The 143248-nt window shown below is 41.6% G+C and overlaps 5 protein-coding genes across 14 annotated transcripts in view; all 5 read right to left on the bottom strand.

Annotated features, from left to right (window-relative positions):
- Positions 1-22041: 22041 nt before the first annotated feature.
- On the bottom strand, positions 22042-49892 carry impg2a (interphotoreceptor matrix proteoglycan 2a). 4 transcript variants are annotated; one of them, XR_004334153.1, is made up of 23 exons: positions 49583-49892; positions 49251-49481; positions 46387-46553; positions 46275-46300; positions 46137-46169; positions 45550-45596; positions 45129-45193; positions 44879-45034; positions 44011-44069; positions 43875-43895; positions 40977-41185; positions 39743-39795; positions 36959-37154; positions 35802-36682; positions 35205-35492; positions 34893-35112; positions 33285-33495; positions 31900-32088; positions 30368-30569; positions 29128-29207; positions 28563-28626; positions 25070-25446; positions 22042-22062 (listed from the first exon to the last, which is right to left on the bottom strand). XR_004334153.1 is itself a non-coding variant. In XM_032529999.1 (22 exons), exons 1-21 carry the CDS (start codon positions 49659-49661, stop codon positions 28584-28586), a joined length of 3456 nt encoding a protein of 1151 aa, XP_032385890.1. In that variant the 5' UTR covers positions 49662-49892; the 3' UTR covers positions 23412-25446; positions 28563-28583. The 4 variants fall into 4 exon arrangements, 1 of the variants encoding a protein (XP_032385890.1); XR_004334155.1 differs by having other exon boundaries at positions 39743-39786; XR_004334154.1 differs by having other exon boundaries at positions 45129-45190.
- A 2031-nt stretch (positions 49893-51923) lies between these two features.
- Positions 51924-71394, bottom strand: senp7 (SUMO specific peptidase 7). 5 transcript variants are annotated; one of them, XM_032530347.1, is made up of 23 exons: positions 71201-71394; positions 70358-70446; positions 69510-69575; positions 69322-69428; positions 66740-66979; positions 64720-64844; positions 64211-64329; positions 63756-64086; positions 61654-61814; positions 59720-59842; positions 59590-59623; positions 58452-58679; positions 57609-58057; positions 57126-57253; positions 56639-56755; positions 56413-56529; positions 55596-55691; positions 55044-55264; positions 54834-54880; positions 54683-54726; positions 54142-54210; positions 53906-54056; positions 51924-53759 (listed from the first exon to the last, which is right to left on the bottom strand). In XM_032530347.1, the coding sequence occupies exons 2-23, from the start codon at positions 70412-70414 to the stop codon at positions 53622-53624; spliced, it is 3168 nt and encodes a 1055-aa protein (XP_032386238.1). In that variant the 5' UTR covers positions 70415-70446; positions 71201-71394; the 3' UTR covers positions 51924-53621. The 5 variants fall into 5 exon arrangements, with proteins under 5 accessions (XP_032386238.1, XP_032386240.1, XP_032386241.1 ...); XM_032530349.1 differs by having other exon boundaries at positions 70985-71390; XM_032530350.1 differs by lacking the exon at positions 71201-71394 and adding an exon at positions 69880-69963.
- A 2084-nt stretch (positions 71395-73478) lies between these two features.
- atp6ap2 (ATPase H+ transporting accessory protein 2) lies at positions 73479-80720 on the bottom strand. Its single transcript, XM_032530353.1, has 9 exons — positions 80578-80720; positions 78410-78540; positions 77728-77856; positions 77514-77609; positions 77258-77395; positions 76878-76931; positions 76635-76784; positions 76408-76527; positions 73479-74333 (listed from the first exon to the last, which is right to left on the bottom strand). The coding sequence occupies exons 1-9, from the start codon at positions 80651-80653 to the stop codon at positions 74139-74141; spliced, it is 1089 nt and encodes a 362-aa protein (XP_032386244.1). The 5' UTR covers positions 80654-80720; the 3' UTR covers positions 73479-74138.
- A 3393-nt stretch (positions 80721-84113) lies between these two features.
- bcor (BCL6 corepressor) lies at positions 84114-122131 on the bottom strand. The gene is given in 15 exon segments (XM_032530346.1): positions 84114-85072; positions 85168-85321; positions 85460-85537; positions 88485-88630; positions 89443-89609; positions 95134-95418; positions 96695-97002; positions 98310-98591; positions 99618-99959; positions 100906-101071; positions 101550-101606; positions 103035-104306; positions 104308-106194; positions 106444-106525; positions 122001-122131. Coding segments are annotated over 15 exon segments (5673 nt in total). The 5' UTR covers positions 122117-122131; the 3' UTR covers positions 84114-84741.
- A 3272-nt stretch (positions 122132-125403) lies between these two features.
- si:dkey-100n23.5 (cyclic AMP receptor-like protein A) overlaps positions 125404-143248 on the bottom strand; it is a 48208-nt gene continuing 30363 nt past the window's right edge. For all 3 annotated transcript variants that reach the window (XM_032529881.1, XM_032529883.1, XM_032529884.1), the window contains 2 exons: positions 134235-134382; positions 125404-127076 (listed from right to left, as the gene is read on the bottom strand). In XM_032529881.1, the coding sequence (XP_032385772.1) occupies positions 126909-127076; positions 134235-134382 (316 nt within the window). In that variant the 3' untranslated portion in view covers positions 125404-126908. The remainder of the gene's footprint in view (positions 127077-134234; positions 134383-143248) is intronic.

Genomic DNA, 143248 nt, shown 5'->3' with positions numbered 1-143248 from the left:
TTTTGACACTTTTCAGTGTTGTCCCAGTTTTGATATTGTATGACATTTACTGTAAATGGAACTTTGTGAATTATTAATATCCATGTATAAACAATTCTGATAGTATCTAGGTTTCTAATCACCTGTGCACCACACAACAATGTCAATATTTTTTTAATTCTTTCTTGTGGATACTACGGTAAGGTTAGGCAACTAAAACACATATGTAAGGTTTGGGAAAGATCATGTTACAAAGAATAAAGAAGTGACCATTGATAAAATAAACTCTAATGTTTGCATGAAACTCAGATGTGCTACACAACCCTCCACCACCCCGACCTCCACAATCACATTTTCTTCGGCACTACACAAAGGACACAATTACTCCAGTATGTGGACGCTGGATGTCGGCTACATCATGAAGTGTAGATTTGTTCAAATATATGTGTATTTGCTAGGATACTGGGTGGCGGCGTGCCAGTAATGACAAACAAGATCACTTTCAAGTTACCAGAGTTACACCTTCACTCGCGCTATTTATCATCATGTTCTCTGTTTTGCTAACAATCTACTATTGTACCTACCTCAAGAATGCATCCTGACAGACAGACATCAAAAACCTGAATAAGGTGTTTATATACATATTATCAAGGTATATCCCTGATTACACAAGCTAGCATGCCTTAAACGGCTTTACAATTTGTACAAAAGAAGACACCCTCTATCCTTAGACCCTCGCTGTTGGCGACGGATAGTAGTGCACCTGTAAACACACCCAGTGTATTAATGTGTGCATGTAAAGGGTTTATAATTTGTTATAAGTGTGCTTACTTAACTTTCTTTTGCCAAACAAACACACATCCCTGTCATTTACTGCACCCCCGACCAAACCTCAATTTAAGCCCGATTCTGAACTTAACCCTTAAACCAAGTCACAAACCTAAAATAAGCTTTTAAAGTTGGGACCCAAAGTAGAGAAGTCCCTGCAGCCTTTGTGCAAGGTGCACACATGTCGTCTTGCATGTGCATGAGTGTGTGTGAATACTCCAAAGCACCTCCCCATTCAAACCCCCGCACCCCCCGCTTCCATCCTATGCAGTTGATTATATCCCACATGTCTTAACACGAGGCAGGAAATCATATCAGGCGCCAGAGGAGGTGTGTCTCCCGAGGAAGTCCCTGAAAAGATTGTTGCAGCGGAACCCCGGGTTTCATCATGCCAGAACCCATTAAACACAGATGAATCATAAAGTGCACTCTGTGAAAATGATGTTTTTTTTAAAAGTTTGAGGTGTAACCAGTTTGACCGAACGTCCTTTGCTGATGAAATTTGATGGTTTATAAAGTGTATGAAGTCATAGTAACTATGTGATGAGAGGAAAGATGGCAGATAAAGACGACCACATAAATTACTCAATTTCTTTTCTTTTTTTTTATCAGGGACACTTTTCTTTCATTTCATCTTTATCTTCTCGTCCCAGTGGTGGAAAGTAACTAAGACCATTCAGTCAAGTACTGTACTTAAGCACATTTTCAAGGTTTCTGTACTTAGAGTATTTCCATTTTATGCTATTTTAATACTTCTACTCACTACATTTCAGAATGAAATCTTGCAGTTTTTACTTTTTCAGATATAGATTTTACATACAGTATAACAGGCTGAAATAAAATACAATGCATTGTTAAACATTAAACCGGTGAGTCGGCGAAGGCGTGAGTCGGTCCTGACGACCTGCAGAGCTCTCTAAAGCGATTCCAACGAGCAACAGTGGTGAGGTAAATGGCAGGAGATGTCGAGGTGTGAGCTGCGAGGTCTGTTGTACATTGCCATTGCAAATTTCCCATTTACATTGATTGAGTTATTGGCCAAAACGCACCTACGTTGATTATAGCGCCTCCTTATGGCCGATCTTCACCAAATTTGGTAAAGAGCCTCAGAGTGGCATGTTGCTAAAAAATACTTTTGATAAACGGCACCACCCCACCATGAACAGTTTAGGTTGTAGAAACCTTTTTAAAGGCAGAAAAATCCTAATCCTTAGGTAAACAATAGGGTTCCACAGCTCTGCTGGATCTGTGAACCTTGCAAATGTGGTTCCCAACCCCCTCGGGCTTGGACCCCTAAATACTTCAACTTCCACAGTTACTGTAAACAAGTTCTGTTCTTCATGAAAAAAATAAGGTCTGTCTCTCTCACTTGTCTTTAATTAGTGTGTCATTTTCTTGCTCTGGTATCTTTTATTCCCATCTTGCAACCACAATCTCTTTTCCAGGTCTTCTTTCTTCCCTCTTGGTTTGTGAAGGATGCTTAGGATAGAGGAGAAAGGGTCAGGCAAACTGTCCTTACTCTGCTTTTGTCATTACAGATTTGTCATTCCTTTTCTTCATTTTATTGCTTTTCAACACATCATCAGCACCACCAGCCAACATGGGCCATGTAGCCGAAAAACAGTGTCAGGGATAGGTATAAAAAAAGGACACACTTACACATCCAATTCAATTTCCGATCAGTTGATGATACTGAAGGAAACAATTGTTTTTCCTTTTAATCTACAAGATTAATTGCCACTACGCTCCCTGCAGAAGGATCACCTTCACTCAGGCGGAAAAACAATCACCAAAATCTGAAACTGACATGTTAAAATTTAAAGATCATTAACTTTTTTCTGTATCCTCATGGATTTCTTTCTTCCTGTAGGTGCAGGCGATTGGAAAATGTTTGCTGCCACGGCCAAGAGCAGAAGGTCTTTCACAGCTCAGTCAAGTGTGTGCAATTCTCCCCACCAGGACTGGTTGTGATTTTGAGTATGGAAAAAGACAATAATTTAGATTTTTTTTCCACTCACTTTTTCCAATCTGCTGATGCCATCAATGGAGTGGCTTATTAAATTACAGACTTCCATACCAGGTCAGAGCAGTTTGAGGATGAAAATGTTGCAGACACATATTCATACTTCTCATACTCTACTTCTTGCCACACCATAGAAATCCTGTTCCTCGGTATTCAGTACATCACCACCTTTCCTATATACTGATATTCTATAACCGCCATAGTGATACATTTATCGAAAGAATGCCTCTGACTTCTGACACTGTTCCATTTTTGGAAATGTATTATGTGCCTGTCAGACTGTGTGGTAGTGCAGTAAGTCTGGTTTTCCTGCCAGACAAACAAGCTCTGCTCTGCATTCTATCACAAACTGGAAAATATGATGTATGGAAATATTCTTCCTAATATTCACAGTTTCTCAAAGGTTACAGGCTCATTCAGTTTCACCTATGCATCCACTGTCTGCACACACACTTTTTCATGTGTAGAAAATAGAAGATCACTCTGACATGTTGCTGATAGTATGATGAAGTCATACATTTCAAATCTAAGCCAGGTATGGACTCAAATGCACAACTCAAAGCAGAGGACCAGTTCACAAGAGGGTTTATTATAAACCAGGTAACAGTGTCCAAAAACCAGTCCAAGAGCAAGGTCAAAAAACAGAAGTCAGATAAAGCAAAGGCACAAAATCACTACGGCTAGAGAAGTCAAACAAGCGAGGGTGTAGAATGGTGAAACGTTGACACAAATGTACAAGACAATCTGGCAACTAAAGCTAGATAGAGGGGTATATTTACTAAGGAAGGTGGGGAGACACATTTAAAATACATTAGTGCGGGCCAGGTAATTGCACAAGTAGGGAAGCAGACAAAGATTGGAAGATGAAGTGATCTGAAATGAGACACAGAGTACATTTTAAAATAAAACCAGAAGAGGCAAAAATAATAGAAAGGGGTGTGAAATGCGACAGTACCCCCCTGAGCAACCCATGTAGTATAAAAACATAAAACAGGTAAGTCTCTGCCGTCTCCTTGGCAGACACGGGGCAAACTGTGACAAAGTCCAGGGAGATGTTTGACCAAGGGGCGTTGAAGGACTGGGAGAGGCCGCAGCAGCCCCGCAGGAGAATGACTTCATTGCTGATTACTGTAACAGTTGTGTTGTTGCTCAACAACTGCACAGTGTTCAAACTTTTGCGTACTCTAACACAGAGCAGGTGAGCAACATATGTGCATTTTTCTGCATTTGCTGAAGACTTTTGAAAAGTCAAAAACCTACACTAAAGACCACAGGCCAGGACCAGTAATTACTCAGTGAAAATGAGACCCACAACCACAATATGATGACGTTTGATAGACAGGCCAGTGTTGTTGCCAACTGCCATGTGGTAATCAGCAAATCTTTCTTTTTTGGAAAGCCCAGGGGGACAGCAGTGTTGTGGATGATGAAGCAGAAGGATTTAAGGCGACTAGAGGACAGAGAAAAGAGACAAATATAATTCATCTACTTAAAATTTGTCTCAGAGATCAGAAGAGGGCGACCAGCAGCTCAATGTGGTTCTCATTTTGTGTGCCTTTCTTTGTGTACAGTATGTGTGTGCGCCCGCTCACTGTGGCTGTGCAACCGTGCATACTTCGTGCATACTACTATGTATGCGAGTGTGCTTGACGGGATGGATCCACCATTTGAAAGATAAATAAGCACATTACATGGGAGGATCAGGCATGCAGCTGAGAGCTGACAACAGATAGGATACTAGACAAATCCACAGCCATTAAGTACAAATCTGGCTCTGATTTGCCAAATCAAAAACACACAGATGTCTGCATCATCACTTTTTTCACACTTTCTGCACCATTATTTCACTCCCAATAGTTTTAACAATCCTACAATACAAATGTGAAGCTCTATGGAGATTTACAGTGAGTTTTAGGTAATTGTTTTTGTTTTCCAGCCTGCATTTCACACTCACTGTTCTCCATAGCATCATTTCAGCTACAGCAGAAAGATTTACTCAGTAAGCTCTTAAAACTCACGGAAAATAGCACCTGCAAAGCCCCAAACAGGCAGACAATGTTAGCAACTATATACAGTGGAGCATTTAGCAACTATTTTACCAAGAAATCAAGCACAGAGCTAAAAAAAAACCTGAATATTGGAGTGACATTCCTCAGGTGACAAGAAACACAACTCCAAGTCAATGCTAATGTTGGTACTTGTCTTCTAATGGGAAAATAGGCGACTTGCTAGGCGGCGCTAGCAAGTTCAGGAGCGTGTCTTTGTTCCCTCATTTCTAAGATTTTTTTTCACCGAAAATTAAACACATTTCCTTTTCATAAATTTTTATCAGATTTTATCCCTATTTCTCCCAATTTGGGGTTAAGCCTCACCCTAATTTTAAGAAAAATAATTCAAAATCAATTATTTTAACAGTGCCCAGGTTACTCAGGGTGAAGTAGAAACATATTTATGATCTGTGAATAAGAGGAAAAGTATGCATAATGAAAAAACAAACTTATCTTAAGGCTCACTGAGGTATGGTATTAATCGCCCAACCATCATACATTACACTATGTAGTTCAATCTCCATGATTCCACTAGTCTATTAAGCATCCAAATGCAAAACACAGATCAGTCAAACAGGGAAGAAAGTGCATCCTTGACAATAGTTAAAACAGCTATACTTTACATAACACACCTATGACTAAAATTACATAGCAGATGCACATCATGCTAGAGTCATTTTCCGGACCTGACACACTGAAAACCGCTCACCTCTGCTTCATTTTAAGTAAAACTCCAGCATTATATTCAGTTTTAAGTTCAAGACACATTTCTGAAATAACGTTTTATGGTGAAACATTGGCAGGCAATGAGAGTCTTGTACTGTATACGAGTGCTGAAGAATGGGTCAGCGTGCACAGTGGAGCTACAACAGGAGGCATTCAGAAGCAAACCAATAAATTGTTTAGATGTGTTTGTACACAGCGCTTCATTCCTTACCTGCACTTCATCGTTTGTGTTATTGTGAAAGTTAACACTGCACGTTTGTCTCTAGAAATAAAACAAACACTGTGAGATGACGTCTGTGCAGCAGCAGTTGGCTATCTGGGAAGAATTGCAGAAATAAAAGTGAAAGTTTGTGGTGGTAAAGTGTAAGTTTAATGTATTTTGTAATGTTTTCTTTCCATCACAGTGACATATTGCCCCATGCCAAGGCCTGTCACTCAATGACGGGAAAATATTTTTTTTAAGAAGTTTAGCGACAGACAGAAAGAAAAGAAGGACCTCTGATTGAAGTGAGTTTGTTTTCCTGGCTTGGTAAAATGATTGTTCTAAAGCCTTCTTTGGTCTCAGCTTCGTCTTTGTTCCTCTGGCGGATTAAGACAAATAAACCACAGGATCAAACTAAGATATGCTCTGGCCGACAGAAGACAGGAGAGATTTGGACATATTTAGCACAGCCCAGTTCAGCAGGTGAAAGCAAACAGGATTCCAGTGCACTGGACTGTGGAAAATAATCGCCCACTCCTCATCACATCATTTCACACTTACTGAACATAAAACAAAAGACACAGTTCCTACAGTAAATGATGTAGCAGCCTAAAAATTGGCACCTTCTAGAGAAACCTGTTGCTCCTTCTTTCCATTTTTCTATCATTTATCTGTTAAACCATCTGGACTGTGTGGTAAAAAAAAGCGTTCCTCCAATGAAAAAATGATTTGAACCGCAGTATATCAATGTGTGACAGATGATGAAGTAAGAGGCACTATATGGATACAAAGCAGTCCTTGTTCAACCTCATAGGAGATACATATAACGCTCAACAGGTGTCTTTGTGGGGTTGCATCTATTAGTCTTCATGTCAAACAGTAAAAGCTTGGAGAGCTGGATACTGCATTCTGTGCTGGCACAATGTTCATGAACTGATAGACTGCGGGAATGACACAAAGAACAGGATTATTTAAGCCACACAAAACTATAGTTAGAAATTCTGTGCCCAATATGAAACAGAAAAAGTAAAGACAGAAGCAAAATAATGTTTTGTTATAATTATGTGGTATGCCGTAAACCAGGGGTATTCAATTAAAATTCCAAGAGGTCCAGATGAAGAAGATTTCAAAAAGCAAAGGTCCACCACATCACAATGACTAATTTGCGTTATGATTCAGTACCACAGCCTAATAGTTGTATGAAAATATGTAAGTATCCTAGTCAACAAACTACTCAAAATAAAAGTACAATTCAATAATATTTTAACAATATTTATCTTCAGTTTATATATTGAACTGTAGGGATCATAAATAATAAGTACTCTAATAATACATTTAAAAAAAATCTTAATAAAAAAAGGCTGCATTTAAAATAAATTATAAATACATCTCAAAATAAAGTGCTGAATTTTATAAAAATGAAATAAAAAGTATAGCTTGAGTTTCCCTTTTACATCTTAAGTTTGAACAAATTTATAATCTCAACAGCTTTAACACGTCTTTTTCTCTTTCTTTCCCTTTTATATCCCACTTCCCAAATTTATTTTAATAATTTAATTTATTAAAACCTTATCCCAAAATCCAGGCAACTTTAAGGGAACATTCATTTGCACGTTGTTGAGCAGTGAATGAATGTGTTAGGATTCTGCTGGATCGATCTAATTGGGCTTTTAGATCGTTTATTTTCTGTGCCCTCAGTCCGGATGTCAGTGGGTATATTTGGTCAAAAGATTTGTGCTTTGTCTCATATAGTGGCGCTTCACATTGCTGCTTTTAATAATTGCAACAGTCTCTGAACATATGAGACATACCGGTTTTGAACTGCCCGTGGGAAGAATGAACATGTAAGAATCTGTCCATTCTTGATTGAAAGCTCTGTTTTCGCTGTCCACTTTTCTTTTTTTAGAGCACGCCATGTAATACATTGTCTCTTTTTCGTTTCGTCTCTCCCTGTGTGTTTATCTCACTCTCGCTCGAGTTGCAGCGGTTATCGATATGCACAGATTTGATTGGCTTAATAGCGTCACATGACATGCTTTACAACGCATACTAGTGCTGAACCAGTACCATAATTACCAGAAAGGCTACGCAGGTTAAAATAGAAGCGCTCCGTCAAAAGTCAATAATTCTCAATAATGTATGGATTTTGATCCGGGTCCGGACAGTTCGGCGGCTGGGTCCGGATCCGGACCGCGGTCCGCCTTTTAGTGACCTCTGCCGTAAACATTCAGCTACCAAGGCACTCCATGTTTTACTTTTTATTATATTGTGTATCTGAATCTGAATTATGTAAAGTAACTAAAGTTATCTAATAAATGTAGTGGAGTAAAAGTATTTGCCTCTGAAATGTAGTGGCGTAGAAGTATAAGTAGCAGAAAATGAAAATAGGTAAATAAGTAAAGTACAAGTACCTCAACATAGTACTGAGAATTCCGGCCAATTTTTGTGTTAATCTTGATCGCTACACCCACTACACCCCCCGGCGCATGGGGAATTATTGTCGGCTGCGGGAGGAGAGGAAGGCGGGGATGAAGGCTGCCTTCCCGGCTAAGGAATCTACCACACAGATCGGCAATGCCAAGCCTCCTACTCACCAACAACAGATAGATCCACAACACACAAAATGGATAAGCTACAAATACACACAGAACGGCTGCGTTATGATTTTCACAAAACCCTGGCTGAACACACTTCTCAATAGCAGCTAACAGCTAGGAGCTAACAGCTAGCTAGCTCTAGCTGCTAACCAAGCTACCCACCGGCAAGAATAAGACAGGGTGGGTGAATTAAAACAATCTCTGACTTGAAAATGTATCTTGATGTTACGTGAGGGCCCTGTTCATGTTGTACAGACATAATAATTGCATTGTGTGTCTGTTAAGAGGCACAAAGGCACTCTAAAACTTGCCCCATTAATTGCCGTTTTAGCTCAGTGGAAGCTTGCACACGTAGCTGCAGCTACTCAGTGTTGCCTGCACCAATTCAGGTCGGGGTTATTTCAGTCGGTCAAAAGGTCTGGATATGAGCCCCAATCAGCACGGCACTGCTACATATTGTTTTAAAGGAAAGCTGATGATAAGCCAGTATGGCAAAAACGTGGCTTGAGGCAGCATTCTTGTTGCAGAGGGATATCCTAAAACTGACAGAGAGAGTCTTGAGTCAGTGGTCTGCGGTTGTTTACTATGTTTTTAATTTCCACTGATGACAAAAACACTCCATTCTCATCCACAACAGCTCACATGGCGAGTGGATTTTCTGCTCTGCAGGGGAGGATTACAAATGATACAAGCTGGGGAAGATTTGGCTTTCACAAAAAGGCACAGAGACTGGATGCATTTGGAAAATATTCAACATGTAATGATAACTTATCTGCACCACCCTGCAGCTTCAAAAGCAGTAACAAATCATTTCACAGAATGAAAATACATGTGAGGGATACAGTGAGGGCAGACATTCTGGGTTTTGAGATGCCCAGACTCTCAAGTGAAGTCTTTCACAATCCCGCAGAGACCTTTAAACAAGAAAGACTAAACATCAGAGCAATCCTACCGCAGTGTAACCCTGGAGCTGAAGACAGTGATACTTAACATATTATTAATTATATGGTCCATAGAAACAAATGACATTTCAGTGGTTCTGCATGTTTTGGTTTAAGCCCATTAACTGCTGTTTTACTTTCCATTTTCCAAAGCACACCAAAAGGTTTTTTAATTGATTTTCCTAACTTCTAGGCAGTCATTTGGTTCAGTTTACTATTATAATTCAACATGCAGAGACAGTTAATTTGCTTCAGATGTAATCCATCACAAAGAACATTTTTCTACCTTTACAATAATTCATCATCCATGTTGTGTTACGATTGGGTGTTAATTTGTTTGCAGTGAAAATGTTTCCTGTTGATGCGCTCCAGGACACTTCAAGTTTTGAGAGTCATCCGCTGAATACTAATCTTTATACAACTAAATTATTCAATTCACAACATCCACATTAGAAGAAGCACTACTTTGATCTGACATGTAACCCAAAGATGCACCGTTAGGTAATCCCTGTCATCAAAAAAATGAATGAAATACCGAAAAAGTCCAGGCACATTGCTGTTAATACAAAAGTTTCAAAGGTTTGTTATTGTAGCTATGTATTTAAAAACAAGACCGACTTACAGGTTTTGTTTTTCAAAAATGTCAACGTCAACAGCACCGACATCAACCTCATCCAGCGTCAAGAAGAACTGTTAAGACAAAGGGACAGCAAGTAAAACCCATCAGAGAGTTCCAGGAACAAACCCCAATTTCACCTAAACGTGCACAACCTTTTCCATCAAAAAGCAGAGTTGTGAACACATACACACCTGAAAGGCTCTCACAGTAAATGGAAATAGAAAAGGCTTCAGTGAACTGCAGATAACCTGACTTCATGTGCAGCATGTGGGAGATATTCTCCATGGCAGCAGTCAGGGCCAGCTCTGTAATGACCATGCTAATGCTTGATTGCGTTTAATTTGATACAAATGAGCACATTATCCAGCAATTTACCATGAGCGATTATTACATAATGCCTCACTTCATTAACAAACAGGGTATTATGACTGGCATGTCACATAAAACACAAGTGTCCTCTCTGTCTTTGTTTCTCTCAGGGGGTTGAATACACTCTCTGCTGTGGAGTGGAGACGTGCTGCTGGTGTACGATTCCCCGAAAAAAACTGCTGAAAGATTCTTGACAGAAACAGGCCAACATCTAATTGGGCCTAGAGAAGAGCAAAGTTCTAGCTCTCAACTCATTTTATATATTATCCATCCCTGTGTTTCCCATTAAAATAGTTTCCAGCCACTGAAAAGAGGATTTGAAACAGCCAGCCTTAGGTAGTACCTGCTGGAGCGTTTGCCAGACAGAAGAGCTGAACTCTAGACTCTGGTTCTGGTATTGGACTTTTTCCAATAACCCTTCAGCCTTCCAGCTATAAGTCTGAGTAGCATGTATTTATTCCTTGTTTTAATCCAACACACACAAGTCACTGCATGCAATATAGCTCTGTGTTTCAGAAAACTTATTTTAATTGTTGTCAAAATAAGAAACACAACATTGTGAATTATGTGCATCTATTGAATATGTTTGCTCCATGCAAGGCTGAAACAAAAAAACTTGACAAACAAAGCAACTCAAACCAGAAGAAAATAGTCTGCAATAATTTGTTATCTGCTCTTGATCACAGATAGATTAAGGCCAATTCTTAGGTTATTCTTGAATTAAACTGATTTTGAATTCAACCAGTCTAATTGTAACTGAGGTAAGGTACATACAGTATATCCATATAGACAATGTGCTATGTGTGAAATAGGACAAAAAGCAAGTAAATCCCTCAGTTACTATCTGACGTTAACATGCTTCATTCACGGCATGTTAGCAAAATCAGGAACCTATTATTTCTGAGAAAGTTCACGCATTACTCCAAGATGGTTACCTCCGCTGTGAGCTTTTTAGTAACACCAGATACATGAAAACTGAGTTTAAATGACACTATTTCATTGTATCACACATGAAGGTTCAGTAAGTTAAATGAAACATAAAAAACATACATGTATAAGTATATCAAATGTATTAGTGTTAATATTGGATTTTTTTTAGATGTTACCATTTTCCCACTAATTTGTTGACATTTTTTGCCAAGTGGGAAATATATATTAGTAGAACATGAAAGACATATTTTTTTTATAAAAATGAATAAATAAATAATAATGTACTCTTTCATTGTAAGTTGTTTTTCTTGTTTGAGAAAAACAACTTACAAAAAAAGTTGTTGGTGGTTTTCATATGCAGGATCATTTTTCCTGCTTACAGTTTTGGGTTTACGTTCATGGGTTGCATAGCACAGTTACACACAGAGCACAGAGTTTAATGTTTATATTTATGTGTTACATTCCTCTGAGCTCAATTTTTATGCCATTGAGTTGTCAAAATTCCCAATTTGGAATTACAACTATGAAACCGACTTGAAGGTTGTCTCCCACTTTTGTTGCTATTAACTATTTTCTAAACTGTATGGCTTTAACTTGACATTTAGCAGTCCTAACTCAAACTTTAACTTTGGTGACTATGGTGAATAAATCCATCCTAATATTTATGCACAGATTGTATCAGACTAGTATAATTTAAGAATCTAAGACTAGCCTGAGAATTAGACTAATCTTAAACTAGATTTACAGCAAGTAACACATCTCTGGTCAAAGCTACACAACTCATTCAAAGCTTCATGGACCTTCATGAAGACTTTGGGAGAAGGATGAAGGATCTCAAAATGGATATGTGGGTTTTATGTATTTTCCATAATCTATGAAGTGCTGCTTGTTTAATAGCAATATAAAGCTAAATTCATTGACATGAAAGTGTATTTCCGAGCTGTACTTTATTGCTTTGATTCAAGTCCTTGACACATGTCTGGACCATTATTGCAGAGGCTGTAGAAGGAGAGGTGAGCAAAGACAGGTCTAATTGTGAGCAGGTGACCTGCAGGCGAGTGGTGGATAATTTGGAAAAATTGCCCCCACTTCCAAATACCACAGTCACCCCGACTGGCCTGTCTTCCTCAAAGGACTTTTTAATTTTCCATAACATTCCTTAATCCACCTGGCCAAATTTGCACACACCATACCAAGACACATGCAAACATGCAAACATGCAAACACACACAAACGCACACACACACACAAGCACATTCTTTCACATTTTGCAGATGGATGTGTCTGGGTAGCTTTCACTGGTGCACAATGCACGCAAACCAAAGCGTGTGTAAACAAACATTAGAGAAAGATCCAAAACAATTATAGAGTCAAGGACTCAGGGGTCTAAGTTACAAACACACATACCACACACACACACACACACACACACACACACACACACACACACACACACACACACACACACACACACACAACACACACACACACACACACACACACACACACACACATACTGTAGATGCATCCTGTTACACTATGTATGATACAACATGCCAGACTGGGTTGTTTATCTTCGGTTGACAGGTTGGTGTGTAAGCCACAACCTCTTGATTACACACACTGGTTAAAGCCTTGGAAGACTTGTTTGGGTGAAAGGCCATCTGGTTTCCATATGCCTGTCAGAAACAACTCTTACTATTGGCTGGAAAACAAGAAATATCAGCATCACTAAGTTCAGCAGTTGGCCGTCGCTGTCTGAAGAGAACAGAAAACCCTCTGATCTATCAAAACCTCAATCCCAGAAACGGATGCTTCATGAAAGTGCTGTTGCTCACAATAATTAATTTTAAATGAGTGTAGCTGAGCTTCAAAAAAAATCATGTTTTGCACCACACAGCTCACTCCATGTGCATATGATTTTACTGTACACCACCCCATATAATTATCATTTACATGTATTTCTTCAATGATTGAGTCTTTTGACCCAAATTGGTTGAAAAGATTGAACTCCCATATCTGTACGTTAGATATTAAGCTACAGCCAGCAATAGCTTAGCATAAGGACTGGAAACAGAGGGAAACTGCTAGCCTGGGTCTTTTCTTGCATTGCCAGACCTAGCTACAGCGCTGTGTCAGCAATAGAGTATAGTCTTAAGCCCTGATAGCAGAGGTAGTGAGCCTGATGTCAGGCATGAGCCCAGCGATGTACAGTCATTGGGTCAGACTACTTAAAAAGTAACAAAATCTGCCTACCAAAACCTCTAATGCTGTGGCTTAGTGGTAGAGTGGTCGCCTGCCAATTAGAAAATTGGTGGTTCGATCCTTGGCCCTGTAGTCCCATGTCAATGTGTCCTTGGGCAAAACACTGAACCCCCGAGCTGCTCCCAATGCTGTGCATCGGAGTGTGAATGTGTGTGAGTGTTTGTCTGATGAGCAGGTGGCACCTGGTACGTCAGCCTCGGCCATGAATGTATGTGAATGGTTCCTATACTATGTAAAAAGCACTTTGAGTAGTCACTGAGACTAGAAAAGCGTTTTATAAGAACAGTCCGTTTATATTTACATTGAAACTAATATACACTTTCTATCTTGCTTGTTTAATCTATACAAAAAAGTGTAAAAACGACACATTGTACATTTTACAAGGGGGTATGTGCAGTTATTGCTTTATGTGTTGGAGTCTCTGGTGGTTTCCTGGCAAACCAGGAAGTCACTGCACCCCGCCAAGAAAGTCTGACACATATTTCCCAGTAGAAGCACAAATGTCATTTCTACACTTCCGTAGGTGGATTTTGTTACCTTATTTCCAAAAACAATGTCCAAAATCGGCCAAAAAGGACTATTCCTTAAAATAAGTAAAACATGATGTGCATTTATGGGCAGATCATCTGAACTGATCAAGACAAATGTCACTTTTTTAAGATTCACAGATTAGAAGTGTTTACATTATTTCTCATTTCCATAAATCTCTTAACACACAAAGATTAATTGAAATTGAATAATTGTCAGAGGTTTAGAATAGTTCAGAAACATGATCTGTCCTCAAAGTTATCAGGTTGGGTCAGAGATGTTTTTCATCCATCCAATTGGAGCTAAACACAGTTGGGAATGTGCCAGGTTACAATATCCTTTAAGATTTCTAAAGCTAGTAAAGAAAATAAAGTAGAAGGAGAGGTTGAGACAAAAGTACGAGGAAGAGTATGAGGGAAATCAGTTTAGACAGAGTGAAAACAAAACATGGAGATCTGAGAAGAGGAAAAAGCCACATGGATCAAGAGATTCTATAAAAGAAGTACTGTGATCGCGCATGATTTAAACCATCCTCTCCTCTTAAGGCCCAGAACATAATTTCTGCTTTTGATCGGTCTGTAAGCCCCGATTTCCTCCTCACAGCACCTTGTGTCTAAAACCTTATCGCTGTGGATGACAGATATGATGAGAACAATCTCAGCAGAAGGGCCAAGCAAAACAAACCAAGTGACTAAAACAGAAACAGTCGTGCAAAATCAGATCTCGGGATTCTTTCTTCACCTGCCATCTGCACCCCAAGAGACATCAAATACCTATTGATCAGATGGAAGTCTAAATGTCACCCTTTTTTTGACACTTTGCAGAATACGCATTTTCAATTTCTTGTGGAGAGTTTGTTAAGAAGGTCGAGTCCACTCTCATGTCTCTACTGTAAATATAAAGATTTAAAACAGAAGAAAACAGTTAGCCTCTGTCCAAAGACAACAAAATCCACCTAACAGCACTTCTGAAGCTCATGCGTTAACATTTTACATCGCGTTCGTTTAATACCTACAAAACCCAAAGTGTATATGTGGAATGAAGAAATAAGAGTGGTAAATGTTCTTATCTAAAACTTGGAAAAACAGGCAAAAAGGCCTAGTTCTTTCATTTATGTCAGAAGATGTGTAAAAAAAATAAAAACAAAAAGTCACAAGACGGTTGAGGTCAGTTAGAAACAGTGTCATCATTGCCTAGTTTGTGCACCAGTGAGCATTGACAAGTTCATTTTTGCTTTGTCAAATTTCCCACACAGTCATCATAGAAAGAATATCTAAGGGATCCGTGTAGAGAGTTTGTGTAAGTTATGTTTGGGATATCCTTTGTGGTGTCTATATGTTTTGTAAAGCTTTATGTTTAAAAATTGATATAGTAATTGAAATGATACTTCACAAAGAATAAATTGGGAAATCAGATTCCATTCCTCACACCTTTGACATAGCTCACTGTTATATATCATTAACAGATTGAGTTAACTTGGATGTGTGTCAGTTTCAAACACTTTAAAATGATCTGTCCGTGAGCATGGATAAAGTAAGACATGCCACAACCATTTACTCCGGGAAATTTTGGGTGGTGTTTGCCAAGAAAGATTAAAAATGAAAAATATCAAGTAAAAACTGTGACCAAGCATGGTTGCAGTAACCTGTGCTTGTCGTTTTCATGTGATCTTTGAAAGTGTTTTATGGATGGTCCCAGAAGAGCAGCTTGTCCCAAAAGAACAAGAGAGGAGCATGAGCGTGATGGACAGAACTGAACTGCCTGCTCCTCATCTATTTTGTAACGTAGGCTTTTAATCTGCTGCAAAATGGGAATTCCCATCTTTTTGTCCTATAAGTCAATTATTAAATCTGTGGCATATATATAGAACAATATCTTATATGAAAAACAAAACACCAAACTCAAGTTATCCTTTTCCTGTTATGGTTTGCCTTTACTACTCACTGTTTAGCATGAGTTTACAAAACTGCTGTAGTAGTGTGGTTTACCAAATTGGACTTCATTTTCACTATGATGGATTATGTTGCCCACGCTTGTGGTCTCGACAAGTTAATTATCATAGTGTGGTGAACTTACCAGAAAAATGTGGCTGATTGTAAGGTAGGAAATTCACATCAATCTTCTAGTATTCATTTTTTTAATCAAAAAAACAGTAAAATTATATCAAACATGTATCATCCACCAGAGACTGCCTCTAGTAGTACAGTACAGTAATGACTGATATATTATACTGCAGGAAAGGGAAATGATCTTTCATGTGTGGACTGGTTTGTATTTATTCTTTTATTCAGTGCTGCTTTCAAATACATAGTTTACCTACTGCCATTCACCAAATTACCACCAAATGCTGTGAATATTTTCAGAAAGTTGAGTTAAAGCTAATTATGGAGGCTCTGAGCACAAAAGTATCAAAGGGTTTGTGTTTGGCTCAACTTCTTGATGATGATGGTTCTGCTACTGTCTACTGTTCACAGACTTAAATTAGACTCTCCAGCTGCTCCTGCTCTCTCTACATGAGCAGAGGGCCTCAGAGGGGCTTTTGGTCTTCTCTGGTTTCTACACCTGCACACTGTCTCAGACTGTTTTCCTTTTCCACACAGTGTCTGTCTCGTCCAATTACTGCCTTGTTGCTCCTGCCAGCAAGTCAAGAGTCACGCTTGGTTAAAAATGTACAATGATAAACTGTGGCCAATCACAAACACCAATTTTGACATTATTTGGGGGCAGGGGTGGGGACTAATTAAAATATAGGGTGATGAAGTGATATAGAGACTAGTTCTGTTCCAGAAGTAACATTCAAAAATCCCACTAACATTTGAAAGGGAGAAAGGAAAAAAAATCATCTTTGGAGCAGTATGCCATGCTTTTAAGGATGATTAAAAAGAATCCAATATGTTTTTGGGTTTTTTTGCAGTATTTCTGTTAACAAATTTGCGCCACTGGACCACTGTAGGTTAAATGTCACAGCGCAACAAAAGGGGCAAGTTTATGGGCAAGGTTTTAGACAGAGGGGATTACAGCCAAGATGTTGGTGACTTTAAGAGCAGTGGTGACTTTTACAGATATGGATGAAACCATGATTATGTAAGTAAGTGCACTGCCTAGTTTGTACGTTTTCATGGGAAGTGCAGTTTTTTGTATGCTCACAAAATAATCGTTTAATTTTGATAGAATCACAAAGTCTTCCATGTCTTGCATGGAATATGGAAAGTGAACCCCAGGAACACACTTAATTTTTTCAGACAGTCCAATGAAAAGATCAATGAGAGATTGCAATAAATTACAGGAACAGAGGCTATCCCGGACATGAAATTATGACTTGCACAAGCAGCCAAAGTCACCAGCCCAACATTTGGGTCAATGTGGTGAACAGCAGCCTTGACTTGAATCATTTCTAATCTTAGTCACTGTATTGTCGAAATGATTGAGAATTGTTATTCTCCACAGAAAACCGACCAAAGAAAATAAGTTGGGACGTTCATGACTTTGATCTAAATTTGTCCAGGATATTGTCTTGTCTTTCCTCATTAACAGTCAGCATGGAGCAGGCAGTTTTGCAACCAAAACAACAAAGATCTCCAGATGATCTCATAAAACAAACAATGTATCTTCATAATCTCATGAACAGAGAGCATGTAGTTGTCACAAGGGAGTAAGAAGTGTTTTATTTTACGTAACATTGTGGTTGAAACAAGCTAATGTGAGTTACATCAGTTTGTGAGCTCAGTGGATATGTGAGCAACTTTTTCCTAATCCAGAAAAGATATTCCTGTCCCTCACTATAAGCTGAAGTGTTGACGGGTCAGGAGAGGTTTCCCTGCAACATTCATTCTCTGTGATGAACTGTTTGTTCCCACCCTGCTGAGGTCTCGGCTGACAGAAGGTCTGGAACAAGACAGCTGAGATCATGTTATTCACACTCTTGATTTAGCAGTTCCAGTGCAGTTATAAATAATGGCAAGCAGTGAATGCTCCATTATGCCCATAAACTAGCAACGGAGCATAATTGGAAAAGAAAAGAAAACTAATATTCATTTTGCATTTCAATGGGGGGCAATGGGGACAAATGCCTCATCGCATTAACTGTCTTGGTATATTATACTGTAGGTCAAGTGTTTGTACAACACAACAACAAACACCAAACCAGAAATATAACTGGTGCCAAACTTCCAACTGATACTTGCTGATAAATAGCCAACTGGTTAGTGTTGCTGCCAACCTGGAACCTGGTCTGAATCTGTCCCTGATTGAAGAGGGATGACAGTAGGACCTGTTTTTGACTTTTAGCTTCCCTCTTCACGCATGGAAATGTATTATATCAATCAATTTGATAAAGGAGAAAATAATTCCTGCAGGGTAATAAATATTAGAAACATTGCTGCTTGATGAGTCTTCAGTCAGATCTAGCAGTGATTCCCGATCAGGGGTACGTCTGCAGTTGCAGGTATGTGGAGTTTGTGGTCCAGCTCAATTAATTTGAAAAATATAAATTACAGTTAGATTTAAGTGAAAACTATATCCAAAAATTCAGACAGCAATGCATGTGCACTATTGCAATCAAGAGTGTGCAAAACCTACTTAGCGAGCTAGCAGAGAAGTTGAAACATGCATACAGTAAATGGCTTTACATGGTTAGCTAATGGACAAATTGTGAAATATCTAAAGGGTAATTGTAAAAAGTTGAAATATTGAAATAGAAAGCAAATAATGGATAACTGTTAGAAATGTTTCCTTCTGCTGCTTGAAGTGGTATTACAAATGCAAACTTTATTGAACCAACCTAAACACTGACTGTTCAATTCTAGGAAAAAAATATTGCAATAATTTAATAATTCATGTAATTAATAGTCGTTAATCACCATCCAGTTTAAAATCAATTCAAATTAATTCTTGGTGGGTGTAAATGAGGGGGTACTTTATTATTTGTAAGAGGCTATGGGGGCACGTTGGACAGAAAAGGTTGGGAACCACTGGGAAAAGTACATTTCATTACAGTGCCATATAGGACCTTAAAGGAGGCCAATTTTTACCTGAATCTTGATCGCTATATATCTCCGAGTACTGTTGATAAGAAAGAAACAAACAACTAAAAGCAGTGCTAGCAAACTGGAGTTGCTGGAGCTAATGGCTAGAGGTCCCAGTTAGCTAAAATGCCAGCTGTGGCGGCATATTCTAAAGAGTGCCTTTGTGCCTCTTATTAAACACAATGCAATTAAAATGTCTGTGCTTCAATTTGGCCTTATTAAAGTCTCCTGCAATTATATGAATAATGTCGGGGTGGGTCCGCTGCTGTTTGTTTATGGTGTTCAGCAAGAGAAAGAGCGCCGTGTTTACATTGTCGTCGGGTGGAATTTACACAGCCGTGACGATCACTACTGTTAGCTCTCTCGGTAGAAAAAAAGGCCAACATCCTACATACATGTACACAAGGTCAGGGGAACAGTGTTTTATCTATAAGTGCCCTGTTATTACACCAGTTCTCATGCACGTACATACAGAGGTCCCCACCTGTCCCAGCAGAGCAGAGTGCTACCTGATTGCTGGAAGCAAGCATCGGGTATCCCCGGGTGAAGCCAGGTTCCAGTGATACTCAAAACACAGCAGTCACGAAATATCTATAATTTTCCCGTTACTACACCAGTTTTTGTGCACATACATACAGAGCCCCCCTCCTCTGCTCTTACCGGAGTCCTCTGTCCTGTCCCCGCGGAGCAGAGTGCAACCTACTAGCTGCATGCTAGCACCGGCTATCCCCGGATGAAGCCAGGTTTCAGCCATTAGCTACAGCAAATAGTTTGCTAGCACCAATTTTGGACGTTTCTTTTCCCTATCGACAGTACTCAGAGATCGGAGTGATCAAGATTAAGGTAAAAATTGGCCCGAGTTCTCCTTTAAGTGTTTCCCCTGCAGTCTACCGTGGACAGCTCTGTATCGCATGCTAATGGCATCACACTCATCTCACACACAGACACACAGACATAAAATACTTCCCAACAGGATAACTGCTCATCCCAGAACATCTGTGTGGTATAAATCACCCTTAGAGAGGCTACATCACAAACCACCAGGCCTTAGAGTGACAGATAGAGAAGCCCTTGGCAGTGACCGCCAAGCAAGAGAAAGGAATTTAACGATCACAAACTGCAATACATCACTTTTTAATTGCCAAAACATTAAAATTATGCTTCTAGTGGGGATTTCGGGATGAAAAGTAGAAGCAGGCGGAAAAATAGGGTGATGCAAGGGCATGCTGAAATCAACACCATTATGCTAAATGTATCTCCAGAGGTCTGCACTGGAGGCTGCTATGTGCCTACTCTTATGCATTATATAATGCACAACTGGAAGTGGAAGTGCAAACTCTACTTTGAAATTGGCTTCAGCTCATCTAAACCCTATGATTTGTTAGGCCAGTATTAATTAAACTTACAAGAATTACACTCTAAAAGGTTAAAAATAAAACCAAAAAAGACCAACATTATGTTTGACTGCAAAAAGGATGACTAAATGTGATTTCTGCTGGAGCTGTTTTTACCTGATTAATGACAAGGATTTACCCTATACCTGCCACATTTTTCATTCTTTTTAAAGAAACAATCTTTGCATTTCACTCACTGCAAAAACAGGAAATTTATTTTTACCAAAGTTATGTATGCATAATATAGTACTGTAAAAGATAAAGTAAACAAGGTAACAGACACTTGCTTATTTACACATCCAGCAGATAAGAGAAATTAGCAGAAGAGCAACATTAGCATTCCTTTGGAGTTTGTAGCCACCTGATGGAGTCTCCATCTAGCTCTGTTTTGGTCTCTTAAGGAAAACATCTTGTGATAAATGCTGAGTGTTTAATAAGTGGCAATTTTGGGCCTGTGGCAAAGACTAGCAGGCCTGTTGGACTTGGGAAAAGAAAATTATGACTTGCACACTCCTATCAGCCAGTGAACTTCTGGTCACCCGTTACATGCACTACATTGCTAGTGAGGCACGTGGGCTGAAAACGAGCATAATCCACAACTGCCTTGATTCTGTTCCGTTTCTCCCTCGTGGATTGGCTCTCTCGTCTGAAACAACCCATTAAAAAATCACTACAGGTAATATTGATGGTTCATCGATTGCTTAGACACAATGCATTGTCATGAAATAAAGAAAATGGAGAGGGCCGAGGGTGATGGTGAAAATGGCAGAAATGCTATACAAGACATGAAGTGGTTATAAAATGATCATATCACTCCTTGGGAAGTCAAAGATGACCTACCATGTGCCATAAACTTCTATCTTGCAATAAAACTTTATCTATTAAAGCTGGTGCCTAAGGGAAACAATCCAACACTCCTGCAGTTGTACTCTACATGGGTCAACTTCAGAGTACCAAACTTCTAATCTATTAAGCTGGTGTTCTAGTACTAATCTGGCAACAGCCAATTGGTATGGGCTTCCCGGGCTTCATGTATTCTCAAATTCCCAGCAGAGTTTTAGTACTTAACGGCTTGCACAGCAACAGGGGACTGCTGCAGACTTATATCTCATAATACCAGCCTTGAGGTTATCAGTATATACATGATTGTTACATAAAAAGACATGTTCTTACAAACTTATTGAGTATTCTATTGTGGGGTGTTACTTAGTGTCAAATGTCAATTGCATCTCTAATCACATGAGGCTATCCAACTCCACAATTTCTATATTGATTTTATAGTTGGTTTGTTTGCAGTGTATCAGTGCAGACAACATCTTAGCCACTTGGGATATCCAATCAGATCTCATAAACAACAGTGAGTGTGAGGTGTACACACATGCAGATTGAAAATTAATTATAATAAAACCTAAAATAATTGTGCAGATTCTCTTTCCTTCCAGAAAGAAAACATCAATAGATTTGACTGTTTGCCCCCACACATAACTGCCACAGGGTCAGAAGAAAAGAGATATATACAGTATATATATATATATATATATATATATATATATATATATATATATATATATATATATATATATATATATCTTTTTTTTTTTTTTTTAAAGGTTCTTTTTGTCATTATATTATTAGTTTTTTTCAGGACCATCCTCCACCAATGGGACTTTTCATCTGTTCCTCACTCCTCGACCAAAATAATCCTCAAGCATGAAAACATTAACTTTCAGTCCGGCAGCATGCAGTAATGATTTCTTCCTTCACTTAAACCCACTGCCATGAACTGCAGTGACAACTTCACGCAGGTGAACGATCCAAACAGAGAGATTTAAAGCAAACACACTCTCCTGTTCTGTCATCATGGTGTTTTAGATTTTCTAATATTAAATTAAATTATATGACGCCATTACTGGCCACCAACACACCCGCTGACATCACCAAACCACACCAAATATAATCCAAACCTCATGTAAAACAACAAAAGAAACCGCAGCTGCATCCAATTTTTTACATGCAATACAATAACACAATGTTCATCCTTGTGTTGTTTCACCAGAACAATGCCATGTTTACACAATGTCCTTTACTTCTGCATAAGCGTGAAATTACAGTCTGGCATATGTGTATAAAGTGTGTGACGCAGGTTGATTACTGAATACACTCTTAGAAACTGTCATGGCCACAAACGGGCCTATAATCCATACCTGCTGTGGCTAATCTTTTCTTTAGATCATCCGGGAGAGGACAAACAGCGTAGCAGACAAAGCCAATATATCAGTGACTCTAAGAGAAAGAACAAGTCTCTTCCCACTCTGTTTGTTGTTTTGACAATGACAATATGGTACAACCCCTTCCTTTAGAGGTGGTGGTGGACGGACTTTGCTGTCTTTCGACAGAGCCAGCCTATCCGTTTGCCTCTGTGTCTTTATGCTAAAATAAGACAACTGGCTGCTGATGTGATATCAAGTCATATCCTTTTCTGACTCTCTGGAAAAAAGCAAACAAGTATATATTTCTCAAAATGTCAACCAATTTCTTTAATTAAAGTTAAGCAAATTAGCAAATTATTCTCAAAGGATCAAGAGTAAAAAAAAAAAAATCTTGTAGAATAGCCACATAAGGCATTGTATTAAATGCATGTATAGCAATATTGTTTAAGATCTATTTTTTATGTAAGCAGCAACTTTTTGTTGTTGGTCAAGGCAGAGCTACTGCTGGGTCACTTTTTATTTGATAAACAAACATCTTATTTAAAGGTTTATTGTACTTTTTTTTAACAGAAATCTTAATCTGAACAATACCTACAGCTGAGTAGAAGTAAAAAGTTCCATATAATGGAGATCATCAAGAACAGTGGTTAAGTAAATGTAATAAGTTACATTTTACCACCGGACCAGAGTCTGCATTTGATATAAAACACTTTATTTAGTATGTTACAATTTGTTTTTAGTCATTTACACCGCTGCAAGGTACTGTCAAAATGTTGAAACAGTTATCAGTATAAAAAGAATATGTTCATATATTTAAACATTTGAGACACACATGATTTACATCCAACAACTGTATAGGATGATTGGTTGTTTGTCCAGGTGGCAGATGGAAGATGTTGACAAAGACTGTATGTAGACAAAAAAAAGCATCCATATAAAAATACAATTGAATATGCAGACTGAAAAAGGCATGAGACTGTTAGAATGGCCTGCTTTACAGATGTTTGTCGCTTGTGTAGACCTCTAAAATAAGCGCAGAGGACGAGAAGCATGTAATGTAAACAAGACGCTAGGACATGATCTACGTGTCGACGTGTCTGATTTGGACGTCACACTGGACAACAACAAGCGAAAAACCTACAGATCATAATCAGTTACAGCTGTGGGGGTCCACTCAGGGGACAAGAGGGATCAAGCACAAGAAGTCCAGAGAGAAACACATGAGAACACCAAAGAAAACACTTGAATTAGTCTGTCAGAAGGTTTCAGATTGAGGAGCAAGATCATGGCCAAATAAGTAGTCACAGGGTAGATCAATTTTTAAAAATTGCTGGTAGCCTTGAGGTTTCTTCAGCAGGAGACGCAGCTGGAGGTTGTCTTTCCAAAGAAAATGTTGCTTATCAGCTTGGTTTCCCTGGTTTACCTGTACTTTTAGGTGCATTACATATACCATCTAAAAGCAGACCATTTGATCAAATCCTTGGCCTGCTTGCCCCAGAGCCTTTTTCCGCTGAGATGTGTTTTCACTTATTTCTCAATCCCGGGGCTATAGATGGTTCATGCTCTCTGCCTTTCTCCCATCACCACTGTTTCACTTTCTCATGTCTACCACGCTGTACATTTACAAACACACACACCGAAGCTTCTGATTCATGGAGCTGTTAAAGGGACAGAAAAAATCAACGACCATGGTAATAATAGCTGGATTAACATTCAGATGGTGAAAGGCGGCTTTTAAATTAATTTACTGTAATAATTCACAAGCATTACATCTGGCCACCTTAACGTAATAGTTTTACATTTTGGGAGATACGTTTGCTTTGCTTTCTGGCAGATTCAGATGGAAAGATTGATTCCAATTTCTGTGTGCATAGCTAAATCTGCCTACCAGTATTTCTAACGCTTATTGACATGTTATTTGTAGTTTGTTTAATAAATACATCCTTACGGGGGTAAATTTTGTTCCCTTTAGACAGAGCCAGGCTAGCTGTTTCCCCCCCGTTTCCAGCTTTTGTGTTAAGCTCAGCTAACGGCTAACGGCTGTACATTTATATTTAACGGTCAGATATGAGAGTTCAATGGATCTTCGCATAAAAGTCTTAGATAGGAAATATGCATATTTACAAAACTATTTCTTTAATGTACAGTATTGTATACAGAGCTGATCCATTGGTGTCCCTTTTAAATTTGAAAAATGTGTCATTGTAGACCACTACATTTTAAATCAAGATAGCACCATTGACTAAAGCAGCTTGAGCAGTGGCCTCTGCGCCTCTCTGACAAAACCTAACAGACAAAAAGTATAATATCTTAACTAGCAAACATCCTAACGGTAACACTATATATATATATATATATATATATATATATATATACACACACATACACACATATTCAACAGATTTTAGTTCTTCCCTTTGAGAATGGACAGATATGACATGACAAAACAAAACCACTCATTCCACTAAAAAAAGGACTACTTTGTGACAGTTATGTGATGAACATTTCAAGTAATAGGATGCAGTCCAGTTTTCCCCAAAAGGGAGACGTCCAAGTAGATGAGCCGTAAACACTTGATGTAACAACCAGCTCACCCAGTCAAGAGAAGGCACAAAGGAAGGAGGAAGAACAGTCAACACTTCAGAGACATACGCAGAGACAAAGAGGGGTCGTTGGTCCAGAATTAAAGAGCAGTGTTCTGAGTGTCATGATGAAGGAAGTGCAGTCTTGACAGGGAGCTTTACTTAACATAGAGACATGTTTCTGTTCAGCAGGAAAAAAGTGTGTCAGTATGCAAGGTCCACCTTTTTGTAGGCATCATACATGTCAATATACAGTCTACACTGAATTTCTAAATCATGTGTTTTTGAAGGTTTTTGAAAGCATCTGAGTCTATTTCCCATTGTATTGCTTGTAGGACCCTTGGTAATATGTATATATATATGTGTGTGTGTATATATATATACACATATATATAGATATACACACACACACATATATATATATATACACACGTATATACAGTATACACACACACACACACACACAGTTGCGTTGAGAAAAATAGCAGTGAATAATGCTCAAAGTTCTTAGAATAGGTTTTAATTCCATGATATCAATGCATTGGGAACACTGCATATTCAATTCCAAATCAAAACATGACCAAAATGTATCAAGTTTGTGTTATACCTTCACAGAAAGTGAAGAAAAAAAGGAATATTAGGCTGAAAAAAAAACAATTTGCAGAATTTGCATTTTTCTTTACAAACTCAAACATTTACAGTGTGAACTGAAAAAATGTCTCAAGGGTTTGCTTTACTTTGAATCACTGCACCACCATGCTTTACTGTCTTCACAGTGTACTGTGACTTGACTTCAGTGCATGGGGTCGTCAGACAAACAGTCTAAACCCAAAAAATAATAATTTTGCTCATATCATTCCACAGAATGTTGTGCCATTTCTTCTTTAGCCAGTCAATGTGTCCTTTGGCAAATTTCAACCTATTCAGTACTTTATTTCTTTTTTTTGTCACTGTTCCATTATCTTTTACTGACACTCTCCATTTCAATCCCAGAGCCTGGGTCTGTCCGAGGTTTCTTCCTAAAAGGGAGTTTTTCCTTGCCACTTTCGCACTGATGCTTGCTCTGGAGGGAACTACTAGGACTGTTGGGTTCTTGTAAATTATGTGGTCTAATGTGGTCTAGACCTACTCTATCTGTAAAGTGTCTCGAGATAACTCTTGTCATGAATTGATACTTTAAACAAAATTGAATTGAAATTGAATGTCTTTTTTTTCAGCAATGAGACTTTGCGGGGGGGTTCTAGCTGATAGCTTTGCTTCACATAGCCTTCTTCTGATCGTAACAGTACTCACAGGTAGTCAAGTCTTCTTTGATTTTCCTGGAGCTAATCATTGGTTGAGCCTTTGCCATTTTGGTTATTCTTTGATCCATTCAAATGGTAGTTGACTGTTTTTTCCCACGTTGTTCAGGCTTTGGATGCCATTTCAAGGCATTTGAAATCATTTTGGCTGAGCAGCCTATAATTTTCTACCCTTCTTTATATGTTTTCACCGCTCCAATCAACTTTTTTTCTCAGAGCAATGTCTGGAACGACCCATTTTGCTGAGTATTTCAGTGTGAAAAGCACTATGACCAGCATGCACAACATTTGCTTCCTTCCTTCCTTAAATGTGGGCCATAATTGACATCTGTTTCTTCACAGAATCAATCACCTCACTAATTGAACACAACACTGCTATTATTTTGAACATGCCCCTTTCAATTCCAGATTCAATTACACACAATTAGAAGCATGCATGTCATGACTGTTGGGTCTGTTGGTTTTCTATGACTCTAAAACAGGGGTCTTCAACGTTTTCCAGGCCAAGGACCCCCAAACTGATGGCGAGATGGAGCGGGGACCCCCTCATTATATATATTGTATAAAATTGTGTTATATCAAACTGGTCCTATAGTGCCATGTGTGCATTGATTACTGAAAGACATCTTCTGCCTCCATTTATCTGTTTACTACAGTGTGTTGAATTCATGTCAATGTGTATTTAAAGACATTTCAATTAGTGGAAAAAATTGCAGGGGGGGGGAATATAAAAAAAAGTCTAATCAACCAAAACTTTCGCGACCCCCATGCAGTACCTCCGCGGACCCCCTGTTGAAGACCCCTGCTCTGTAACACTTACTAGTAAATTATTTGCCATGTAGAAATATAATTTCTACCAAAAAATATGATTTATGAGGTTAGTGATGTTGGACTGCTATTATTTTGAACACAACTGTGTATATATTGCATATTGAGAGGTCCTAATAACTTCTTCTAATTTCATTATATATACTTCCACATTAAAGGGTAATTTCATTTTTTTTTTCAATCTGGACCCTATTAATGTTTTTGTGTGTCAGTTACAGGTGGAAACAACTATCTTTAAACTTGTTCCATTATTAACTGTGAACGCTATAACCGGCAGCCAAAGACCGGGCTGCAATGTAACTCTATGGGGCAAACGTGCATTGTCAATTTGGTCCACTAAAAGTCACTTCATGGCTCAGATCTAATCCTATTCTAAACATCTGACAACATTATGAAAAAGATCCCTACAGAGATGGGCCTTTTTAAAACCCCTTTAAGACCTTTCTGTTTAACCAAAAACAGCTCTAAGGTTGCAAGCGCTAAAGCTACCAGACTCCATTAAAAAAAACATACTTTTATTGTGTATAGAGCCAACACATTTTCCCATGTAAATCTGTTAACTATGTGTTTATTTCAACCAAAACTAGAGTTGTGATGGTTGGAAATGGTTGGAAACTTTTCCAACCATCACGTTGGAAAAGTTGTGATGCTAAGTCTCATAGTTTTATTTTGTTTCTGTCAACTTTGAATGAAGTGTATTTCACGATGCTTAAATTACTGTTTATTACATGTAGTCTGGTGGCTTTACCGAATGCAATTCTGTGGATGTTTTTATGTTTGTTATCTTTAACAGAAAGGTCGACCTCCTTAGAAATCCCTTTCAAAATGTTGTCAGACACTTGACCCTGTCAATTGCAAAACCAGCACTTTTGAGAACGTAAATACAACCTGGACAATTGCCCTGTTAACTTACACTGTAGCTTGTTTTGCCGCTGCTGACTGCAGCGATCTTTCCTAATACTGGACCAATTTCAAAGATTGTTGTTCCCATCAGTCGCTTGAACATTAGAAAAAAGGGTCCAAGTTGACAGAAACGGTAGTACCCTTAAAGTATGTTTGTCTTTTCATCCCAACATACTGTTGGTCAGCTGATATTTTTGACACAGATCTTGAGAGGACTCTTGAAATTAAGAACCTCCTACACAGTCTTTAAATGAAAAGAAAATACCTTGTTGTTCACAGGAGAGTTTCATGTGTGTGCAGAGGAGCTCTCTCTGCGGGTATCCACAACACTACAACACATACAAACACATAAAAATTAGATGTCATCTTTCTAGGTAAATTGGTTACCTTATTTACTAAAGAAACAAGTAGCACACAACTTTTCAGGTTTATATGGCAAAAAGCATGTCTATATGGCACACAGAGCAGTGATATACAGCCAGTTACGACTTAAAAACAACCACTTTACACACAGACACACTGCTACTGCCAGACTGCTGGCAGACGAAGGAATGTCTGTGTCTCCAAATGGTTTCTGTCTCATTGTATCAGCTCCAGGCCTGATTGGTGGAGATTTAAGAATGATAAATCTGTTTCCACACTGGCTTGGCATGGCTTGAACTCTACAATGTCCTCCAGCTCTCAACTAACAAACTAATTCTTTTTTCAGCACAATCTTGACCAGACTCTTGTATCTCAAATTCACTTCCCTTTTTCCTCGTACCCTGGTTTGTTCGGTCCATGTGTTTATCTCATTGCAGTATGAAAAGAAAAACAAGAGAGGCACTCACGTTTGATGATGCCGTACAAAGTCTGCAAACTGACGGTCCTTCGCGTAGAGCTCAATAATGCGTATCCTGTCTTGGATTTCCTACAGAAACACATGGTATCAGTCAGAGAGGGAACATTACATCAGAGGCAGATAAACAGTAAACTGAACAGGATGTGGCTCAATCAAAACGTGACATTTTAAATTCACCAATGACTTTCCTATTTTATGGCAAGGCACATCCACCTGATATTCTGTTCAAAAGTATGGATTTTTGTGTGTGAAACGAAAGGTACCCAGAGTACGTCCGTATCAGGCTGGTTCTAGTCTCGCATTGCCAGACCTTCCTCCACAGCGCTGCGGAGGAGGGTCTGGCGAGTCCACACAGCACTCTGTGATGGGAGAAAAAAAGCTCTGCTCTGGTTTATTGGCATTTCTTTAAACCAATCACAATCGGCTTGGGCAGCTCTAAGTGCCGTAAAGAGCAACGGCGCCTCTGCAAAAATAGCCTCGAGAAGGAACTCGCTTTGGTGGACGTGTAACTTTAAAGGTTGTTTTGGTGATGCAACAAAAACTCTGATTTGACAGATAGTCAAGCTAGCTGTCTTGATTTACCTTACAGAGATCTGAGGAGCGGTAACCATAGCCAAAATTTAAAAATGCCAAGACAAAGACGGCTAAAAGTAACGGACATCTGGCCTAAATGAGGGACATCAGGCAGAATTTCAAGCGGCACCAGAGCAATCCCGGAAGTGGAATGTCGTGTGTATGAAAAAGGCTGGTTCAAGTGTGTCCAAACTAAAATATTTGTTTTTCTCCACCAAAAACTGGGCTTTTCCAAAATGGTTTTCAGAATGTATTTAATGTTAAAATGCTGGCTTGTGTTTTTCCAATTATATAATATATGATTCTGAGATGAACCATTCTGATGAGTACTTTTTCTTTTGGTACTTTATATTTTTATGGTAATGCTTTTTTACTTTTACTTAAGCAAAGTTTTGAATGCAGGGTTTTTACAGAGTATTTCTTCACTATGGTATTGCTACTTTTACTTAAGTTAAATATCTAAGTACTTCCTAGTCTTTTTCCTGTGATTATCTCTTTTAAATGTCAATTTACCCAATCACACAGTACAGCTGTAATAACTAGCAACTTAGCATGACTGCTGGATAAAATTTCACTGGATAGTAAACAAAGTATCATCATGGGACTAAGACATCTCTTAAATCAACACACACACACACACACACACACACACACACCTCCTTGGTCAGTTCACTGTTCTCATAGATATGTCGTATCTCTTCACTGCTGAAGTCAGTGGAGGCCTCAGCGCTGGCACTGCTGTACACGGGAGCTTCAGGATAGCGCCGGTAGTAGTGGCTGTAGCCTGTAGTGGCCTCACTCTCATACATGGGGTTGTACTTGGTCGCCCTCTCCAGAGACGGTATACTCTCTGCTCGCCTGCAGAGCAACACGTAAAAAAATCCGTCACAATGTGGATGCACAATAATGAACAAAGCCACGCATCATCCGGGAAGCCAGAAAAGATAACTGAGCTGCGGTGAATAAGACGTTAGTGGTGATTAGCCTTTATTAACCTTGGATAACTCCTTTTACGTTCCAGGCTATCAGAAGGCCTATTGTTTAAGGTGATAAAGGCCTTTTGGAAATATATCAGCACTATACTTGATCAGTTAACTGGCTTAGGTTAACACAGTGTTTCTAATATCCACTGGCTGCTCTGGGAACCATGTCACACACACAGACAAGTAGGCTCAATGGTGTTTTTTGCCACCAACGTCGCCTTCCAGGCAGCTAACTCTAACCTTAACCCTAAACATAACCATTGCCGCGCAGCATTTATAGATGATAGATAGATAGATGGTGAACAGATACTTTGTGTATCATCTCCAAAAAAAAAAAAAAGGAAGGATCAAAGTAGGACAGGCGGAAAGAGACACCCAGGCAAAGAGAGAGAGGGGTGGCCCTACTGCTGTAACCCTCGAGGAGTAAAGGGATGGTGCGTTGGATAATTTTGGCTGAGGATACAGTCATGGGATGTCTCAACTTACTCTGTCCCCTCAGGAAAGTAACCAGGCTTCTTTAATCTTAAAGGATTACAGGGAGGAGAGAAAACTTAAACACACTAAATTGAAGTGTTTCTGTTCACTATCAGACAGAAAAGTATGGTTTGTTTGTTTATTTTCCTAGAATAGACTTAACAGCTTTTGCTGATAAAAAAAATTCTGACTGGTTAATTCATCATATACTGTTCATTTTACTAAGCAATGTGTGTAGCTTATTATGTACTGTATACAGAATATATTCTGTATTATTATGTATGTGAGAGTCAGGATCACACATATATATATATGTATATATTCTATTTCTGTTTTTTCCATTGCTTAACATCTATTCATTCCCAGGGCTACATGTTTGTTTTGTTGGATACAACTTCATATGGATGCATCTTTACATCCAACAGAAATATTCTTGGTCTGTTGTGCACTGTTTTTGTGCACAGATTGTAAATTCAGCCGGACATATTTGTTTTCTTTGGAAACATCTTAGATCTCCACTAAAAGTTAAAACACAGTAGATCTGTAGGTTTAAACTAAGCTTGGCCACACAACACAAAGTAAGTAGGTTGTCCAGATAACTGATAACTAAACATGCAAATCTAAATCCGAAAACTATGAAGAGACAATGTGAGAATGGCAGGGATTAAATGCTAGATCTAACTCGTGGATGGCTGTTGAGAGGTTTGGCCATACGGAGTGCTTTTCCTCACCGTAGGGGGTCCTCTGACTCATCCTTGTCATACTGATCCCGTAATGTCCTGGCGAGGAAGAAAATGACACCGGAGGCCACCAATAGGAATCCAGCTACAGAAGCAATTGCTATGCCAACCACCAGCGGCTCAGATACGTACTCCTCACAGTGCTCTCCTCTGTACCACCAGTTCTCCCCGACGCGACACCTGAGGTGACGAGCGAACATTTGTCAGTTCTATTTTTGACTCTAAAAACAAAAGACTGATTCCAGAAGAAGGACATACCCATCACTGTTGAATGATCAAAGAATGTAAAAATGAATGATTAAATCCTCAATTCACGTATTTTGTTTTGACATAATTAATAAGAACAATTATAATGTATGTAAAATTATCTGTATGTGACATTAAATCATTACTGACTTGTTTTGAAATAAAATAACCCTTCAAATGTCTGTTCCCTGTCTCCATGGAGCAATAGTACTTTTGGTTGGACAGTGTGAAGTAAACAACAATCCAGCAGCATGTGGAGCTGCCTGCATGTTTTATGATGTGGTAGAGGGTGTGAAGCAAAGGTTGGCACTCATCTTGATACAAATCCTCCTATTTGTCTGTTCATAGTCATTCATTTTAAAGTGCACCACATACAACAGTTTCAACAGAGTCAGAGGACATGTTTCAGTCACAAATTTGAATGATTGGCACTTCAATGACGTCATGTTATTACACACATTGGCTCATGCAATGTGTGTTTGGACACGGAAACACACACACACACACACACACACACACACGCAATTGTTTACAAGTAAGTCTTTGATTTTTTTTTAGGTAATAAAACAAATATATTGAACAATATTTCACCAAACAAAATGTTATAATATGCATCCTGGAGCTAAAAAATGGATAACAGTTTCATATAAATCTTAGTAAGTGTGCCTCCCCAAATGGTACTCATTGTTTTCATTTACTTACAGTACATTTAGTGCCACAGGGCACAATTAAACTAACATAATAAACTGCCAAGTGTTGACTCAAAATCTTTATTTGGCTAGACAATATAAATGTTTGAAGACAGTTAATTGCTATTTGTAGCCAACTAAGATGTAGTTGGTTATGATATCATTATAATTCTTTAGGCAAGTGCCTATTTTTACATCCTAAGAATGAGGAGCCAAATAAAAAATGTGCTTTGGAACAAATGTTTGGAGTGCTCTTGATATCTCATCCCCACACAATCAATATCCGGCCATCTAGAAGATGAGAATCAAGCCTCCTGCATGAACTGTTGAAAAGCTGTTTCTGTGATGAAGCACTGGTCGTGTAAACCTGCAAACTCAGACATTCTTTTCCCGCACACACACAAACACGCACGCAGATCACTTCCCCTAATCCCCACCCACCTGCAGATGGCTCCCTGGCCAGGGATGATGTCACACTTGCCGTCATTAAGGCAAAAGTCAGACTGCAGCTCACAGATACTCTGACAGGGCAGGCTGTCCACGCTAAAGTAGCCAGCATTACAGACACACTCCGCCTCCCCCGACCACTTGTTCACTTTACACTCTGCATATTCGTTACACGCCTGGAACTTACAGGGGTCGGCCTTGTCACCTGGAAATGGAAGTAACAGGAGTGTGAGTTTATTTATATACATATACATATAGATAAACTGTAACAAGCAGCTCTCAGACATAATAGTGTCATCGATCTTATATCCAACCTACTGCAAGTAAGCAATTGAGCACACTTCCCCATATGTTGAACTATTCTTTTAAATAACACCAAAAATGAAATACAAAAATAACAAACTCAACAAAGTAATAGCCTTTTAAAACACACAAGATCCTCAATATTAAAAAAGAAAAAAATAGACATACAGACAAATGCATAGAACATTCTTCCTCCCTTTTTAATGTAGCCCTGATGCATGCTGGGATCCAGCATTGTGTGCTGGCTATGACTCAGACAGATTATGATAGTTCAGTCATGATCTTAAAACATGCATGAATGACTGATATTACAAACGGCCAATTACAAGCTTTCTGATGTTCTCATAAACAGAATACTGGAGTTTGATACCACAAGGACATTTTAAAAAAAGAGCACAAAAAATGACACGCTGGTTCTATAATAGAACCACATTTTCAAAATATAGTATAGTGCAATATAATTCACACAATGTGTAAAAGCAGAGCTGCTTAACGTTATCGGTAGGTCAAAGTGCAGTTAATGATATGTGTCAACTTGGCTGCTGTTCAAGGAAGCCCTGATTATCTCAACCCAGCTGTGCAGTGACCGTGACCATCACCTCTTGAGATCAAAAAGTGTCAAGGATTCAACATCTGCTTTCCCAGGCCTTTTTACACACAAGCACATTTTTCAATACTGTCTCAGTGAAGGATGACACCCATTATGAAAATAGTTCAACATTTTGGGAAAACTCTTTCTTGCTGAAAGTTAGATGAGAAAATTGAAGCCACTCTTATGAATATATTTGCACTTTCAATATAAAGCTGGACCCAGGAGCCGTTCAGCTTAATTTACAGAGCCTAGAAACTGGGACCAGGTGTAAAACCTAGCCTGACCCTTGGTAAAAGGTAACAAAATCAGCAGATTACCACCTCTACAGATCACTAATTACCATTTTATATCTTTGTACATAAAAACATTGCTGTTTTACAGGGAGTTATGCGCGTGACTATTTCTTGAACCAGTACAGTAAATTCATCTAGAACTTTACAGGTTCTGGTCAGTGGATATTGTTGAGCTAGGCTAGCTGTTTTCTCCTGTTTTCTGTTTTTATGCTAAGCTAAGATAACCGTCTGCTGGCTTCAGCTACATTTTTACTACACAGACATGAGAGTGGCATCGATCCTCTAATCTAACTCACTGCAAGAAAGCGAAGAAGCATATTTCCTTTAAGAAACATCTGATAAACAATTTTAAACAATTGATGCTATCACAGTTATCTCATAAAAACACTACAGTGTATATCAGTGAGAACCTACCTGACTCAACATCCAGTGAGTACTTATCAATGGCCAAGTTCATGGTCTGGTAGGCTGTGTTACAGAAGTCCTCCAGGATCAAATAGACAGTGTTGGTGACGGTTTGTGGCACAGGTTTGCCAAATTTCATCCGACTGTTTACCACAATGCTGCCATTCCTAAAGTTCAGGATCTCCAGGTTCTCAAAGTTACTCAGGTTGGACTGTAGGTAGGGCACGAGCTGGGAAAAGATTGAAAAATGTACAGTTTGATGTTACAACACAACAGTGGGACTAATAATAACCACAAGAAAAGTAAATGTGAGAGGTTTACCAGCTCTATAAAGCGTTGCTCCAAAGCTTTGTATTCTGGGGAGCTTTTGTTAAAGAGATCATCTGAGAAGATCATGTTGGTCACCCTCAAGCTGAAGAACACCATCAGTGCTCGTCCAGGGTTCACAGGCATGGCGATATTGACTTTGTCTGTGCCGTGCGCCACACCAAACGGAAAGCTAGTGCTGCCCTCCTCTGTGTGGTTAATCAAACCATAACCATAATGGATCACATCATAGTCCTGATCTCTAACGGTGGCATCATCCAATCCTTCAATAGCTGTCTGGATCTGGGGGGTAAAAAAGAAGACTTTGTATTTCTAACTGGGGTACGTTTACTTTGTCTAAAGCTTAGATGCTCTTTCCGCAGATTTGTACAAACAAAGTTTTATTGAAATATTGATGATGATATTTATTTGAAAATAGAAAAATATGCACTTTAGCTGCAGTATCATTCAAGTTTAGGTATCCTTACACAAAAAACTAAAAGTTTAAACTTTAAAAGGAAAAGCAAGACGTGATTCCTCTATTTCAAAAACAAGAAAATGTGTATTCCGTGATACTTTGTCACGTTTTTCAATTAAATACTTTTGTTTTACCTCAACCATTGAAGGGATGATGATATCAGTCTGAGCAACATCAGAGATACGGGTGAAAGGTGACTCCCTCTCTGGAGACAGGGCAGTTGGTTGGGCAGGCCTCATGTTGACCAGTAAGATCTCATCATCTGTAAGATCTCCTGTTGAGATCTCTGGAGCTGCTGGGCCTTCTTCCTCTACAGGTGGAGCTTGTCCCTCGCTCTCTGTTACTTCCTCTATGCCACCCGCTTCAAAATTATTAATGTCTGTGTCTTCCACAGGCTGTTCGGGGTTAACTTCCTCATCTGTTGATGGAACATCTGTGAACTCCTCTTCTGTGCCCTCCAAGTCTTTGCCAACAGGAAGCAGATCGGTTTCTCCTGTCTGCAGCTCTGATTCTTTACTCGCTACATCTACAGCTGCAGTAGGTGAGACTAGGGCAGGCGGGCCTTCTTTTTCTATGGTCTCAGTTGCAATTGTGAAGAACTCAAGCCCCTCTGGAATCTCTGTCTCATTCACAATTACCTCATCCAGATGCTCCTCTTCCAGAGTGGAAGTAGTAGGTTCTTCTCCCACTGCCGCAACCTCAACTTCCTCGGTTTCAGCTTCAGAGGTGGCACCTGCATTTATGTTGACGTCTTCTGTTATCAGCCAATCTTCTGAGCCAGTCTCCGCAAAAGACACTTCTTTTTCTTCTTCTGTGGATATAGATGGTTGGAGCAAGACCTCCAGGTCTTCTGTGCCTAAACCAGAGGCCTCTACCTCTACCGGTGGTTCAGGCACTGTGACACCCTTTGGCAGCTCAGGTGAGGGAAGCTCAGCTGGGAGCTCTGCTGGTGTTTTCTTTTTTACAACAGGAGTCTGCACAGTGTTCCACAGTAGCATACCCTCGTCCTCAATGACTGGAAAAACAAAGACAAGAAAAAACTCAATCTCTGCTAGTCTTTTTAAAGAAATCTTTTTCCAGAGCCCAGAGGCAAACCAGACAAAACATTTAATTTAAGATTGACATAGTGAGATTTAAGAGTACAGAAAATCATCCGTCCATTTCCTGAGAAGCAATTTCAGTGCAAACATAAAGCAGTAGGAAGTGCAAGACTGCAAGTATCACAAAAAGGGAGAAAAAAAAAATAACAGAAAAGGTACATAAAGGGATGCATCGCAGGATAAACACTCACCGCCAGCTTCAGGTGATCTAGTGGTCAGGACAGGAGCAGGAGACCCAACTGCACTCTCCTCCAGAACAACAACGTCCTTTTCTGTGTTCGTCACTGTGTTGGTTCCAGAGGGCACAGGCAGGACGTCGTCTTTGTTGACTTCCTTGGTGTCCTCTTCTAGGATCGGGACCTCTGGTAGCTCATCAACAGCATTAATCTGCATGACAAACAGGCTTTATTATCTAAACCTTTTGGCACACTCTAGAGTGTGACATGCAACAGGAGCCTTGATTGGCCAGCTGTTTTGTGTTTACAGGTCAGGTCAATCAGAACTCCTACTGCTGCTCTGTTAGTTGGACATTATTAATTTGTAGGATGTACACTGCTTGTGTAGAAAAAATGAATTGTGAAATTGAATAACAAATGGAATTTAAATATATGAAATTTATTTTTTTAATTATTTCATCATTTAAAGAATAAGTTAAATACCAGCCTAAAAAGCCGTTTTCCGGTCTACTTTGTCAGAAGTGTAGCCACACCCAGCAGTGATGCACAACACGACTAAATTAGTTTGAAGTCAGTTTTTTAGATGAAAACTTTTTCAATTGAATGCCCACAGTAAAGAAATATGTCTATTAACAAGAAGGAGTGCACTCTGGCTAAGTGATGTTTTATCCACCATTTTGTCAAATCTGTGACCAAATAAACACTAATACCGTAAGCATCTTTTATCTACTTTCCTTACTGGAGCATTATCTGTAAGTACTCTTTTTCATTACTGCTGTTTTGGAATTGTTGATTTAGTAGGAGGTTGGTTTTTCAATGATCCGCTTACTGCTAACCAAGCTAGCCTCTACAAGCTCCTAGCTGTCTGAGGCTAATGTGTTGCTAATGCAACATTCTTAGTGACTGATGAATAACTGTTGGTCAATGTATTTCACTCGTTTTAGTTTTACTCTTGTGGACTTTATTTGTATGTTTACTTGCTTAATTACCATGTTGTACTTCCCATTTTAGTTGATCTTCCACTTTGATATTTAGTTTCTTATAGCTACTTTCTTTTTCAGTTCCGCACTTGCTTCCTGTAAAAACCTTAAAGGCAATCTGCTATCCTAAAACATCATAGGAAGTGTATTTAGTTTGTTGCATACTGTAGCTTTGCACCAGTCTTACTTTGTTTATTTTATTTATTTATTTTAACAATTTTTTTTTATAAATGTTTCATTGCAATCACAATATTTAGCAAGAATTGTGACAGAGAGTCCAATATGTACATATATTCTTTTACCTTATAACATAAATTACCATATTAAGAACTGTAGGACGAGCAGTATGTGTTCTTAAGTATTTAAGCTTGGCTGAATACTGGTACCAATGCAATGGTACCTTAAAGGAACCTGACTCTATGTCCATCCAAGACAGAGCCTTTCTAGAAGAAAAATAGAACATTATAGTTCTCAATTGTGTTGCTAAATAGTTCCAATAAAGATTTGGACATTTCAGCCCCCCAGTATGAAATGAAAGATACAGCAGAGACAAGCAGAACATTTCCTATTTTTATATAAATTTCCTCAAGATTGTTGTTGTGTGAGAGGGATATTTTGAAATAAATACATGAATTGAGGCATTTTGTTCATTATACTGAATCCACTTAATCATTGATATAGATAAGAGCATCAACTTTTCTAAATATGAATATACTGAGTTCATTATTACTTAATTGCTTGTTGGTGCTATAGTTTCTTAATGACGTGTTATTTTGATGCCCAAATTTGTAAAATTAGACGAGAGCTTAAGTAAAAAAGTACTGGCATTTACTTTATATCCGGAGATACTACCAAACAGGCCAACTAGATCTAGTGCTAGTATGAATGTGTTTGATTGTTTCGAGAATAAAATTACATCGTCAACAAAAGAGCTATTCTATGATCTCTGTTGCCAATTGTAATCCCCTGTATTTGTCTACTAGATCTAATTGCTATTAGTAGTGGTCCAATAGCTAGTATGAACAAAAGTGGTGATAGAGGTGAACCTTGGGGGCAACCTCTTATTACTTTGAGTTTATTAATGAATCATATACATCAACATTTAATTAACAAATGCATCATACCTTTAGATTCATGTATTGGCTGACCTGTACCAATTATTGTGGTAGCACTCTTCAGGCTACGTACTTCTAAAATCAACTCAAAGAACGTTTGAAAAAAACAAATCCGAACCAGGGTACAGACGTGCTTCAGTGTCACAGTAGCTCTGCTTTCTTGCCTGTGAATCAATTACTGATGGGAAGTTTGCCAAACTCTCCCAACTCATACAATAAGTCAAATGAATCCCTTAGCAAGCTGTGCTATAAAGTGAACCAGCAGACACATTTAGTGAAACCCAAACTCTAATTACCATCAAAGCGCAAAGTCCACCACAAGACGGCACAAATGAAGACAGAATTAAGATGGTATTACTTTACTCTGAACAAACTCATGTGTGCTGTTTCTCCTCTTTACCCGCTGTGGTGGACTGTAGCTTTTGCCCCAGAATAGCAGTGGATTATTATAGCAAGAGCCAAACTAATCCTCAAAGCCTCACTTCATCCTTGCTGGTGAGCTCATCCCCTACCTGCACTGGTGTGGTTCTGAACAACATCATAAGCCAGTTACAGGTTATTGCAACATCAGTCATACTACAACCATCAAGGTTCATTAAACAAATGTGAGCTTTAGTGATTGAGCTTTGTGGAGCTCAAAACAGCTGGATAGCCCAGAGTGAGATTGTTGTCATGATAGTAGTGGAAGTAACTTGTTAACTCACCATGGCTCCGTCTGCAGCGTTGACAGACTCAGGGACCTCAGACACTTTGGAACCTGCAGGGGAAACAAATATTAATACAAACCGACGCACAAAATGAAAATGTGCAAGATAGCTAAAATAATCATGCCTGCAGGAGACTGCAGAATCTCTTTTAATTGATACCATTTCAACACTGACAGCCTTCATTTTGACAGCCTTACCTTCAGGGTTAAATATCTGCAAATCAGTGCTCAATCAGCGGCTGTGGGGCCAAGGCTATTACTACATCACCACCAAAACAGTAAAAACAAAGCCAAGCTGTGCCTTTAAGTTCTGCAGCCACATCTGTCAGCCATATGAGTATGTTTAGGCATCATGTCACATGTCCAAGCTTATAATTAACGTGAGCATCAGATGGCACGCATCTCCAGGGGAGCTTACTAACACAGTAAACTGATGACACGCATTGTCTCCAAAACATGAGCAGGGAAAACCATACAGGATAAAGAGAGGCTATAGACATTAGCACATCATTCACTTTCTTCACATTTCTGAGGAAGGGTCCTTGTCAAAAGTAGGAGGTGGCCAACCTGCTTACTGACTGGCCAAATCTAACTGATGCATTGCTTTATAACTCCCCCACGTGAACATTTGAGTCTGTGTTTTACACACTTCTGCTGCATCAATTTCTTTTTCCTTTTTGTTAATATACTGTCCATCATGAGTCTGGTAAAGTACTGTAACTGTAAGATCCACAATGTGTAAATCCAAAATAAAGGACTAAACTAAAGCAAAAGAAACCTGAGGACTCAGATTTCAAAAATCTTGTTTTGCTCAACTCTCTTTTGCAGACCACTTAATGACAGGGATTTAGGTGTCGCACTGAATAAATACAGTTTCTATAACTGATGACTCTGTTTTTTGTTCATTAAAAATGGCCCACTTTTGAGCTGAAAGTTCTTATACATATGTCTCTGTCCTCTTTGACAGAAAGAGCAGACAAATAAGAAACAGATGAGACTATTAAAACCCTGGAATGTTTTCTCAAGTGGTGTAGCGTATGTTGTAATATCAGTGTTGGGTCTAATGTGTCTCTATTTGAAATGACGTTTGGATGATTGCCCTGCACTACCGCTGCCAATGTGTTCCCAGCGACTTCACTGCCACGTCAATTAAATAAGCTATTATGGTGGCATGTGTGTGTTCTGTTACAGTGCAGGGACTATAAGATATCGTGCACTGGCCATCGTCTCACCATTCTCTAGCTCGTTGTTATGCAGGGCTACGGTGATGACGTTTTTGACCTCGTTGATGGTGTAGACCACCGTAGGGAGCTCCACAACCCCACGGTATGAGTTTTCCACCAGGTTTGACTGCAAGGTCAGGTAGTCCAGTTGCTCAGTGCTCACGCCTGCTCCGTCCACCACCAGTGTGACAGCAAAGTCCACCACCACACCATCCAGCCTGAAGACATCAATATGTAGCAGTTACATCCAGCCCACATACTGTACAGGGCTAGGCGATATTTCACTATTGTTGTATATTTAGTGCCTCTTAATTAGGTAAACTGTATAGCATCGAATGCAATACAACATATCTTCCACAAATTTTTACATTTAGGAAGATTATAATGTTTCTTTCGTGTTTACACTGTTAGAGACGGGTTAATTCAACTACATGTTAGGGTTGTTTAGGGTTGGTTTTCTACTGGACTGCATTATACGCAAATGTGTTTATAATTACTTTTGTAAATGGAATGGGCAAAACATGAATAACAATATAACATAATGCAGTCCAGTTCAACAGCACTGCAAAAAATAAAAATCTAGTTTTGTAGAATTTATGGAAGAGCTGTTTCGATTTTACAAGTGTACCTAAACAAAGTGGCCCCTGAGTGTAATAATATTGTGTTATTGGTTTACAAATTCTGCTGCCCAAATTAACAATCTCAAGCAAATTGTATCCAAACTAAATATGGTTATCAAGGTTTATATGCAGTAACAGTTTTCTTTGATGTGAAGCAATGAAACAATGAAACAGTTGATTGCATTAAAGCATCATTATTATTTTATTATTTACGTTATTTTGCTGATATTTTGCATATACTGTATATCAAGATTTGTTTATCATATATCAAGATATCCATTATTATCAGAAACATATTTTATTTACTGTTGGTACATAATTGTGCAAACACATATGCATTAAATAAGTTCAAAAGATACATCTTATCTTTCCCACAAGCTACTAAGGGCCTTGCAGTGAGATTGTATCCTTCTTCTGCTTGTGGCCAACGTGCAGATACACAAGAGCAATAAAAGAGTTGAGTGCCTTTCCCAAGGGCACCTAATATAATAATTATTATTATATATTAATAATAATTAATTTTTCTATTCCAAACATGGTGAGGAAATAAATAAACTAGCACCTAAAATGCAGCTAAACACTACTTAACGTTTATATTATAGAAACCTTTACAATAGAAAAGTATAAAATATTGTCTGAGAGGATGAAAATCACTCAGGCATTAGTGTGACTCAATGTCAAACCTGTTAAAGAGTTGTTAAGCGATCACAGATGACTGATGACTTGAGTGATTTACTCCTGCTTGGAATGCAGAAGCTCAACTGTATAGGCCCCAAAACAGTCGAGTCAGCAGAATGATCAATATCATGATAATAAACATGGAAACCGCACAAGAGATTCCAGACCCTGGAAAAATCCAATATATCATCCTTCATTTGACTGCTGGGAGTCCTCCACTCTGACCTACTTTGTTGGGTTTCTGGCGGACAGCTTAGCACGTGTCGGCCCGTACTCGGCCGCATGTAGAAGGAGATCCAATTTTTTCCCTCTTTTAGCTCCACACATACACAGAGGCAGTCAGACAGAACTCTGCTCCTGCTGCACCCTGTGATCTGCAGTTAGCAACAACATGCAGGATTAACACTGTGGGAAAGGTATAATTATTTTTTTTTTTTCAGTTTACATATGTTTGCACAATTATGGCCATGTAGTTGACTATAAAGTATGGTTAACAACAAAAAGGGCAGTACATTAAAATCTCTTTTATTTTAACTGTAGAAAACACAGGTGGATTGTAACTAAGCGCTGTACTTAATTATAAAATATGACATATTGTTAAGGTTAAACTGCCCAATGTAAATTCCTTTTACTGTCTGCTTTGACAATCATGAAAAATTATGAAAACAATAAAGTGCTATATAAAGACCCCCTGCCCATAATGTATAATACAATATGTTTGCTATCTGGATACTGTGGATGTCGTGATGCCTGGCCATGATGTTGCTGTTTGTTGTTTTTGACAAAAAAGTGCCAAAACAAAAAAGCCCATAATACATAAAGTTGGTCTAAATGGCTCCACCTTGACCAGCTACAACATTGAAAGGCTATAAAGGAGGACAGAACCAGGTTTGATGATTCCTTGTTTCTAGTCTTTATGCTAAACTAAGATAACCGGCTGCAGCCTTACATTCACTGTACAAAGGTGAGAAGTGTATTTCCCAAAATGTCCAACTTTTATTTCAAGATTTTTACTTTTTATAGAGTATTTTCACACTGAATTGCTACTTATACTCAAGTAAAGGATCCGAATACTTTTTCCACAACTGGTAGTACAATAGCAAGAAAAACAGTTACACCCACCAACTTAATTTTTACATTTGCTCCCCTGAGACACACACACACACACACACACACACACACACACACACACACACACACACACACACACACACACACACACACACACACACACACACACACACACAACACCACACACACACACACACACACACCTTTCACTCTAACCCTCTTCTATTACATCCGTCTACTAGAGGCTGATTGGTGAATTTGTAAAGCCCTGATAATCTTCCCTGTAGAAGAGCACCTGCTCACTTGGTTGGACCCATCCTGATCCCAGTTAACATGTGAGTGACCACACTAAGCGCATTAACACAGACAACTGACAGACCTTAACACATGCCCACGGTCAGAGGTAAATACAGTGGGAGATGAAAGTGACGCCACACACACTAGATCACAGAGCTGGCTAGCGAATGGTTGATAGGGATCTGTGAGCTTAAATACAAGAATATTCAAGGTCAAACTACCACAGGCACTGATGACTCACCCCTTGGTGTCCTTCTGGGGCCTACATAAAATAAGGAGAGAGAAATTCAGTTAATGTTACCGGTTGAAGTCATTTTGGTCATACTGTGAGGACAGTTCTTTTGTTCAGAGGATTAAACTATGGCAGAGACACTGACCTGAAGTCCAGCACAGACACACTCTTAAATCCAGGAAGCCCCTCCAGAGCGTCCTCTATCTGCAAGCACAAAAATGATCTAAGCCTCATAAACAACCCCCCGGAGGTTTCTTATTTTGATAGGGGGTTACAATGAACTTGCTTGGCAAAATAAATCAGATTTATTGTTCCAAAAGGGCTAGTTCTGTTCATATAAACTAAAAGGTCTGGAGTCTATTGTGGTGTGGTCCAGTTCATTATCCACGGAGACTATGCACTGTGGTCAACTTTTTTATTGGTCTATAAGGCCTTGCTTCTATGCCCTAAGAAAAAAACAATCCATATATACACTGACCAAATTTTTTTAATCCGACAGAGAAAGAGGACACAAAAAAAGGTCTCCTTGGCCTTTTGTCTCTTGGCTTGTCCTCAAATACCTCCTTCTCTACATTCATTTACTACCCTATCCTCTGCTCCACTCACACTTATAATCTGTTCAAGGCACATGAGTATGTGTTTTCGCAGTGTGTGGGATTTTATGTGTATAGCAGATCTCCACCAAGAAAAAAATACAGGTTAGGGAAAAGCACCAAGAAATTTACAGAACTTTCTAAGTTCCTGAAAATCCACTGCTGTTGCTTCAAAAGATAGTACCTGTGCAGATGTGTGCATATGCAAAACTTTATCATTTCCCAAGACAAGTCATAACACTGTATTGTAGTTTGGGTTTAACTACTGCTGTTGTTAAAGTGTGGGTTATTAAAACTAACAATGCATCCATCAGACCATAAACCAGCTAAAATATGAGTCCAGTTTGGAGCCGTGATACAGTAGCACCAAGGGGAGTCATAAAGAGAGACAGACAGAAGGATACGAAGCCAGAGACAAACCTTTTCAACAAGCTGTCTGCTGAGTGTTTGGTGCTGAAGGCTGGCTGGATCGTAGAGGTTGGCGCTGAACGTCTCTCCGGTCAAGAGGATGCTCAACTCCACCACCTGCTCCAGCAGAGCGGGGGTGGGAGGCTGCATGGCAATATCATTGTCCAGCTGTACCATGAGAAAGAGATACAGTAATATACAAATGAAGTATGCACATTAGTAAAACATTATGAATCAGTAAACAATCTGTTTGTACACTCACCGGACTCTCCTCCACCTCTGGGACAATAGTGGCTGCCTCCTCCACCTCTCCTTTTGCTTTGTCTTCTGGGTGGTTGAGTTCATGTGTGTAAAAAAAGGGAATGTTGGTTTATTTCAAGTGAATGTGAAGTTAATCTTTCAGTGGGTGATGTGATTCCTGATGGCTGTATGGATTAGACAACCCTAAGCCCAAATACTCGAAATCTTAGGCCTACTGGCCAAGCTCACTCACTAAACACACACCGGAAGATTCACTAACTTGCATAGAAAGCTAGAAATATTGTAGCAATATGAACTTGAAAACATACAATAATAGTCTGAAACTAAAACAACATTGCTTGTGAACAGATACAGATATGGCAGGATGTTTATTTTTAACAGTAGAGACATCATTATGCACTACAGCTTACAGTGACACTGACCTAACTCAGGAGCTTCAACAGCTTCTGGGGCTGTTGGTGTTGGTGAGCTGTGAACAGTAAGAGATTGTAGAACATTGCTGAAATCATTATACATAACAGAAAAAAGCATAAAAACGCACACTGCAGGTAGAGATACAAGTTAGATCCAAAGAATTAGCCTACTTAAAAAAAAAAAAAAAAAAAAACTCTAGGTCTATAGTGTTGCAGTGGGTGACATGACAGCATTGATGAAGGAATATGTAACCTCAATTTAAGGGTATGAATTACTATAACATAAAAGGCATTAGCTATATCAGACTGTGGCTACACAGACAGACAGGATTAATTCATTGTTGGTTTTATTGTGATTTGTTGGATTTAATTTGTTGAAACAATATTAAACAATAATGTCAATGTTATCTTTAAAACTAAAAAAAGAGGGAAACCACATATACAGATGGCATTATATGTCAACATTAAATTCTGGAAACAAAAACAAAACAGGAAACAAATCAAACACAAATGAACATGAGACATCTTAAGCCATGAGTAGTAACTGACGAGTGGGAATATGAACAGGTAAGGTTGAAGAGCCTTGACCACCTTACCTGCAGATATGTTGCCAGGACCTGGTGGGCTCACTACAGATAGTGGGAAGAACACACACATTTACAAAACCCAGACTTAATGATGAGATCAATATATGTATGACTAAAAAGGGGAGTTAGAAAAGATGTTTCTTTTACCTTTTCAAACCTGGTAGTGACATTCTCTAGAAATAGAAACAAAGCAGAGACAATATTACATTTGGCACTGCTCACACAAACTTTTTTATTAAAACATTAGTTACCCACTAACCTTTTTAACCAGAGCTTGATGCTCCTCTGATTGGCTAAAGTAGCTGCCAATATATTGTGCTGTGACTGTGCCCTCCTGGCATTGGCTCATCCAGCTTTGGTACTCTTCTTGCTCTGGGAGGCGGTCCCAAAATATCTTGAAAGCCTCCCATATGGTCTCCTGGCACACTAAACAGACCAGAGAAAGACACTCTGAAACGCAAGCTTGCAGAACTTGTTCCATAGTAGTGTTATCCAAATTATTTTGGTTAGGTTGACACTTCTTCTTCTCCGCAACAAAGAGCACTCTGTTGGCTCATTAGGAGGGAATACAATCATCGTTAATGCATTCAAAAATTGTAGCTCTTTATATTCTAAGCAGGAAGTAATTGTACTTAAGTGTTAAAGCAAAACTAAAACTTAAAATATGAAAAGTAAGTAAGTACTTAGTATAAAGAAAAATGAGCCACGTGAGGGTATTTATATATTCACTTATTGGTTAAGTATTATGTACGTATTTGGTCAAGTTGGAACTAATATATATACAAAGTAACACAAAGTAACTAAATCTGTGGAATATATGTGTATGTGGACATGTACATGTACTGTATGAAAAAATACATTTCTCTCTGAAAATGTAGTTAAGTAGAAGTATAAAGTAGTATATAGTGGGAATACTTAAGTATGAGTACCTCAAAATTGTACTACAGTACAGTACTTAAGTACATTTATTTAATTATATTCCACCACTGGTATCCAGCCATGCACACTGCTTTGGTTAGATGTGTCCAGAGTTTCAGACATTCACCTCTAAAGTTTCTGCTGCTATATAGGTATAGCAGTTCTGGATACACATACATACACACACACACACACACACACACACACACACACACACACACACACTTTTGTGATTCCAGAGGGAGCTATGCAGAATTTGATATTTTGATAAATTGACTCTAGTGATGTTACTCAAGGGAACATCGTTTGGGGAATAAGACTGACGCTGTAAAATGACCAAAGTCTGTTTGAATGTAAATCTCGTAAGGCTCAATTCCAACTTGTGTCCCAACAATTGTCTACCCACATTCTTCTGCTTGACCCAGGTGGATCTTATGTTGTAAACATAGCAAAGATTAAAACTCATGGGCAGTGTGGACAAAAATCTCACAAAATCCTGAAAATTAGCTGTTGTTGCTGACATCTCTTCCTGCCATTTGTTGTTTCTCACTCTTTATCTAACCAAATGACAACAATGTAAATATGCATCCGCATACAGTGATCTATTCTGAATCTACAGTTATGTTCAAAATAATAGCAGTCCAACATCACTAACCTCATAAATCTTTGAGTTTGTGAAACGCGCTATAAAAATTCAACTTATTATTATAATGAATCATATTTGGTAGAAGTGATATTTCTACATGGCAAAAATTTACTAATAAGTGTTCAGTCATAGAAAACCAACAGACCCAACAGTCATGACATGCATGCTGCTCATTCTGTGTAATTGAATCTGTAAGTGAAAGGGGCATGTTCAAAATGATAGCAGTGTTGTGTTCAATTAGTGAGGTGATTGATTCTGTGAAGAAACAGGTGTCAATTATGGCCCACATTTAAGGAAGGAAGTAAATGTTGTGCATGCTGGTTGTGGTGCTTTTCACACTGAAATACTCAACAAAATGGGTCGCTCCAGACATTGCTCTGAGGAACAGCAGACTTTGATTAAAAAGTTGATTGAGAGGGGAAAACATATAAAGAAGTGCAGAAAATTATAGGCCGCTCAGCCAAATTGATTTCAAATGCCTTGAAATGGCATCCAAAGCCTGAACGACATGGGGAAAAGGTCAACTACCATTCAAATGGATTGAAGAATAGCTAAAATGGCAAAAGGCTCAACCAATAATCAGCTCCAGGAAAATCACATAAGACTTTATGTTACCTGTGAGTACTGTTACGATCAGAAGGTGGCTATGTGAAGCAAAGCTATCAGCTAGAAGCCCCCGCAAAGTCCCATTGCTGAAAAAAAAGTTGCTGAAATGTGTCAAAGGACACACTGACTGGCCAAAGAAGAAATGGCGCAACATCAGACTTCCTCCATGCACTGAATTCAAGCCACAGTACACTATGAAGACAGTAAGGCATGGTGGTGCAAAAATCATGTTATGGGGATGTTTCTCATACTGTGAGAGATCATGGATCAGTTTCAATACATCAAAATACTTGCACAGGTCATGTTGCCTTATGCTGAAGAGGAAATGTCTTTTGAAATTGGGTTTTCAACAAGACATCGACCCAAAACACACCAGTAAGCGAGCAAAGTCTTGATTCAAGATGAACAAGATAGATGTTATGGAGTGGCCAGCCCAACCCCCGGACCTCAATCCCATAGAACACTTGTTGGGTGACATCAAAAATGCTGTTTCTGAGGCCAAACCCAGTGATGCAGAGGAATTGTGGAATGTAGTTCAATCGTCCTGGGCTGGAATACCTGTTCACAGGTGCCAGAAGTTGGTCAACTCCATGCAACACTGATGTGAAGCAATTCTCAGAAATAAGGGTTATGCAACTAAATATTAGTGCAGTGATTCAAAGTAAAGCAAACCCTTGAGACATTTTGCAGTTCATACAGTAAACATTTGAGTTTGTAAAGAAAAATGCAAATACTGCTATTTTTTTTACAGCCTAGTATTCCTTTTTTCTTCACTTTTTGTGAAGGTATAATACAAACTTGATACATTTTGGTCATGTTTTGATTTGCACTTGAATATGCAGTGTTCCCAATGCATTGATATTATGGAATTAAAAAGTATTCTAAGGATTTTGAGCATTATAGACTTTTCTTAAACACACTGCTGTTATTCTGAACACAACTGTACATCTTACCTCTGAGATGAAAGTAGTTTAGGTGGTTTGCAACTACTTGCTGGGCGGTGTCTTGTGCACAGAGTTTGACTCCATTTTGGAAAAGGATGTTCCGTTTCCGTCGAGAGTTAACGGCGTGGCCTTCATCAGATACCTTGACATCAGATACACGAATGACCCGCGGAAACACCAAAGGCTGCTGACTATATGGCAAGCTGAGGTAACCCATAGAGGATCCCTCCAGTGTTGCATCTGGAGTAGCAAAACAACAAAAAACACATTTAAGATTTAACGTTTGACTCTTCTTTGTTCAGTAGTATGCAAAAAGTTTTAAAGTTAAGAATAATACATACCTGCCCTTGTGTTAAAAAATATGACCACAAAACTAAATACAACACAGTAGAAAACACATCTCCAAGATACGATGCTCATGTTAAATCCGTGATTGTGTTTAAATCCGTAGCCTTGGAAAAGGATCAAGTAGATATGGGTTTCCTCTCAACAGCTTCGTACAAGTTTGCATAGTTCAGAAGTCTCCAGACGCGGAAAAAGTAACAGAAGCCCGTACAGAAATCATTTGACGACACTGTGACGTGCTGGTTTTCTGCTTTCCTCCTTAGCTGAAGGAAGGTGTGTCCCACGGTGTTGAGAGGACAGCTTCTGGCTCAGGTAGATTAGCAGATGGCTCTTGGAGAGAGGGGGATTTTTTAATGCTCTCTAATCCCATTTACTCTAAGCCTTTTAGAAGAGCTCGCCAAGAAGTTACTGGGGCAAAACTGGGAAGAGAGGGTGCTTACTGTGGAAGATATGTGGACAGAAAGGAGGTAACAAAGGCCACAGAATCAACCGCAAGCAAACAGATGCACTAAAATATGCAGATGTTATACTTTACTGATTGTTGCAGGGAGATGAATTGGGATTTTATTGTTCTGAAATCTTAATCCCAGTCCCCTCAACTGCTACCCAATAAAGCCAATGACATTAAACACATCCAGCCTTTGGAGATCATAATCAAATCTCTAAATAAAAAAAGCAAAGGATCATGACAGAAGAAATCGAATTTCTGACTAGTTAAATATTTGCATCACCTCAGATCTAATGTAGGAAGAAGCTCCTTACAAATAATTGATGTTTTTTAAGAAATCCCCCCCACCTCACCCACAAATACAGCGATTATGTGTCAGGTTGGTCTAGCAGCTGAGGATTTGAGCTAATGAGCGGCAACTGAAATCCTTTCAGTATGTATGTACAGTATATATTGACAGAAGTGAGAGTTGTAGGCTTATTCTGGAGTTGACCTTTCACCCTAAACTCTACATCTTATGGGGTTTATCCCGTTTTAAAAAGAGAAATCAACCTCTAGCTATTTTTAAGTCGAGTCGAAGAAAAGAGCAAGTCATAAGGGCTAACAAACTAAGATAAGGTTAAGTAAGCTCACAATTGAATTAACAAGCTTACTTTTACAGGTTTTGGTCATAACCCAACCAAAAGTACTGAACAAATTGAAATGTTGACCTAATGAAGTGCTAGGTAAAAAATTATTTAAAGGATAACCAAAATCATTAAAATACAGCTTCTGGTGATCAGAAACATCTGTACAAAATTAAATGGCAATCCATCCCATAGTTGAGATATTGTCGTCTGGATCAAAGTGGTGGACTGACAGATAGACATTGTAAAACAGTCTAATCAGTGCTTACACAGCTAACATTTTTAAACCCGAGATATAAAAAATAACTAAAATTGCACAGGTGCAGTTACACATTGTTTTATAAGTCTTTCTATGTAAGGGTAAGAATGTATAAATAAAATACTTATGTCCGTATCTAAAATGCTTCAAAGGTAAAAATGCCTTTTAATAGTGCAGCCATCTGGCCAAATACCAGGCCATAGCAGTTGGCTGACCAATGTTTAACTGTCATCTTGATCCTGTACAATGAGATCATGGACAACTAACAGTGGAGCCAAGTAGGCCTAGATGGTAGTGGTTCTTCTTATACTTTTCGTAGTGTGTGCTTTCCTAGATCAGAGATTTCAATGATGCTGCATCTTATACTACAATTTCAAACTCTTGAGTATATACACAATACTGTACGCAGTGAAAAGGGCTTTCTATCCATAAACATTTTGTAATATACACGCCAGTTCATTAGGTACATCTTGCTCAAACTAATGCCGTCTATGGTTTACTGCAGGACTGATTTATTAGACTGTATTTGTTTCAGAGAAGTGTGCCAAAAACTGTACAACTGGGTGTAGATGTTGTATACGGGGTATGGCTGCAGAACACTGCCATACAGAATGGTAGGGAGATTACACAGTTGAGCAGTGAGGGGATCTAACAGGCTAAGACAGTAAATATACCTAAGCCGACCATGTAACTCTCTGAACAGATTAAATTGGCATTGTAATGTACAGGCATTTCAAGCCTTTGTTAAGAAGTTTAATAAGAGAATTATTAATAGTAATAGAAAAAGAGGGTTAAAAACAAGAGCCAAAGAAAACGTCAGAACATAAAAAGGAATAAATCACCTGATTTACAACACAGACATTCAGCCCCTGTTTTAGTTACAAACCGATCGTCCAATTGGTATTTGTCATATAATACCTCACTGAAAACATACTTGGTTTGTTCAATGCAACTAGGTTTGTGATTCCAGAAGAAAATAGAAACAAGACACAACAACAGAATAACAAGTGTAATTTGGTCTACTAGTTTTAATATACCATTGAAACAAAAGATATTTTAAAATCAGCCCATGTACATTTATCCAACACGTCTAACATGTCATAAAGTGTTAAAAGACATAAACATCTGAACCAAAGGGGAAAAACTATAAAGACTATAAAGACTGATCTCTGACAGACTAAAATGTCTCTTAAGTGTTCATTCGGTTTTACTTTTGAGTTCCCACTGTTACACATGATAGTGTATACACACCCTGAACTTTTTGGAAGTCACATTCTTATTAAAATAATGAATTAAGGATTCAAATTTCTTATGTTGTAAATAGGTAATCCTTGTTGACACTGCTAAAAAAGTACTCTGAGTGAACACAACACACGCTTCTATGATCTGGACTGCATGATGGGAAACCATTTCTCTCACATTTTGTACCATAATATTCTTAATCTATATAATGAAGCTAGTAGTTTACAGCCATCAACTTTCAAAGGCTCAGTGTGTCAAATCTGGAAAAAATAAATGCTAATGCCAAAGAGACTTCAATGTACTTCAGAGAACCTGTCAGAACTATGATTTAGAATATGCTATATGCAAACTAACAATATACAGTGGCTTGTATTGCTAGTCTGACATCCCAACTTTGACTAATTCTGCCAATTTATGCAGGCAAGTTGATATCAGGTAACATCCCTGTGTCCCATATGATTTTAGGGTTCATGATGGATCGCTATACAGAGATGGTGTCACAGATATGGTAGAACCCAACAATTAGCTTTGCTGCAAAGAGAGGTGCATGAAACGATCCTAGTTTACTTATGATTTGTAGAGACTGTCGAGTCACCTAATAGGATAACTGAGTGAGGCACTGAGTGACTGAGTTTTTGTTTTTTTCTTCCATGTATCCAAAAAGGGGCAGAAGATGGAATTGCTGCTCAATGTTGGGATTCCAGTTCCCAAAGTTTTATGTCCTTTTATAATTAAATTGGAATGGAAACGTAGAAAATGTTGTTCAATATGCTTGTGTTTATCGAGTAAAGCTGTACTGATGCAAAGACTGCAGAATAAGAACAGTTTTGATTAGAAAACTCATGACGAACTGAAACAATAAGTCACATGACTTCAAAAGTCTAACAAATGTTGGCAAAGCACGTAAATTCAACAAAAACTGTTTACAACTTGCTGTACAAACGAGGCTTAACGTTGTTATACTTTTGTACATTTTCTATGATGCTACATAGAAAATAAATTCAAAAAAATGCTTTTATAAAAAAAATCATCAACATCCTCTACTGCAACCAAAGAAAATTCCTTCTTCCACAACACCTGAAAGACTCTTTTTCTTTAGTTCATATGCAGCAGTCTTCTTCTTCTAAAAAGAGAGCCGCCAGTCCTGAACAGACAAGTGGGTTGTTATATTTACTTGCAAGACGTGGCGTCTGACTTGCCCCGGGGCCATCCGGTAATCCCGGATTGTTGAACCCTGGTGTTTATTTGAAATTAACTGATGCCTCCAAGTTCACTCCCATGATCCACACACAGTCAGAGGTTCACGTGTTTTGTTTGAGTTAATGCAAAAAATCCTAACAGCATCTAACGCAAACGGAATATTTTCAGTTCACGTTGAGATGTCTGCCGCTCAGTATGAGCAATGATTAATAATGGCTACAGGAATGTGATGCACTGAACAGCAGAGCTGTTTCATCTGTCTATCTGTTACTATCCAGGTTTTGATGTCGGTAAAGGTTAAGTACCAGATCTCTGATTTCGTCTCGTTTCCTCCGCACCTGCTGCCGTGGAAACCAACGTTGTAGTTGTAGAGGGAGATCAAAGTGCACCACAGGGTCCTGAGAACAGAAGCAGAATTTCCCATTACTGTGGACATGCCTATCCAACTGACCTAAACATAAAGATTTAATTAAAGCCGTGGCTGATCCAATATTACATTAAAACATGGCAGACAAGCCCCCTAGAGATGCGGTCAAGTTTTTACCTTCAAAAAACTCTCGACGTATTGCAGCAGGTAGAGGCCGCAGTCGCTGCTGTTGTCTTGAAGGGGAACTTGGCAGTGTGAGCTTTGCATCTGATCAGGACTAAAGTCCTTTGATGAACCACGACGGACCTCCCATTCTGACTGCAAGTACCTGAGGGACAAAGACACATTTTCTCTTACATGCATTTATAAACACACACGGCTACAGACAGATAGATTCAAAGTGTCATACTTACTCCCGTAAGAGTTTGAAGACGCGCTCATGAAGAGAAAGTTTGAGGGAATCCATTATAAGAATGCATGGCCTAGAAAGAAAAGACGTACATCTGTCAATCAATGCACTGTAATATATGTATACGAGGCACTAGGTGTGAACGGGATTTTGGACTGCACTGAATCAGTGTTTGTTTTATTTGTGAACATACTACTGCAGGACATATACATATATAATTTATATCAATTGTTTATAGAACACAAATTAATAGGTAGCCCAATTGGACCAGAATTGCTTCTTTTTTTTAATATTTGAGTTTAGAGAATTATACTAAACAATGGTAGATATCGTGTTAATATGATGTATAAACGTGTAAAGAGCAGGACATATTTTCTCGTTAGAATGCTCTTTAGATACACTGAAGCCAGCAGTAAATCAAATATTTCTGCATAAACTGTTTAACACAAAAAGTTAAATTGTGCACACAAGTATGGACACATTTTGTAGGGGGCTTTATGGGAAAAACAAGTATAACAGGCAGGAAAATAACATAACACACTTACCTCTTACTAACAGTTTCCTTCTGGAAGGTCCGCTCTGTGCAGTTCTACAATCAAAGTAATAATTAGACTGATTAGATTTAGAAGAACAAAAAAATGACATCGTTAAAAAAAACATTGTTATTCCTGAGCACAGAACAGAATCATTTCTTACCACTGGACCAGGGGTTGGGTCTTTGGTGGATTCTTCTTGAGGCTTTTCTAAAACACATGAAATCAACCAAACACCTTTAGCTTTGCAATCAAAACATAGATAAAGTTTAAAAACTGTACACCAGAAATACAGGAAAACTGCAAAGAAAAGCCACTCCATGCTGTTCTTTGATCGTGACAAAGAAGGCATGCATCATTTAGTCGAGCATACCTGTCTCTGTGTCCACGCTTTCACTGTGGTTTAATGTAGGTGGTGTGGATGGTGTCTCTGTGGTATCATTTGGGCTTTTAGACCCTTGAGCCACCTCTTGTTCCTGTAACTCGCCTGACCCACCATGGCTCTTTTCTGTCTGCGAGTTTACACCACTCCAGGCCTCAGATTTTGGCTTTTCAAGTCCAGGAAAGCAGATGACAACTAAATACCAATGAGCCCTAAACAGACAACAAAGATATGTGATATATAATTTGATACATAAACAACCCTCTGTAGAATACACATCTTCATGTATTAGGGTGTGGAAGTAGCTCAGTCCATAGGTTGGGCTTGGAACCGGAGGACTCGTTGGTTCAAATCCCTATACGGACCAAAGTACAGTGTGAGTGTGTGTATGGGTAGCTGGAGAGATGCCGGTTCACCTCCTGGGCACTGCAAATGTGCTCTTGAGCAAGGCACTATACCTCAATATGTATTTCAAGCCTGTGTGTTGTGATTTCTAACATACAGTGTAAATTCCCAATGGAGACCTATAGAAATTTAACTCACTCCTGATTGACAGGCACAAACAGGAAGTCCTTATTGAAGATATCCACGTGTCGTGTCCACGTCTTCACCCGTTGGTGCCGCCTCTGCCTCTGACAGCTGGGTGCAAACAAAAATTAAGTTTTAACAGTGTTTCACATAAATACCAGATCTGGACCTTCAAATGCACCAAACCTTTGAGTTTTGAGCATTATGCACCAATTGCGCATAATGGACAGTGCTGAGTGGAAGTTAAGCAATTCATTCTCCTATTAACTTTTTAAAAAATTGCTAAAGGCTACACTAGGCTAGGCAGCTTTATTTGTATAGCACATTTCAGCAACAAGGCTACTCAAAGTGCTTTACATCAAACATTAAAGATCAGTTAAAAACGATTAGGAATTAAAAAGATAAAATACGAGAACAAAAGTTACAGTGCAATATAAGAAATTAAACATTAAAGAGCAAATACAAAAGCAGATAAGATATAATTTAACAATGCAACTTTAGCATAGGAAATTAACAATTATTTAAAGAAAATCAAAAAGAAAGGTATCCAGCCTTGATTTAAAAGAACAGAGTAGCGGCAGACCTGTCAATTTTCCTGTACTCAATGAGCCATTTGTGCAAACCCAAACTTGTTGACCAATACGGTAGACATTATATATAGGCTGCTACGAACCCTCCCTTTTCTGCCTGCTTTTGGCTTAAGAAGCTGAAGAAAGATTTTGCAACTGTCAGGCTAAAGCTTGCAAGGCTGTGGCTATTTCCTGGATTACACGAAAAAAAATATATATATTTTTTTCATTTTATTCATTTAATTTGTCCATTTTAAACTTACAAGTCACTGGTGACGCCTTCACTGGCATTGTCCCGCCGTGTCAGCTGCTTGTAAAAGAAGCTGCTGAAGACATGGGTGCGCTCGGCCACATTAGCAGAGGCATTCTGGAGGAGATATCTGGTTCAACACATCCACACACATATATATTCAAAGAGGATCCCTTCTCCACAAAACTTGAGGAACCAAAGTCAATTTAAAGTTGTTGTTTTTTTTATACGTTACTTACTTGAGGTAAAAATCAATGATAACATCATTGAGAAAGTGCCCGCTGTCAAGGCACTGCAGGTCCTCCATTGTGACAGTAATTCCTCCTTTCAATGGCGGAGGTGGAAACTGGATCAACCTAAGCAGAGGTGGAAGAAAGAAGAATGAGCCGGTATACAATGACAGTAGTATTATATATGCATAACATTAGGGTGCAGACTTTAGTGTCTCCTACTTAACTCACATAAAAATGATCTTAATGTGTTCCATTCACAGAGTTTCAAGCTTTAAATTTGGGAAAAAGAGAGCACTGGTATTCCATCATTATGTATCTGATACATCTGTATCAGCAAATACCATGAGGTGAGTTGTCAAAATTCAGAGAGAAAACCTTGGATCAGTACATTGCTATACTGCATTTGTATTCTTAAGAGTGAACTGCCACGTACCAACCCCTGCTGCCCCAGGCTGCATTAGAAGCTGCATATACGATAATGTAGGTTACTTGCCTGCGAGCCAGGCCATGATGTTTAAATTTAGTCCATCTGGAATCTGGTTTACACACAAACGCAGAGTAGGATCCTTTGGTTCTAAGATGACACAGTGTGTATACAGGAGTGGGATCTTCCTTTTTCTTCTGTAGGAAGAAAATTCATATCAAAAGGAGCAAGATCATTTATTATTGCCAAGTGGTTCCCAACTAAAACCCCCACAAGGGGACACAAAGTAAATCTTAAGGGTAAGAAGATGATTAACAGGAGGTGAAAAACAGTTTCTGCTGACAACAGTTATGTGTGGGTTTTTTTTCAGACTTACCTCTAATTTTTGCTTTTGATCTTGTGACTAAACTCAATTTAACTTTTTGGGGTACTCTATAAAATGATTCAAATATAGCAAATAAACTCAATGGTCACAACCAGTAAACATATGCATGAGGTAGATACACTTTGTTTTAAGAGGTCACAAGCCAAAACAACTTGGTAACAACTTACCTTAGAGGGCTGTTCAAGGTCTTGTTCTTTCCGATCCTCGTCTGGTTTAGGTTGGGTCCCTGTGTCTGGTTCTGTTGCCGTCTCCAGCTCGAGTACTGTCTCTTTCTGTGACTCACCCTCCAGCTGGATGTGTGGTGTGGTGTTTTCATCTGTATCAGAATATGGACCATCCTGGTGTGTGTCAAGTCTAGGGTCAGTGCTCTCCAGGCCCAGCAGAGACAGCAGGTGATTGTCCAGTCCAGTTCTTCTCATCAGCTCTATGCTATCATCCAGAGAAAGAACAGGAGTGTAGAAGCCTTCCAAATAACTAACTTTGCCTGCACCATGGATGGATTCTTCATGTGCCAGACTGTTGAGACAGTCAATGTCCAAGAGGGAGCGCATTAAAGCCCCCTCCATTCCCTCCACAGGATTTGTCAGAGTCAGCAAGATGAAGGGGCTCACCTTGCCTATTAAAATAAAATAAAAAAATCATAACACTGTTACCTTATACCTACACAGATTAACATTGAGAATGATGTCACATATCAAAGAATAAGAAAATTATATCAGAAAAATTAAACAAAACACTGACATCTTTACAATTTAAAACACAAACATGGAAACAAAGCTGCCAACAGTCAGTTATGTAGAAATCTAGTCACCATTTAAGACTAACACTTCTGCCTATTTTGACTTGACTGTGATCAGAATGTAAGCTCATTTGTCTTTGTCATTCATAAACATATTGCTTTTCATAAAAATACAGACAATTCAATTTAAAGTAAATGCAACCTAAATGCTACGTGTCTTTAAAAAAACATTTAGAAAACTGAGGCAGAAGTGTACTCTGAGCCTTCTCACCAATGTTCATGGTTCCATCTTGTTTGACACAGAGCTTGAGGAGGTCTCCCAGTAAAGCAGCTGCAGCAGTTTCGGACACACAAAACAGAAGGACAGCGGCGGGAAAAGGATCCCCGTCCCCTCTTAGGTGAAACTTCCGGTCCTCTAGTTCCTGCTGCTCCCAAACACTGTACCTCCTCAGGTCTTTACGCTCAATAATTAACATCACATCCACCTGTTTTTCAGCATCTGGGGAGAAAGAGATGGTGAGGTTAGCATAGCAGCTCCCAGTGTTAGTATCCAATCATGAACACTGCGTCACAAACAAAAAAACAGGGATACACCTCAAGTTTTTTCTAAGCATTGCAGTAAAAGCATTCAACTTCCATAGCCAAAAAAGGTCAATCCAATATCCTGCAGATTTAAGCTTCTGTGTGTCTATTTAGTGGCCCTACTTAATGGCAATCCATCCAATAGTTCTTTCAGATATTTCAGTCTGCACCAAAGTGGTGGTCAGACTAACTGACAGACATAGCTGTGCATATTTTTTTGCTGTTAAAAGCAATATCGATTATGTTGTGCAAAAAAATGTTGGATTGCAAAGCATGACTGACTATGTCCTGTAAAGGTTTAGGGAACTCTCTGAAGGTTGAGCTTAAGGCTTAAGTAATCAGGCGTTCTTTCATTCAAGGTTTGCTAATTGTGACTTGTTTTTCAGAATGAAACTTGTACTTTGTAGAAAGTATCTCTACACAAGAATATTGTTTTACAACACTAATATGAAACCTATTTTGTTTAACAAAAGAAATTTCTTATACACACATGGCCAAGATCAAATCTCAAGGAATAACCACCTTAGTTCCCTGAAGGGGGGATTTAACAGGCTCAAAGGGTGGAAGTGCACTAGGGCCTTGAGTGCTAATCCAGGAACACCACACACACACACACACACCACACAACCACACACACACACACACACACACACACACACACAACACACCACACACACACACACACACCACACACACACACCACGATCCAGGGATTAGGGCTAGGTACACTGAAGTATAATCAACAAACTATGATTATACTACACAAAATGTAATTATACTTCAGGGTACTTGACAACAAAGTTAAAAAAATCTATTCATATCATTACCTGTCAGTGGAATGATGATTTCTTGGTCTGCTATCTGTGAAAGAAGAGTTACATTTTATTTATTTATTTTATGACCTGAAATGTTATATGAATACTGAAATGTGACATATTTGTGGTTTATAGAAGTTACCATGATGTCTCCATTCGCTTTCCCTTTGTAATCTCCACAATGCAGCGTGGAGAAGGAGTAGCTTATACTGGGGATGGGAGAAACTACCACTGAACCAGGAACATCTACAACCACATGCAACACCTGCAACACACAAACATACACACACAGTTTGGAGAAAATGGGGCAAACAGTAATACATAACAGTGCAATAACCTCCAATACTACAATGAATTGGCGCTGTAAGGTCACGCAATAAAGTTTAAACCAATATTTTCATAAATATTATTATTTTTCCTTTTTCAATATTTTGAAGCCATCATGTGTATGATTTAACTGTGGTGCCACCTAGTGCTGGTAACACCAATGACAGCTGCAGTTGACAGCAATGTGCACTATGACTTTTTGGTATCTTGATAGCAAAACATCTCTTTCAATAATATATTGTAAGCATTAGAGGAAAATGGGGGGTCTTAACTGTATGTAAATATTTCTGATTAAATGGTAGAACTCGCAGTAAAATGAAGCTCATATGAAGCTCCTGTTAGCTCAAGCTTCTGTGACTGCAGGCCTCTCTGCCACTGATCCTTCAACAACGTCATTTCCTTTATATATATATATAGCGAAGTTTTAAAACAGTAAAGGGTGCACTATCCTGCAAACATGCAGGCATTATAATCACAAGACATATATCTTTTTGTGTTTTTGACAGGTTTTAACAGCCAAGGAGAAACCAATAAAAACTAGGGGTGCAGCTGTTCACAAAATTCACATTTCCGTTCGATACGAGGTAGTGTGGTCATGTTTCGGTACGTTTTTGATTCAGCAAAAAGAAATGCCAGAGAAATTTACTTGTTCCTACAACATTTTAATTTATTAAAACTAACAAAGTATGATCTTTTTTACTTTTAACAAGAACAGAGCTATACTTAACCCATCTTCTGGGGTGTCGTCTTCTTAGCAGCATATAAACCAAAAACAGCTCCATATAAAAAGGAAATACACACATTACCGTCAGGTAGCTTTGTGCAGCCCTTGGCGTTTTGTTTTTTGTATAAAGCAAGAATTATGGTCTGGCTGAAATGGGCTCGAAAAGGAATAGTGTAACGGGGCTCAATTTGAACCATGTTTGTAAAACCTGCGTTTTCTCAGTTATAAATGTACCAATCACCAAAGTGATGTCATTTGCCCTGTTTGAATAAGTTGGAAATTGCTGCTTAAATGTTGCGAGGATGGTTTGTAGCGTGTGTTACTTCTTGTTTTCATCTAGTTCCAGTTATTGACACACTGAGGTGATGTTGGCGTAAATTAGTTGACAAGTAGTATTCCCAGTGGTGTAGACTATTCTCATGTAGCAGATGCAACATACTGTTGTTTTTATCCTCCACTCTCTTGCCATCACCCTCATAACTTACACGGAAAACAAAAAGGCTCCAAACGCCAGACCTGGTTATTTTCTAAAGCTGGTCTGGTAATAGTCACATTAATGTTCCTAGCCATATTATAACAAGCTGGTTAGTATAGCATGCCTGACTAGAGTTGAGTTTTTCTTTGGGAGTGGGAGTGGCAGACAGCATGTTGCCTGTTAAGTTGATTGGGAAGCCTTAATGAGTGCAGAGGCACTAACAACATTATATTTCACACAATGTAAGCTCTTTTTAATTTTTTAAATGAAAAAGGATCAGTCCAACAAATTGTTAGGTTTGTAATATGTACGTAATTGAAAGCCTCGTACCGAATGGTTCAATATGAATATGTGTATCATTACCACGAGTAAAATGTATTACTACTTCACAATAATCTGAATTTTCCTTTTACTATATCCCAAAATCCATCTATGCTATGCTCTTGTTGGGTCAAGTACAAGACTAAGTTGTCACACAGTTACATTCTCGATCTTTTATGAAACGTGTTTCTGTTGTATCAAACATAATACAGGGACACATTCTGCCAACCTGCATGTCCTGCATGTCAGAAGCTTCTTGCCGTTTGGCCAGAGCGTTCTGCGAGGATTGTCCCTGTATTACTGTGTCTTCCACTGTGACTAGGGTTTCCGCCACTGCGCTGCAGCGCTGAGAAACGTTACCACTCTCCTCATCGTCACTGGACAGCACAACTGAAATACAAGCAAGATGAAGAACACATCAGGCCACCGTGAATTATACTTGCAAGGTATGCTAGTTACTCTTTCAAAAACAAGGACACACATGCACTGCATAAAGAAGAGGTAATGGGATTTGAAAGGAGAGGACAGTAGTAATCCTAAAAAAGACGTGTCTAAGCTAAAATATAGTTTATGTGCAAAAATTAATATCAGCCAATATACGCCCGTTACATTCAAGCCATTGCCAAATGAGTTGATACAAAGCTAGTTTAGCCTATGTCAAACTATTTCTCAGTGTGGTTCTCTTTACAAAATGGTGTAGTCTGGTGACATTCGCTTGCAGCAGCTCAAGTGATGAGTTTTAGCTCATCGCTGAGTAGCAGTGTTCAGCTTTGGAGACGAAGAGGACTGCACTAACAGGTGAAGGCATGGCTGAAAACTGCACAATGTTTTTTCTTTATCGTTATCACAATATTAACTGGTGCAATATACAGAACATGTTGCAAAAGGCTGCGACATATCGTGAAGGACACTCAGTAATTAATTTCAGTAGAACACAGCAGTTTAAAATGTAACTGTCATTCTTCCATGTCATGTCTGACATATTCATTTCAATGTTCAATTTGCTCAATAAAATAATGTTTTAAATTATTTCCTTTTTATCTGTTTTAAATTCAACAAGTATTTAGTTGTATTTTTGCAGAATACTGAAGTAGAACAAATGCAGAACTGAGTGTGGGGCTGCACAATTAATCGAATTTTATTAACAATCACTATTTTGATTTCCCACGATCAAATTTGCATGATCGAGCAATTTTTTTCAAATGCGACATTTCATAGAACGCTCCGGGTTTTTTGCAAAGCCAATCTACCGCTCTGTAAACCACTGTGAGATCTATGCCAGTCAGAGTTGTTCCATGCATTGTGCAGTTTAGTTTCTAGATGTAGACAGTCACAGAGGACAGAGTAACGGGAGGAAAATTCAACAGATAGCAGTCGTTTATACGTCGGTCTCAAGGTTCACCAGTTTACCAGTAAACGCAACATTTTGTCCCGTCTGTGTTGTTTTTCTGTCAACAGCAGTGACCAGTGCTAGTCGGTGCTAGTTAGCGTCTGTTAGCTCACAAGCTCTAGGGCGCGAGTAATATTTTTTCTATAGGACACACCGGTGCACCTAATGTCCTCGCATCGCTGCAATGTTGTTTATCTCGATATGGTTTAATTTTGCGTTACATGACCAATTTCTTCTGTAAAGCCATGCCTGTGTTGGATCTCTCCTCTACTCTCTCTCTCCTCTTACTCTCCGCGCAGCACCGCCACACAGCAGGGCCGCTCCACACTTCTGACATTTGTCCACAGTTTTAATTGTTAACACAGCTGTATGTTGTTAAGCATGAGAGGTGAACCTGCATTTGTAGGTATTGTTGACAACAAGTGAAGGAGCTTTCTCAGAGATACATTTAAAAAAAATATATTTATATATCCTACGCTATTTATTTCAGATATCTAATTTTCAAGCTGTATGTCTATACAACATACAACTTCAACATAAGAAGAATGTAGCATAATATGGATGTGAAAGCAGTTATAAATAGCCCATGTGACAATAAAAGTTGTGATGATAATCGTGATCACAATATTGATCAAAATAATCGTGATTATCATTTTGGCCATAATCGTGCAACCCTAACTGAGTGCACTTTAATATCTATTTATTGCAAGCAATATCATTATCTCGATCAACGTTATGGCATATTTTCCCGAGGAAGTGCCCTCAAAATGTTTCAGTCAGTGACTGTACCTGAAGGGACAAAGACACAATCTAATAAATGGTATTTAGCTACCGGAGGAATTATTTCCTGACCTTCTTCATAGATAATTTTTTTTAAAAAGCGGTAGAATGAAGCTTCTTGGTTTAGAAGATTATCTGGCATCCTGTGCTTTTGTACTCACTGGGTTCAGAGGGGCTGGTTGTGGTTGTGTTGTCCTGGCTAAATGAAAGACTTTGTCTGGGAGTACCAATAACATCTCCAGCCACCAAATTAGGACTGATGATTGGGAACAGAACTTCTTCTTGATCATCTGCTCCCACGGTCAACTGTACAATTGTACGATCCGGGCTCTCCAAATCTCCTTGTTCTCCACTTTCTTCCGCACAAGTACGTGTCGGTGCCGGTCCTCCATCTCTCCTGTCTTCTCCAGTGAGGCGAAGCACACTCTCACGATGGTGTTCGGGGCTGCCTATTCCATTGCACTGGGAAGCTGCATCCTTTCTTTTCCTCTTCTGTTGACATTGTACAGAATAAAGCCCTCAATTTAGGTGTGAGTTCAGACAACTCATTCTGGACTGGAAAGAGCCACAATGCTAGCACTGCTGGAGACCAGCTGTGACCCTGTATAGTACTCACCACACTGGATTGTACTACTTCTTCTGGATCAGTCCACCTGTCCTTAATGCTGGTTGGGGAGAACTCATCACATCTTCTTCTATCCTCAGCAGGCTCCCAGCTCACAGACAACCCACAATCTGTATGAGACAGAGAAACACTGATCAACCTGGCATGCTAAAATACAGTACTGACAACCAGGCTACTACTACTTTGATGAGAAAATAGAAAAAAAGAAATGTTTGTAAGGGAAAAGATGATTAAATTCTGCAGTGCTTGATTTTACAGAATTATAAAAAGGATGGCCTCGGTTTATATCCTATCGCGAGAATCCGTAAATTAAAAAGGAAATAGAAATGAAGGTCAGAGGAAAGCAGGAAAATGTAAGCATGATGCGTTCCGAGTCGTAACATAAGTGATCAAGTAAAAGATTCAACTACAACTAACATCAGAATAATTCAGTGAAGTACAATGGACATGGAGAGCAGCAGGACATCAGCAACTGTGTCTAAATATCTTTGTTTACACACCAACAACTTCAGCGAATTTGAAGTGGTTTCCGTTATCCTTTCCTATTGTCACCTCCTTGATATCTTTGTTTTCTTCTATGTCCTCTTCATCATCCACATTTTGTGACTTCCTCTTGAGCCTTGACCTGAAGACACAAAATAATTAACACAATGTTCTGATTATGTTGTGCAAAGCCACATGAATTAGTGTACAACTTTATCAACTCTCACGCATTGGCCGTGAGACACACTCATTTGACTGGTTTCACACGCTCACACGCCACGCTATGTTTTGTTTTTCCTCCTTGCCTTATCTGTGTTAATGTTGAATACCATGTGATGTGATCTGCAACCTAATTTCCCTTTGGGGACAATAAGCATGAACTAACTAACTAACTAACTAACACCCCCGATTTCTCACGCTGAAGTGTCAGCCCTTTTGGTCAAATTTCTGAAAGATGAGTTTATCTGTAGATCTGGCTGTTGAGCCACTTACAATCAACTAGTTGTGCTTTCAGAGACTGTGAGGGGGTTCAAGAGCGCTCCCTGTCTGTGGAATTTTCAAATTGTCGCAAACTGAAAACATTTTTTTCCACGAGCTATCCCCAGGTGCATTTCCCCGGCTTCAGGAATGAGCTCTGAGTATCCCAGACCCGTCCGTTGCTTTGTGACCACTCTCTCTGTAAAAATAGAGGTGAGCAGCGCGGCTGATTAAGCGTAGCAACTTCAGTTTATTTTAGTGGACTCGCTCTGCTGTGGGCAGTGACGCGTTGAATCTGTGCGTAGACCCTGAAGGATGATAATGTTTAAAGAGCCAAAGAAATTGCTTTGTACGCGGCAAAATATGGGTTTGCCCCACCAAATCTCACTCCAAGGTTTTTGGAAAAGTTGGGAGCTCTGCTTTATATACTCAAAATGTACCTAGTCACAAAATAAAACAAATGCAGAAATTCATATTTGAACTACAATCTCAAGCTGCAAAATCTTTGTGTTGTATTATTTCTAAATAAAATCACCAAGTTTATGCCTGGAAAATATAGAGATAGCCAAGGATGAATGGAGCCAAACTCCATTAAAAAGGTAATTTCTCCTTAAACTTAGTAAAAAACAAATTACCCTAATAAAGAATACCTCCTACTGTTTTTGTGGAAATTTTAGTTCATTATTTACAGGTCTACGTGAAAAAACACTACATTATCCTGACAATTTAAGGTTATTTCTCACCAGTACGACATCATTTGTAAGACAAAGAGACAGCTCTTTCTGCTAGTGGGTCTCATTTTCTGTCTCATTATTTACAACCAGGCACTTAATTGTACGATTCTCCTTTCTCGTCAGCAACTGTCCATACATGTGATTTTTATTATTAATGCGGAGATACTCCAAGTCCTCCTGGAATAAAGCTGTGCAGGAGCCACAAGTTTAAGACCCCTGGGACCCAGAAAACCTTAATGCCTTACTCTATTACAAAAGAAAGGATTACATACATGTAAAAGTCCTTAGCACCAAAAATGTTCAAAACATACTTATTGTTATTACCCAAGTAAGAATTGGAAGAAACTGTTTCAATAATGCAAAGGGTGATCAGTTTTCACTGGAGTATATCGACTGCCACACTGGGACACCTCACCCATCAGCGGGCTATTGATTTAGCATAAGAGGATAGTACAGACGTGTGGTTAAGTGCTACACTTTCATTTCCATCTTCAGGAAGTCATTGCCCCCGGCAAGAAATAGTCCAGCATATTTTTGCAACTTGTACATACATACACTTCGCTTTTGTACGAATTTGAAAAAAAAGGTGTTAATTAGTGGCCTTTAGAGGAGCGGGTAGACAAATTTTGTTACATATGGACAGAGCCAGGCTAGCTGTTTCCCCCCAGTTTCCAGTCTTGCTAAGCAAACTGACTGCTTTATGTAGCTTTATATTTATAAGAAAGATATGACAGTGGTCTCAATGTTCTCCTCTGAATCTCAGCAGGAAATCAAAAAGGCATATTCCCTAAAATGTTAAACTATTCCTTTAACAGGGACAGCCTACCTTTGAGCAGGTGAGGAAGTGGTTTTCTGGTAACATTTAGGGGTTACACTCTTGTTTTTATCATTCCTGGCCTCCCTCTGACTGGACTTTATGTCCCTGCAGATCAGGGGTTCTTCTCTGCATCGACCACTCTCCCTCTGTGTACTTGACGCTCTTCCTTGACTCATTCTTATCCTTTCCATATAAGCCTTGCCCAGGTCTGTCTCTAGGACATTGGTCAGGATCAGGCAGGGCTTTCTCCTACAGAATGAAACACAGAAGCAATTATTAGCAACCTTCATAGAGCAACGTCTTGACTCCACAGCTTATTTTCCCCTCAAGTTATTCTAATTTATAGCGTAGCAACTATCGCAGGCCAGACTTTTGATATACCAGCTGATGGACAGGGAGGGGTGTAGATTAGCCATGTGTGCAGTCATGATAAGCTTGGCCTTGAGTCATGGTGCTTTAGTTTTTTGTAAGCAGGTAAAAGTAAAAAAGGCAATAAAAGTCAAAAAGTAAAAGTAAATAATAAAATAATAATATATAATAATAATAATAATAATAATAATAACTGGTTTAAAGACCCATTTTTTATGAAACATGGCAGGAATGATGAGTCATGGTTTCACAGGTTTCTGTATAATCTGTGAAAACAGCATGATACTTGCATGGATGGAGTTGCTTCACCTTAATCAGCAACAGCAATGTCATGTGTAAAAAGCTGTTCAAATTCAAAATTCCAATTTTTTTTTTTTTTTTACAGTTACACAAGATTCTGAAAACAAATACAGCAAGACAGAAGTGTTGCAAGAGAAAGGAACAGTATCACTTAATACATCATTGCTATTATAGAAGGCAACATGGTGCGTAATTCATAGTGCAAGTATTAATTAACTTAACACATAATGTTGACACATTCAGTATATGCTGGACAAAAAAAGGCAATGTCATTCAGTCACTGTAGAAATAAATTTACCCCGGTTTCAAAAAATTGGGAACGATGTCTTTTCAAATACAGTTTCCTCTCACCAATTAAAATGCTACCAATCATAAAAAAATAAAAACAGCACCTGTAAATTATATGCATACAGTCATATTAAAAAGAAACTGAAGGCATATATTTTATGTAATAGACCATTTGAGCTATATATACACACATAAGAGGAATTAATTTGTTACATTAAACACTAAAGGTAAATATTCCTGCTTTAGATGTTCAAAGGCTTCAGAAGTGTCTGATGTTGCTTATGACAATGAACACTGCTGTAAACCACTTTAATAGAATGGTCCTCATGTACGTACGTACGTACATCATGTATGTACATTTGCAAACATCATGGCCAACCCGCAGAAAGCACACGCTGCGATACTGCAGGTTAAGTCGTATTTACCACACCTGCAGTTTATTGGGTAATCAGCGCCTTTCTCCGCTCACTATACCGTAAATTGCGCTGTAGCAAAGCATTAATACTTGTGCTCTGTTATGGCTGAGTGCAGACTGCGATATTCCCACTGCTGATGCTATGACTGTTGAATGAATGATCCTGATGCCAATATGTGTAACGTAGTGGGGAGCAACTGCTGAAAAGAATGTGAACGCTGAGTCGGAGATTCAATGTCATCTTTAATTTCTTTCAGTAACTGTAATATTGCATGGCTGCTTAATCTGTAACGCTTAATGATTTTGTGTTCACTCAATTGAAAAAGTGTGATCTTGTGGCAAAAATAATTTCAGCTCGTCTCTATGTCTTTGTCTTGCTTGGATTACTGTTTTCACCAGGAGGCATATGTGAGGAAACCCTCTTGTGGCTGGTTTACACCTGTTTTTACGAGGCGAAGAATTTTCACCGCAAAATAGAGGCCCGCTGTCAAAGGAGGTTTTTGTACATACCGCGGAATAAGTAATTAGGCTCACTTAACGCATCTCTTCATGGAAAACTCCCACTTTCCTCTTGACCCTCCCGTGAAAGCATATGCATGACACGGAAAAGCATTATTTACAACTTTTAGTTCCCGCGACAGGCAGTCTGCGCCTTTACCTCAGTGCGGCATGTTTGTACATACCTCGCCATGGTTTTATGCGCACGTTACAAAACAAATACACCTGAAGTGGGCGTAAAAGCCTAAGTACATCATGCACTCAAATTTAATATTTAATACAGATTATTTTTATAGCCCCTTTCAGCAACAACAAGCCAAGGCAAACCCCCTTTGTTCCCCACATTTCCAGACTGCATCTTCACTGTTAACTTGCCAATAAGCTAAACCAAATTAAGGCATATCTAACATAGGAAGAAACTTTGCAATACAAAATATGATTAAAACAAATAGATAAATAAATAAAACAATAAAATGTAGTGGCAAACCAAAGTTTGAAGCCCTGATTTTAAAAAACAGAGTTAGAGCAGAGGTTTTCTGGGAGAAGAAGCTGCTTCTGGGTGTTGACAGGGGGCCACTGTACGACGCAGAGCCAATGATTTAGTTGAAAACAAAAAAATAAAGTTTAGCGAAGACAACACAGCATATTTGGCAGTTCTAACTGATAGGTAGAACAATTACCAGGTATTTCAAACTGCAATCAACAGCCTAAAAAGTCTTACCTGGCCATTTCCAATGCTGCATGCTTGTGATCAAATGGCATGGAACCATTTTTATGCTGTGAATCACGATGTCTGCGTTTGCAACCTGCAAATGTAGTCCAGGAAACCTGTTAAAGCGAAGGAAACAATGTGAGCCTCAAGAATAATCCAAAATAGCCATGGACAGAGAGCAAAAAATATTGCAGTACCTGTCTTTCTAACTTCCCATACTTTGATGAAAGACATGGCACAGGGATTTTGAGTGGGTTATCCATCTAAAATTCACAAGGTGGTTAGTTATCATGCCGGTGTCAAAAGACAAGCATCAGCCAAAAGCATGTAAACGTTTCCTTAGATTTGCAAATACAGCAAGTGCAAATGAGCAAAGCTTGTGACTTTTGATCTGTATGATCTATGTTAAAATTACTTTTCTACATGACATAGGCATGTGGTTGCAACTTTTTAGCCAAACTGTTATTAAAGCAGCATATATTAAATAGTTAACTGATAGATTGATCGACAGGTAATACATCTGCAACTATTTTGAAGTAATGTATTAGGCATAAATACTAACATTACCTCATTTCAGCTTTCCAATTCTAAAGATTTGCTGATTCGCTTCATCTTTGTGCGATGGTAAATTTAACAATTTTAGGTTTTTGTCTGTTGGTCAGACAAAACAAGCAATTTGAAGGTATAAACTTTGGTTTTACACAATTTTAACAATTTTACTTTCTGTACATTTTATAGGCCGCATGATTAACCGAGAAACCGCAAAGAAAAGAAACTGCTCATTATGGTAACTGTAGCATAGTAGCAGCTTTGACTATGCAAAGTTGCATCGCAATAAAGCAATCACAGAGCCGATCTGTGTGTATGCAAGTACGAGGTAGAGCCATTAAACAATCACAATGAGCTTGTGATCAACATAAGATTAGCACAATTCATGATGGCAGCCATAAAGCAAGCATCACTACATTATGTTGCCAGGAGAAAGCAATTCATGCTGCACACTAAAACTTCATATGTATGTCATGAAAAAATAAAGCACACATACCAAGTTATTCTTGTCAACATTAAATGGAATAGTTAAGGCTCTTCTTCGCTCCATCATGGTCAACAATTTGGTAAGGCACAGCAAGGAAACTGCAAGAAACACATTCAAAAATGTTGGGAACTATTATAAACCCTCCACCATCACAGCAAGGTAAACATTTGACCACTATGTACACATATAAATACATACATACATACATACATATATGTATAAAATTCATTGGCCAACGATTCAATACTTGCTGATATCACAAAGTCTGCCACGATACGATTTCGAATTAATTCAATTTGTGGGCCTGCGATCGATATGAGACGACATCACACGCCCATTAAACACAATCAGTTGCATTTAAATTACCTCACAAAAAGCAACTAAAAAAGGATTTAACTATTTAATTACTTAGCTTTTTTGACATTAAGAAAATAATCATAAAAAAAGAGTGCAAAGGTTGCTGTAAAAAACAGGTTGCTTTATGTATGCATGAGGAAGATGGATACAGCGTGCTTGCTTTTATTTGACAGTGACGATATTTACATCTTAAAATCCGGTGTGTATTTAAACTACAAAAATATATAATTTAGTGGTACAATGTTTGTTGCATAGATAGCACGTGTAACGCCAACTTACCTATTCAAAACAGACCACTGATACCATTAGTAATTTTTTTCATCCTCGCCCCCGCATAAGCCCACTGTTTTTAAAGTGTTTTTTTCTCCAGAAGAGCCTGGACAAAACAGAAAGCGAAAACCCCGGTCTGCTAGCGCTAGCGTTAGCCGACAAAGTTAGCTTGTTAATGCTAGCTTGTCTATGATGCTGGCTAAACGTAGCAAGCCTTAAGCTTACCCTAGACTGGATTTCTCGATAACAACGGAGAATATAAGGAGATTGCAGACAACTATTTTCCCACGGACGTTTGCACCGACACCTTGCAAACAGAGTGGTATGAACACATTTTGATGGGCTCGATTCTGCACTTCACAGGCGATTCAGTGTTTCTTGGCAACATCCGGTGAAGACCGGATGTGCATCAGGAAAAAGAGTGAGATGAACAAAGAGTTTGCAGATTGTTCCCGCGCACAATTGACTGTCCTTTATCTCAGTATATTTACTCAAGTAGCCTACTGCACTTTTACAGTAAAGTTCTGAAATAATTGTATTTTACTTGAGTATTTAAATTTCCTGGCACTGTATACTTCTACTCCACTACGCACTGCTCCACTGGGCACTGCCAGGTGCTGTTGAGCAAGGCACCGTACCCCCCCACCCGCTCAGGGCGCTGGTTCGGCTGGCAGCCCACTCACTCTGACATCTCTCCATTAGTGCATGTACAGATCCTGAGCATGTGTGTGTGTGTGTGTAGTTCAGGACTATGTGTAAAAAACTAACAAAGTGTGGACACAGAGTGGGAATTGTAATTTCCCCATTGGGGATTAATAAACAAATTAAAATTAAATTAAAATTAAATTAAAATTAAGCCAGTGTTGAACTATTTACTCCACTACATTTATTTGTGGGTACACACTGTATATTTAACTTTTTTATTTTTTTGTTACTTTCCAGATTAATAATCCAAAATATAATCAACAAACAAATTATATTTATATCAAGATAAGGTATTTTAAAATATATTTTATATAAATAGATTGCATATAGTTAAATTACAAATACATGTATAGGCTGATATGGTAACTAGATAGGCTATATTGCTTTTAATAATCAATCAACTTACCAAATACATAACTTCCCAGAGAATGAGATAGTCAAAGCAGGAAAGGCACAGATGTAATTGATAAAAATTACAGATGGATGAATTCCATTTAAGTGTTCCCAATCCCTGCTATATTTAGTTAGTTAGTTACCCTTGTGTCTTTTCTAGTTTGACCAGTCAAGATGTCATGTAAACACCAGCAGCCTATCTAATTCCTCATCGTGGGCGCAATCAATTGAGGTTTTAATTTACAAAGACAATAAACAAATCCTACATTTTATTAGCAGTCAGACCATGGTTGTTTGTTTCCTGTTTCTCTAAATCTACAGGTAAAACAACCTCGTCCGTTAAAGCAAAAGCACAAACTGCAGATAATAAGAGGGGCGGGACTTAGAGCCCCGACCTGCATTCTGACTGGCTGAGCTGTTACACAATATGCCACATCGTGATGGAGATGAGTTTTAGCCATTGAAAAGAAGATTGAGATTAGTCGGGATGGTCGGAAACTTTTCCAGATTATTAATTATATAAAATAATAAATCTTGGTAACACTTTAACAGTGTGGTGTCTGAACCATGCTGGGTGATGTGTTGACAGTAATATTCTAATCATTTCCCAGTAAGTCTGCTATAAATCGATGTACTTTGGTACTAGTAACAGAAAACAAATAAGTGACCCTGCTTGCATTGTGTCTTTGACAGTGTAACATTGTGAAGATATGAGTAAGATAAACGAGAAATAACAAAAGACAAACGAGTTAAACAATTAAAGGGATTTAGAAAATGAGTAAAAAAAAGACTACAATCCAGGAGACGACTCTTAATGGACATCAGTGGTAGTTAATATACTATAGTCAGATCAGTGTCATATACATTTTATAGCTTTTTCTTTTCTGAATTATTGTTTAAAAAAAAGGAAACAGGGACAACATAAGTGCAGCAGTGGAAGAATTACTCCGACCCTTTACTTAAAATACAACAATTTCACCACAAAGTCCTGCATTAAAAATCCTACATAAGTAAAAGTACAGAAGTATTATCAAAGTAATGTACTGAAGTATAAAACAATACTTGGTTTGCTGAAAACTGCATTTTACTGTTATAGCTGGTTGAGGAGGAGCTAGTTTTAACTACTACTACCACCACCACCTATATACAGTTTTGTTGTTTATGGCAGTGGTTCCCAATCTAGGGGGCAGGCCCCTCCAAAGGGGTCACAAGATTAAACCGAGGGGTTAGGAGAGGATGGGTAATGGGTGAAAAAAACAAAGCTTTTTTGTTAAACATTAGATAATTGAACATCAAAGCATTAGAGTTTGGAGGGTGAATGCCTTTTAGGTGGAACTGCTTCTAAAACATGACATCTAACTACACCAAGCTACTGTTCCAAGTAATGAGATGAAACACTGCTACCTTAAGTGAGCACAATTCAGAGGGCTCCATGTAATCATTTATTGGCAGGCATTTTATTTTGATTTACAGAGCTTCATTTATCCTTGTCCATTCCTAACAACCCAACAGAATGATCACAAGTTCGTGTAATCCAATATGTATTTACCATTTGGAATAGAAAGCAGGGTGAAACCTACCTGGAATAAACACTGCACAAATCTTTTGCATTTCAATATATACACATAGATTTCATTTAACTTAAAACAGTTTCACACAGCAAGACAAGCACAACAATTTTACACAGGAACTAGACTCCTTCTTTCATGTTATTACAATAGGTCTTCACAATAAAAAATACAGTTATATAGTTGCAATCACCAGGGGAAACAAATTAAATTTAAGTTAGTGAGAAATTAATGTAAGGAATGATGTAAGCCGAGGTTGAAGGGAGGGAGACAGAATTTTTTCAGTGGAAGATATATTTACGTAGGCAAGTTTAAGAACTGCTACTGTAATGTTGATGGTTTTTTGTCGAGTATCCTGCCAACATTGTAAGCAAGAGGTGACTCAGTATTACGCCCTTCCTCCCATCAAGCTTTTTTCACTAAACAACACCTCACACAAAACACAAACATTCACCAGAGGGATCTAAGAGGACAGCTGGAGTGTTAATTGTCAGGACTTAGTCCATCCTGATCTTCTGGTTAGTCATCCTGTAGATGATGCTGTCATATCCTGGGTCCATGTTCCACAGGTTATAACCAACGACAATGACGGCAAGGGCCAGAGCGATCATCAGCCACAGCACAATGTTGAAGACCACAGCATAGTGGAAGTTGTACTTGTAGGCCAGGTTGTAAGGACTGCCAGGGTTACTCTGCAAAAAAAAAAAAAAAAAAAAAAGGGTAGATGCATAGGGTAGTAAATGTCAAGGAGGGCAACATCTAACAAGATCCATTCACAAAACTAATAGGACTCACCCCTGTTCCCCTTACCCCTTTTAACTAGAGTGGCTGATCAAAGCATTCTTTGGTTCCAGACCTAAGTCATAAAAACCAAAAAGCATGGATTGAAACTGGGACTATACTTCCCACAAGGGGTTAACAGCAGTCCTAGCGTAAATATAAACCAGTTGGGTTTTGATTTTTGGTTCAGTGTCAGATTTCACCCCTTGATAACACCACCACAACTCAAGACACATGTTTTGTCCTTGATCAGGCCATACTTTAGTTTAAATTATGCTTCTCAGAGTAGAAGATTTTATACTATAAATAAAATTGAATTGAAACTACAGTTGTGCAATTGACTCCTTTTGCAGCAGTCAAACTATTTTTTTTTTTATTTTTACCAATGGCACAAATCCTTTAACTACCCTAGTAAGGGATGACAGTGAGCCATCTTATACTATACCAGGGCCGTGAAACTAGCTCACCTGCGCTTTTACTGCTATGAAATGTCTATCGAGGGAATTCATTTTACTAAAGCTTTATACACCAACGGGGTGCCCAGCCCTCGTCTTACAAGACACTATTTCTACTTACATACAGAGGCAGGAGAAAAAGCAAGCAAGCACACATATGGCACGATATCCACATAAGACAAACATCCACTTAGTTGCCAGTTCATTACGTACACCTTCCTATAACACAGTGTAATACAAAATTCCTGAAATAAACCTTGTCTAAGGTTATAATATTCAGTTTATGATGAATCTGTTGCAGAGAGGTGTTGATTTAACATCCTTTTGCAGGCTGTAATTTGTAGTGCTGTTAAAATCCATCCTGTCCTTGTACACTGAGTATGCGTTTTGTTCAGATCTGTCTCACAAAAAATTTGTCCCACACAGAAACTGTTGTGAAAAATGTGCAAAAGAATTTGCAAAGACAATACAAAATGTGACGTTGCTGTCACTCTGCCTCTCTCTCCTTCTCCCTCTCTCCATCCCTTGCTTCGCTCCGTTGACAGTAACGTTACCTCGCTGACTGTCCTGTCCTCTGTTCTCTCCTATGCCTGCGTCCTGTTGCGTTTGGCACCCCGGCTCCCTGAAAGAATTGCGCTGCCCTCTCCCTGTCTCCATCCCCACACTGTTGCTCTCCTTTTTCTGTCTCTGTTATGATATTCTCCCCATCATATCCTACTGGATATTACAATCTGACCTGTTGAGAGAAAACTATCCGAGTTAAGAAATGATACGTTGCACTCTGCAGGCGTCTTTCTGTGGTGTATTTCTGGATAGGGTCATCTTCTTGTTAAAACACTTATTTTTATTATGGACTAAATTTTTGGAGACAGTGTGTGAACATGATAGACACATCGTGAGGTCGTATTTATTTTTTAACGTCCAAAAATTTCGGATTCAGTGTGCAAGGACTTTAAGAGTTGTTTCTTATATTCAGCTAACATATCTATAATGCGTTACAAATCATAACTAAGGGGCGGCCTCTAGCTCACCCAGTAAGAGTTTGCGCCCCATGTAGGCTGAGTCCTTGGTAGCAGCTTGAGTTCGGATCTGACCTGCGGCCCTTTGCTGCGTGTCAACCCCTCTCTTTCTCTGCCCCTCTCCTGTCTATCCACTGTCACTATTGAATAGGTAAAGAAAATATAAAAAATAAAATATTTTTTTATAAAATAAATCTTAAAAAAATAATAATACTAATAATCATGACTAACGCCCCAGTTGGGAGGAGGGCCCGGGGAAGACCCAGGACTAGGTGGAGAGATTATATCTCCAACCTGGCCTGGGAACTCCTCGGGATCCCCCGGTCGGAGCTGGTTGATGTGGCTCGGGAAAGGGAAGTTTGGGGTTCCCTGCTAGAGCTGCTGCCCCCGCGACCAGATACCGGATGAGCGGATGAAGATGGATGGATGGATAACTAACGCCTGAATGAGTCTATTTTTTTTCTGTTGTCATTTCATTCAATGACGTTCAGCAAACAGTTAAAAAGACTTACAATCTGTTTGGATTCCAGGATCGAACGGGACTTCCTGGTCAAAGGAGCCTCAAAGGTCTTAACTGTAACAACCTCCACCACAGCGCTGTTGCCATAGAGACCATACACATCCTCTCCAAACTACAATAAAAAAGACAAGTATTATTATATAACAGAAGTTAAATTTGAAAAAAAAAAAAAACTAATACAATTCTGTAAATAAGGCCTATAAAAGACTTTCTCCTCACTTTTTGCAGAACAGAGGCGAGAATGGCAGTGGCATCACGGTACTGGGGTGAGTCTTGGCCATAGAGCCTGCTGAGCTCCTCCAGACCAGACAACTCCAAGGAGTACAGGTCAGGAGAGTGGTCCTTCGCCAAATGTCTGTGTCTCTGCAGCTAAAAGAAGGGAAGAAGACAAAGACACTGCAGCCACAATGCATGAACTTCTTTTAATTTTCAGCCTGATTTCAGCAAAGCCTGACAACTTACCAGAGCTGTGATATCATGTAGCACTTGGACCTCGGACAGGAAGAGCAAATCAGCCTAGAAAGCAGAAACAGAAAGGCAAAACAGACTTCCAGTGGGTTACTTGATACATTTCAAGGACTCAAGTTGACTAAAACAATCAGGTAAATCTGGTCACTTTATTTCCATAACTCCCAGGAATACTAAGTAGGATGGTGCAACATATTTAATTAAGTATACTGGCAACATATGGTGAATACTGTGTGCTAACAGCACACGAAAATTAATTGTAACACCCTATGTAGCAGGTAGAGTGATAATTTGTCATTGAAAAGTACATGTATCTTGTGTTTAAAAAGTCAGTACAGCCTTGTGTGGGTATGATGTTGCTGTTTGAAACTGACCTCTGCATTTCTGCTGAGTGAGTTGAGCGGCAGGGAAGCCAGCACAGAGCCATCCTGGGACAGACGGGCACGGATCTGCTGCAGGGTGACTGGTAGGTCTTCAAACACAGCATTGGCCTTGCCGAGCATATACAACCTCTGAAAGAGAGACAACAAATTGATTGTTTTTTTTTTATTAAACAACCAGATGAGCCTCTTGAGAGTGATGTCACAGATGGTGAGCAAGCCCTGCTCAGTCTCAGTATATTTGCATTACCTCTTCACTGGGGGCCAGCTGCAGCACTACAGGGGTGTCCTCAGCAAACAGAGAGTGTACTGTCTCTGCAACACTATCCAAGTTGAAGGGTACCGGCTGCCAGGAAGAACAAGATCCAATGACTAACTAAGCCAAATTACATTGCATACTTCAGTAATATATTCTACTTGATGTACAAAACATCATTTTAATGCCACAGTGCAGTCTAACTCACATTCTCCAAGGGGTAGGAGGCCACACTCTGAGGCAGGGCCAGGCTATCAACTCCTCTCACCACCACCAGTACGTTAGCACGGGGACGCTGGAACAAAGGACCAGCCTGAAGGCCTGGCCAGGACAGATCCTGTACAAATAAACACACGTTGTAAAGGCTAGGCCAGCATAATCATAAGCTTACACCTGTTACAACTATTTATTGTGGCCACCTTAGACGAGTTGTCAAAACAACATTGACATAACATCTTCTTTTAAGCTGATTTGGTGAACTTGTGAGCAAACAGTTGCTTATTTACAGTTACGGAAAAACATTATCATTCATTTGGAGTCAACCATTAACTCTGTTTTGGCTTCATTTTTGGTCTCTATCAACGCCTGAAGGAAACTCTTTAGCGGCTCTAAAAACTTCTCTATGTTCACCAGCTAGTTGCTAAGTGTGTATGTCTACCGTTTGGTGCTGAGCAGGTAGTATACACTAGGTGAGCTTTTTAGAGTTCTTTAGCTAAAAAAAATAAAATACATATGTCATGAGAGTGTACCACAACTGTAAAGGGTCAGGTTGGAGAGCTAACCAACAATCTTAAAAAAGGTATTTTAAAGTTCGGTAAAGCTAAGGCGAGCTGCATATTTGCAGATTGTATTAACATTGTTAAGTATTCAATAAATGAATAAATAAACACCTCTTGAACAGAAAAGCCCATGGTTAAAGCCACCAGGTCAGGGATCTTCTCTCCAGAGACAGGCCAGTCTCCCTTCTGGAAGGACACAAACTCTGGAGACTGCAGCACCGTTAAACTGTCTCCATGTACACCTGTGACAAAAAATTAAAACTGTCAATCCCAGTAAAACATGTGGAAAATTAAGAATTAACTAACAGTACAAATACTTCACAACCTCACAGTACCTTTCTCAGTGTAAAATAGTGCCCTTAAAAAGTCTCACAAAGAGAATAGAAAGTAGCGTCCATGTTAGAACAATCCTTTTTGCCTTCAATCCCACTTGCAATGCTCTGCCATTGATGTGAATATTACAGCACTTCACCTGCCATCGATAGTACAATACGATAATGACCCATAAGTTTCCGAAACCTCTGTGTCTTCCTCACCATAGAGTGAACAATAGATCATTTATTATGTAGGGATGAATGAATGACTGAAAGAGGAAGTAAACACAGCACTGCTTTTGTGGAGACTTACCTTTGTTAATATCTATTATTTTCCCAGAACTTTGGCTATTTAAGGTAAATGTAAATGTGCCGTATTTATATAGCGCTTTTCTAGTCTTAACAACTACTCAAAGCGCTTTTACATCTACAGGAGACATTCACCGTTCACACACATTCATACATAATATTGAGGCTGCCGTACAAGGTGCCACCTGCTCATCAGATAAACACTCACACACATTCACAACTTGGGGTTCAGCATCTTGCCCAAGGACACTTCGGCATGGGACTGCAGGACCAGGGACTGAACCTTGAATCGCTCTACCACTGAGCCACAGCCGCCCCAGGTAAAAGGTAAAAGTAAAATTAAGACAGCCATTAATTTTATTTTTTTCATTTGGCAAAAGATCATCAATATCAAATTACTGCATACCACTTTTCCAACATTATTGTCATGGCATTAATACTACACATAAAGGGATAGTAAAAAAAGTAGTCTCTGGCTTAACATACCCATAATGAAATCGTATGACAAAAGATATTTTAATTTACCCTTTTGACAACTTAACTTTATCAATACCACCGGGAAACATCATCCACTGAGAGATTAATTATAAAGACATGACCTGGGTATTTTTCCATATTTTATTGTACATTTTTCTTATATTTATTTTTCTTGACTTTTGCAGTATTGCTATTTATTTTATCTGACTTTGTTTATTGTTATGCACCAGAACCCCAAGGCCAATTCCTTGTATGTTAAAATAAATAACAGTATACATTTAAAAAAATAAAAACACTGCTTGGCAATAACCCTGATTATGATAATAGTCCTTTATCCTCGTTTGCTGTTTTGCGATAACAGAAGTAGGTCCTCTTAAGTGAGTGAATTAAAGTGGAAATAAACTCGTGACAGAGAGCTGATGATGACCGTTGAAGAGGAACTACCAGTTTACAGCCTCTCACATGACAGCACAGGCTGGTGTGGATTAGTAACCATTAACCAGTGCCGAGGTAGCAAATACATGTTCATTCTTTACATGACCACGAACAATTTGTGAACAGTTCCAACAAGAAAGTTACGTTACACATTCTCATTTTTACAGCTATCGTTCAGTTTGCTAATTTCTTATTTCCTAGGATGGCGAAGGTATTGGCGAAGGTATAGGAAGACACGGCCGGCTATAGTATCGTTCTGATTGGCTGGTACTCGTTGCCTGCTCTAGATGGGTTGGTTAGGCAAGAGAAGTGGGATTGGTTAAAGTAAGAGTAAGCCAATCAGAGGCAGAGTAGGGCGGGACATGCCTTCGCAATCCTGGAAAAAACCACAGACAGTTGAAACAGTTTGCTAATGCGTTAAGTGTTAGCAGCAAGCTAATAGTACTGTCTTCAGCTTTTAACTGTTTGTTGAAAGCTCAAGCCGAACCAATGGTCCAATACTACAAGTATAGTGATATTGTTTTACGCATTCCCATTCATTTACGTAAATCAGTATTATAACGTTACCTAGCATAAGGTTTTATCAGTAAGCTAAACGGCGATGCTAACGATGACCCAAGCTAGGTTGTCATTTGCAAACTGAGTGGCTAAACGTTACATGTTTATCGGTTATGTTATATTTATGTGGGAAAAAACACATCTCAAAACGTGAATCATAACCATCCATCGTTGTACATTTCTTACCGGTTGTGACAAGCAAGCAGAGGGAAAACACCGCGGAGAAAACAGCCTCCATCCTTCGCCAGCTTGTCAGCGACATCTTTATCCTTGGTGCAGCAGAGATCAGCTGACCTGTTGTCACAATACCACAAGGCACGATGGGAGAATATTTGTCACACACATGGCAAAAACTTCCAGATCAACACCATGTTTTGGATTATTCCAGGTTGAATTTGTCATGTATTTTCAGTCTCTTTAGGTGGTAAGGAAGCTATTTTAATATCTGATGTCTACTCAAAGTTGTTTGATTAAGAGCTCTTGCTGTCTATATCATTATTGATGTTTTGAAAGTCTGACATTTTTGTACTTTTATATTTCTTTATTTGTTTCTTTTTAATTAATTACTTTCTTACTTACTTTCATATTATATTATTTGCACTTATTTATGTATAGTCTTATTTGATTACAAACTGTGTTGAATGAATATTTGTAGATTATATTCTGAATAAAAAAAGAATAAATAAAGGTTATTTGTCAAAACTTATGGTCACAACCACAGTACCTCAGATTCACAGATAAGCACTTTGGTAGCCTACTGATTCTTTTGACAATACTAAACAATTCTAAACAGATAATATTCTATAATACCACACAAAAGTATTAAGCTTTTGAAAACTATACAACTTTTTCCCTCACATCAATTCAATTCAATTTTATTTATAGTATCAATTCATAACAAGAGTTATCTCAAGACACTTTACAGATAGAGTAGGTCTAGACCACACTCCAGAATTTAAAAGGACCCAACAGTTCTAGTAGTTCATCTAGTAGTATATATGTACTCCTGTTGTTTTATTTGTTTATATGTAATATATTAATTCTGACTTTATGTTCATTATGTATTTTTGTATACATTATTTATGATCTATGTGTTATGTTTACCAGTATTGTTGTAGCCTATAATGCATTTTGTCAATCTACACAGCCAGCGTAATATCCTTTTTATTTTTCTCTTTCACTTAGTAGTAAAGCGCATTAACATTCTTCATCAGAATCTTTAACTCAAATAATTTTTATTTACCATCCTTTTCAGACAAAATAAGCTTATTTCTATGGCAAAATACAACATCAAAACTAAAAAGAAATGTATGAGAGAGAAAAGACTTGTGACTCAACAATAGACATACATATGAACTACTGTATAACCACAGAAGAAGACAAGTATTATAAGACCACCAAGCTTGCAATGGTTTTGTGCAGGGTTCTCAAATTTATGTATTTGCATTTCTCTGATAGGGTGTCAAGGAGTAGTTAAAATGTAGGCTACTTTGACAAGAAAAAAACGTTACAAGAAAAAAGCACCGGCTCGGTTGGGGCCATGAAATAGTCGCAACTAGTTGGGACCATTTCAACCACAAAGAAATCCAGCACTGATAACAAAAACTTGTCTGTATCACTGAAAATAGTGTTTTGGTAGGTGAACTGGAGCATTCCACCATAATTCAACAGGGTTTTGTCTAGAGCAAGTTAATAATGCAGAGAAATCTACATGAACCACACACTAACAATCACATGAAGCTGCACACAAACAACATTTTTTTTTGGTCTACTCTTTCCCATTCTGGTGCATTTTACTGACTATTATAGAAGAAAAGAACATTTCACAATAGAGTGGGTGATGATGACCATGAAATGCAAAACTATAATAGCTGGTTATAAAAGGCTTGTGTCCTGAACATCCTGCTCTTCAGTAATGACGAATGTTAGTCAGAGACGCACTCTTGAAGTTAAGTGTGGCCCTACCTCTGTCTTAGTACATTGTTATATTCTTTGGATTGAGAAACTAATGTCTGCTAGGCTGAACTTTTTTCAGCATCTCAATTAGCTGTGCGACAGCCTCTTGTCACTCCATAACATTTACCTGGAAATGTGAAATGGGCCAACTCAGCTTTGACTTCATTACCTAAACCTCTCTGAACTTCAGTGCTAAATAAAAATAGCACTTTCTTGGGGTCCCCTAATGGCTCACCTGGTTGAGTGTGTGCCCCATGTACAAAGGCTCATCAGCTGCCCAGGTTTCAATTCCACCCTTTGCTGCATGTCATTCCCGGCCTCTCTGCCCTTGCATAGCTTCAGCTGAAAAATAATCTTTAAAATAATCAATTTTAGTTGTTTTCAGATCTTGAATGTTTGATTGAACATGCTCATGTGAGCAAAGATGAAAACGTGGATCTAGAGACACTGAAAGCATATTCAGGATGTTATGAAGACATTGCCGGAGAAGCCTACTGAGGGGCCTTGGGCCGGTCTTGTACCCCTCCCTAACTTTATGTCCCTCCCACTCTCTGTACTTTGTGAATGTACCCAGTCACACTCTTTATATGAAACAGTACTCATATAACTGGACTATATTACCTGGCCCCAGGTTTTTCTTGTCTTAAATTAGTTTGTTGTGTTGAATAAACTTGTTGATATTCTATATTTTTCATCCCATGAAAGAACAAAACCAAAATTGCATTCCTGAATCCCTTACCCTGTATGTGTCTCTGAGAACCAAAACCTATTTGTTCCTACACAGACAATCTTTTAAAAGAAATGTTACTTAAACTAGAGTAAACAGTGATTATATTTTTTGTCTTTTATGCTATTTTGGATAATAATAGCACAGGGAAATGAAATATAATCAGACTTTGGTTACACGGACAGAACTTGTTAGTTGGATCAATTCTGGGTTTTGGTCTTTCATTAGACATATGCGTTTAAAACTATATTTTGACACAGGGCCAAAAGACCCAGTATTATTCACCAACTTAACGGGGTTGAATGTAACTGGTTTGGGAAATTGCTAAACTTAATTTGTACTCAACCAAAACACAGGGCCACTTTGCCCTGCTGCTAATCCCACCTTAAGAAAACGTCTTTTGGTCAGTCATATTAAATAATAATGAATGGTATTTTAACATTTTAGTGATCATGCCAACAATTTAATTCAATCAAGCCCTACACAAATGATTGCGCACTGAAGACTAATTATGTTCACCATCCAGTTACAGCTTTTTCACACGAGAGGGCACTGCAGGCCACAAGCTTTTCAGCATGGCGGGGCAGCAATGGGAGTCTGAGATCACTCCTGGCTGTAGCAATACATTGCACGACACCAACAATACAAAAATATTCCAAGAGATGGCAATGTAGGATTGAGTTGTTCACACTTCGGCAACATACACGAGTTACATACAATAATTAGGCAAGAAAATTCAATTTGACAGAGCAGCTGGCAAAACTTTAGTTTTCACTGCCCAATTGAATTCAACACTGAAAAAAGAGACACAGAATCCATGTTTCATCTTGCAGTTTGTATATTTATTTTAAAGCAACTTCTTTTGTAAAATATAAATACAAATGAGATATTTTGATTACAAAGTTAAAACAAAAAAGAACACACCAAAATTACTTTACTGCAGTAGCCTCCCTGTTATATACAAGCTCTGTGCCGAAGGGTAAATATCAACATTATCTTAAAACTTTATTATACAAACAGTTTTGTAGTTTTGCTGTTGTTAACTTACAGACTAAACAGGAAGCAAATTTTGAACATTAAAAAAGATACAACAAAATAGCCTGAGGCTCAAGCGAGCGCTAAAGTCTGAGGAGAAGAAAAAAAAAAAAAAAGACTAAAACAGGACATCATGTGCTTCCTATAAACAAATACCACATTCAATAGCACAGTCTCAGTACTATCCTGTACAGCTACACACATGCACAACGTGCTGCGCGTTCACACACTCCATCCAATCACTGACAACACAACTACACTCTGTTGCCATACAAAATCTTTCAGAGAAGTCGTGAGCAACATCCAAAAGAAGAAAAAAAAAATCTCTTGATATTTTATATATATTTATATATATATAATATATTTATTTATTTATACATATATTAATTTATAAAAATAAGACCATTATTAAGTCTATTGAGTCACAAATGTATTGATTCTCAGTTAACGGAGGGAAACGTTTCAGCAGCCCGATCAGCCAGCATGTCAGTCCATCTGTACAGCGCTGGTCCAGAACAGGGTCAAAGCGTGCAAACTAAGAGTCAGGCTAAGGCATCATCACTACCCCTGGTTGGTTCGTAAGCAAACTGCAGTCGTAAAGGATCAAGGTCTGGGTTTAGTGTCTCCAAGGGTCAGGATGAGCCCAACTTCCCAAAAGCCTTGATTTTGTCCTTCAGTTTGTCCCCTGGGTGGTCCCAGCGGTCGTCAAGACACTCCAGTGTGGAGCCCAGAAGAGCAGCCAGCTCACCGCTGTCTTCCACCAGGTCCAACAGGTCCTTACTGTCTGCATGGAAGCCTTCCAGCTCCTCTGGGCAGGAGAAGAGCTGCGACAGAGAGGCCTGCCGGTAAAACTCTGCCTCTGCCACTGTCACCACCTCCATGTGGGGGAAAGCCTGTCGGAACCCGCGACCTGACATCCGCAGCCGACGAAGCACGTCTGACAATAGCAGCCAGTTTCTTGGCCTGAAAGAGGAAATTAAGCAATGGTCAGGTTTTGAGGGCAGACAGAGAAGCACATTTCTTTTAAATTGGAGTTTGCTCTTGAAAGGAAAGCTCACCCTTGGGAGAGGGACACCTGGATGTTGTAGCAAGGCAGCAGAGGGCGGTCAGAGAACTCAAACTCAAACACCTCCCTTTTATCATCCTCATCTTCCTCCTCTGGGCCCGGAGCGTCGGCCAGGATGTCATAGACACCGCCCTCCTCGCTCAACTCTGACACATAAAAAAACAAAAATATTAGTGAGCATCTCTATTATCATAAAAGACGTGTATCACTCAAAGCTAGATGGCATTTAAGATGTGATGAAGTGTGACATTGTAAGCACTAAAACAAACACACAGAGTACTTACCACACACAGCGCTGCCATAGAATTCCCAATAAAGCCCCGGGTTGTCATCTGAACGGCCCTGAAGGTCAGCAAAATAATCTATGGAGAGAAGAAAGAAGCGAAGCCTGTTATTCAAAAGCAGGAGCCTCCGGGACAGGCAACGAGGCAAATACAATTGCCTTTTAAAACCACAGCAGAAAAAAATGGATAAAGAGCACAGTAAAATAATAGAGAAGGAGGAGGGGCGGTGTCAAGAGAGAAACAAACAGAGCAAATGTTTTGTGGAAGGAGGGGTGGGGGTGCTGATGGTCAGGGGCCAGCGGCTGTACCATGGGGGAGGAGAGTGACTGTCTCCGCTGGGTTGAGCTGGCTCAGTTCAGAGCAGGGCTGCCAGGAATCAAACAAGAACCACACACAGTTGCTGCGCACACACACACACACACACACACACACACACACACACACACACCACACACGGCGAGCAGGGAACAAACAAGCAGAGGGAGCTGGATAAGCACACACAGCAAGAGCAACACGCAACACACAACCACACACACAGAGAGCGAAGGAGAGAGAGCGCAAGAGAGAGCGAGAGCGAGCGAGAAAAAGCTGGGCTTTGTGCCAGTGCTGAGGCGTGGGGCGTCTGGCGTGTGTTTGGAGGGATTAACGGCCTTCAGATGAGTGGGACCAGGTGGAGGGAGGGCAGCAATCGCTCCCTCTCACTCATTTTCTACGGTGCTCGATCTCCCTCGCTCCCTGCTCTGTCAATCTAGCAGCTATCGATCTATCAATCCACAGTCTTTTCAAAATTCAACACCATCTTTACAGCCATCCACATATAAATCTCGCTTTTGCACTATACCGGTTCACCCTTCTGTCGACCGTGAACTGACACCTGTTCATTTTCACCCTGATCTACCATCTTTTCTCCTGTGTCTTGTCTCTTTTAGCCTCTGGTGCGTCTCAGATTAATCGGTTTTAACTAGCTAGATGTTCATGTAATATTAAGCAGCTGGCTACAGAGGATCCGTGTGTCTGTGTATGCTTTCATTTCCTCCGCCTGTACACAAACTCGTGTTGTCTCGACTTAACTGCAAACATTCAGACGAGCCCTCTCAACATTCACGGCCCAAATACAGACGACGTCAGACGGTAGCGCGGCAGCCTTGTAAAAAGACACACTCAGGCGCTCACACGCACAAATACAAAAGCAGAGTCTCCAGCCAGAGTGAAGCCCATTTCCGCACGTACACTGAGCAAACACAGTTGGCGTTGCTAAGTAACCAGATAGAGGAGCTCAGAGGCAGCCACACGCACCCCGGCGGGCTGAGACTCCCTGTCTAACAGGTGGTCGAGGGAGGAGGAGAGGAGCAGGGGGGAGGGTGCCGGAGGGGAAATGGGATGACAGAGACAGACATGTCTCGTAGCGACGGTTAGGAGGTGGAGGATGAGGATTTACAGAGAGGGACTCATACCAACAGGTTGCACAGAGGTCAGAGAATTGAAAGAACAGCAAACAGTGAATAAGTCAAGATTTGGGCATTTAGGAACTCAGTTGCGGGCTGATCTTTTCAACAATTTAATCTTGCCACACCTTGATATCCACTCCTTGTTGCACCTGTTGTCAAAAAACCCTTTTAACTAATTTTATTTCACTTTTTTCTAGCATATGTGATTTTGTAATTCACGCATTCACATTGAAAACATCACACGCAGATGCCACATGCAGAACACTTTACAACTGTGCGGGTGGGTGGGGTGTTACCGCCTTTGACTCTTTGCCTGCTTACAACGTTAGCTACATGACTGTCTTTCCCAAAAAGAAAGACCCTACGCTTTTCAGTGTCTATTATTAAAAGCCAGACACTCCTATTAGAGCCAGACCGATGTATCGGTGGGCCAATATTAGGCATTTTAACTATTGGTATCAGCATTTATAATGGCCAATAAATAAATATTTAAAAAATAAAATAAAAAAACGGACAAAACATCCTTCAACCGTGTTATAAGTTTTGGCGTTGCATAGTTTGTCCACCAGAGGGCGCTCTACAACGTCCCTGTTGGCTAACTAATGTTAGGGAAATCTGTTTTGTTACGAGTTTCTGGATTTTTTTTTTTTTTTTTTTTTTTAATATACATTATATCGGCCGATATATCGGAATATCGGATTTTTAAGTCACCAAATATTCGTATCGATATCGGCCTTGAAAATCCTTTATCGGTCGGGCTCTAAACTGTATAGTATTAAGTTGCTGGGAGCTGTAGCCTACATTCACCAATTCTAAACAGATGCAGAAAATTTGAAGATTACTCCTTCACAGCGCTTTGCAAGAAAATCTCAGACTTGAACCGGGCAACGTTCTCTGTCAGGTAAATCAATATGTCAGTAGTAGGCTATACAGTGGAATTGCATATTAAGTGGTTTGGAGTCCTTCTGTACATTAAAGGCAAAAAAAACAACAGTAATTTCAATATGGTTAGATTTGAAGAAAAAAAAAGAAAGAAAAAAAAAGAGGTCATGTCTTCCTACTTTATTTGTCAAGGCATTTGGGGGGATTTACTGATCAATAACCAAAGGTGCAATTTACAGATTTTAACTAATGTTTACTAATAAAGTGATAGGACTGTAGGCCTGTTGTTTCTAAGTCTTTTCCAAACTCCACTAAAAACAGCCTTATCCATAAAAGATGCACGTGTGTGATTTGCAATTGTGGCTTCTGCGTACTAAGGATGTTTTATGCTAATTTACGGATAATTATTTTTTACTTAAAAATAAGTCCTTAAATCCCCCAGTCCTCATATTTTTGTACCAGGAAATTACATTTGATCAAAATCAGTCTCATATTCTGAATGAGCCTGATGACTGAAATTAGGGGAAAACGGTATTTAGTAGTTATGTCATCTCTCAAATTGTACAGAGTTATTCTCTAGAAAATGTCCAAAGGTGGGCAGGGTGAGCATACAGACTGCAACTAGTGACGTCAGTATTTCTAAATTCCTGACTAAACAATGTCTGACTAGATTGATAAGCCAGCAAGGATCTTACCAGTGAGGAAGCGCTCCATGTTGTCGCTGTGGGTCATCTTGAGCAGGCCACGGCCAGAATATGTGGCCAGGGTGGGGTCAGCACCATAAGACAGCAGGACTCTCACAACGTCCAGGTGGTCATTCTCCACAGCATCGTGAATTGGTCTAGATACACAAATGTACATTCATTTTAACAATAACCAGGAACAGCCCCGACATTTGTACGGATACAAATTCATCTCTTTGTATAGATGGAGTTTAAAAACCCATCTATACATTAAACTTTTTTTTTTTCCATAAACCACCTTGTCTGCTGTAGCAAATAATGGCTTAATAAAAGCTGCCTCACAATGCACCGTTAAAGCTTTAGTGCTTGACTTTTTGATATTAATGAACGTCAGTTACATTCAAGCTATTTCCAAATGAGTTGCTACAAAGCTAATTAAGACTATCAGGTCCACACAACTCTCTCTGTATTTCTCAGTATGGCTATGTTCAGAAAATTGGGTCGTCCGGTAACTTTCCCTCGAGTGAAGATAATTACCTCTTCTGAAGAGTCCATCATGTTTTTAATCCACTGTGTCCTCCTTGGTTACTAGCAACTGCGTGGAGGAGGCGGGGAGCGGTGCACGGTCACGGAAGGCTTATATCATGTGGATGCGCCGACAGTTTTGTGGCAATTACTCATGGGGGCGGCAAAAACTACGCACTATAGCTTTAGTTTCCTACAGACCCCCTATTGTACATTTTACCAACATAGCGATGAAAGCCCTAGCCTTCCCCAATTAAAACTGCAGCTAATATCTCAAATCATTCCTCTTGCCAAGCAAATATAAAACCAATGCCAGGAATTTTGCTATGCGAAAACTCAACTGAGTTAACTGATGGCTAAGCCTAAGCATTGTGGACGAGACGTTCACAATGCAAGCAAAACTTTGTGTGATTTTGTGTGCATACAATTGAATGTGTTTGTTTACCTGGTGCCGTCCTGTGCACTGCAGTTGATATCGGCCCCGTAATCCAGCAGGTGTTGGACTATGCTGAGCCAGCCACGTGCGCATGCCTCGTGGAGGGCACAGTACCCGGCATAGTCTCTGTGATTCACCTCACATACTCTGTTCTCCAGACAGTACAGTACAACCTCCTAAAGAGAGCCAACATAGAGAGAGAGTAGGGTTTAGTTTGTGAGATTGTGTGTGTATGAATTTATGTCTGGTGACAACCCAAGCAATACAAGACCAAACACACGAATGAGACAAAGCAGACACATACGCAAACAGTCCTTTCCTTTACAGTTCCTGTAGGAGAGAAATTAGAGAAAGGAGGAACTGAGTGTGTTCCTGTGCCGGACAAAGACACACTCACACACAAATGCTCGATAATACTAGAGCTGGCGCCAAAACACACTGAGGAAACTAAGTGTGACTCAACTGTATTTAGCCTGCCAGATTCTGCTTGTGTATGTATGAGTGTGTGTGTGTGTAAATGTGTGTCTGTGTGCCATGGTTGGGCTGGGACACCAGTGTGGCAGCCAGTTACGATGGTTGGGCTCTGAGAACAGCATAATGGAAGTGGTACAAAGAGATTTGATAGAGGCGCTCAAGAGCTGGAAGCGTTTCCTCTGGTCTAGGGCTGTGACAGTTGGGCATCCAGCACTAAGTAGTCAGACTGGTTTTTATTGGACAGGAGCAGTGTCTGCTGCAACCAAACAGAGAGGAAATAGAGAGATAGGGAGCAGTCCAGCAGTGTGTTGATATGGGGCTTGTCAGAGACAAACAAGTCTGTGTTTCAACACTGTGGGTATGCGTTTGTATATGTGGGGATATGCAACTTAGTGTGGGACTGGGTAATAGTATTTGCAGACCCTTGGAAATATATATATGTACACATATATATACACCACACACACACACACACACACACACACAACACACACACACACACACAACACACAAAGACCTACACATCCAGACACCGTACAGAGGGGAGGAACTCTCTCTCTCTCTCTCTCTCTCTCTCTCTCAAAAGAGGGAAGGAAAAGTCGGGCCCAACAGAGAGAAAACCACATGACACAGGGATAAGAAGAGGGCTAGAGAGGGGGAAGAAGGGGGGGAGAGAGAGGCAACACCCTAACAGATGACAGATTAATTATCCGTTGATGAAATCTGCCAGAGATGTCCTCTGTGCTGCAGCTGATAAACAAGAGATGAAAGGTTGGGGTGTAGTCAGTGGTAGTGCGAAGTGTGCATGTGTGTGTGTGTGTGTGGGTGTGTGTGTGGGTGTGTGTGGTGTGTGTGTGTGTGTGTGTGTGTAGAGGGGGTAGTGTGGTGGGAGGAGTGAACGGAGGACTCCCAAGCCAGGGCGGTTAGAAGAGACAATGAGAAAAGGGGGTTAAAGTGAAAAGCAGGATCGAGAGAAAAGAAGGGAGCAAGAAAAAGTGCAAGAGAGAAAGAGAAACGTGGGGGAGAGAGACAGTGCTCCAACTGGTTTTCGCTCGCTGCCAACACTCTGTTTGCCTGCTGGAGAAAGATTCAGGAGCGCTGTGCCGAAGCTCCCCTCTGGGGGATTCCACTCGCTCTGTGTGTGTGTTTGTGTCTGCATGAGTGTGTCTGTCTGTGTGAGTGAATGAGAGCAAGTGTTGGAGAGACTGACGGGTAGAGAGAGTTGATATGCAGCTTGCCTAAATGTGTGTGTGTGCGTGTGTGTTCGCACGTATTTTTGTGCCCCTGACGAGTATGTGCGTGTGTGGAGGAGGCGTAGCGCTAAACCTCTGAAGCCATGTTTAATATCGCTGGGAGAGAGCAAGGAGCTTAGCACGAGAGCCCTGGCGCGCTCGCCTGCAATCAATGCATCACTCAGACATTTAACCCCTTGCAGCGCTGCCTTGTATGTTCCTAAAATACAACAGAGGTGTGTGTGTGTGTGTGTGTGTGTGTGTGTGTGTGTGTGTGTGGTGTGTGTGTGTGTGTGTATGTATAAATGGCTATAACATGTGCATGCAATGCAGGACTGGCTTTTCCTGTGCGATAAAGAGCCAAAAGTTTAAGCAGCAAAGTCAACGCGTGCCTAGACAAGTGAAGCGTGTGGATGTTTGTGTGGATGTGACACTGTGTGTATAAGAGCCAGCCTGCTGTTGAAGGACTGCTGTGGTAACAGAGCAAGCACAAGTATATAGCCTCCAATGATCTCAGAGTAAATTAATCTCACATTGCCAAAAAAGAAAAGAAAATCAGTTTCATAAATAATATTCGGTCACTATGAATGCCTGTCTTAATCAATAGCCTGCTCTGTATATTGATGCTCATCAGATACACCAAATGATCTTATCAGCATCATTTAATTTGGGTGGGTACAACAGTTGCTGACTGTTTAAGTGTGTTGTCATACCAGAACATTGTATCACAAAGTTAAATCAAATGTATTCACGAATACAAGTTGCTGAAAGCTTGGGGACGTACTCATAGGGCTGTGGTTTGCGAGTTAACCGCTAAGATGTTACACACTACATTAGCTTGCCTACTACTAACGTAATGGCACCAGCTAGCTAAAATAGCTTGCCAAGCTAGCTGGCTTGCAACCGCTCCAACAATGAGTTTGAAAGCTAGCTAGCTCAATTGCTAACTGTTAAAATGTTTAATTCAAGTGAGTTTTTTTTTTTCCCTCCACTGTTCTTGACTGGCAGCAGACCACGACGCATTTCTATTGTGTGGAGTCATTAAAACTCCGATAGAGCAGAGTCACTTTAAAAAATTGAATGGGTTAATACAGCTAATATGATAGCTTACTTCCTATATTTTTTGTTTCCTTAAAGTTCGGTACTGTCAAGACTAATTGCTACCGGTCAAAGGTGCAAATTTGCAAGTCAAAGTTCACCAAAGTTGAACTCAGAGGATTTGCATGTAAAGTAAATCTACTCAAACTGCTTCATTTTGGGTCCAGAATCATGTCTGGTCTGACTGGGCACTTTAAATGCAATCTAGTTTTTCTCTTTGCTTGGATCATACATGGATTTGACAAGGAAAATCAGAAGTGATTCATCTGAAGAGAATAAATGACAGATTGCACCTTTATCTGAGCTTTCAATGGGCAGAGCTGAGGGGCCCCGGCACGAGGGGAAGAGGGATGAAGACATCCGCAGAATCTCTCCTCATTACCATTTCAAATGCTCAGAGAGCGAGGCAGAGGAGGAAGAGAGAGAGAGAGAAGGAGAGAATAAAAGGGGAGTGAGGGAGGGGAGGGAGGGAGGAAGAAGAGGTGGGCTTCATGGCGAGGCACGGATCGCAAAACTAAACGAACATGAAATATGCACAGTGTTGGCAGGGCCTGGGGAACAGAATAGTGTGTGTGTGTGTGTGTGTGTGTGTGTGTGTGTGTGTGTTAAATTACATGCATGTGGGCATGAGGTGATTCTGCATGTGCAGGTCTGTACACAGAAAAGAATGGCAGTGTATGTGCTTACAGGGCAACAACTGCTGTTTCTCTGTATGTGTGCGTTTGTAGTGAGGATGTAGGCTGTATGTGTGTATGCGTGCGTACGTGCGTGTGCATGCATGAGGTGATTCTGAATTTGCATGTGCCGGTCTGTGTGTGTGGGCGACAGCAGCGAGTGTGGAGAGTCGTCGGTGTGTGCAGCATATGTTGGAAGAACACGTCAGGATGCCTGTGCATGTGCTTACTGGGTCATAACGGGTGTTTCTCTGAGTATGCGTGTGTGCGCTGGTGATCAGGATGTGAGTTGTGTGTGTGCGTGCCTCCGTCTCTCAGGCCCTCATATCTCTCTGCCTGTGTGCGATAAGCCCAGAGCTTGCGGCGCTAAAACACCAGTGTGAGACAAGCACTCTGCGCATCTACAGGCTTGTATGCAAGTGTGTGTGGGGAGGTATGCATAAATTGATGTGTCTCTCTGCGCACGTCCTTGTGTGTGTGTATCTGTGTGTGTGTATGTGAGTGAGACCCCCCAGGGGTCTGCCCCAGGCTTATCACACACAGGCAGTGAGAGACGAGCTTCCTGAGAGAGAGGGGAGAGAGAGAGAGAGAGAGATAGAGAGAGAGAGAGAGAGAGAGAGAGAGAGGGGGGGGGGTGTTTGCGCAGGGGTCATTGCCTTGTTTGTGTAGTCTCAGGTTTTCTCCTCCCTCCTCCCCTCTCCACACACGGAGCGCAGGAAGGGAAAAATGCGAAGGGGCTAAGAAAAAAAGGAGAGCGAGGGAAAAAAAAAAAAAACGTTCGAGAGAGCGATGCATAAATCAAGAGAGACGAGCCAGCTTCTCTCCAGCACGGCTGACGAACCCTGCTGCGCTGCACCCCTGTGCATGTGTGTGCATGTGTGTGTGTGAGCGAGGGAGAAAAACAGCCGCCGCCACTGCTAACCACAGTCACCACGGCACATTAGAGGGCCATTAGAACGCGATTATACTCCCAGTGCTTACCTCTCATTCACACTCTTGCTCTCTCTCACTCACACTATTTAAGGACACACACACACCTCATCATCATAAATGTGTACAACAAACACACACAACCATAAAGCAACCGGTTAATGAGCAACAAAAGATACCCACACCTATTTACAGTTCTGTGAAAATACCTCTGCTGGGTCACACACATGCGCACGCGCGCGAACACACAACACACACACCCACCACACACACACACACCCACCACCACACCCCACACACACACACACACACACACCACACACACCACACACACACACACACACACACACACCACACTTCATCTCAAGTGGTATAAAAACCACTTGTCAATAAATCAATTTGTAAAATCTGTCAACGGGTGGGGGGGGTTTACAATTTACAATTAGTCTCCCAAACAGAAACACAAGGGTGAGGGAGAGAGAGATAACGGGCCATCCAACTTTAATTAAAAGCTTTTAGAGCAATAGGAGTTGAGAGATTCAGTAAAATATACACCAGTCTCATTCTTTCTTGTATGTGCAGAGAACGATCGGCAGCTACACACAAAGAAAGAAAAAAACCTCCCGATGCTAGAGAGAGGCAGCAAGCATCAGTCTCCGTATAATGATCCCACCAATCCCTCATGCTGTCTGCGCACGCACGTACTTATGCGTGCGTGTGTGTGTGTGTGTCTGTGTGTGTGTGTGTGCCTGCGTGTGTCACACTTCGCCTCACAGAAAATTAATGAGATGTGAGAGCGAAGCGAGGCAAGAGGAGGGGAGGCAAGGGGAGTGTGCATGCGAATGTGCACGCTTGCGGGGAGGAAGAGGAGGGGTGCCAACGACAATCTGAGTCACAAAGAGAGGAAGAGAAAGAGTGCTGAGAGGAAAGAGGGGGGAGGGAGAGAACGGAAACCTGAGAGAGAAAGAGAGTAGCGGGCAAGAGGAGAAAAATGTATGGAGTATGGCGAGAACAACGCGTGAGTAAGGGTGAAATAGAAGGAAATTATGCAAAAAAAAGCAAAAGAGTAAGCTAGAAAGAGGAAGAATACGACAGGTGCAAGAGAAGAATCAGATGGAGACAGACAATTTTGGAGAAAAAAAAGAGCTGTCACAGACAGGAACAAAGTAGGGGGAGAAAATGGACTTTATTTAAGAAGAGAGTGAGCAAAGATTTGGAAGTGACGATGAAGTATAAAATGTGATGAGAGAAAGAGATAGGGAGGGAGGATGACTTTGAGCGAAGCCCATTACCTCGTAGCCGAGCCGTGCAGCTCTCTGGAGCAGAGTCTCTCCGGCGTTCTTGTTCACGATCAGCCGACGAGCCTCTGGCGGGATCGGACGAACAGCGGGGGGCTCAGCAGGGGGGGTCCTGTGCACCCCCGCCACCTCTGGTGGCACACCGCCAGCTCTGCCGTTAGCCTGGGGCTGCAGGGAAGGCGGACAGAGCGTGGCGGGGGAGCAGGGCTTGACTGGGGAGTAGGGATAATGATTAGGAGAGGCGGCTCCCTTCCTCGGAGCGCCACGCTGCTCACTCAGCTGAAGAAAGAGGAAGAGGGAGAAAGTGTTACAGCCACTGTCACTCAGCAGACAGGACACACGTTCACAGGCACACATGGGCACTCAAGGGCACATGGAAAAGATTACACACACACACACACACACACACAACACAAAACACCACACACACACACACACACACACACACACACACACACACACACACACACACACACACACCACACACACACAGAAATGCTGTTGTGTATACACACTCACACAAAACCAAAACTGGTAAAGTATATGTCAGTGGTCACTATAGAGCAAAGTGTGTCCAAAAAGAATAAATCATATTTTCAGATAGAAAAGCAATTTCCTTTTTTTTTTAAACTCTTTACATTCTACCCACATATGCTTAAAATATAGATAATACTTAATTTAGAATATTTATGTATGATTTCTTTGTATGGAAGACACAAAATGCTTCACAGAAAAACACATGCATACAGCTTTCACACTCCACACTGCAGTTTGGCACGGCACTTTTGTTTTTTTTAAACGCTACCAACAGCGCTATCGGGGGGCAACACCACAAGGGAGGGAGTTGCCTCTGTGTGTGTGTGTGTGTGTGTGTGTGTGTGTGTGTGGGGTGTGTGGTGTGGTGTGTGTGTGTGTGTGTGTGTGTGTGTGTGTGTGTGTGTGTGTGTGCACACGCGTTGGAGAGAAGTGCGTGCCCTCTCAGTGGAATTCCATGTTGAAGCAGCTGTCAGGCTGAGGAGGAACAGGGGAGGAGAGCAGCGCGGGCGGAAAACAACTTGCCTTCCCCCCCCCCCTCAATTTTTTCCCCATGCTCATTTTTTTTCCCCCCTTCTTTGAACTTAGGCGCTTCATACGCTCGACCATGGCTGCCACATTCCTCACCGTGTTTGAGTAAGTGGGGGAGTGTGTGTGTATATGTAGCCTTGTAGAATTGCTCCAGGGTTTTGTTGTTATGTCAGGAATGCTCACAAACACACAGATGCTCACATCCTTGGCACGCACTTACACACAAAACAGCGTCGATGACACACGTTCAACAATTAAGGCCAGAGACAAACACACGTGCATGGAGGCGCTCCACAGGGAGCCGATAAGGGCACGAGGAGGTCAAAGCTCGAGCAGCCCTCTAAACATTTTAAACATACTTTCTTCCTCTTGCCTTCCCTCCCTCTCCCAGCTGCATAATCAGAGGCGCTGACAGGCATACTGAAAGGGACTCCGCTGCTGCAAACATCCAGACTCGCGTATCACGGCCAGACACCCTATAAGCACTCACCTTGTCATCTTCAGCTGCTCCCTGATCAGCCACACAACGCTGGCCAGGGCTGTTAGCTGTGGCTTCTTTCCTTTTCTCCCGCTCCCTCTGACTGGTGTGTTTGGTCTTGCACGGCCGCTTGCCCTTGGGTTTGTCTGTGTCACTATGGCGACGGGGCTTGGTGGGAGGGGAGCCTCCCATGGATGGCTCTGGGGCCAGAGATGGGGGGGCCCTTCTGGGCTCTTTGAGCCCATGGTCACCTGAGAAGGCGCCCGGCGGTAGCGCTCTGTCCTTCAGTTGGCTGGGGGGAAGGGGAGAAGTAGCTACTCCTGGAAAAGGAGGAGAGAGAAAAGGGAGGCAGAGTGAGCGGCTGATAGTGTGAGAACTCAGAGGAAGGGGAGGACGGGAAGGTATTGCAAGGCCATCTCTCACCCTCTGTTGGTTTATTAATGAGCGCACAGAGCTGTCTGGGAGCGCAGCATGCCTGCTCGCTCAGGATATTTTTTTCTTTTTTTAAATAAACACATGCACACACACAGTCTGGTTTCAGCTCTTATGGTACATATTCACACAAAAATAAAAACATGCCTATAAAACCAAAATATCAAGAGCTGTTTAATATCTAAATGGAAATACATTTCATCCTAAGGATCATTGCAAAGTATTTATAACTAGGAATGTGGTCTAAGTCTGATTTGTGTGACAATAGAACCTTTAAAATAAACAGTCCATTAAATCAGTACTAGGCTGAGAACCAAAGAGGAGGAAAGGGAAATTACATATTTTGCTAATGCTTAGATATATACAGACACTATCAATGCAACCTCTGTTGCAGAGGAAACCTTTTAGAATACGAGACTAACAGAGACAAATGCGTTTTATCCAATTAGTGGAGTTCTGAAAAAAAAGAAAGGAAAGACCACAGCCTTGACAGACACACAGTGGAATAACATTCATTGTAAAATCACAACTGTTGCCGGGGAGATGTTATCTCAAAAGGTGAACAAAAAAATAAAAAATTCAGTGGCCAATCAAAGCCTGTGGTTTCTGTAGAAAACATGAAACCAAAATCTCTCTTGCTTTATTCACTTCCTTTAATCTTTCTCATGCTCTTTTATTCTCTCTTCAGCTGTAACTCCGTCTATCTCAGTTTGGGCACTTGAATAAGGGAAAGCCCTGCACACACACACGCACACACGCACACACACACCACACACACACACTTTCCTGTGACTGGTCTTTAGGGGAAAAAAAGAAAAAAAAATCATTGATTAGTCACACTACACCTGCCCACGCATATCTCCACCAGCCACTTCCCTCGTTCACACTTTCATCGTTCTTACAGAGCCTGCTGTTGACCAGCTCAACAAAAAGTCCAAAACCACAGGGAGGAGGATTTTTTTTTTTAGCTTTTTAGTCCCCATGTCCCATTTCTGATTCCCTTGCCTCTCCTCAGGCTGGAGGAAGTGTTCTCTAGCTCATTTCCTCTGCCCCCTCCCAAAAGGATCACGGGAAATCCCCCAAAAGTCAGACCGCTCAACAAGAAAGTGAAACGTGAGCCAAAGATAGATTTCCGTTACCCAAGCTGAACTCTGAGTTACAGCAGCGGTTTGCACGGCTGGCGGTTCATTCTTACCATTAAGAAGCTTCTCGCAGCCCCATTTCCTGTTGATCTCGGCTCTATGCGCTGCGGCTCTGTCCTCTGGCTCACCAGGCCTAATCTTGCGTTCCCTTAGGCTCTGGACCGGGGCCACTAATCGGGGCTGGGGCCATGCTCTCTCCTGTTTGATTAGGGACCCGTCAGGGGAAGCTGCGCCGGCAGCGGGCTTGCTGAGTCGCAGTCCCTTCAGCTCAATGCAGACCTTGAGCTTCCGAACCTCGTCATCATCTTCATCAGGACTGGCCTGCTCACTCTCATCTGCAGATAAACACAGACAGAAGTTTGAATTAAGATTAGATAAAAGAAAATGACCATCCCTCACAAAGTTTGTGAAACCCCCAATAGATAAACTCTGCAATGCATTGTGGGCAAGCTTAAACAACTAGTTTTTCTTCAAAGTGTCTGTGAGATGACATTTTGGATTTAAAAAAGGTTTTCACTCTTCCAAAAGACACTATTCTCATCTTCCGCAGCACAAAACACTATTGTGTGTACATACTTACCAACCTGCCGACAACTGAGCACAAAGAACTAAGGCCATTAATCACTACATTCTTATGGCTTGTAAAATTCTCTCTAAGCCTTACATTGAACACAAATGCAGAGAGGCAGGGAGCTGGATGCGAAACAGAGAGATTGAGGACTAAAAGGAAAGAGGAGTCAAGAATAGGGCGGAGAGACAAAGCAATAAAGACTAGAGAAGCTGAGGGAGAGTTCTCCCCCTTGAAATTCACTGGGGACGGGTATTTGACTTGTCTTCCAGTGCCGGGGAGAGCAAGCGTGATCCCGCATGCCAGAAAAAAAAGGAAACCCAAACAGATGAGGGAAAAAAGAAAGGAGATGAAAAGAGAAGAAAAAAGCAGCTTTGAAGAGGGTGGGTAAGCGCAGTGGAGGAACGTCAGCGCTGAAAGAAGAGAGAGAGAATGGCTGTCCCTCTTCCTCGCTTCTCTCTCGCTCTCCGCTCAAAGGCAGGATTAAATACTTCTCTGAGCTGGCAGCCACACAGAGCGAAAGATGGGACAGAGAGTGGTAAGGGGGAAAGAGCGGGGGGTTGTGATGGAGCGGGTTTAAGGTGGAATTGATTGGGAAGGAGGAAGCGACAAAAGCAATAGAAAGACTTATTTTTAAAGAACAAGGGATGAGACCGTGCTCAGCATAACACAGGGTGAAGAGGAAAGAATGGGCAGAATAAGAGAGATGCACGAAATGCAGATGAAGGTGGGAGAGGATTTGAACAATATGGAAGGGGCTGTGGGTGACGATGCATGTTTAAGAAATTCTTACCGGTAGAAATCTTTGCTCTTTTCTCTGGGTGGGACAGCCTCTCTCCTTCCTCCCACTCAATGTCCTCTTTTTCAACCTTGACGCCGAGCTGGCGTTTCCTGGTGGGTCCAAAGACAGAGCTGGCCTTCTCCTCAAGGTATCCTTTTGCCGGTGTCAAAGTAGGGGGTAAACAATTACCTCCTTCTGACTCCCTTTTCACCTTCCTGGCTCCATCATTTAGTCCTCCCTGGCTGGCACCTATGGCCCCCTCTCGAGCCCCATGCCCTGGGGACAAAGGCTCATTCAGGCCCCCACACCTCTGGAGGACTGGAACTCTGTTGTTTGCGTACACTGGCCGGACACCTGAGCAAAGCAAAGACAGACAGATGGAAACATGGGTAGGGAGGAAGGAGGGGGGGGGTAGACATACCGCAAACCAGACAGACAAACAGAAAGAGAGCAAGAAAACAAGGGGCGGGGGTAAGACAGGGTGGGGGATTGACAGAGGGAGAATGCCAGTTAAACACCAGCCAGCTTTTATTCTGCTTTAAAGACAGGCAGTAAAACTTTGATGGGGTAAAGACTTTTTAATCTGATGTGAGCCGAGCCAACGGGCTAACGGTTCAGTGCAGCCGCTCGCACTCCCAGCAAGGAGAGGCAAGAAAACATCCTGCGCACTCGCTGCACACGGAGAATCCCCCCCTCCCCCTTCTCTATCCTCCCCCACGGCATGACCGCACCACGCCCTTCTCACACTGAGCGTGACTCTCTCCCCCCCCCCCCTCCTCGACTCCCTCGCCCTCTCTGTCTCTCTCCATGCCATAATTAGGCTCACACGTCAGCCGCGGCCTCGCTCCAACACACAGCTGGGCTCCTAGCCAACGTAACTAACCCCCCCCCCACCCCCCTCCCTCTTTCCGCTGCGCTCTCCCATCCGCTTTCACCCACCAACTCTCCCCCCGCTTTCACTAAGGCAATCTCTGCCCCTCCTTCTTCTCTTGCCCTCCCTCTCGATCGTCTCTCTGCGCAGATAAGCACAAAAGACTTCTTGAAAATAAAACTCCCCCGCTCCGTGTCTCCTGCTGGCTCGTTCACTTGCGCTGCCTAGATTGTGTAAAAGTGCACGCGCGTGTGTGTTTGTGTAGAAGAGCGTGTCTTTTTTTAGAGTGACCCGGTCTTTGCTGCAAGTGCATGTGAGTGTGCAAGCGCACTTATTGTTTGTGTGTTCCTTTCTGAGTGTTCATTTGCAGAGTGGATGCGCGTGCGTGCGTGCGTGCATTACGAGTGTGTGTGGTGCTGGGTTACTCACCCTCCCTCTCTCCCTGCCTGGTGGTGTGTTGGCAGTGTTCCAGCACTCGCTCTCTGCGCTGGCCGTCTGCCAGCTCCCGTCCTGCTGCCGCTGCCGAGGCAGACACAGACACACCGCCGCCCTCCTTCTCCTTCAGCTCCAGCTCCGAGAACCGCATCATTGCCCGCTGTGCGCACACACACACACGCACACACAAATGCAGAGAAAACCCATGAAACCCACTCATTGTCTGCCCACGTCGCACACACAGCTCTCTAAGCCTCAATCTGGCCTCAACAGCTACAGAAGCAAAAATTGCGTCAGAAATCACATTGTCTTTAAATCAAAGAAAAATGCCAAAGAAATTAAACCCACACACAAACGCACACAGGACAAAAGGGTAGACAGATAAATCACAAGCATGGCATCAAGACATAGATTAGACTACTGCAGCCACTGTGAGTCCATGCGCTCTGGGGCTTAAATCCCTTCCTGAAACATAAACATGGCTAGGAAACATATACATCTAAGCCCTGAGGCAGAGAGAGGAGATGAAAGAGAGGAAAGAAGGGAGTGGGGAGAAAAAGGAGTGTGCAGCGATACAGAGTACAAAAGGAGACAGAGCCCATCAGAGGCAGATGTGATAAGAAATGTAAAGAACTGACCTCCCAGTTAGCTGCAGGTTGACTTATATTACTCCCCTCTCGTGATATGACTTCCATCTAAGCAATTAGAATGGGGGGGCTCAATATATCTGTCCATCATTTCATCTTTTTTTAAATGAATTTATGTTTCTCCACAAGTTTGTTTACACACAATAGGCAGCCACAATCCCACAAAATAACACAATCAAATTAAAGTGACTCAAAAGGTCAATTAACACTGCATCAAAACTATCAAATACTTTCTGAACTGCATGAATGACAAATTTGAAAAAAAGAATCAAAACAGTATGTTCATTTTAAGCATGATTGATGAAGAATTCAGTTTTAGCGGTCTTGTGTTTTTTCTATCCAAACAGACATTAATTTTTTACATGTCCAGAAATAGAGCGTTTGATAGCTTTGTGTTGCAGCTGTGCATTGACAAGAATGACACAGACAAAACCACAGTTTTCTAGAGCGTGTTCAAAACATACACAGACATGTGCAATGTATAAAGATATCTGCCTCTGAGCCAGTGGATAATATAGCGTAGGGTTTGTTCGTGTTTCTATGCTTAACAATGAGCACATAAAGGAACCAGAGGTAAAAGTCTAAAATGAATAGCTCAATGTGTGTATTTGAGTGACAGGGGATAATAAGGCACGCCGCTGTAATTGTGCATTCATAGAATGTGATGTGTGTTAGGAGAAAGGGACTTTTAGCCAATGGGGTGAGGAGAATTATGACCTTGGACAGTAAGCAGGCAGGGCAGCATAGGCCATCAGGTGGAGGAGGGTTAGGGGAGGATAGCGACTGGCAAGTGGGGGCATGCAAAAAGCCTAAGAGGAACCCCAAAAGGGCAGCTGCTGGTTTTTAACCACACTGCAAGCCCTTTACTGCCCCTAACCTTCAGGTTAAGCAAAGCCAAAGGCAGTGTGAACTGTGAGGCTGCCACAGTCATGCTCTGAAACTACAGTATATGGCTATTTAGCACAGTCAGCACACATGCTTCAGCCCCAAGGCAGTCACACAAGGACAAGCACGTACGGACACACAAACACGCACGAACAGAAATAACCTTTACAATGACTGCTCACTAATCAACATACAGAGATGGCAACCCTGGTTAACCTTTGAACTGGCTTCCCTGAAAGAGGGCCTCAACTGGCCTTGCACCAGCTCACTATGACAATGATATACTAAGGAGAAGGTCAAGCCTATGGCCATGACAGTAGCATGACAGCATTTATATTATTCTGTGCTGTGTTGTAAATGCAGAGTATGCCAATTTCATGCAGGGTTTGTTCTACAGGCAGTTCTTAATATTGCAGCAAGGGAATAAAGACAGTTGCCCCTAGGGGTTTATTTTTGCATGGATGTTAGAACAGAAAGTATGTTTGAAATGTCTGCACGTTTTCTTCAGCCCATCACCACTATATCCACCACTCCCCCCCCCCCCCCCCCCCCCACACACACACACACACACACACGGGGTAATAGCCTTACCTGCAGGGCTCTCTGTTCACGGCTCAGCTTGCTGGAGTCAGCATACAGCTCAGTGGTGACACATTTAAAGCGGTCGCCAACGTAGCCTGAGGAGTTAGCAATCCTCTTGGCCAGACTGGATCTACGACAGCCTTTAGATAAAGTCAGGCCATCTTCGTCGTCATCCTCATCCCCTTCTCCTTGAGACTCCCCTAAGTCAACAATACTGTCTTCCTTTTCAGTCTCTCCTTCACACACTCTCTCCTCCTTCACCACATCTGTGTAGTGCTGGGAGAAGTGAAGAGCTCGGCAATCTCTGTCCCCTTTGTCCTTACCAGAGCTGCGTTCCCCAGATGTACGGGCACAGCGCAAGGTGCTCTGATCTTGATCTTCAGGGTCTGGGCTGGGGCTCTGTTCCTCCAGGCTCTCCTCTGCTAGGGTGAACTTCCCTAGAGATGTTGGGGATGTGCTAGATGTCACCCCAGGACAGACCTTGTCCTGGAGAACCTTTGGTTTCCCAAAGGGAGCTTCTGGCTTTCTATCAGTGTGATTGGGCTTCAGGGCAGGGCTGTGTCCGGAGTGGATCGGATAAGGATGGGAAAGGTGGTGTTGGTGTTTTGGCTCATAGTCAGTCTTTGTCAGATTTTGGTTACTATGACAACATTCATTTTGGTTAACCTTGCTGCTGGACTCAGCAGATGGTTTGTGGACTGTTGGGGTAGACTCAATGTCTGTGTCTGAGTGTACAAGGTCAATGCAGACAATCTTTTCTCTGGATGTTGCAGAGGAAGGAGTTTTGCTTTGATTGCCACCGTGTCCTTGTGCTCCTGCTTCCCTATCAGACTTAATTTGGCTTCCGTCGGCCATCTCTTTCCCAATGTTGTGATCTCTGTGGCCACCGCATTCTTCAACAGTTCCCCGGGATTTCTCCTGTCCCCGGGGCTTCAAAGTTGCATCTCCTCTTTCTGCCAGCTTGTCTGAATGAGTCTGCATCAGGGGATGGGCCATCTCCTGTGAGTTATAAGTGAGGTATTCCCCTCCCGGACCAGCTGGCAAATTGTGGTAGGGTAAAGGGTGTTTCGCTGCCAAGTGGGTGGGGTAAAGGCTGTTGCTGCCCAGTAATACTGGGTGAGGGTAGACTGGGCCTTTCCCTGCAATTGGCAGGGAGTGTAGCGACATGCCGTCAGGGATAGGGTAGTGCAGGTATCTATTGGCATAAGCCAAACTGTGGTTCAGGTATGCGTCACTTTGAGGAAGGTAAAGGTGGCCAGGAGGGTGACCATTCTCTAAACAAGGCCTCTTGTAGGAGGTAACCCTCTGGAGCTGTTTCACCTCTCTTATTGGTCTGGGAGGATTTCTCTGTTCCCTCTCTGTTGTGGCCCGGGTGTTCTGAATGGCTAGGGCTCTGTTTGACCCACTCCCCACTGGGTTTGGGAGAAAGAGCCCTGGAGCTGACCAGAGAGGGGTGCTGAGTTGAGGAAACATTATGGTTGGGCTCCCCTATCCTTGGACACGATGAGCTACGTTGCTGAGGGAGTACTCTCTCCAGACCCTTATGTTTGATTACAGAGGGTGAGGAACCTTTGGTTTGTGAAAGGCCCAGGTCTGCATTAGGCCTTGGGGAGGGGGGCAAGCCTGGTGTGTGCTGTGTACGGGAAGGAGACGGGCTAGGTACAACCCAGGAGGAGTGTAAAGTGCTGATCATTTCCGGCCTCTCTGGGACCTTTGAAGAAGTGCTGCTGACCACAGAGTGCAGGTGGGAGGATGGAGAGTGGGACAGGTTTTCCTTTAGTAGCTCCCGGCTAGAGGGCAGTCCATAACGTGGGCCTGATGCTATAGTGTCCATCTTAACTGGGAATCCATTAGGGGGCAACCCAAATTCCAGCATTCTTCCAGATAAATCCAAGGGCTTCTCTGCTGACTCTTTGGTGGTTTGGGGTTGGTGAGCTGGTCTTTCAAATTTGGGTTTGGAGGGTGACCTGCTAGGTCTCCTTTCAACCCCTACACTTCTGTGCTCAGGTGCCCCATCTCTTGGCCTAGATCTGTGGGGGCTTGGCCGGGCTGGAGAGGGCTGCTCTGATGCCATGCTGCTTACAGAGAAGGGATGAGAAATGGACTGAGTGGATGAGGATGAGGAAGATATTGAAGAAGTGGAGGAGGTAGGAGGGTGTCCAATCCTAGCAACTGGCCTTTGTAAATCAAGTAAATTTTCAATGTTAGCAGGAGGAGGGGGGGGTTGGGGGAGGCGAGAAGATGCACGAGGTGAAGAATCAATAGGCAGATTATTATTATTCCCAGTACTGGTGCCACTAGAGCTATTGCTACTAGTATTGTTGTTGCTGCTGTTGCTGCTAGAACCCTTCCTAGAGGGAGGTCTGCTTGGTCTGCTGCTCCTGCTCGGGGACCGGTCCCTGTCTATGGCAGCCTGATGGTGCTGAGAATGAGGGGAAGGTTGGTGAAGCTGCTGTGCAAACTGAGGCGCAACACCAAGCCCCTTGTCCTGGCAGTGTACCAGTGCTGTGGGGGCGACTGTGACTGCAGGAATCCTCATAGGGGGCGCAACCAGGGAAGAAGAGATGGGAGAAGGAGGATAGGGGGGCATATAGTAAAGCCTCTCAGCAGCAGAGGCAGCAGCAGGGTTAACATTGCCCCCCTGGGCTGCACACAGAGATGGGTAGGCCAGGTGCTGCGGAAGATAGGGGTTAGGTTGGCTGAGCAAGGAGGCCTTGTACATGTTTAGAGCCGCATACTTGGATGTGTCCATGAAGGAATACATGCTCGCTTCAGGGTAGGGGCTGAGCCACGGCAGGCGGAGGTAGCTGCCACCAGCACCTGCCAAGCCCAATTCAGATGCCTTTTCTCCAGGCCCAACTCTGCGTTCCAAGCCTAGACCTTCAGCTCCAGGAACCAGCACAGGCTTGTGAAGACCTGATGGGGTGCTCTTGTAGAGGCCCAGGTATCCATTCGTAGGCTTACGGCTGTCCAGAGGGCCATCAGACTTGTAAATGAGCTCTGGGAGACCATCCCTGTTATAAGTGAGGGAGGGTATCTCTCGGCTCTTATCCACTGGTAGTGCCCTGATGCCTGGGTATACAACCCCACCATGGAGACGAAGACCATCGTGCATCAGAGTGCCTCGGTCCAGCCCCATTGCTGCCAGGGGCGTCAACCTTGCATCCACCTGAAGCAAAAAAGGGATGCCAGAGAATTAAATGTGACTATCACAGCAATATTGGAAAATAAGATTGAAAGTATGAACTAAAAAAAAAACAAGTATCGCCCAAACAAAGCATAAAAAAGATTTCTTAATGATCTTGGTTGGTGTCATGCATGCACTTAGTGAAACAGACCAAATGTTTTGTTTCCAGGTAATAGTGACTAACGTGAAGAATGAATGTAAACAGTTCTTAGGAAGAGAACAGGGACTTGCCATGTTTTGTGTGATGTGGTTCCCTTGTCTCAGTTCCAGGTTGGTTTGTGTCTCAGCATCAACATCACGAACAGATGTTGCCCTGTGGAGATGAGCAAACAGTTAGCAGTCAAACACACACACAAAAACACACACACACACCACACACACACACACACACACACACACACACACACACACACACACACACACACGGCATAGGTACAAAGAAAAGAAAGATAACAGCATCGTAAGCTATAGTCAGCCTTCCTTTCACTCACACACATGCACCCACATCTCCACTAAGATGAAAGTGCTGTGTGGGCTCCCCTCCCGTCCGTCAACACCACTCTGAAACCCCCATTCTCCAATCCCCCTCCCCTGACCCCCACCCTGTGGGCTAGACGTGCATTGTAGGGCTGTGTCTATTCAGTCACGTCGTCCCCCCCCCTACACACACACACGTTTTTCTGTGCCCTCTTTGACCTGCTCTCTCGGCTGCCTCAGCCAGCGGAGCGAGGGAAGATTATACATCAGAGACCACTTCGGTGGGAGACCATTTACCGCCCGCCAACACAGAGCCACAGATCAACAGAGACTCACACCATCCAAAACAGGCAATAGAACAGTATGGAAGAGAGAAAGAGACTATGTAAAATTTACAATAAACCATAGATTCAGTTTGAGAAGGAATAACGTAAGTGGACAGGTATAAAGATAAAGAACAACGTGACCACCAAAGTGAAAAAGGTTCTCTTTGGAATATGTCTTTAGTTTTTTTGAAATCACAAAAACATTACAATAAGCAAAACATCCACAACCCTTTGTGTCTAAAAATGTTCTTTAAATCAAATGCTTTGTAAACATTTAAATGTTATTTTATGTTAAGGATATATAGAATAAGTCAAAAAAAGATAATTTATTCATTAGTGCAAAGTTTTAGGAGATGGCAAATGTAATAATAAACAGCTAATTTACAGCAATTCATTCCAATCTGTGTTTATGTTGTGGTGTCACTTTAGTGGAATTTACTTTTTCAGAAGTGTAACAATACTTTTCTTTTGTGTTACTGAGCGAACAATATCACAATCCAGTAAGAAAATGTTCCTGACAAACCGGACAAATATAGTATTTATAAAATCATTTTGTACAAATGGCACTGAACACTTATGAGCTTAGGTAAGTCAAGCAGCATCTTACTATTAACAGAGGGGTCTATAATTTAAAGAGGCTATTTCAAATAGGTGTAAAACATTGGGAAGAGGTGAAACTATTGCTTCTACTTTACAGATTTTATTTTAAAAAAGGAAATACTTAAGTTTGCTTATGTTTGACTTGTGTAATCTTAACGACATTTCTGCAAGACAGTGGGACACGGTTAGTGGCGCTAGTGCAGAAATGAGTGCCTTTAAATAGTAAAAGTAAAGCCTCGCCGTGCTCGGCAGACACTCAGCTCCTCGATTATTGCAGAGAAATGCCTCTGAGCCTTACCGCTGGCTCGCCACTTTTATTGCCGTGACCTGGGGCCCATTAATCAGCCTGTTGCGGGCCCCTCGGCACGGCTCCTCCCTGCCCCAGTGCTCCCATCCCCCAACAGCTCCCCTTTCCCCGGCTCCGCAAGGCCAGTGCTGCCTCAACAACATCCGCATCTGACAGAACTGAAATCCTGTGCGTGGGTAAAACTGATAGTGTGCATACAGGCATGCATGTGCGTTTCTGCAAATTACACACACCATTGAGAAATCACATCAGTCCCATTTCCTGTATTTCCTTGAGCAACACACGCACCTGTCTCTCACACACACACACACCACACACACACACACACACACACACACACACACACACACACACACACACACACACACACCACACACACACACACACACACACACACACCACACACACACACACACACACAAAAGTCTGCACTCCATGAGACGGATTATGATAATAAAAAAATAAGCCTCTAATACAACCGCAGATATTCTATGACACACTGCCTTTATGGACATTTCCATTTAACCTAAACACAACCTTCATTGCCAATATAATGGAATGTCTGTCCTTGGCATAAACAAAGCCCACATATGTGGTCCTTTTACGGGGAAAAAAAAACAAAGCTGGGAGAAAACACTGAGGAAATGATTTAGTTTTGTACAAGTAAGGACAACAAAAAGACAGTCTGGTGCTATTACTTCACAAGATGGACACACTGTGCTGATGACCGAGTAGTGTGCACAAGCATGGTACCTCTAATTTCCATTAAATTAACGGCGGTCCACAAAAAGATGAGAGGATGCAGCGGGCCTCAAGGTCAGGATCAAGCACTTGACGGCACCCTGCATGCACCGCTGGGACTACAACTCAGCCTTAGGATGCATGGACCTCTGAAGGTTAAAATTGTTCCTAAACACAATGGTGGAAAGTGCGCCATCGGTTAATGTATCTATCACCAGCCTAGAAATACTTTTGTTAAATTCTGTGTGTACTTTAAGGAGGGAATTGGGTGCACAATACAGTTGTTACAGTCCCGAGTAAACATCTTGGACAGGCTGATTTCCCTGGACAGGTTAGTATTTTTTATTTATATTTAATTCATATATATAAAAATTATGTTGGATGGAAGCAATAAAGTATATAATTTTGTGAGGGTTGTTGCATGATGCAAAATTCACAATGTTCTTTCAATGTCCGCAATTTTGTTAATTCATACACTATTAATTTGTAAAAAACCACATTACAGTTAGACTTTTTGTGCAAGACTTTCAAAATGTCCTTACAACATTGTAAATCACATCTTGACAGCTCCATGAGGTTGTCAGCGAAACAATATGAAAACATGAGAAAATCTTTAAGAAATAGGCTTCTTTAGCACAGAGTGACTTTTGTTGGTCAAATCCTGCATTTGAACTTTATTTGTCATTTCCAAATCTTCCTCCCACAACCTAAATATTATAAGAAACAATTCTGGAAAGGGGTTGCTTGCACTGATTAAAACAAAAAGGTAACAGGGACTAGAATAGGTGGAGCATAACGTTACAGGGAAAAAAATAGGCAACATATCTCACACACCCCACGTGTGTTAATGGGGTGGGGGGGGGGGGGTTGCTGCAGCACCTTGTCCGTGTGTAATCTCACAACCAGTTGTTTCTTGAAGTGCATTGCGCGTCAATCAACAGTGTTCAGTGGAAACTTTCCACAATACTCAAGGATTTTTCCCACTGCGATGGATCCATCATTTGTTCTCTCTCATTTGTTTATATTTTATCTGAAAATTAATTTTGGGAGGCCGAGAGGTGGTCCCTACCTGGCGACAAGCCTTACTTGTTGTTAAATAAAGTAGACTTGAATAGAAACATTTTAGATGCTGTAAATAGTGTTCATGCCTATATTTTGAAAATCCCATATTTATCATTTCAGTGAGGTCTGAACATAGAAAGAGCTTGTTGCCTGTGTGCTGTCTGATGTAAGCCTAAAAACCAGATGCTTTGACAGTATTCCGGGATGAAATCCTTCCAAAATGTCACGAGTGGAAGGTTGGGTAGGAGAGAGATAGGAAAGGAGGAAAAGCCAGTGTGTTGACGCTCATCACTGTTGCTAAGAATAGTTTGCGCAATAAACAACTCCCGACGGCCGTACAAACCATCACACTGGTCGGCATCAGCAGGCTTGGGGGGGGGGGGGGGGGGGGGCGCAGCGGTCGGAGCTGCGTTTATAAACAAGACTGGTGGAGCGGAGCCCCGACTCGCACCATTAAACGGAAAACCATCGGGTGTTTGAGCGGAACCCTATATGGCTCTGTATTTCAGCTTTTTTTTTTTTTTTTTTTTTAAATAAAGAGCCAACAAGGACATGAGAGAAAACAATATTCGCTTCTCCCCCTTTTCCTTTGTTCCCGGTTTCTGACAACAATTATTTGAACTCCCTGCGACCCACGGTATACGCCCCGGCGCTGCTCATCATTTCCTCCAGGCTGAGGTCTCTCAATTCTAGTTCCCATGCAGCGTAGTGTGTTGTGTGTGTGTGTGTGTGTGTGTGTGGTGTGTGTGTGTGTGTGTGTGGTGTGTGTGTGTGTGTGTGTGTGTGAGGACGAAAGAGTTGGCAATGTGGTTGTAGCAGCTTCCTCTCTTTTTAAAAGTTGATAAATGCCCGACTAGAAACGCAGATCCACATTTAAAAAGACCCCAGGGCCATCAATCATTCATAAACACGTTTGGTAGTGTGAACGACAATCCGGGAATGTGGGTCTTGCTGTACAACGCGAGTGCAGCCACCCTCTCGCTCTTTGTCCCTGGAGCTTTGCCAGGCTCTCTGAAGCGCAGAGCTCCGTTCAGTTCTGAAAAAAATGCAGTGTGACGCAGGATAATCTCCGCAGCGACGGGGGTGGGGTGGGCTTCAACAGGGATTAAATGCGGCCGCGCGCGCACACACCACCTCGACGCTCTCTGTGTATGTGTGTGTGTGTCCAAAACGAAAGGAATTCTGTGCACACTGCCGGTGAACAAAATAGAAATCAGCGGGAACAAATCTGAAAAAAAGCCACGAGAGCAGACCAAAACTACAGCCTGACTAGGCTACTAAGTGCACAGCCTCAGGGCCTCGCACTCTCACCAGCATCAACAACCAGCATCATAAAGAGAGAGCGTGCGGAAGACGTGCGCGTGCCCAATTTTAATTAATTGTTATCCATAATCAGGCTGACGTGTGCCAACTGGTCCAATTGGTCACCTCAATGTAGACTCAGAGTCCATACATGGACGGTAGACCTAGACATAGCCTACTGCTCTTCAGTGTAGTTTCTGGTATAAGTGTGTAGATGGAACAGAGACAGCGGAGATGCATGCTGTAGAGAGGCACAGAGAGCGCGCTGCTGGTGGAGCGCAGAGCTGGAGGAAGCCAGCGGCGTCTCCTCAGCTGTCACATTATTAGCGACCGAGCTGTAAACAAGGGGCCCCTGCGTCCTCCCGGGCCGCTGCACAGCCGCATGCAAGTCGGTTCACGGTTCAACCCCCACCCCCCTCGGCAGCACGGGCGTCAACAACTGCGAGATTGTGAGCCCCCCACCCCCGTGCTTTAGGGCCCAGGCGGCGGCTGCTGAACTCTCTATTCATCCCGGGCCAAATGGGGACTAAATGGCCCTTTATTCCACCAAAGGACCCGATTGTAATAGGGATGCGCATGCATGTGTCGAGCCGCGTTTACTGGAGGTTTCTTGACTTTCCTTTGAAATGCTGCCGTTGCTTTCATGTGTTCCTACGCACATGACGCTGAAGGACTGATCTCCCTACATACGAACCCTCCTATACATAGGATGAATAGTCTGTTTAAAGAGGAGGATTAATTATTGGTGGTATAAAGACGTAAATTAGGCTAAATGAGTGTCAGATTAAACAGGTTCCTAGTCAGTGTCAGGTAAGTCAAGCTTCCACACACACCTCTGACATGGCCTACATTTCGGGCTTTTAAAAAAGGGACACACGTTAAGGTGACATATGAGAAAATGATACGGAAATGCCAAGATCCCATAACTTAAAATACATCATTTATTCTTTAGAACTACTTAAAATTACCTCTGGTGTTTATTTTGTGGTTGGAGCCTTGTGATGGTCCTCAACTCGAGGTCAAGAACTTCATAACCAACATGAACTCAGTGATGTGCCATGCAGACAGCAGATAATACATTCCTGCTTTGGTTGCTGTAATAATCTCCCATCGCCATCGCCCTGCTGCACTGCCAAGCGTCTGTGGGATTTCGTCAGATAGATAGATGCCTGAGGCACTGACATCTGAAAACAGACGAGGAGGCCTGATCAAGACTGAGCCTGCAGAGACTCAGAATAGGGAGGTAAGGTGTGGCATCATTACTCCGCTGCTAAATCAATCTTCCGATAGGCTAGAGTGAGGTCAGTAAACTAGAATACAATCAGTGTTTTTGATATTGATAACATATCCCTGTATCCATATCACATGACGTCACTGCATCTCACATGTATCGGCAAAACTATTCAATTCTAAATGGTACTTTTGGAGACGTCATTGACCAACATTACATAGGAGAGAGGAACTCTAAAATCTGGGCTTAAACTGACATCTGGGCCTAATCGGCTGCAGAAATAGTGTTAATATGCAACACAGTTGCTAGAGTAGAGAATAATGTGAGATGTGGTTCTCCGTAAAGACCGCCTCTGTGCCGCGAAACAGTATAGTGGGGACCGACACATCTCTGCGGGGAAGTGATCCGTGCGCTCCAAGCCTAGTCGAAACAAAAAGCTTTGTGGAGCGCTGAGAGAGGAAGGGAGGAGAGGAGGGGAGGGGTGGGGAGACAGCTCTCCCGTTTCATCGCGAGGTCCCAGGAGGCCAGCACGGAGCATAGCTTCAATCAAACCGTGACGTCTCCTCCGGGAGCTGCGCAGCGCCTGGAAAACTGATCTCTCCTCGGCTCTCTGCCTTGCCTTCGCTTTTGTTCACACGCACCTCGCCTCAGCAGCGAGTGCAGCGCCGGCAGCGAGGAGACTGTTGTTTTATATCCAGGCGTAAGTGAGAGAGAGAAAAAAAAAAAAAACTGTGCGACAACAATAAGACGGAGCTCGTGTCTCCGACTGGATATAAAACAGAACACGGGCATTTCTCTTTATGTTTTTACACATTTACCCCCTGCCTGTTAGAATATGTTTAATATGCAAAAGTGGTCCTCCTGTGATTTTATTGACGTGCTCTCTGTGCGTAATACTCCCTGCGTGCTCCTTATTGATTCCAGATAAGAAAAGCGGACAAACAGCAAGTTAATGGGTTTAAAAATGGAGGTGGTGTGGTGTGGTTGTCCCTATACATAGCAGCAGAGCCCCCCCACACACCACACGATGATACATCCACTGTCACACATCAGTCAGCATGACAATATGGCCCAGCAGGCACGAGGCTGGTGATAGCTTCAGGTGCGCCTTCCACCTCATCATGCTGATCCTTTTAACCTCGTAATCACTCTGGATTTCCCCTCAAAATGCTGTAAAATGTGGCTCCTCGGATGTTTTAATGTTACAAACACCTATTCATATATGGACTGTGTTACTTACGTGGAGAGACGAGGCTGACCGAGGTGAAACGGAAACAAGCCGAGCGCCAAATGAAAACCTTATTTTGTTTGGGTGGCCACCTTTTGACAGCTCACGGGCCTAAGCAATAAAACACTGTTTTTGGAAGAAGTGTGAAATCCTCTCGCATGAAAAGAGAGAGAGAGAGAGAGAAAAAAAACCATTACATCAATCTCTGGTAAGCAGCCCTCCCCTTCTGTGTTTCAACACCTGGAAAACGGATCAACCCCACACTGACTTTGCGCACAGTGGAAAAATGATGCGCAAAACAGTCGAGAGGGTACACTATAAATAAACTCGGCCCACAGAAAATGTATTTGTTTTACGTTTCCACAACGCACTTCTTGGGGAACATGCTTTATTACCAAAATATCAGTTAAAAAAAGCCAGCCATGAACAATGCAGTAAAGTTTGTGATTGAGAGGCTGAAACAGGCAGGGAGGTATGTAGGTAAGAAAACATAATTCTTAGCTGCATAATTTCTTTTTTTTGTGAGAAAGTCCCAATAACAATCAAGATAAAAACACACTATTATGGCACAAAAAGTATTATGGCCCATCCAAACCTGAATGCATGTCTTAATATACATTCAGTCAAAAAATGTTTACGTATCCCTATTTCCACCAAAACAAAAACTAAGTTCAAGGTAACAAGTGAGCAATGTAGCATAATATGTTATTTGGTAGTGGTGGTTTGGATTTTGGTAAATAATTAGCCATATAGTTTTATGGATCACTGTTCACAATCTTAAAATTAGGAACAGTGGTCCAACTTTTCAAGAGCTTCACTGGTTTTATTTTGGTTTATGCTTTAAAAACAAGATTCAATGTAACTTACAGTAGTGACATTAGTCATTTAACTCATAGTACCTATGGGCGCTGATGTTACATTTAAATTAAATGAAGCTTTTATTCTGCATCAAATCCCCCTGAAGTAGCCTCCACCAGTTAATCCCCCTGCTATGTTCCCTCGAAAGGTCCCAACACGAGGTCCTGCTCTCCCAACCTGCTCGAGCGTCAGCCGCCCGCGTTATGGGCGACTTTCTACTTTATATCGTGCGTAGATTGGCTCCGGGGCTGAAGTGGTCTTTTAGTAGCTGCTTCCCTCACTAAGCTCGTCAATGAGCTGGAGCCAGCCAATATGAGGCTCATCGATCCTGCTAAGAGAGCGTCCCCTAATTAGTGCCTGTGTGGCTCCAGGACAGACGGCAGGCGTAGCGGAACGAGGAAAACTCCCGCTATATGAGCCGTTCTCCTGTGATGGAGTGTGGCACTGACAGTCATTTTAAGACAAATGCGGCTTTGCTGGTCGTGAAATACCGGCAATGCAGCCCGCCGAAGAGCTTTAAAGATTTAGGAAAAACGGTTTAGTTTGGAACAAATCCAACACGCCCTGCAGCACTAATTTCAATTAAACAGAAACTTTATAAGATGCTGTTCATACTGATCGCTGCCGCCGAGAAACTGGTGCAGGGGAAATATGACGGTGGAAGAAGTAAACACGATTTATTTAACGGCAGAGTATATCAATTAGTGTAGTGGATTAAAATGCGAATTGCAATGAAAAAAATATAGAGACAAAAATAAGTGCCATGCACTTTTTAAACTATTTGAATAGCCTATTTAGAGTCTGAAGTGACCCACGCGTAGGACCCTAACTATCGCTACATAGATCCTCCGTGCGCAAAGGATAGTCTATACCCCCGGCAACGCAAAGACTAGACACAGCAAGACTGCGTGCAAAAGTGGGAGACAACGTACTGCAGCGCAAAGTCATATCAGAGAACACCTGCAATACATGGAGATGTGTGTGTGTGTGTGTGTGTGTGTGTGTGTGGTGGCCAGAGCGGTTTCCATCAACTAGACAGAAAGGTGAGCGGTGCAGCCTCTTCTCCCCCCCCCCCCCCCCTCCCTCCCCCCACCAACACTGGGGCTGATAAGCGACTGATCAACGTCCACTCTGTCCAAACAAAGCTCCCCACACCTCCCCCACGAACACACACACACTCAGCTGCCACACCAAAACACACACACACACACACACGCGCACACACCGCGGGGATGCCCTCCAACTGAACCGTGTATAAACGGAGCAGTACAGCTCGCTTTCCTATGGCAGGGCGAGGCTGGATTCCGTAACCTTGTTTAGCGCAGAAGGTCCGTGTGCGCGCACGTACACGCGTACATACACACGCTCCCACCCTCGTCCCAGAGGCTCTCACACACTTCGTCACTAAACAGAGTGCGAAAAGCCTGAATATTCACAATCAAGGACGGCGCCACTTTCAAGTCCGCTAATCTCTGGGACGTCCTTCTCACCTCCCTCCGGCTGACAGGACAGTTGTAAAAAGGCCAAGCTCAGGGTCGGAGCATTGTGTGTGTGTGTGTGTGTGTGTGTGTTATTTATCAACCACATGCCACTGCCCCGTCGAAACGCACAAAGACCACCCTATGCGCTATTCTTAGAAGTGGCCGATCCTCTCCCAGTCTCTGCGCACAACACCGGGATATGGCGTTTACAGTCAACCCTACATGAAGACTATCCTTGATTTAAAAAAAAAACACTGGATCGTTTTAAAGCATAGAAAGCAGACTACAATTTAGAGAAAAAAGAAAGCACTGTGCGTTTTGTGTCCTTATGCGGGACATTTCACATCGCCAGACTCATGTGAAATAAAATACATTTCGATTTGTCATTGATTGCCTCACCTGGTTAATTGGTGCTAGTTCCAGCAGTTGTCCGTGCGCCCCAACTCACGCCTTTTTCCTTTTTTTCAAGTTAACTAGAGGGACAGCGATCCGTGCGTGCGTAGACTAGCCCGATTACGATCCAACGATCCTGTCTGCTGGAGACACACAATCCCGGCCAAAAAAAACAACAACTAAAAGTGTCAAACAGGTTATCCACTTGTCAAGAAACAAAACAAGTCTTACATATAAACCTCTCGGTCCTTATTCTATTGTCTACAGGCAACTCTCATCCATTACCCTATATTTCAAGCTGACTTTTTTTGCTGCTGCAAATGTCACTTGTGTTGCCAGAAAGCTCCAAAAAGATCCTGCGCGGAGGAAAAACAGACGTCAGAATGTAGAGAAATCCACAAAAGAAAATCCGTGACGGTCCTTTCATTCGGAGAGCCAATGCGCCGTGCGGCCCGGGCCCCCACAGGATACAGGTGGCGAGGTCGGCGGACTCGCGGAGAAATTAATTCAGCTCTGCCGTACCTCGCAGCAGCGCCATGTTGGGTTTCAGCGGAGCACGCCGTCCTCGGAAAAAGCCCCTTTCTCCCGCTCTCCGTCACTCCATGTCCCCTCCGATAGCGGATTCTGTGTCTCGTAAGGTTTGCTGAAGGTTATTCCGTGTAGCTTTTCGTCCCGCGTCTTGTTCGAGAAGCGTAGAGAACACCCCGGTTCGCACCGAGGACGCACGGAGCTGTACGGGGAGTGCCGCACAGAATGGATGAAGGCTGCCGAGACCGAGAGACTCGCTCCACTCCCACTCGCGCAGACTCTACCCAGAAGGCCAGTCGGGAGACCGCAATTACCATAAGCCTCCAGCGCGCAGCACTGGCTGCGCGCGCACGCGCACGCGCACTCACACAACACACACACACACACACACACAAGCTCCGCTGAAACTCCAAAACAGGAATAAGCGATGTTTTAACAACCGAAATAAGGCAGTACATAAAGTTAAATTAATATGATAACAATATTTAAAACGTTTTTCAAAATGAAGAAACAATTAGCCTTGTTTTTTTAAGGAAAAGTGCACAAATCCAAAAGGTGTGTAGCCCCTATATATTTATATATAAATATATTATATACACACACACACACACAAATACACTGTATATGTTACCATACATCCGTTACACTGAGTGAAGTTGATGGTGGATGCCAGAATGTACACTGTAACAACCATTTATAATGGTACAATCACTGATGTTGAAGTTTTGTAGGCTACCTTAGTTTCCCATTTTTTTGTATTGTTTAGTTGTTGTAATTTTGTATATAAAAAATAGACTGTGTGTACATATACAAAGTAAATGTCACTTCTGTTTTTTCCATACCAACAAGGTAAATCTGTGAAGCACAAGGCAATAGAGAGGGAGAGGCAGCTCAAGGCTGGGGCACATCTGTTAAGGCTCCCATGTCAAGTGAAGGAGGAGGAGGGAGGCTATGAATATCAGGCCTGAGGTGTGTGTGTGTGTGTGGGGTGGTGTGTGAGAGAGAAGAAGAGAGAGAGAGAGAGAGAAAAGAGAGAAAAGCCAGCAGACAGACAGACAGAAGCAGAGTAGGAGTAGGAAAAGAGAGGGGGACATGGAAGATCTGGCTGCGTTCGCCACAGCTGTTGAGAGTAGGAGTTAGACCAGACTGTCATACACAAACAAACACAAAGCTCACAAAGCACTCACATATGGGCACATTAAAAAGCAAATCTCATCTTAAAGGGCAAATCCTCCAAAAGTTTGGAGACAGGCACAAATAAGTGAGAAGAAGAAGAAGAGAGTCTGTGAGACGAGAAGAAAGGGAAGAAAGGTGTGTGTATTCATTCACAGCACAGAGCATAAACGCCACTTTCTATCTCAGGACAAGCCGCAATCATGCACATGACTTTTAGTGACAAATGCATTCTAAAGCTTTTCTTCAAACTTGTGTAAAATCAGGTTGAATTGCTGGGCATGTTTGCTCTAATCAGCCCCCACCCTCTACCTCTTATAACTATAACCACTATGCCCACAGCCACTAAACCACGAGGCAACCGAGGCTCCAAAATTGTGAGTCACAGCCAACGAGCAGTGGGACAGCAGGCTGGTCACCCTGGTTAAATCTCTGTTCAGTTCTCCTGCCTGCTCTTTATGATCACATAAACTGTGTTTAAATCAAGCTAAACTCGCCAGTTAGTTATTCATATAATCTTTTGGTTTTCAGACAACTAACAGAGCTTAAAATACTGAGTTGCTTGCATCTTATAGATAATACTTGTTACGGTAAGGCCATGTTTAGACATGTACGGACTTTAGCCCAAAAAATAGTTCATTTCAGTAAGGCCAGTCTATCTGCCAACACAGAGGGCTCGGGCAAAAAACACAACGGTCATCGGGCTTAAAAGTTGAACCCGGTTTAAATTTTGCTGGACTGCAAAGTGAAATCACCTGACAAGGCGCTGCGGTGGCTAACCAAACAAGTGCCAGTGTTAACTCCTGTGCTGCTGCACCAATACATCAATCAAATCATTATTTGTGGTTGCACTGCCTGACAAAAATAATCATGAATGCAGGTTGATGGCAGCAGCTGTGCTATGTTATCGGCTGGGTTTATATTTTAAATTAGGGATCTTAATTTTACTGCCACACAGCCCTGGACCAGCCTCAGGTCATTGTTCTCCAAAAGCTCTGTTTTCCCTGTTCACAATAAAACACAAGGCCAGCAATTTCAGATTTATCCGCTCTCGAGACATTTTCAAAAAGCTCAATTTAAAAAAGAAAGCAGCTTATTGAGGATGGAGGGCCAACACAGAGAGAAAAAGATTCATTTTCAAATGTATCCAGGTAGAGTGGACATTGTCTGGGATTCAACCTTGTTGGAGGCTGACAGTATGTAGAGGCACAGTGTAACAGGATTCAGGTTACAGAATAGGCTACAGAACATAACAGGCATCTGGATGGGGACAGGGAATACACCCCCCCCATAAAAAAAAATAAAAATAAAAAATAAAAACACAGTGTACGGCCACATACAATTTCATAATAACTTATTGTGATGTGGTGTTGTTTTGTTTATCTCCACTCCATTAATCTTAGGTCTCAGTATCCTAATAAAACAGTGATAACATTCAGAGCAACATCAAGTAGTTTAGAACATACATTATCAAGATTTAGAGGTGTTAGGTCCAACATGCTCAAACAAAGACTGCTGAGGCTCCAAATATGCTGACCACAAGATGAGAAGTAAACAACGGGCATGAACAGAGAGAATGCAACCAATTTTCTTTTTCAATGTGGTCACATAGTGACAGCTGGCATGCGAAGAGCTGCACTCATTCAACCAGCATACCTGCACTCTTTGCAGTCAAAATAGCACTGTTTGGTTCTGCCAGCATGTCCTTTTGTCTATTTTAGAAATATGCCAACATGCCTTTCCCCAGTAAGGATACCACCATCTTTAGCCTTGGCAATGTGAAGTGTCATGCTCTACACATTTATCCACACTGCACCATATGTCCCACTCACTTCCCCTGCCCAAATTTTTCGCAGGTAGGATCCAACCTGGCAACCATACCCACTACCAACTGTTTGTATTGTTAGTATACATAATGGGTCATAACAACATTTGATGTGCCCCTTTCAGAACTGTCAGCAGGGAGCTTTTCAGATGCCACTTGATTGTCTCCAAGCAGTCTGAGAATCTGCTATATTAATTATAAACCACCAAGTCACCAAGAAGTCAGTCAGGAGGATTCTTTCTAAATGCTGAAAACTCCTATAATACTCAGGTCCTAAGCGGTTAAAAACAGACTCTTACTGACGTCACACACAACTAATAATCACGTTGAAAGGTCAAATAGGTGGTGGAAAGACAGGCGAAATCCCAGCACAAGACACCGGGTCTTCCTCTCCCTTGTGCTCTGACTCAGAGGCATACAGCTCTCTCCATCACTCACTGGAAAACTGGATTAGGATGAATATTGCTCTGAGGAACCGCAGGGCGAACCAAGTTTTTGACACTCAAACACAAAAACACACAGTTGTAGGTACAGAAAAAAACACCTATGCTGAGAGTCTGAGGAAGATACAAAAAACAGGTCTGGAGAGCGAGCACAGGCCTTTTTATGGTTGCACTTTTACGACTGTTTGTGAACTTTGTGGTTTGAAAAGCCAGCCCGAGAACAGCATGTGCCTTTGAAAACACTCATGTAGGATAATGGTGATGAAAAAAAGTGCATAAAATCTGTGATCCTGTCCTCTAACTGTTATTCTATGTCATGCATAGGTGTGAGTGTCCTGTATAAACCAAAACAGCGTAGATAGCCTACACACGTGCGTGCACCCAGGTGTAGAGGGAGCCACACTCTGGGAGGTCACAGTGATCCAACCATCTGCTGTTGCAATCAGACACTGAAGGGTAGCCTGACAAACACACACACACACACACACACCACACACACACACAACACACACACACACACACACACACACACAACAGAAAGTATTCATGACAAGTTCACATAACCACACAAACATACATACCTTCCACACACATTAACCAAATACACGTGATGTCCTCAAAACAGACACACATTTTGAGGGGGCTGAGTGCCAACAACACACACACCACACACCACAACACACACCACACACACACACACACACACACACACACACACACACACAGGCTCAGATTTCAGGAAGCTGTTTGCACGCAGCTCAGTCCACAGCAGCCGGTACTAATCAGCACAATCCACCTGCAGATCGTTATGGATCGCTTACTGCAACTCACACAGTCACAAACACACACACACACAAACACGCACGCACACACGCACGCAAACTTTTCTGAACAATCACTAGCATGCACAGGCTCAGACACGTGTGCACGTACAATCACGAACACACACTTTCACACTTTCTCTCTCTCTCTCACAGACACACACACACACACACTCATGATGCTGATTAGCCCACGCATTGTTCTGGTAGCCTAGTCTGAAAATCACCCAACGTTAAAATAAAATAAAATGTTTATGGGAAGTTCCCATTGGGGAACTCATTGTGTAAGCTATTTATGATAGTCAATGGTGACTTTATAGTGAGCGTGTTAATTTTTCAAAATCAATTTTCTAATCGAAAATTCATCTCCAAATCTCAAAAGGTTGAAAATGCCTTGATTCAGCTACTGAAATTTCTGCACAGCACCATTTTCTCTCTCTGTGTCACACAAACTCACAATATCGCGCACACGCGCGCACGGAGAGGGGGGGGTCACGTGCATTCATGCACCCCCACCGGTGTTGTGGCTAACCGGTTCCCCACAGGCGCGCCACGCTGCGTAGCGTGGCCTCACCGGGGATAATTACAGCCTGGCGCGGCAGGGCGAGCGTGGCTCCGAGCCAAACACTGCTGCTCACGAGAAAAGAGAGAGAGGAGAGGAGAGAGAGAGAGAGAGAGAGAGAGAGAGAGAGAGAGAGAGAGGAGAGAGAGAGAGAGAGAGAGGAGAGAGAGAGAGAGAGAAAGATTATTGGAGCAGTGAGAGACATGGACATATAGATTAAACCCTAATCAATAGGCTGCTAAATTCATCGATGCAATTAATCAGTGGGCCCGTGACAAAATAACCAACACGATCAATCACACTTCATTCCGACCTTGGGGATCACAAGCGGCCCTCCCCCCCTCTTCCAAACGCGCGGACAAAAACATTGAACAGACGCGTCGTTTTTTTTTTTTTTTTTAGAAAATAAGATTGAAACCTTCAAACGAACCTTATCTGAGAGGAAGGAGAAGCGGTGGCGGCTCTCAGCGCAACACAAGAAAGATCCCCCTCCCTCCTCCTGCTCCCCCCCCCTTCGTCTTTCGGCCTCTGTCGAGTTCCGCTCATAACCTCGCCACCCACCCTCCCAGTTCCCCGCCTCTCCCTGCTTTCCGCTGCTGGCGGGTAGCGCGCACACATACACTTTTACACACAGAGCGAGGGAGACAGACACACACCCACCTCTTTATAGCTCTCTCGCTCTGACACGCACCCACAAGCATGCACAACCTTGCACGCACGCACACACACACACACACACACACACACACACACACACACACAACACACACACAGAGGCAGGCAGCGTCAATAAAAAGCCCAGCGCTGTGAGAGGCCGCCGGCACTCAACTCCCCCCTCCTGCCACTGCGATTAGCGGAGGCTGGCTGGCTGGGGAGAGGCGCCCCTCTGTTATCTGGGGCGGTGGCAGCCTGTGTGTGTTGTGTGTGTGTGTGTGTGTGAGAGAGAGAGAGAGAGAGAGAGAGAGAGAGTGAGGGAGAGATTAATTTAACTCTTTCGAGGCCGGATCGCAGCGCTGGAAGCTCCGCTCGCTGCTGCACACCACTCAGGCAGCAGCAGCAGCCCAGCCGAGCTGTTATTAGACAGGACGCAGGAGGAAGAGGGACATTAAACAGACGATTATCAAGAAATGCGAATGTAATGGTAATTTACTAAAAACAAATACAAATAATGTTAATAACTATGAGGGGCCATCTAGGACATTATTCTCAAAAATATACGCTCATATACTATACTGAAACCTCGCACACATACAAGTGCTCTCACAAATGCTCTCATATACAGACACATGTTGTACATTCATGTTTGTGATTAGCAGAATATGGAACGTTTATATTTATTTAATAGCCTACTACTCATAAAATGGTTTAGTTGGTGGTAATCTCTTCAGTGAGTGTGTGTGTGTGTGTGTGTGTGGGTGGGGGGGGGGGGGGGGTGGGGGGGGAAATTTGGACTCATGAGTTCAATAGTTCTAAAATCTTGTCTACAACGATGAATGTAGGGCAATGGCTGCATCCACCATATAAAGAGGCAAACATCTGTCAAGGAGCGAATATTTAATGAAAAGGAGCCTGAGTGACATTTTGATCTAAACATTTATGTACATGGGCAAATTGATATTACTTCCGATTTGGTCAAGTTGGGACATATACTCAAGTATAATATTGCCACTTTTTACACATAGCCTATTAGAAACTCACAGTTGAAGCATCTAAAAAGAAATTTCTCATTTAATCTGCATGTCATGTTGGTCACAGGCAAGCTTTGGAACCATTGGAGTTCCTTCCAATCACAAGCCTTTAAAGGTCTATGGAAACTATATTACCTATACTTGTACAATCTTGAGCGTTTTCAATTTATTTCAAATTTCTTAACATACTGCTCCTGCACCATTGATGAGCTGTGTTTAGCTCTGCTCTGAGAAAAAAAATCACAGATTCAAGTTCAGTGTCAAGAGGTGAGTGAGAAATCCTGGGAATCACCGTCTTATAACCTGTCTTTTCATTTACGGCCACTGTGCAATACAATAAACTACCGATCATTTCAAATGTGGTGTTTGTATGGTTGATAGGTTCATTGTACATTCCAGTTTATTGTATTGTGTATTGTTTTTTTAGTCCTTTGGAAAATAGTAGCTAAATCAGTTTTTGTATTCAGAGCATGGCAAATGCATTCAATAGAATCAAAAATGTTTGGCTGTAAACGGCTGCATCTCTGATTATTACTAATGTGCTATGCTTTTATTATTGTCAAAAAACCTATGTTGTTGTTGTTTAAAAACACATCAATGAGCCCCACAAGACAGCGTTTTTAATTACAGTGAACATGACCACTGCAGTTTATTTTGAGGCAATCGAACATACACCAGCCTGCTGCCATAAATACTCAATAAGGCATCAAATGTGTATTAATCCACAACTGAAAATAGTCCCCAACTCATGTTGTGTAACTCCTGTTTGAGTATGTTTGCTAACTATACAGTGCCGTTTAGTTTTTTTTGAAAAGGACTAAGCTTTGAAAAAATAAAACTAAACTAGGCCCTTCATTTACTGTATTTGGGATCTGTTATTAAACATTCATTTCTCCAGTAGGAACAAATTACTGTGAGTGCCACAGACAGAGAAGGGAACTTGGATTTAGTCTTTCCCAGAATTGGTTGACAACAGGAACAGTATAGAATAACACTTAGATATCTGTAAAATATTTAGGTTTACGTTTTAAACATAAATTTAACTTTAGTATTTCAAGTTTTGCATCTGCTCAAATGCCACTCTTTTATGTCAGCATATCAGCAAAAAGAGGGTAATTTGACACATTCTTGCAGCGCTGTAAAGCTCCAGTTTAATACAATCAACCTAGAGCTATCTAATTACAACTTCTGATGTAAAGGGATGCAAAAGAACTTCCGGTCAATTACTTATATTTTTAAGATATTTGTCATGCAGGCTGTAATCTCCCCATTAACCTTCTCCAGACTTATGTTTACTGTAAGCGGCGGGTGAGCAGAGTTTAGGAGGGGTTATACCCTCCACCACATCCTTGCCTGTAAATACTGCTTGGCCTCTAATAAACAGCAGACGAGGCTCCCGGTGGAAGCCGTGCAGAGGAGCAAACACCCATCTGGCTTGCCTAGCTGTCGCTCCGAAGTGACAGAACTCCAGCTTGTTTTTCAGCGTCTGGGCTGCTGCTGTCGCCTGCCTGCCTCCCTCCCTCCCTCCCTCCCTTTCCTTCCTCTCTGTGCGTCACAGCTAGGTCATGGCCGGACTCCAACAATGGCTCCGGTTTCTCGAGCCACATGCACAAGACACCCACACACACACCCACACACAACACCCACACACACAGGATAAATGATAGGGTGGTGAGGCGAGCTAATAGTATAGGCAGTGCGCCTGCCGACATGCCCGTGGGCCGCGGGTGTTAAATTGTATCCAATTACGGCGCATGCAACGATATGAGGGGGGAATAATAATTCTTCTTGCGTGACAGGGAGATTCGCTTATTGTCCGGGCTCTTTATATGGAGGGGGTGCAGGGCTCGATACATTCAAGGGTCTGCCGGAGAGCTGTGTAGGTGCGTGTAGGAAAAGTATGGTTTTCTGGAGGACATGGCCCCATATTTCATTAATCAAAATGCCAGTTAAACAGATTTGGAGACAAGGCAGGGGCCAGCAGCAACCGACCAATAATTAATATCCATTATGTAAGCAGCCCAGGTCTTAGGACACACACATGCACACACCATCAACGGACACTTCACAGGATGCAGGGAAGTGACACCAGGGAATGAGGGATTGCATCAATGTGAAAATGAAATAAACACGCCCAGTCTCAGCTTTGTTATGAAATGTCTCTCCTGCTCATTTATTTGATGAAGTGCACAGTCAAGTAATATCAGTAACAGTGCCAAAAGAGGGGTAGAGGGGCACAGTGCAAGTGTGTGTAATCCGGTCGTGGGGCTCTGTGAACTGCAAACTAAAGTTGCACTCTAGTGTCATTGATGCCCAGCAGAAAAGTAAAAAAGGGTCAAGTGTCATTCATTAGTTCAACTTGTCATAGAGACAGCTGATGAAACCACCTCAGTATGTGGTAAACTCAAATAAGCTGAGGTTGGATATAAAGCAACTCTATTATTTTGCCAATCACACCTTAGTTTGTCCATTCACAGCACCACTGACAAGGGCCATGGGGGTGATGGACCCTCAAAGGCTCTTGCTATGCTGTGTGCGTGTCCTCGTTTTCAACCTGTTTTGACAGGCAGAGAAAGCACGTGTTGACTGATTACATGTTTTATTAGTTGTTCATAAGGCTATTTGTATTGAATTGGCTTGACTTTCACGTGAGAGCAGCAGGTTTTTGGATCGAACTGCACATTCTAGTCTGAGGCACGTACAAAAATAGAGTATACACTTAGATATATACAGTATATGATAAATACAGTATAACAAACAAATGTGGCAGTTCATAAGAATACAAAAAACAACCTTTCAAAGTAATACATGTGCGACAGTTGAAACAAAAGTAATGCAATATGCAAACAACAGTAATGCAAAATGCTAAAAAGGAAAAACAGAAAACCAATACTGTCTGAGGAAGGAGGAACTCCTTTGGGACTTATTTGCCCTACCAAGTTTAAAAAAAAGAAAGAAAGAAAACTACTATATGTCCACTATACCTCACCTCCCCTAACCCCTATCGCGAAGAAAATTGTTCGGAACTGGGATCAATCTCATCATAGATGCTTTCACATCTGACACACAGGGTGCTTTTTAAAAAGGCCTGCTTTTCACCTCCTCCCCTGTAGAGAAGTGAAAAGGTAATTGCTCTGAATGCTAAACTAACACCTTGTTATGATTGCCTTTCAGTCGTTCTTTATGGGTCTTTTTTCCCCCTTTCATTTTGGTAGTATGCCAAAGTGCTGCAGAATGCAGGAGTCAAGCAGGCAGCGCAGAGAGGGGAAATCGTTTTAAGACCTTTGGGATGCAGCAGATGCCTTTAACATTAGGAAGATCTTCTGAGCTGCTCCTTTCTTTCTCCACTCTCGTGGTAGTACTGCAGGGAGCTGCAGCTCTGTCTAGTGTGTGTGCGTGCGTGTGAATGTCTGTGTGTGTGTCTTTAGGATATTAAATAGTAAAGGATGGGGATTAATAATGGAACCTGACAGCTCATCTCCGCCTTCTATCTGCCTGACTGTCCCCCCCAATCTTCCCTTCCATTCCCTCCCTACCTCTTGTTCCTCCCTCTCAGTTTCTAATCCGCTGCGTCTCTTTCTGGCTGTGACCTCCAGCTCGTCTCCCTCTCTCCTTCTCTCTCTCTCTCGCTCCCTCTCTCCTGCTATCTCTCAGGGCCCTCGGTCTTTCAGGGTCATGTCAGGAGAGTAGAAGAGCACGTTGGTGCCATCGTCGTCGTCATCGCTGAGGTCGACCAGGTCAGCCTGTGTGTAGCGCACCGCCCCAGGGTGGTACTCTCCGATCCTTGTCCTGTCACACAGCCGTGACTGCAGAGCCAGCTAGAAAACACACGCACAGTTTGAAATTAACACACACGTGTGCACTGGTGTGAGAGAGTATGTCCACACTAAACCTTTTTGATAAAAACAGTTTTTTCCCTCATTATTCTGGCCAATCCATTCACACTGTGATTGCGGTTTTACACACACACACAAAAAAGACGTGGACTGTTCAGACAGACGCCAGAGGCAAGACAGGCTGAACTGATTGTGAACTAAACCTCCAAATGGCAACCTGGTGCTGCCATTTAAGATGCAAAAATCGGAATGCCAATCTGGAGAAGTTAAGAAATGCCCAACTTCATGCTAATAAACTCTAACACACGGGAGCAATGTTTGTCTTGATTCACTCTGGAAACTGAAGCACAGTTAATTTCATTTTTTTCCCACTCAACTACATAAATTAAATTAAATGGAGGAAAGGCATTTAGTCACAGTCAATGGCACTCAATATCATATAACTTTATGGAACTATCAGCATTTTAAAAAAACTGCTTTGTCATGCACCAGTACAGTGGACAACGGAGAAAATAACTGACCAGAGCAACTTTAAGTGTAATTAAAATGTTTAAAATGCTTGCATGCCTCAGGGTGGTGAGAATCAAGAGAGAGCCTGCCACATTCAGTCTGTTAAGGGATCCCACACCTTACTGACGTTAAATTACGGGGCTTTGTGTCCGACCATTTTTGCCACTTTCTGAAACACCCTCTGAACAGTCACACCCACTTTACTACATGATATGCCAGCTGAGGTGAGAAAGGAGCCAGGGTTTGAACTTCAACCTCTAGCTCGCTTTTTTCCTTCTTTATTCTTTACACATCTATTTCTGTCACTTTCCATGCAAGCAACCTAGTGCAACACTATGAATGTGATATTTGAGTTGAGTCATGCAAGAGACACCCAATTCCGACTTTGTTTTAACATCCGTCCTGAGTGATCCGATCACAAGTAGAAAGCTCTAGGTAGAGTACAGGCCAAAAGTTTGGACACACCTTCTCTTTCAATGCGTTTACTTTATTTTCATGACTATTTACATTGTAGATTCTCACTGAAGGCATCAAACTATGAATGAACGCATATGGAATTATGTACTTAACAAAAAACGGTGAAATAATTCTGCAATAGGTCTTATATTTTCGATTCCTCAAAGTAACCACCCTTTGGTTTTTTGATAGTGCTGCAAACCCTTGGTGTTCTCACAATGAGCTTCATGAGCTAGTCACCTGAAATGGTTCTCACTTCACAGGTGTGCCTTGTCAGGGTTAATTAGTGGAATTTCTTGCCTCATTAATGGGGTTGAGACCATCAGTTGTGTTGTGCAGAAGTCAGGTTGATACACAGCCGACGGCCCTACTGGACAACTGTTAGAATTCATATTATGGCAAGAACCAATCAGCTAAGTAAAGAGAAACAAGTGGCGTCATTACTTTAAGAAAAATAACCACATTTGGAGCGGTCCACATTCTAACAGCAGTGCAAACGTCAATGCGTCCGGTGTCCACATTAAACACCGCCTACTCAGCTGTGAGCTGAACTATGTGGCCTACTCATTCAAAGTATTTCTCATGTCCCAAAAACCACTGAATTGTCTGTTTTGGATGTTTTTGTTTTGTTGCTGCCTGCTCTTGGCTGTCTGCAGCGCTGTTGCCTTGAAAAGGTATACAATAACGTTATTTTTAGTTTCCTAAAACGTCCCTGAATTCACAAATATGTAGGCTATTACTACCAAACGTCCTTCTCCTATGTTGTCTCCTTCTGTTATTCATTGTCTAGCATTGCCAGAGGTATACAGTGCTTTGGGCAAACTGAATGACTAATGCAGCAACTGTAAAATGGTTTAATTTCCTAAAAGTATTCACAATAATAGTCCCCTGTTATTTCGGTATTTGCGTGCTTATTATGAAGCGACAAAATCTGGAAATGCAGCAGTAATGTAACAAGTCTGCTGCTGTGCTCTTGACAACTCCTAAGCGAACATGAAACAGATACAGAGATACAGTTAGAAGCTACAAAAGTACTATGAGCGGAACACAGAGACTTTTAAAAACATCTTTGTTTTTTTCCTGCACAGGTCCCGCTGATAGACATCCCTATGTTGGCATCCTTGTACAGTATAGGGGTGGCACACAGACAGACTGTGGGCAGCATTTTTCCATTTGATTCATGTGAGAGGAACAACTGACATTTATAGACACACACACAAGCATCCTATGCAAACAGAAACGATGTCTGTGTGTATTTGCATTTAGAGCGGAGAAGTGAGATCCGATCACAATTGGTCACTCAAAACGCATTTGGAGACACATTCTACTGACAGGTGAAAACACCTGTACCTAGAGCTGTCCACCTGTGATCAGATCACTCAGGATGGATGTTAAACCAGGTCGGAATGGGGCCAGAGAGTCTGCTACTTTAAGTTTGTGTATGTGTAAACAGGGCAGTAGAGCCAATTGGAGCATACTGACACCTTTAGTGTGAAACAATGATCTAAGCCTGATCTCAAAACTGTATAGCAGCTGAGTTAGGAAGACAACTCTTTGTCACCTCTAACTTTTTCTGGTCAATTATTTCAAATGTCAGACTAGTTGAACATGCAATAAAGGAGCGATCAACCTGTATTAATGCTAATTTTGTCAGAAGACTTTGGATCTGTTGTCCACTGGTTAACAAGTGGCATTTATGACCTGCAATCAAATCCCTATTTCATGCTCATTCAGTTGTCGGACAACAGAAACAGAAAAAGAGAATAACAAAATATTAAATTTCAGCCATTTTAAAACACAGTATAGGTGATCACAGATGTTTAAAGTAAAGCTGAGACTCAGCAGAGTAACCAAAAACAGGAGGACAAAGAAGAGATCTTTATAAAAACGTAGACACAAATTGTTTTCACATGAACATCATTTTCAAAATTAGGCTTAGTGTGGACGTACGGTACAGAGACATGTTTTTTCCTGCATGCGCACCGCATATGCACAGAAAAAGTAAGAGGTGAGCTCATTGCAGAGCCACAGGCAGTTCAGCTGTGTGGCTAGAATGCAGATCAATATCAGGGAAGGAGAGAGTGTAAGAGGGGGGAGAGAGGGAGTGAGAAGGAGAGTACACAGGTGGGAGGGAGATGCAACACAAAGGAGAGCGGCAGAAATAATGTAAGAGATAAATGCCAGAGATGCTGTAACAGGGTACTGGGAACAGAAGAGGCATGGGAACAGACATTCACATATAAAGAGATTGAGATAGAGATAGGAAGAGAGACGGAGGAGAAGAGTCAAAGACCTCAAGGAATAGAGGAAAAAAACAACTGAGGAATGGATCAAGCAAGAGATCCGAGGCAGAGAGACCGTTTACATACAAAAAAAAACCTGCCAGTTAGGCAAACTGGTCTTAGGGAAGGTCATTGTCTAACTGAACAGAAAAAGCACAAGAGACAAGTGAGTGGGAGTATGAAGCCTTCTTAATTTAAAAAAAGTTAACTGCAATAATTTAGAAACATGTTAGTCTTTTGTCTGAAGGAGAATAATGTGTTTTTTTGCAGACCACCCATGGCTTCAATGTTTATGTTCTTTTCTAGAAACACAAGTTGGTCAATGTGTTCTGGATCCAGAGTGCTTCGCTGTGCTGTTATTGACATTATATCCCCATTAGGGGAGAACGGCCTGGGAGTTGGGGGGTGTTTTGTTTTCGCCATAACCAAATCGGTAGTGTGTGACGTATCTATCCCAACAATGTCATTTTGAGTTGAAATGGAGCAGGAAGTAGCAAGGGGCAGTTAACCTGATGTTTCTACAACAATAAAATAATCCAGGGATTTAGGTTTTTTTGTATGGCGATTACAATAAACCTGTACAGCTACGTCGACCACGTCCACACTCAGTGAGCTACACTGTCGACCTGTTTTTTTCTGGCCTGTTTGTGTTTAAATTTGATCAAATTGGCACCATCAACTGCTCCAACTGCTGACGGGCCACATCAGCAAGCCTTGCCTTGATTTCAGAACACTGTCCTTTTTACCTCTTGCAGTATCTTTGCCCCACAGCTCTCCCTCCGTACCTCCATTTCAACTCATCGGTGACCCCTTGGGAGTTCTGCCTCACAGTTTGAAAACCTATGGACTAGATTATACCACCTTAAAGTGGTTCAATGTGTGTTGGTTGGCTGGCTCGCGGTTTACTAGCTCACTAATGCCACATTTCCACTGCATGGTACTTGCAAGTTATTTGTCTTGGTTTTCCTTTGGTAAACGTTGTGGATAGTACCAGGCACTTTATTTGGTATCACCTCAGTCGAGGTTGCAAGCAGGCTGAGCTCATGCTAATGGAGCTTACCCGCTGCTAGTACCAGCTCTACTCAGCCCGGCCGCAGTGCCACATCCTCCTTTTTCTTTTGCTGATTTAGTACCATCTCATGTGTGAGGCGAGTGGGGCTGATAGTCATAGCGACGATGCAGAAAACCGCTGTGACCCAACGGGACACACACAAAACGTCAAAGGTGTGTTGTTTTTGATTCTCAGCATGTGGCTGTTGCCAGAAGACACATTTTGTTTCAAAAGACAAAGGTGTGGCAAGCAATGACAACGCGGTGATTAGTGACGGTTCTCTCCAACCAATCAGTAGTCTGTAGGTTTTCACGTCACCTTTTGGTATCGCCTCAGCTTGCTTAGAACCTTGATGGAGGTGGTACTAAAAAAGTACCTGTTGGCAAGTACCAGGGACTTTTTTCATAATGGAAAACCAAAAAAGGCAAATAGATTTGTGGCGAGTCAAACAGGCACCATGTAATGGAAAAAACGCCATAAACGATGGAGTTAAAACACTGCAGAGCAAATTAAAAAACATGGCAGCACAAAAAAAACATGCCATAGTTTATTGAAGAAGTACAAACAATCCTCTGTTTGGCTGTTGATGAAAGCATCCAGCGAGAGAACACACTGTATTTGTGTTTGTGTTGCGTTGAAGATAATGTCACAGCAGTTTTCAGGCGGCATCTCTATGACAATAAGCTAAGAATCCCGCCTAAATTGAGGGGGTACTATCTGTACTGGAAAACTAAATCGAGAAAAGTACTTGCTATTAAAAGCAAATCAAGTTGAGCCGAGCCGAACCGTACCCTGCGGTGGATATTTTGCATAACTTTAGTTTCTGAGTGACGGTGTAGAATTTATTCATAAAATACGTCACCTTCATCTTGCAAAATTACAGTTACACTGTTTGGACATCAGGAGTGGGATCCTTTAATAGAGAGTACAGTGAGAAGGGATTGAAAACACTTTCAATATACACATTGCATTTGAGAAGTGTTTTAAGGCAGACTTGAAAACATCAGAGCCAATCCCTTTAAATGCATGTAAATGCACCACAGGCAAACAGCGAGAGGAACAGAAAGAGAGCACCAGCATCAGTGACTAAAGTAGAAGAGGCAGGGTTAAGACGGGTGGGGGTGTCTTGTACGAAAGCGCAGATTTGTTGCGTTGACGGAGGAATGTTTTGATGCTGTTACAATCCCCCCCCCTCCCCCCCTTCTATCCCTTACCCGCCTCTCCCCGCCAATCTCACACCTGATGTGTGGGGGCTGCTGGGAGTTGCATGCCAAGATGAATAACAACCGGCTGTTAGTCACGATAGAGCACGAAACACACACACACACACACACACACACACACACACACAAACACACGCTCACACACACACAGACGCCGCCTCTCTCTCTGTCTCTCTGTCTCTCTCTCACACACACACCTTCTCTCTCAGTCTTTCTCTCTCTGACACACACAAACAGCATTTTCTCTGTGATTTACGAACACATTGAGATTCCATTTCACTCCTCTGTCTCTCTCTCTCTCTCTCTCTCTCTCCCGACTCACCACAGTGCTACATTGACATTTGGGTAGAAGGTCATACCACACATTCCAGTCTTCCACTTTGTGCTCATGACCCGTTATCAGCATGGTTGGTGACACTGAGTAGGTGACACTATGTGTGTGTGTGTGTATGTGTGTGTGTGTGTGTGTGTGTGTGTGTGTGTGGTGTGTGTGTGTGTGTGTGTGTGTGGGTGCGTGGGTGCGTGCGTGCGTGCGAACTAAGACCACAGAGACGTTTTTCTGTGTGGTTCAATATCAGCTCTGGCTTATACCCGCAGATACTGTCAAAATGTTTGTAGATTGAGACAAATGTGTGGAAAACTGTATTGATTGTGGTGTTTATTGAAATGCAACTGATGAGGTTTGCGGTTCAAATTCGATGAGGTTAAAAAAAAACGTCATCAACATCAATTTTGTCTTCATTACATTTCCCTAAAAGCTCAATTTATGAAAGAGATAAAAAGAGAAAGTCTTGTGGATTTGTAATTTCACTCTTTAATAAGGGGATTTTGGCATCAGACCCAACAAATATTTCCTGTGTAGGTGATTCATGAACACCTGTGACAGATGGAACCAGTCGATTTGGAAAGTTAAGTAGTCTAATTACAAAATCTGAAGAGAGGTACTTTGAAGAAAGCTAAAAACATGAAAAAAATAAACTGAGTTTTGTACAATTAGCACACCAGTTAACTTAAACTTTTAAGAAGTATTAGGGTTGCTTAACCTTTTTCTTTTTACAGAATGATTATATAATACAGATGCATTAGAAATATTTTAGGGCTACAACTGACAGTTATTTGTTATTATCAATTAAGCTGATTCTTGATTAATCGCTTATTCAATGAACCGTCAGAAAATAGTGAATCAGGTGGATTTGTGGCATTTTTCCTTGACACATTACTACTTATCAAGTTTGTTGTCAATTCATTCTCTGTCAATTGTGGCTGTAGACTCTTTTGGTGCCTTCACACCGAGGCGTTTTCAGTGGCGCTATGACATACAAAATCAATGCAAAGATGCAAAAAGAGGAGCGGCGTGAATGACGCGACGCAAAAGACGCAATGTGAATATTCTTGCTGTGACTGTGCTATTTGTGTTGTCAAACAATTTTCTCCATAATGTAAATGGAAGTGTTACAGAAATGATACCAGGTCTGACCTAGTCAGATTGGCAAATCAACTTTTACGTAAAAATTACTTGAGGATTCCAACATGATCAATAAGTTATTTTCCAAACACATTTACCTACTGATTTGCATATCTGAAAGGGGCTAAATATGTGTGTGTGCAGCTGCTGTACCTGCATGCCAGTAGGGCTCAGTAGGCTCCACCAATCCCTATCCAGACCAAAAACAAAGGCGTTGGCTAAACCGTGGAGTGGTGCTGACAGGACGTGCAACAGAGTGAGCGAGAAGGAGGGATCCTTCGGGTAGAATGCATTATGGACCCTGTTGGAGGAGAGAGGGAAAAAAGGAGAGAGAAACAGGTATTGAAATGAAGAGTTCCATAAAAAAAAGTTGTAAATACAGAGACAACCTGCAATAGAGCTTCACGGGTGAGGATGGAGTGATTGAAGGAGAAGTCAGAAGGAGTAGAAAGGCAGCAACAGAGAAAAAAAGGGAAAGACGAAGATATGGTTGATAGACAGAGCACCAGAAAGAGGGAGAAAGAGAGGGAGAGGACAAGTGAGTGACAGGCTGAGGGACAGGGTGAGAACAAGAGGTAATGAGAGCGAGCAGCAGAGGCAGAAAAAGAAAGGGGGAGAGAGAGGAAAAGGGGAGGGCGAAAGAGCGAGTGAGCTTTATATCAGCGTTTAAGAGCCCATTAGGCAGCGTGAGACGGCTGGGCTGACACATTCTTGGCTGCCGCCTCGACAGCACGCAGCACTTTACAAGGACAGGGAGAAGTGTAGCGCTCAACTCCCTTCCTCTGCATCTCTCCCCTTTCTCTCATCTCAGTTTCCAGTTTCCCCTGACCACAATTTCACCATCCAATCTTCTCCTTCTTTTTCATTCCATGCACGTTTCCTACACACTGCGTCCCGCCTTACGATCTCTCTCCCATTTCTTTGCATTCGGTTTCATCGGTCTGGGTTACTCACTTTCATCTTGACTCATGAGGGTGATCCTCGATTCTTTTCAATTCCCCTCCCTGTGCCTATCTCTCTGGGAGCCTGAGGCATGACTAGAAGGAGAACCTGATATTGTGTGGTGCGGCTGCAAACTAATGGCTGCCTCTGAGAATGATGCCGCTCAGCCATTAACCCTGGATTAACCCTGTATTAGCGCTGCTCGTCGGGTTAGCCTGCCGCTAATGTCTTTTATTGATCTATTAGCAAGAGAATCAAACCACACACAGCTCACAGCGTTTTCCCTGTTTGCGGTGGTCCTGGGTTGGGTGTGCAGAGCGAACTAAGTGGCGGTGGTAGTTGACATCAGGGTCAGAAAATTCATCCCCAAGCTACTTGTGCCCCGCAGGGAAGGAAGATACAAAACCAACCATTTGAGGAAAAGAAAAAAACACTGTTGTATTGTGGTTACAAGGGGTTACAAAATGCACCACAGTCACTCATCTCTACATGACAGTCAGAAGATGAGAGTCTGCAGTCATTCAAATTATAATTATTTTGTTGAAATCATTGGTAACGGCACAACTGTTGAACTGAACTTTTCTCGCCATAATCATTTCACAACAGTGTTGCCAATAGTGTGACATCATTGTGCACCATGCTTATCTCTTACACTCTCTTTCCACAACGCTGTAGAGGAGGGTCTGGTGAGTCCACACAGCATTCTGGGATGGGAGAAAAACGTGCTCTGGTTTATTGGTATTTCTTTAAACCAAATACAATCGTCATGGGCGGCGCTAAGTGCCGGAGAGAGCCACGGTGCCGCTGCAAAATAGCCTCGGGAAGGAACTTGTTTTGGCGGAAGGTGTACGTTTGTTTTAGTTGTGCAACAGAAAACTGAGGTTCAACAAACGGTCTAGCTACTGTATCTGTTTGGATTTACCCTGCAGAGATCTAAAGAGCAGTTAACCATAGTCCTCACAAATACACCAGAGTTTAAAATTCCAACACAAAGAAAGCAAAAGATAACGGACTTCCAGCCGAAAGAGAGACCCAATCCAGGGAGTGGAACGTCACGGATAAAGACTAGTGTCTAGTGTCAGAAGAACTTAAGCTACTAGCATTAGTTTACCATCACTCTGTCTGCAGCTCTCCACTCTTGAAACAGCATTTGTTTTAGGAAATTGTGCTTTGGTACAGGATTTCTTCTCCTCTTTGGCTGGCAGTAACGTTAGTCATACAGGTCAAAATGGTGCTTATCTTTTCCGTTTAGGATTGACCTATCTTCCAGAAGTGGAGTGGGAGTCGAACCCGGACCTGGGACCTGGGTTCGACCCGGACCTGGGACCTGGGTTCGACTCCGACCCGTGGCCCTTTGCTGCATGTCATCCCTGCCCCCCCTCCCCTTTCATGTCTCCTGCTGTCCTATCAAAATAAAAATAATAAAAAATAATAAAAAATAATAAAAAATTAAAAAATTAAAAATAATCTTTAAAAAAAAAAAACGTTGCACCTTGAAATATACAGGTTAGAGGCAGTTTTACTTTGTTAACCTAAGCAAGCACATCATTATGATCTTTTGTCTTCCCTTTAAAACCCAGTGAGAACTGCAGGTGAACAGCACAGAAGATGATTATGGAGATTCGTCCACAAATCTGGTTATAATCCTTTCTGATCCTCTTTTGCAGCACGAGGTTGCAAGGTTTATTTGCTACTAATCTGTCTCCATTTATCTTCCAACTACCCTTTTAAAAGTTGTGACAGGGAAGAAACCACAAGTTGGGCTGGGGAAGGTTGCGGACCAACCTGTAATGAGAACTGGTGTAAATCTTTTTGGGTAATGGTGTCAACTAAATGCCTAAATGCAGCCTAAAATAAAACCAACAGTGCAGCTAGTGGAGCGTAGAGTGGCATGTCCTGGCACTTGTCGGAGTAAGGACCATTTCAGAGCGACGCTGTCTATTTTCTGGGTTAGCCTACTGCTGTATCTCCGAGGACCAGACCAGCTGCTGCTCACATTCATTTCACTTCCCATTAAAGGTGAAATAAATCAGGAGTCCCCACACAACCTCCTTAGAGACGCAGCAAACACACACACACACACACATACACACACACACACACGAGAAAGTTGGACACAAGCAGACATGCATAAACACACAACACTGCCTGTGCATGTGCGTAGCGGTGTGTAGATACAGTATAACTTAGGTCATATGCATTGTGGATGTCAGGTGGAGAGGAAATGCAATCAATGTGTGTTTGTGTGAGCGTCTGCCTGTGTGTGTGTTTCTGTGTGTTTTCTCTGACAGCGCAGCGGTGAGAGTGAGTGGGTCTGCGTGAAGGGGGGCTATTCCTGGGTCTCATTTTTTTTTTCCCCTGCTGCCGCAAAGAAATGCGATCGGCATCCGGGGAAACGAGAGCTGGCAGCAAGCAATCATCTGCCTGCCACACCACACACAAAACACACAACACACACACACACACACACACACACACACACACACACACACACACACACACACCCCACACACACAAAACAGACAAACGCACTCGCAGTGCCGAGCAACACGCGCCATGGCAACGGAACAGCCGCAATTAGAGGCAAGAGCCTTTCCCCTCCATCGAGGGAGAGACGGAGAGCGAAATGAAAGGACGAAAGAAAGAGCAGGCAAGAGAGAGAGAGAGACAGGAAGAGGGGAGGGGGCGAGACAAGTGTCAGAGAAACAGCACCACACAGGAAGGAGAGAGGGAGAGTAGAAGAGGAAAGGAGAACACGATAAAGAGGTGTGAATGTGCAAGAGTGAGGCTGCGAAGGGGAAAGCAGGCCGAGAGCAATGGAGGAGGAAGAGGAGGGAAAAGGGCTGAAGGCGTGAGGCCGAATGGAAAAGACCAAAAAGCAGAGGAGTCAGAGAGCGAGGAAGAGTAGGAGGAGAGATATTCAAAAAGACAGATTGCAAGACATGAGCGAGACAAACAAAAGAGATTACGTGCTAGAGAAACCAAGATAAGACGGGAGGGGGGGGGAAAGGCGAGGAGGTTAGATAGAAAGAGAAGGGAGAGATGAAGAGATGGATGGAGGCACGTGGAGGATGAGGGGGGCTGTTTCTCCTGTGTGAGCTGGGCTAATGAAAGATGAATGAGGGAGGCAGTGGTGGGAAGGAGAGTGTGGCTGCGGGCGATGCCTGGCTGAGCTGCTGTGTGTGTGTTTGTCGGGTTTGTGTGTGTGGCGCAGTCAAGCGAGTCTCACAGTTGGCCGGCTGGTGTTGGACAACAGGGATGATATTGTGTATACTGTATGGCTCGGGAGCAAACGGTCAACAACAATAAACACACTTACACGCTTGTACACACATAGAAGCAGCCACATCTAGCTTTTAGTGGAAGCCGACTGCCACCTGTAAGCATTAAGTCAATCATTTGTACTCACACAGCGTCTCCGAGCCCTGCTCACTTATTCAGACCTTCCATCTATCATGCTGTCAGTCACTCTTTGAACCTGTCTCTCTCTCTCTCTCGCACCCTCCAGATTCTGTGCAAAAGCCTTCAACCGCTGCCTCTCCCTATCTCCTCCAATATCCCACCCTGCCAGTCTATTCCACTTTCCAACCATCAATTTCCCTGCTCCCTCCATCAGAGTTCACCTTTTTGTCTGCCTATTAATTGTTGTGCCGAACATCCTCAGAGCTGTGAGAGAAGCGTACTGTAACAGCTTGGACACAAACTCCCTTCCAAGAGTGGAGGGGAGCCAGACAGAGAAGTCATCCTGACCCTGATCGCACTTCTTCTTCTGCCTGACTTCTTTTTTTGCTTATTTTTCCTCCAGACGAATCACATGCTTTGCAGTACCATAACAAGGCCCTAGTGCTCCGACTAAAAGGGATAATTCATTTCTGAGAATAAATCATTGCTACTATGGTGCACTGTATTGGGAGGATTTATATACTAGAATTAAAAAGTATGACCAGCTATGGTGATACTCACTGTACAGCTTACCTGTTTTTAAACAGCTTTTAGGGTTATTAAGACAATTTGAATGCACTTAAAATTAAATTTAGGTCCAATTAGAGATATCAATTTTAACACCAAAATGAAAAAAAAGACAAATATTTTCCACAAAGAGACACTAGGAAACAATAACTAGAAATTGCCAGAGTTCATTAAAGTCTAATTATGCTTCATGATGCTTTGGGGCATGATAACCCTTTATCGAATTTAAACCAAATAGAACCCACTTATTGAATCCAAATCCTTCAAAGCACGATCCGTTGTGTGCAGTTTTAACTCGCAACAATTATATAGAACAAAGTTATAAATAACTTGGGCTGATAACTATTTTTTTAAAGGACTTAAACACAATGATCGTCATTCAATCAGGGGAAAGCCTGACCTGTGCATACACTGACTGAGCTAAAAGGTTCTGTTGCTTGTTTACTTGTCTATTGTGCATTTGTGGCGGCCTTGAGGACATCAGAGACAGGACAGGCCTTTCATTGTCCAGTGACAACATGTGATCAGCCACTCAAATGGGCATAAAGCTGTAATACTTGTGAACTAGCTGCAGGAATATGGTGTATTGGACATGTGAATGATTTACTTTGATCACAGGGTCAACATGGAGATTACTGTCAAGTTATGAGTATGACTCCCATTATTCACACACACCCACGGATGCACAGCACACGCAGAAACAGAACATACTCATACAAACATGTAAGCGCATGCACACACGCCAACATACACTAACAGGCACACACAGACCTTGGGGACTGAAGCGGCTAACGTTCACCAACAGAATAAAACCCAAACAAAGAGACATCCTGTTTCCTGGAACACAACACCACTCAACCCTCTGTGCTGGGAGCAGCCAATAAACAGACAACACACACACACACACCACACACACACAACACACACACACACACACACACACACACACACACACACCCCACCACAACACACACACACACACAAAATCAGTTCATTGTCCGATGCCGCACATGTTTCCTTGCGCCCTGATTCATGTACCGCTGTGTGTCTGTGTCCAGCGATGCCACTGGCTGTGACTTAGAGTGCTGGTGCACGTGAGTTCACGCTTGTGAGAGGCTGTGGCCAGAAGTATGTGTCTTGTGTGTGTGTGAGAGGAAGAGAGAGAGAAGGAGGGAGAGCAGATGATAGAGTAGGCTTTAGCGATTCCCTGGAGTGTGAGGCAGCGTTTACGGCACTCTCAGAGCAGCCAGAGTGATGAATATTTAAAGACGTGCATGAAAGAGCAGAGGGAGGGGGAGCAGGGTGCGTGCGTGCACATGCGTGCATGAGGCAGGTTATCTAGTTTCTCCTTTAACTTTTACATGTGCTTGTGAATACTTTAGGCATGTTTATGAATGTATGTGCCTAAATGTAGTTGTATGTCTATATAAGACTATATGTATCTATATAATTTCTAGGTAGGTATATAGGGACTTATGTATTTTATTTTTGTGTATATGTGTGTTAATGTTTGCACGTCTATGGGCATGTACACGTGCCTGTATTCTACGTGTGTTTAAATATAAGCATTTTTTGTCTGCATAGTGATTCACATGCATGCAAATGTAATTTTTTGTTTATATACACTGTGTACGGACCCACTACAATATTAAATCCAGAGCCTGTGTGTGTGTGTGTGTGTGTGTGTGTGTGTGTGTGTCTCTGTGTCCAGCTTTGGCGTGGATGCATGCCCTGTGTGTGCGTTTGCACTTCACACAGCCCTGTAGGCCAGCTCTCTGTCTCGCTAAATGGGGATGAATAGCAGAGGGTTGCTGCTGCTCAACAGGAGACGAATGGTTACGGGGCTTCCGTCTCCAGTTACACACCGATCACTGCCTGAGACGCAAAAAGTACCAGCACGCACACACACCACCCCACACACACCCACACACACACACACACACACACCACACACACACACACACACACAGGCGCACAGCAACACCACACACACTAGGCATGGTCATATATCCACCCAAATATTATCTAGGCCACTCAGCCTGATGTGGCTAAGCTATCACACAGGCAATCAGGGTGTTAAAAGGGCATGACATCTGACACCACAGACATCTTTGATTAACAGGGAGTTTTGAAATCTGAGTGTGAATAACAGTCAAGAAAACATCAGAAAAATGAGGAAATAATTAGAGCAGTCATTCGATGTGCTCTCTTAATGTGCTAAATTCTAGTGTATGAAATTATACTCAAATTTAGCTAATCCTGACCCCCTGGAGTCCAATCAAGGAAACCTGGAGAATCCCTCCTGCAAAGATCAGCAAAAGGAGCAACACAGAAAGGAGTGATAGTTCTACCTCCGAATATAAAAAAAACAACCCATCACATACCTGCAAGCTATATCATGCTCAAAACTTATTTTAGTAAACACAGTAAATTAAATGTGAGGAGATAGATAAATAAAAAATGCTTGGAGACAAATAAAGATGAGAGTTGGAACATTGCATTCTGCATTTCAGCATCTGAGGAGCTCTATGGTTCAAGTAAACAAAAAACACCACAAAAGATATTAGGGTACAAACCACACATCAGCCTACACACACTAAGGCACAAACACACATCCCTGAGTGCTGAATGCAAGGCGTAGAGGCAGGAACGGAAGCAAGGGAGTGCAGAAAGGAAAGAGAAAGCAGGAGAGAGAGAGAGAGAGAGAGAGAGCGCGCATCCTGGGATGCAGAATGCCGAATACAGTGAGATAAGAGTTAATGTATCCCCCCTACCCCCTCATCATCCCTCCCGTTTGGCTCTCTCTTTCTCCCTCCCTCCATCCATCCCTCCCTCCTCCTCCGCCGCCTCCTCCCCGTTTGCTTTGAGGGATGAATAATAACTGCTGCTCTGAGATTTCCTCCCTCGTTTTTCAAAGCGCAGAACGGAGATGGGGAAGGTCTGCCTGGCCCGGGTTGTGCGTGCAGGGGAGTGCAGACACACACAAAAGCACAGACACGCACTGAAGCACACACAGATGCACGCACACACCGTCTTGTTCTCGCTGCTTGCCTGGAGCAGGGAAATCAGATCTCCTCCAGAGAAAGGCGGGGGGACTTAGGCACTGTAGGGAGCCCATACAAAAAACCCTGCAAGCACGTATAGGCCTATACACACCACAAAACCCACATGCAGCATCGATGGAAACCAAGAATAACTAGGAGGATGCAAGCTGCCTCCTGGAGCGACAGGGTAAACTCAAGGTTAAAGACACATCACCGGTTCAAGCCCCGCTGCTAGGGCCAATGCATCCACACTAAAGCACCCCTCTTGAGGGTATGTAACCCTGATTAAGGCAGCTAGCTCGTATGCCATGTGCCTTGCTTTGGAGGTTAGGGCTTCTAGGGAAGAGGAGAAAAAATACACTAAAGAGGGAGAAAGACGGGGAAGTGTCTAAAGAGAGCGACAAGTTCTGGTAAAAGATGAGGAGCAGGCTGTCCAGGAGGAGCGCTTTCACATCAAGCTGCGACGAGCCACAGAAATCGGCAGCTAGGTTCCGAGGAGAGGGCTTATTTATGCAAACAGGCGTACAAGCGCGCACAGTAGGAATCTAGACAAGCCTTGTAAACAAACACACACCCACACCATAAAGCACACAGGGGAGGCGATGTGAGAAGCAGACTGTGAAAACTCTAGTCGTGCCGGGCAGTGCATGCGCTTGCACACGCACACACACAACGAGCTGAGAGAGATTGAAGTGGCGAAGAGGTAGCGAAAAGAAGGACAAAGAGAGAGGAGGAGAAGGAGGAGGGATAAGTGCGAAGGTGTGAGTGTCTGGTGCTACTTTTGTGTTGCCAAATGAGGGCATGTGAATGGGAGGAAAGAGCGAGCGAGCGAGCGGGCGAGCAAGAGAGAGCAAGAGAGAGAGAGAGTGTGCGGTAAAATGATGTATAATGACTCGCTCATGCAAGTGTGTGTGAGCGCGGGCGAGGAAAAAGTAGGAACGCTTTCCCATTTCAATTCGCAACAGCTGGTGTCGAATTAACACATTTACCAGTGTGCATTTGGAACAGATTAAAATTGTGTGTGGCGTGTGACTGTCTGCGTGTGTGTGTGTGTATGCGTGAGTGCGTGTTTGTGTGTGTGGTAGCAGATGAGGGCCAAAAACAAGAGTGTGTTTGTGTGTGGGAGTGTCTGTGTATTAACGCAATGGATCAGGGCAGAGAGAAAAGGCAAAGAGAGAAGAGAGAGAGAGAGAGAGAGAGAGAGAGAGAGAT

The sequence above is a fragment of the Etheostoma spectabile genome, chromosome 11 (assembly GCF_008692095.1).
Source record: "Etheostoma spectabile isolate EspeVRDwgs_2016 chromosome 11, UIUC_Espe_1.0, whole genome shotgun sequence".
Taxonomy (NCBI): Eukaryota; Metazoa; Chordata; class Actinopteri; order Perciformes; family Percidae; genus Etheostoma; species Etheostoma spectabile.
Note: the sequence above shows the minus strand (reverse complement) of the source record. Positions and strands in the feature narration are given on the sequence as shown.

Coding starts and splice junctions, on each gene's coding strand:
- impg2a (XM_032529999.1), bottom strand. CDS start 49,661: ATGAGCATCGTATCTTGGAGATGTGTTTTCTACTGTGTTGTATTTAGT. Junction 45,035..45,128: donor CAGAGGTGGAGGAGAGTCCG/GTGAGTGTACAA, acceptor CTCATGGTACAG/CTGGACAATGATATTGCCAT. Junction 36,683..36,958: donor TAGATCACCTGAAGCTGGCG/GTGAGTGTTTAT, acceptor TTGTTTTTCCAG/TCATTGAGGACGAGGGTATG.
- senp7 (XM_032530347.1), bottom strand. CDS start 70,414: ATGATGGAGCGAAGAAGAGCCTTAACTATTCCATTTAATGTTGACAAG. Junction 66,980..69,321: donor GCAGCATTGGAAATGGCCAG/GTAAGACTTTTT, acceptor TTCATTCTGTAG/GAGAAAGCCCTGCCTGATCC. Junction 64,087..64,210: donor AAGTAGTACAATCCAGTGTG/GTGAGTACTATA, acceptor CAATGTCAACAG/AAGAGGAAAAGAAAGGATGC.
- atp6ap2 (XM_032530353.1), bottom strand. CDS start 80,653: ATGTCGCTGACAAGCTGGCGAAGGATGGAGGCTGTTTTCTCCGCGGTG. Junction 77,857..78,409: donor TGGGCTTTTCTGTTCAAGAG/GTGTTTATTTAT, acceptor TTATTTGTACAG/GATCTGTCCTGGCCAGGCCT. Junction 76,785..76,877: donor TACATGATATCACAGCTCTG/GTAAGTTGTCAG, acceptor CCCTTCTTTTAG/CTGCAGAGACACAGACATTT.